The sequence below is a fragment of the Choloepus didactylus genome, chromosome 5, assembly GCF_015220235.1.
Source record: "Choloepus didactylus isolate mChoDid1 chromosome 5, mChoDid1.pri, whole genome shotgun sequence".
Classification (NCBI taxonomy): Eukaryota; Metazoa; Chordata; class Mammalia; order Pilosa; family Megalonychidae; genus Choloepus; species Choloepus didactylus.
The window spans coordinates 89,133,665-89,260,836 of NC_051311.1; the positions used below are offsets into that span (position 1 = coordinate 89,133,665).

The following is a 127,172-nucleotide window of genomic DNA, read 5'->3' on the forward strand; positions in this document are numbered from 1 at the left end:
ACTGTGTGTTGTCTATTGATACCCTTTGCCAAATTTTCTTTGGTGGTGGTTGACTTTTTCCTTTTGATTTGAGGTACTATTTATATATACTGGATACTAATCCTTTGACACTAATATGAGTCAAATGTCTTCTTCTTGTCCATGGCTTGTGTTTTCACTTTATGATTTTTGTCATATAAAAGTTTTTATTTTAATATTGGTGTGTCTATCTTCTTCATTGTGCTTTTTGTATCTTAAATGCTTCTCAATGTCATATATTTATTCACCTAAGTTCTCTTCTGAATACATGAGTTTTGTTTTTCATTTTTAGGTCTTTAAGCCATCAGGATTATAGTTTGAGGTAGAGATCTAATTTTATTGTTTTCAGTATTTATTCCCTATTTTCCTAGTACCCTTTATTTAAAAGTTCATCTTTTATTCACCTCTGTCATATGTCAAGTTCCCATGTTGTTATAGCTCTTTCTGTATGTACCATATCTAGCCCTACTCCCTTTAATTAGGTGTACCTCTCTAATTTTTAAATATAGCTATACAGTAAGAATTATAGTATGGGATGAGCACCAGAATACCATCGTTATTCACAGTTATCTTGACTATTCTTGGCCTTTTATTTCTTTGTTTAATTTTTAGGATCAGCTTGTCGTGTTTCTAAAAACCTTTGTGGGATTTTAGTTAGAAGGAATTGCTTTGAATTTATAGCTCAATTTGGGGAGAATTGTCATATATATAATACAGAGACTTTCTATTTATGAACATGGTGTTGTCTCTCCACGTGTATCTTCTTTTATGCCCTTCAATAAGGTTTATAATTTCTACATAAGGATTTAGATTTAAATCTATGCCTTATATAGCCTTTGTTGCTCTTGTACATAGTAACGCTTAAATTATATTCTAAGTTAATTGTAATTGTTGCTGTTGCATAGGACTTCAGCTGATTTTTATCTGTTGATCTTCTATCGGGCAACCTCTCCATACTTCTCATTAATTTTCATAATTTGTAGACTCCTAATTTTTATGTGGGTAATTATATTAGTAACTGCAAATAATGATGGTTTTGTTTCTTCATTTTGTTTGGAAATTAAACATTTTTTCTTCTATTATCTTTCTCTAATTATATTTACATGATAATTATTGAATATGAAAAATGGAAAAGATTCACTTATTGGAAATTATAATAGCTGCAATTTTGTTTCAATATAAAACTTAACCACAACTTTATACTATATTGTAGCTTGGTCATTCTAGTAATATATAGAATTTGATTGTTGTCAAAAATTTTTATGTTGTGGGACAGATAAATGGAAAATATGACCAAAATAAGATCATAGTATTATTGTTATATATGTTATAATACTGTCATACAGAGTCTTTTTCTTATTGCTACAATTTGATTCAATTTTGCTTGTGCCAGAATAATGTTTACAAGTAATACCTTGTTAGTCTTAATTTTAAAGACCATAGCGAAAGTTTTTTAAACAGCTTATTGAGGAATAAGTGACATAAACTACACATATTTAAAGCGTACAGTTTCCTAAGTCTTGATATATATATATATATATATATCCACATACACGGATATTCACACACTGGGCTGTGAAACTGTCACCATATCAAGATATCAGTCACTCCAAAACTTTCCTCATGCCCTTTGGTAATCCCTCTCACCTCTGCCCTTTCCCCCTTCTTCCTGGGAAACCGTTGCGCTTTCTGGTACTGTTAGTTTGCATTTTCTAGAGTTTTATATAAATGGATTCATACAGTAGCCTCTTTTTGTTGGGCTGCTTTTGCTCAGCATAATTATTTTGAAGTTCATCTGTGTTGTATATATCAATAGTTCATTCATTCCTTTTTAAGGCTGAGTACTCTTCCACTGTATGGATATACCACACTTTTTTATACATTCACTATTGATGGGTATTTGGACTGTTTCCAATTTGGGACCAGTACAAATAAAGCTGCTGTGAATATTCATATGAAAGTCTTTATATGGACATACGCTTTTTATTGTCTTGGGTAAATACCTAGGACTATTATCACTGAATCATGTGGTAGGAATGTTTAACTTTTTAAGGAAATGCCAAAACAGTTGTGCCATGTACTTTCCCACCTGCAGGGTATGAGAGTCCAGTTCACATCCTTGGCAACACTTGTTGTGATTATAGTCTTTTTAATTTTAGCCAATCTAATAGGTATGTGGTAATATCTCATTGTGATTCCAGTTTACATTTCTTTAATGGCTATGTTGAGAACCTTTTCATATGCTAATTTCCACTTTTATGTCTTTGGTGAAGTGTCTATTCAGGTCTTTGGCCACTTTTGTTAGGCTTTTATTACTGAATTTCAAGAGTTCTTTATTATTTATCATGTTTTCCTTTATGGGTTATGCTTTTGGTGGTATGAAATCTTTGTTATAACCCAAGGTCACAAATATTTTCTCCTATTTTTCTTTCCTAAAGGTTTTATAGTATTAGATTTTACATTTAGGACTATGGCCCATTTTGAGTTGATTTTTATATATTGTGTAAGGTATTGATCAAATTTTAAATTTTTGTTTTACTTTGCATATGGAAATCTAATTGCTCTAGTACTATTTGTTGAAAAGGCTGTCCTTTCTTTCCTGAATTACCTTTGTACCATTGTCAAAAATCAGATGTCTATATATATGTGGGTCAGTTTTTGGACCCATTCTGTTCAGACTGTTGTGAACAGACATAATACATACTGTTTGTCTATCTTGATGCCAGTATCACACTGTCTTGATTAATGTGGTTTTATAAAAACTCTTGACATCATTTAGTGTTAGCTCTGCAACACTTTATTTTGCAAGTTGTTTTGGCTGTATAAGAGTAGTATATTTCCATACGAATTTTTGAATCAGCTTGTTCAATTTCTACAAAAAAACATGCTTGAATTTTGATTGGAATTGTGGTGAATCTATTGATCAATTTGAGAAGAACTGGCATCTTAACAATTTTGAGTCTTCCAAGTCTTGAACATGATTCTCCATTTCTATAAATCTTTAGTTTCAGCAATGTTTTGAAGTTTTTAGTGTAAAAGTTCTATACGTCTTTTGTCAGATTTATCCCTTAGTAGATAATATTTTTGATGCAACTTAAACAATATTCATTTCAACTGCCAATGACACATTGATAGTATATAGAAATACAATTTATTTTTATATATTGTATACTACAACCTTGTTAAATTCACTATCATGTTTTCACTTCAAGGTACAGTTTGATACTCTGTCACAACCTGCGGTCTAATTGGTATTCATCTTACTACATTAGCTGTGGTCATAATCTTAGGAGATCAAATGACACATTCATTACTGGTTCTGCTAAACCTTCATCCTATGAAAAGATCACTGCCAAATGGACCGTGCTTTTAAGAATCACCCTCTTAGAGAGGAAAATACTTAATCTGATTCAAGAAAATGCTCACAGCCTGTGGAATAAGTTAGAGGGAACATCATTCATATTTCCAGCCAACAAACTATTGTTACAGATTCTTATAGTAAATCCTTCTTTGCTTATGTCATCTGTAAAAGAATGTATTAGAAATGAAAATTATTGTCACTTTAATTTGACAATATACTTGAATACTGTTGCCTGGGAATTTGTTCAGAAAGAGATAGCAAGATCAGCATTAGGAAAATCTAAGCGGTACCATTTTAAAAACTATGGTCCAGTTAGACTTCTTTGTCTTCCAGGAAAGGTTTCATTATTTATTACTTAATAGCAAGTAATAGATTAAAGTCTCTGTCTCACACACACACACGCACACACACACACAGCCTAATACATAATACATGTCCAATAAATTTGAGTGAATAAATGAATGAACTGCCTCTATGTAAACAAAAAATCAGGTGTCCAGTTTCTGAGTTTGATAAACTCTGTGGAAATCAAGAAAATCCTGACAAAAGATGACAGTAATCTAGCAGAGCTCAGAGGAAATTTCACAACCTGAAAGTTGAAGAAGGCCCCTGGAGACGATACTTTGCTGGTAGATCTCATACAATTCCCTTTTCAATTGATGGGTTCCAATCCTTAGAAAACACACACTGAGAGGCAGCCATCAGCATCACTTGCAGAGCCAGTAGAAATGCAGACTCTCAGGCCTAACCCCAGACCTACTGAACTAGAATCTGTGTCTTAACAAATTCCCCAAGTGATTTATACGCAGATTAAAGTTTGAGAACACTGGTTCTTACTGACAAAAAGTACCATGCAGATCCTTTCTGGGTGGACCTTAAAAGCTGGCTTTGTCTATAATTTACAGAAGGGAGTCTCAAGCCATTATCCCACATGAGGAATAGACAGGATGTTCTGATCATTATTAGATAGAGAAATTGGTTTAAATCAGTTTGTCTTTTTAAGGCATTTATTGATCATCAGAACTTAAAGGGAGATAGATCTGTCTTCAGAACCACGACCCTGTGGGATCTCAACTAAGTCATTAGGGCCTTAATTACAATGCCATTCTCTGGAACCTGGGGAGTGCTCTATTTGCCTTGTCTTCATTACATGTTTTATTCACCAACCTCTAAAGCCACACCTGAGACCTCTTTACCCTAACTGCCCCTTCTCTGAATTCTTTCTGACCTGAACCAGCCATCTTTCCAGTTCTTCCATTCTGATAATTCCCACTGCATCTGTTCTTTCATCTTCTAAAGATTTGCTCATCAGTCACCTCACTATCTCCCCATTTCTTCCCCACCCAGCTATTCCACTTGCCAATATTCTCTGCTTCCTTGCCTGTCAAAAACCCACCATAGATCAATCTGTCACTTTTCTCTGTTCCTGCATTAAGGCTGCTGAACATAGCTGGAGAAAATCATTTACCTGTGCAGACAGATACTACTATCCATGTTTGCAATTTTGCTGGCCGTCCTTAACATTCCTAGGCAGTTCTCAACCATTCATGTTTTCTTCACCATTTGTATTAGTTTTCTGAGGCTGCTATACAAATTACCACAAACTTGGGGGCTTAAAACAAAAGAAATGTACACTCTCGATGGTTGTGGAGGCCAGAAGTACAAACTCTGTTTCACTGTTTTGAATGTCCTCGGAATCTGTTCCTTATCTCGTCCAGCTTCTGGTGGTTGTGTCCCCCTTGACTTGTGGCCACATCACTCTGGTCTCTTCCTTGTCTTCACATCACCTTCTCCTTTGTGTCTGTGTGAAATCTCCCTCTACCTCTGTTTCATGGGGATTCTTATCACAGTATTTAGAACCCATCAAGATAATCCAGGATAAACTATCTCATAATCCTTAATTTAATCACAATTGTAGACCCTTTCTCCAAATAAGGTAACATTGTCAAATCCAGGGATTAAGACTTGATATCTTTGGGTAGCCATTATTCAGATTACTACACCATTCAAAAATAATTTGATTATGAAATATAGTATATATAGAGAAGCTATAAAATGTACATGTACAGTTCTCAGACCAAGAAACAGCACATTACCAATGCCCTTCAGCATCCCTCACTTCCCCTCCCTGATTGCATCCTTAATTCTAAATTTTGTGCTAAGTTCTTCCTTTTCTTTGTAGCTTTTAACATTTTAAATAATATGTGATTTTGATGGCCTGCTTTTGAGGTTTTTAAAAATGAAATGTTAGGTTTTCTTTGTTTTATTTAATGAAGAAAAATAAATATTTATTTTTGCTCAACATTTACAAAATTTCTTCCATGTTGATGGATTTAGGGGCAGTTTATTAATCCTCACTGATACAATTTCATAAAATTTATGAATCCATTTCTTTAATGGACATTTGGATCGTTTCAAGATTTTGAGCTGGATTATAGGGTATATGCATGTTCGACTTCATTAATGCCAAATCATTTTTCAACATGGTTGTACCAGTTTGCATTCCCACCAGCAGTGATTGAGGGTTCTCATTGTTTCACAGTCTTACCAACACTTGGCATTGTGTTACTGTTTAATGTTTGCCATTTTAGTAGTGAAATACTTCATTCTGATTTCAATATCCCCAATTATGAATGAAGTTAAACATCGTTTCTTAATATTCATATTCTTTCTAAGATGAAATTACTATTTTTGGTGTTTTCTACATTTTTTTAAATTCATTTATTGTAGTCCCACAATATTCTGGATACTGTTCCTTTGGTTATATGTGTCAAAAGATCTTCTCCCAGTTCCGTAAAATGAGTGGAGAAGTATTTCCTCTTTTTCTGTACTCTGAAATAAGTTGTATAAAATTGGAAGTATTCATTCCATGAATATTTGATAGAACTCATCAGTAATACCATCAGGGCCTGGAATTCTGTTTGGGGAAGATTATTTTTAAACTACTGATTTGGTCTGATTTGTGATTATAAGACTACTGAGGTTTTTTCTTTCTTCTTGAGTCATTTTTTCCAGGAATTTTTTTCCATTTCATCTGAATTTTCAGACTTATTGGCATGAAGTTAGTAAAAGCCTCTTAATTATTGTTTTTGTTTCCTAGGCCGCTTAAAGCAATACCATGAATGGGTTGGCTTTAACAATGGGAATTTTTTCACTTATAGTTGAGGCCAGGAAAATGTCCAAATCAAGACATCATCAAGGTGATGCTTTCTTCCCAAAAACCAGCTGCTGGTGATCCTGGGCTCCTCTGCCACAGGACAAGGCACATGGCAGTTTCTGCTGGTCTCTCTCTTCTCTTCCGAGTTTTATTGCTTTCAGCTTCTTCTATGGCTCTCTCTCTCTCTCTCTCTTCTCTCTTCTCTCTCTCCCTTCATTCCATTTATAAAGTCCCATCCCAATGAGATGGCTCACATCTTAACTGAAGGAGCCTCATCTAAAGATCCTACTTACAATGGATTTACACCCACAGAAATGGATTAGATTTAAGAACATGTTTTCTGGGGTATATACAGTTTCAAAGTACTACAATTTTATTTTTAATGTCTGCAGCATTTCCTCCTTCATTCCTATTATCTTTGTGCCCTCCATTTTTTATCCTTAGTACCAGAAGTTTTTTGATCCATCTTTTCAAAAGCTCAAGTTTTGATCTTCGTGATCCTTGCTATTTTATGTTAGTTTTCTTTCCTTAATTTCTGCTCTTGTCATCATGATCTTTTCTCTTCTACATTCTTTGGGTTTGTTTTGCTGTCTTTTCTTGTAATTTGAGATGAATACTTAGTTCATTAATTTTTCCACCTTTTTTTCTAATATACACAAAATTTTCACTGTTCACCAATTATTGCTTTACATTATTTCACAAGTTTTTGATATGCAGTATTTTTGTTATCCTTCAGTTCTAAATATATTCAAATTTTCCATCATAATAATTCTTTGACCTTTTAGTTATTTAGTAATGCGTTCCTAAACATGGGATTTTCTAATTCTTTTTTTTAATTGATGTCTAAATTAATTGTGTGGTCTCTGTAATAAGAAATCCTTTGAAATTTGCTCAGACTTGCTCTTTGACCTAATTTATGGTCATATGTTTTTTAACTATTACATGTGCTTGAAAGAAAGTATATTCTGTTGAATATGGTATTCTTTGCATGTTAGTTGGAGGTTATTCATTTTATTGTTTAAATCACATGTAAAACAAGTATTTAATAAATTGATGTGCTGGTTTGGAGCTGTTATAGACCCCAGAAAAACCAGGTTCTTTTAGTCCAATCTTGTGGGGACAGACCCAATGTGGGTAGGGCCTTTTGATTAGATTGTTTCCATGGAGATGTGACCCACCCAATTGTGAGTGGGACCTCTTGATTGTATTATTTCCATGGAGATGTAACCTCCATCCATTCAGGATGGGTCTTATTTAGATCATTGGAGTCCTCAAGACAGCTGAGAGCCCACACAGACCCAGATGCTTAGAGATGCTTGGAGATGCAGACAGAAAGACATTTGGAGATGCTAAGCTAAGAGATGAAGCCCAGAGTTTGCCCCAGAGAAGCTAAGAGAGGACCCCCAGATGCTTAGAGAGAAACGCCCTGGGTGAACAAGCAAGGATGCACAGGAGCTGAAAGAGAGAAGCTAAGAGAGACAAAAGCCCAGAGATATTTTGGAGAAAGCCCTTTTGAAACCAGAACCTGGGAGCAAAAGACCAGCAGATGCCAGCCACGTGCCTTCACAGCTGACAGAAGTGTTCCAGATGCCATCAGCCTTTTCTTCAATGATGGTATCTTGTTGATGCCCTAGTTTGGACACTTTTATTGCCTTAGAACTGTAAATTTGTAATCTAATAAATTGCCTTTATAAAAGCCAATCCACTTGAAGAGAATCACATAACTATATAGTTTATATGGTGTGACCATGTGATTGTGAAAACCTTGTTGCTCACACTCCCTTTATCCAGTGTATGTACACATGAGTACAAAAATGGGGACAAAAAATAAATGAATGATGGGGGTGGGGTATGGGATGTTTTGGGTGTTCTTTTTTAGTTTTATTTGTATTCTTTGAAGTAATGAAAATGTTCAAAAATTGATTGTGGTGATAAATGCACACTATATGATGATACCATGAACAACTGATTCTGTATTTTGGATGATTGTATGGTATGTGAAAATATCATGGTAAAATTGCTTTTTTTAAAAAAAAGCCAATTCATTGCTGATTTTTGCATAACAGCAGCTTTAGCAAACTGGAACATTTGAAAATAAAATGATGAAAAAGATACAAGGCAAAACAGATTTATCTTATTTGGGAATTGCTCTGCTTCTTGATTTATGTCCTTTACTAAATTTGGGGAGTTTTCAGCCATTATTTCTTTGAGTACTTCTTCAGCCCCACCTTCTTTTTCCTCTCCTTCCAGAACTCTAATGACCCAAATATTAGGTATTTTGTTATAGTCAGTCCCACAGGTCTCCAAGGATTGTTCTTTTTTTTTCTTCAGTCATTGTGTCTCTAGAAACTGGATTATTTCTATTGTTCTATATTTCAGTTCACTGATTCTCTCCTCTGTGTCTTCCATTCTGCTGTTCAATCTATTTAATTTTTTATTTTGGTTATTGTATCTTTCAGTTCTGAAATTTTGATTTGGTTCTTTAATTTTTTTTACTGAGATCTTCTGTTTTTGCTGATACTCTATTTTTTCATTTGTTTAAAGCAAGTCTGTATCTGCTTGTTGAATCATTTTTATTATGCCTGCTATAAAATCTTTAACAGATAATTTTAACATCTCTGTCATCTTGGCATTGGCATCTGTTGGTTCTTTTTTAATTCAGTTTGAGATGTAATTGGTATGAAGAATGACTTTCCATCAAAACCTGGACATTGTGGCTGTTACGTTATGAGACTCTGAGTCTTATTAAACCTTGTGTTCTAGGCAGGCCTCCTTTGACCCCATGAGTTGGGGAAAGGGAACTCATTATAACCTCACAAGGGTGGAAGTCCAAAGTCCACATTTGGCCTTTGCTAGTGTGCACGTAGATGGGACCACAGTTTTTTCAGTAGTATTTGGCTAGAGTAGAATGGTATTGTCTAAAAGTTTTGTCCTGCTAGGCTGCCCTTTTCCTTGTCCTTTGGCTAGAGAGAGCTAGCTTTTTTTTTTTTAATCTGCATCTCTTGGGTTGCCCACTTCTTCAGCTGCAAGTCTGGGATATATGAGACAAAAAGAAAACCCAAGAAACTCACCACCATGTTGTTTCATGGGTCCCAGCATTGTCCCTAGCCAATGCACCTTTATGTCTCCATCTATTAGATACTTCTTATTTCGTTTAATATATAATGTCCCGGGTTTTTAGTTGCACTTAACAGGGGAAATAGTAGTTTCCCTGTTATTATGTTATTATGTTATTATGTTAGTAATAGTTTACTCCATATTGTTGGAAGCAGAAGCCCTCCCTTTTATTTTCTTAATTGTTGAACTACACTTTAAGTCAGAGAGGTGGAGGGAAGACTTAGTTAAGAAAATGTACTGTTATCTTCTGTGACAGTCATTGTTTTCCTCCTGCTTAGCACAATGACCAGAGATGCCAGAATGATCACCAAAGTGTGGAAATAGTTTTGATACAAATTCTCCTTTTTCCAGGAACCCAAACAAAATATTCAGTTTGTACCTTCCATTTTTAATTGAGGTTTGTGTTCATGCTCCTGATTTTACCTCTGACCTAAGAGGGATAATTGGAGATTTTTAAAAAATCATAGAATATCAACATTAGAGATGAAACTCACTCTTATAAATGAGATCTGAAGTGAAGCAAGCCTGAGAGTGACAGTAACATTCATTCTACTCCCAAAAGGAAAATAAATCTGACCCCCAGTTCAGTTCCCCTTTTCCTCACTGTACCATGTTGCTTCTAATAGCAGAGTTTCTTTCAATGGGATTTTCAAGAAGGCTCTTTAAATTTATAAATCAGTAAAGAATGCATTTGGCTGCAAATAACAGAAAATCATTCTTTAGTGATTTAGATAGAAGTTTATCTGTACTGTATCGTGACCAAATGCTTTACCTCTTTGAGAAAATACATTGTAAATAAATGAATAAATACGTATACTTTATATTCATACCCCCTACACACAGAGAGAGAAAGAGAGATCAACTTGGTTGAATGCTGCTTAGATACTAAGTAAGGGAGGAATTGAGACTCAACCGTTTCATCTGCCGATGTGGAGGTTCTTGGTGACATTGACAAGGGCTGTTTTAGTGGATTTCTGGGAACAACAGTATGATTTGTGTGGTTCAAAAGAGAATGGTTTGAGGTGAGAGAGTGAAAACTGGATAAGTCCTTTGCGGTGTTTTACTCTGAATGAGGGCAGAGAATGGAATAGCTGAAGGAGGATGTGGGGTCAAGGAAAGGATATCTGTTTGGTTAAGATTTAGGCTGTTATGACATGTTTTTAAGCTGAGAGGATTAATTCACTTTAGAACAGAAATAAAATTGATGATGCAGAAGGAGAAGAGGGATGATTGCAGGACCAAGTCCTTGAGAAGGTGAGAAAGGAAGGGAGGGAGTTTTGCCCAAAAGGAAAGATTAATCTTGGTGAGAGCAAACATAGTTCATCCATTATATTAAGAAGGAAAGCAAAGAATTTTTAAAGAAAGTGGTTTTACAAATTTGATGGTGATTAGACTGAGAACGTTCTCTCTAACATGCCTATTTTCTCAGTGAAATAAGCTGAGAATGAAGAGTATAAAGGAAGTGTGGAGATTTGAGTGGAAAGAATGTATGAAACAATGCATAAAAATGGAATAACAAGAGAACCTAAGATGGCGGCTAGGTGAAACAGGGCAAAAAAAACACCTCTGTGAAAAATACTAGATAAAAACCAGAAAGTGACCCAGAACACCACTTCCAGCGATGCACCAGCTGGACAAGGTCTGCTAAAACTACAGGGACCATGCACTTGGTGAAACCGGGAGTCAGCATGATGAAACAAGTGAGTAAGCTGGCTGAAAGTCCTGTGGCTGTGCTGTGGTGTGGGGGAACTGCGGGTTGGCGTTTGGAGACGGACTAGTTCTTTTTAAAAAAAAAAAACAAAAAAGCACCCAGGAGCAGCTGCAGATACAGCAGTGAGAATCGTGCAGTGAAGCATTGCAGGAGCGGGATGTAGCCAGCGCCTCGGTGTCTGGCATGGAGGATAGCCCTCCCCACACCTGCTGCTGATTGTCCCGGGGACAGGGGGACAGAGGGGAGAGCCAAAAGGAGAAAGAAACCACACCCCTTGCAGCCGGCTTCCCGGCGTGCTGGCGACACTCCTGCCCAGGTCCGTACCCACAGCCCAGAGCCACGCCAGGAAACTCAGTCTGACAGGGAGTGTATCCCACAGCACCCCACACACACCACAATATTGGCCGTGGACAATGGCCTTGGGTGCAACCACAGCTAGTTGTCCCAGAGCTGGGAAGGCAGAGCTGTACGAAAGGGGGGGGGGGGGTTGAAACGCCCCATTCAGCCATTTTTGCATCAGGCTGGGAGCGCCACTGCATGGCCTGGCGACCCAGGGCTTCCCTTGAGAGAAGGTGCACACTTGTGACGTAGCACAGCCTTCCCTCAGCAGAAGTCCTGGAAGATCACAGCTATCAAGCAAAGCAAATGCCAAGAGGCCAAAAACAACAGAAAATCTTAAAGCATTTGCTAAAACCAGATGATATGGAGAACCCAATCCCAAACACCCAAATCAAATGATCGGAGGAGACTCAGTACTTGGCACAGTTAGACAAAGGACTACAGTCAAAGAGTGAGAGCATGGCACAGGATATAAAGGAAATAAAGAAGACCCTAGAAGAGCATAAAGAAGAAATTGCAAGAGTAAATAAAGAAAAATAGAAGATCTTATGGAAATAAAAGAAACTGTTGACCAAATTAAAAAGACTCTGGATACTCATAATACAAGATTAGAGGAAGTTGAACAACAATTCAGCATCCTAGAAGACCACAGAACAGAAAATGAAACAACAAAAGAAAGAATGGAGAAAAAAATTGAAAAAATCAAAATGGATCTCAGGGATATGATAGATAAAAATAAAACGTCCAAATTTAAGTCTCATTGGTGTCCCAGAAGGGGAAGAGAAGGGTAAAGGTCTACAAAGAGTATTCAAAGAAATTGTTGGGGAAAATTTCCCAAACCTTCTACACAATATAAATACGCAAAGCATAAATGCCCAGCAAACTCCAAATAGAATAAATCCAAATAAACCCACTCCAAGACATATTCTGATCAGACTGTCAAATACTGAAGAGAAGGAGCAAGTTCTGAAAGCAGCAAGAGAAAAGCAATTCACCACATACAAAGGAAACAACACAAGACTAAGTAGTGACTACTCAGTGGCCACCATGGAGGTGAGAAGGCAGTGGCATGACATATTTAAAATTCTGAGAGAGAAAAATTTCCAACCAAGAATACTTTATCCAGCAAAACTCTCCTTCAAATTTGAGGGAGAACTTAAATTCTTCACAGAAAAACAAATGCTGAGAGATTTTGCCAATAAAAGACCTGCCCTACTTCAGATACTAACAGGAGCCCTACCGACAGAGAAACAAAGAAAGGAGAGAGAGATATAGAGAATTTTAACAGACATATATAGAACCTTACATCCCAAATCACCAGGACACACATTTTTCTCTAGTGATCACGGATCTTTCTCCAGAATAGACCATATGCTGGGACATAAAACAAGCCTCAATAAATTAAAAAAAAAAAAAAAAAAAAACAATTGAATATATTCAAAACACATTCTCTGACCACGGAATACAAATAGAAGTCAATAATTTTTGATTTGTAACTCCACTATTTACTTCCTACAGGATATAAAATACATAAACTCTAGTGACAAATCAGTGGTTTTGGACTCAATGTAAAATATGTAATTTTTGACAAGAACTATATAAAGGCGGGGGAATGGAGGAGTATAGGAACATAGTTTACGTGTCCTATTGAAATTAAGTTGGTATCAAAGAAAACCAAGATTGTTATGGATTTAAGAGGTTAAATTTAAGCCCCACAGTAAACACAAAGAAATTATCAGAGAATATGATCATAGAGATGAAAAGTAGAGTATGGGTTATGAGAAGTGGGGGAAGGGGCAATGGGGAGTTAAGAAATGAGTGTAGGGTTGCTGTTTGAGGTGAAGGGAAATTTCTAGTAATGGATGATGGGAAGGTAATAGCATTACAACATTCTAAATGTGATTAATCCCACTAATGGAATGCTAGGGAGGGTTTAGAATGGGAAGATTTAGGCTGTATGTATGTTTCCACAATTGAAAAAAAAAAAGTCTAAATAGATGACAATTGAATGCCAAGGATGATCCTGGATGGGATCTGAGGATGGAGGACAGGAGGCTCAAAGGGACACAGTTGGGACATAAGGAAAAAAAAAAAGGGAAATATAGAATGTAAGCTTTGTATCAATGTTGAATTTCTTGAACTTCTTAGCTGTGCTTAATGGGATTGCATAAAAGAATGTTCTTGTTCAAGGAAATTGTATATGTGAATTATAGTGTTTGTTCAAGGATGTGTGCAGATTGCTCTCATATATTCAGAAGACAGAGCAATAGATGATGATAGATGGGGGGAGAGAGGAAAAGAAAGAAATGGCAGTGTGACAGCATGTTAAGGTTGATGGATCGGGGTATCGGAGGAGGGGGGTCAGGGTATGCTGTGTATGGGGTTTGTATTGTTTTTGCAACTGTTCCTTTAACTTTGAATTTATTTCAAAATAAAATTTAAAAAAAAATGAAAAAATGTACTAAGGGTCCTAGCCTACACATTAAGACAAGGGAAAAAGTGGTAAGATTAGAAAGGAAGAAACTAAACTGCTATTATTAACACATAACCCAAAATGATCTACCAAATAACCATTAGAATTAATAAGAGCTTAGAATGGTAGCTGGACATAATATCAGTATACAAAAATTGCATTCCTATACATGAACAACAGTTATAAAACAATTTAGGAAAGTATATCATTCAAGGTAACAACATAAGATTAGGAAGCTAGAGATAAAACTAAAAAAAATAAGTAAGATTGTTATTAAGAAAACCGTAACACCCTGGTCTGAACTACAGATTCAATAGAATTCCAATCAGAATCCCAAAGAGTTTTTGGAACTTGAAAGTTAATTCTAAAATTACTGAGTAAGAGCAAAAGCCCCCAAATAATGAAGATACTCCTAGAGAAGAAGATGGTAGAGGGATTTTCCCTACTAAATATTAACACTAAATAAGGCTACTGTAATTAATATGGTGTGATACTGTGAAGGATAGACAAGTTGACCAATGGAATAAAAGATATTCGAAAAAGAAACTTATGCTTATATGTAAATTTGACATGAGGTAGGTGACATTGCAGATTCAGTGACTAGAATGGTGTAGAACATAGTAGGTACTCAGTATGTGTTTGTTGAAGTAATATTTGGATAAATGAATGTGTGGCAAAAAGTATGGACTCTAAAATTGACCCTGGGACAATTGGTTATCCATATGAAAAAAAAAAAAAAGAATTAGATCTCTTCCTCATATCGTAGTTATGAAAATCAATTTCAGATAGATTAAAAATCTAAATATGAAAGGTAAAACTTTGAAATTTTAAAAATATAATATGGAGGGAAGGCAGGGGATTAGGATCTAGGGGGAGCCAATGAGGGCTTCAGAGGATCTAGTAACAATCGAGTTCATAAATTGGGTGATAGGCTCATGTGTGTTTATTTTATTATACTTCATAATCAAAGATTTTGCATAAGCTCTTTGGTATGTATCAAATATTGCATAATAAAATCATTTTAAGGTGGGGGAACTAAATAAAAATACAGGATAACATGCCAAGTGAGATTGTAGACAATGACTGTAAATGGAAGCAGTGCCCACCTCTGGCTCTTCTCAGCCTACCTCGTTGTTTACTGCATAATTAACACCCTCCAGCTCATCACATATGCCATTCTGTTCCTTTCCATACCCACTGCTTGTTCAAGGCAAGATACTACCTGTCTTCCTGTTGCCTTCCTGCCTCTATTTACTCCCATGTCCATCACTACCAAAGCCCCTTTGTCCTTGGCATTAGGATTGAGTTACCATGTTATTCTCTGGCTCCCCTTGAGTGAGCAGGGATTTCGTTCTGCTTTTTCCCCCTTCAAATATGCACATATTGTTCCTTTCTTAAAAGGTTGAACCCTGCTTTCAGGTATGAAACATCACAATCACTCTTACTCTCTCCAAAATTGCACACATTGTAAGGGAGAAAAAAGTAAAACCACTTACTTACGCTTGTGTTTGAGTTTTGGTCCAATGTCTTTAGGAGGAGACAACCAAACAGTTAATTATGCTGCCTGTGTGGGAAGATTAGAAGACAGATCAGCAACACAGATAGAGAGAAAGAGTCCTTTATTGATTTGTTCAATCAATCATGATTGTGGGGGGTTTTTATGCCCCCATATCACTTAAAAATATGTTTCATAATACCATAATATTCATTATTTAACAAGAACTTGTTAAATATCTATTTTGTGGTAAGGCATTTGGCATGCATCTGTGAACAAAATAGACAAAGGCACTTACACTCTATGGGAAGAGACAGAAAAAAAAATAAGCATAATTTCAGTAAATAAAAAAAAAAATAGGTAATATATTAGAAAAAAATACATAGTGTTTTGTGGCAGGAAAAAAAGAGAGGAGGGAAAACAGGTTCAGGAGTGCCAGGGAGGTTAGTAAGAGAGAGACTGACATTGTAAGTATATGGTCAATGGCAGTGTTCTGGTTTGCTAATGCTGCCGGAATGCAAAACACCAGAAATGGATTGGCTTTTATAAAAAGAGGGTTTATTTGGTTACACAGTTACAGTCTTAAGGCCCTAAAGTGTTAATAAACAAAGGGTACCCTCACTGGATGATGGCCAATGGTGGCCAGAAAACCTCTGTTAGCCAGGAAGGCACGTGGCTGGCATCCGCTAGCCCCCAGGTTGCGTTCCAAAATGGCATTCCCCTAAATGTCTGCATCAGCTTCCAACGGCCGTCTTCAAAATGTCTGTCTCAGCTCCGGCTAGCAATGAGCTCCTTCTGTCTGAACTTATATAGTGCTCCAGTAAACTAAACAAGGCCAACGCTGAATGGGTGGGCCACACCTCCATGGAAATTATCCAATCATTTATCACCCACAGTTGGGTGGGTCACATCTCCATGAACACTGAACCAATAGGTTCCAACGCAATCCACACTCATAAGTCTGCCCCCACAAGAATGCATTAAAGAATATGGCTTTTTCTGGGGGACATAAATATACAAATTGGCAAAGGCAGACCTCTTTTGAAAGATGGAGTGGATACTTAAAAGAAGTGATCATGAGGTTATCTAGAAGAGCCTCTAGGCAGAGGGAATAGCATGTCTTGTGTGTATCAATGTATCCGAGTTCAATCAGGAAAGCAGAACCACTATGAGGGATATGAAATAAGAGGTTTACGCAGTCACAGGAGCTGGTGAAGAAACCTGTGGAAGAAGGTCGCCTCTGCCTTTGGTGGTAGATGTGAAGTCAGGGTAGATCAGACCAGCAGTTGGGAAGAAAAGCTGAACATGGAACAGGGGAGAACTGAAAACAAGAGACTAAACCAGACTCCTTGAAGCCAAACTGGAATCTACCCTGTCTCTGCCTCCCACCTCGACTACACAGGTGAACTGCAGAAGCTGTACCCCTCACCACAGAGCTGCACATGCCTGGCTCAGACTCAGAGAAGACGAAGGCGATCTGGCAGGAGCTGGAGGAGCTACAAGCTTGGCGGCTGCCCCACATCAACAAAGTAAACCAGCAAATCAGCAGCAGTGTGTTACCTGAGCCATAGCAGTGCCTGGCACCTCACACCGACCTTCAGAGTACTGGCTGATGCTTCACTGTTGCCCTCCACATCTCACACCAAGTCTCTTGAGGCCCTTGCCAACAGGAAGAGAAGGGAACTCTGGGAAAAAGCTCCAGCTTCACTGGGTCTTGGACTTTTAGTCTTAAGGAAATGAAGAGTCTTTGCAGGGTTTTGAGTGGAAGAATAATTATTCCTTTTAAAAGGATAACAAACTAAGCAGTTTGTTAATGGCAGATGAGTACAATAGCTAACCCTGAAATAGACTCTCATATGTATATAAGCTCACTATGTATATAAAAGGAAATGTCAGAAATCAGAGGTTAACAGATGATGCAACCAGTATGGAGGAAATTGGGCATTTAAGGGAAACGTTAAGTTAGATTCTCATGTAATTCACCAAAATAAATTCCCGATGGGTTAAATAAGTAAATGTATAATATTCAAAGTAAAAACACAATGGCTAATAAACTTTCTGGAAAGCAATTTCATTCAACAAATATTTATTAAATATCTGCTAAGTGGTAGGTACTCTGCTAGTTGCAGGGGATACAAATATGATCGATGCACTATTTCTGCAAGTGAAAAGCCTATAGTCTGGTAGGCCATTTGGCAACATATACTTAGGGTCTTGAAAATACAGAAGGTAAAATATTTTCTCACAATACACTCAGATGTGTAAAGATGTAACTTCCTGTTTATTTTCTAAAAATCATTATAATTTCCATTTTGATGACTTATTAATATAGAAGTAGATAATTTCCTGGTAAGTTCAGTCATTTCAGGTTAAACTCAGCCTAGCTAACTTTTTATTTCCCCCTCCTTCCCTAGGTGCCATTTAGATTCAGGGAAACTTACATTTCATCATACTCTGAACAGTGCCATTTGTCCCCAATGGCCTTGTCCACCATCTTGTCTTGGATAAGGCTACAGCCACAAACCACCACCCATACCAAATCCACTGAGATGTTCCTGGGTCCAGCAGCTGGTCCTGGGACCTAGGGCTTTCTCAGCCCCAACTCAGACCCCTTCAGCTGTGCCCACCTCCTTTCAGTCACTTCCCCACCAGTCTCTTCAGAATGTTCCCTCTGCCACTCAGAGGCCATGAGAGCCTGGAGAATTATCTTAAGTCCCTCTGCCCACACACACTTTAGGAGTGTTTATATCCCACTGCCTCACGCAGGGAGCACATACAGGTACTCTCTGCCTTCAGATCCTCAAAACTGTCTAGAGCTGTATCATTTTCACCCACATGCCCCCATCAAGGTGGTCAATAGAGCTCTGGCCTCCTCTGGAGACACCCAAAAGTGTCTGACTCTCTCTTCTATATTCTTGCAGCCCTGCCTGGAATCTTACTCTGATTTATTTTTCTATGCCTATTTTTTTTCTAGTTCTTTTTTTTTTAATTCAGTTTTATTGCGATATATTCACATACAATACAATCATCTGTGGTATACAATCAACTGTTCACAGTACTATCATATAGTTGTGGATTCATCACCCCAATCTATTTTTTGAACATTTTCCTTAAACCAGAAACAATAAAAGTAAAAAAGAACACCCAAATCATCCCCCCCATCCCACCCTATTTTTCATTTAGTTTTTGTCCCCATTTTTCTACTCATCCATCCATACACTGGATAAAGGGAGTGTGATCCACAAGGTTTTCACAATCACACTGTCACCCCTTGTAAGCTACACTGTTACACAATCATCTTTAAGAGTCAAGTCTACTGGGCTGCAATTTGATAGTTTCAGGTATTTACTTCTAGCTATTCCAATACATTAAAATCTAAAAAGTGTTATCTATGTAGTGCGAAAGAATGTCCACCAGGGTGACCTCTCGACTCCATTTGAAATCTGTCAGCCACGGAAACTTTATTTTGTTTCACTTCGCATCCCCCTTTTGGTCAAGAAGATGTTCCAATCCCACAATTCCAGGTTCGGATTCATCCTCAGGAGTCATATCCTGCATTGTCAGGGAGATTTACACCCCTGGGAGTCAGGTCCCACGTAGGGGGGAGGGCAGTGAGTTCACCTGCTGAGTTGGCTTAGCTAGAGAGAGGGTGTGGCTATTTTTTAAATGCCTGGACCTAGACCCAGTGTGCTGAAAAGACCAAGTCTCTTACAATAATTCAAAAGCCTTTTTCTTCATCAAGGACTGCAAAAGTATATTTTGAAACTCAATGCCTAAATATTAACTCATTTGATTCCCCCTACATTTCTCTGGAAACAACGAAGCTGAGAGCAATGAAAGTGAAAGGTCTTAGCTTCTTGGGCTAGTGAAACGCCTTCAGAGTACAAAGAAGTGGGAGAGTCAAGGAATATACCAATAAAACTTCAAATTTTCATCCTGCAATGAAAATCTTCATACCCTTGATCCTGATAATTCCATTTTGGGCACTTAACCTAACAGAAAAGATCAGGAATGTAGTTTCTACTCTTCCCTCCCAGACAAATGGGAATAGACTTCACACAGAATAGAGCTCTGGATCAGAAAATAGGTACAGTTGACCTGCAGGTTAAAGAAGTTCCCTTGCAACTTTTTGGACATTATTGTTTGTTTTTATAATTTCATGAAAAGCCCTAGGACATTTTTATATCTTGTAGGATATCCATATTACATTACCCTAAGTGCCCATCTTGGTTTCTGGGTAACATCCCCAAGATATGACAGAGACTACTCATTACCAACCAAATATCTATTCTCCCTTTCTATCTTAAATTACCAGAACTCCATTTGCCCATTGCCACCCAACTGAAAGACTATATTTCACAGCCTCCCTTGCAGCTAAGTGTGGCTTTGTGGCTTAGTTCTAACCACTGGAATAAAAACAGAATGTTTGTATGGGACTTCAAAAGTCTCTTTAAAATCCAATTTAAAATAAAGCCTCTATAACAAAAATCATTCTAAATAGAGGAAATTGGAAGTTTTTCGTTGAAAATGAGGTACAAAATAAGGATGTCTGCTTTCATTACTACAGAATTTGTAGAAATCCTATGCATCACAAGTCAAGAAAAAGAAATTAAACTCATAAGGATTGAAAGGGAGAAAATAAAGCTGTCATTATTTGCAGATATGATTGTCTATATAGAAATCTCCAAAGAATCTAGAAATAAATTACCAGACAAAACAGATTTTAATAAGATCATTATAAAAAATTCAATTTCATTTCTATATATCAGACACAATTAGCATAATTTTTAACCTTATACCATTTATAAGATCACAAATCTAAAATCCTAGGAGTAAAAAATCATATAAAGCTGTGTAAGATCCATACATAGAAAATTATTAAAATGTGATTAAAAAAAAAACATTGAAGAACATCTAAATGGAGAAATATCCAATCTTTATGGATAGAAAGTCTATCATAAACATATCAGTTTTCTCCATCTTATAGATATGATATAGTCAATTACAGTCAAAATCCCAAGAGAATTTTTCATAGAACTTGAGAAGTTGATTCTAACATTTATGAAGGGGCAACAGGCCAAGAGGAGCCAAGATAATTATGAAAAAGGGAAATAATGAGGAGGGAATTATCTTAGCAGGTATAGTGATTCATAATAAAGTTATAGTAATTATGATAGGTTGATATTGGTGCAGGAATAAATTAACTGACCAGTGGACAGGTTAGAAAGCACGTAATCATACAGAAAGAAAGTAGGGAACTGGGGAGAAGAAAGACTGTATAACAAATGAGGCTAAAAACTGGTTATCCATATGGAAAAATGAAACCATATACAAAAATCAAACTTGGATTAAGAACTTATATGTCAAAAGCAAACTTGAAAACTTTTAGAAGAAAACATAAGTATCTTTGTGTCCTCAGGATAGAGAAGGACTTCCAAAATAAGACACAAAAATATGCTAACCATAAAAGAGATATTCATAAATTCAGATACAGTAAAATTAGTCATCAAAAAATATCATAAGAGGCCAGGCAAGATGGTGGCATAGGGAGGTGTGGAATTTAGTTAGTCCCCTAGAGCAACTAGTAAATAGCCAGGAACAACTAGAAAATAATCTGGAATAACTTAAGGGGGAACATCCATGACCAGACAACATCGTACACCAGTCAGGAATGGGTGGAACAGCTGAGATCACAGCATAGAACTGTAAGTAAAGCTCCCCAAACTGTGGAGTTGGCCCCCCTCCCCCACTGGCATGGCAGGCTGAGTTGCAAAACTTCGCTGTGGGAAAAAGAAGCAAAATTAAACAAACTAAAGTTTCAGTGGCTGAGAGATCTCAAATGGAGTCAAGAGTCATTCTGGAGGTTTTTCTTATATTATGTATATATATCCCTTTTTAGTTTTTAGTGTATTAGAATAGCTAGAAGGAAATACCTGGAAGTGTTGAACTGCTATCCAGTATCCTTGATTCTTGAAGAGAATTATATAACTATATTTTATACAATGTGACCATCTGATAGTGAAAACCTTGTGGCTCATACTCTCTTTATCCAGTGTATGGACAGATGAGTAGAAAAATTGGGACAAAAAGTAAATGAATAATTGGGGGGAGGAGGAATATGAGATGTTTTGGGTTTTCTTTTTTACTTTTATTTTTATTCTTATTTTTACCTTTATTTTTTGGAGTAATGAAAATGTTCAGAAAATTGATTGTGGTGAGGAATGCACAGCCATATGATGATACTGTGAACAATTAGTGCACTTTGGGTGGTTGTATGGTATGTGACTATATCTCAATAAAATTGCCTTTTAAAAAAATATATCATAAAAGACACCTTAAAGAAAATAAAAAGAAAAATTACAACTGGCAGAAGTTATTACAACTCAAAGGATTAATATACAGAATATATAAAGAATTCCTATAAACAAAAAAGAAAACCTAATAGAAAACTGCAAAAGGATTCCAACAGACATTTCACATAAGAGGATATACATACAGCTAATAAACATGAGGCACTGCTCAACCCCACAGAGACACCATTTTACCCCTTGACAAAAAATAACAAGTTTGACAATCCCAAGTTTCAAGTGAATCTATGGGGTCACATTGCTCGTAGAAGTATAAATTAGTGCAATCACTGAACAATCATTTGTAATTATCTTGTAAAGTGGTTCATACCTAAAGACCCAGTCATTCCACATCTAGGTATATACCCAAAAGAAATATTAATGCCATTTAACTATCTACCATGAAATAGAAGAATGTCCATAGCAGAACAGCTTGTATTAGGAAAAAAAAAAAAAAAATGGAAACAACCGAAATATCTATTGGCAGGAGAAAATACAAATAAATTGTGGGAGAGTCACACAATGGACTATAATACAGAGATGAAAATGAATAAACTACAACTTTGCCAATTACGTGGGTAAGTCTCAGAAACCATGTTAAGTGAAAAGAGCAGGCTGCAGAAGACTAAAGTGAGATACTTCTTTTATTATCCAAGCAAAATCCAATTATAGTGTTTATGTGTATGTGCATATTTGGTAAAATTCATTTTTAAAAAGCAAGAGAATGGCAAATGCCAAATTTAGAAATGAGTAACCTATGACAGAGAGGCAGAGAGCTGTGGGATAAGGTGGCATCAAGGTCAAGTAGAGGTGATGTTCTGGTTCTTGGTTGTTCATTGACTTCACCAGGTGTTCATTATCAAATAAAATTGAAGTAAGGCCATACATGGGCCAATGATGACAGTGTGTCAGAATCAAGGATTTTTATTAATTGCAATCCTGTTAAAAATCTGTGAAAACTGAAAAAGACATTTTCCTTAATCTCACTACCCAAAGCAGCAAGCAACTCCTCTTAAAAGTCTCAGTTAATGACCTGGAACATGCTCTTACGGCTTTCCAATGAAGTGTGAAGTGCTGCAGTTCTTGTGAACTAACTGTCAAAGAGCACCTTACCTCTTCCAGCAGTTCTCAGGTCAAGGGAATGGTTTTGAAACCTTGGCTGGGAACTTTAGGAAAGACACAAACATAAAAAAAAGGTGTCAGCGAAGTTCCCTTAGGGACAGTTTTTAGTTTATTTTTAAAACCTGGTTCCAAAAAGCTCGTTTAAATTCTAGAAAAAAAAAAAAGAAGAGTATTGCAAAGTGAAAGTTTATTGTAAGCGTGTAAGTGCTCATGTTTGTTTTAGGTCAAATTTATAATGCAATATGTTTTGCACTTTTCTTCTGTTTGATTCATTATTAAAACTTTCTTTATAACCTTGTAGCTCTCAGCTTTCACATAAAACAGAATTAGTAGCAAAAAAAAATTAATTTTGGAGGTTAGAATTTATTGGCATTTAAAACATCTTGCCCTTGGATGCCAAGAAAGCTGTTACACAATGTGCACAGTCTTGCAGGCAGCGCTTCAGCAGTGGACTGTATGGAACAATGGAGAGTGACTGGACTTAATCAAAAGAAAACTCATACCATAAATCACTGCTGTGGTTCTGACTGGCGGTGCACGTGTGAATCTGTTTCCTCATTCGTTAAACTAAGGGACCAGTACCTGCCTTCCCTACCTCAGGGTTAGTGTAATGATGTAATATTCATAAAACACTGTCAACAGTCAGCAAGAGTCAGCATGTGAAGTAGTAATAACAGAAGACCACCGGAATGCATCTGGTGCCTGGAGCAGGACTTTACTATTTTTAATGACCACATAGTTTCAAGTTATTTTATTTTTGCATTCCTGACAGAAACCGTAAAATCATATCTCATGTATTTGATGTCAAATCCTTAATCAGGAATGTAAAAATGTAATCCACTCTGCAGTAACCTGTTTTAAGCAGATCCAATTTGTGTGGCAGTTTCTAGAAAAACTTTATGGCAAAAACTGAGGATTGCCGGTCACTGAAATATTATTTATATAGTCAGTGTAGAGCGGGTAAAACACACATCTGTGCTTCGCTTTACACTATAGATGTTTTCTAAAATGGTGCCTAGGAAACAAATACTTGTCCCTAATACTTCACATCAGCATTTCAAAAGCACTTTAGCTTTATTCCTGCTCAGTCAACCTTGGAGGGTAGCACTTCCAGAATGTCAGTTTAAAATTTCTCTGCCCTTTGGCTTCTCTTTAACAATCTGTACAATCCTTAAATGTCTTCAGGAATCTGCCACTTGAAGGAATTGTTTTAGAAATTGAATAATCCTTCTGAAACACAAACACACCAATTAAACTGATCTGAAGTTTTATACTGGGCTTTTTGGAAGGTAACAAATGCCTAGCCAGGTCCAGGCTTTGCTTTATATCCACTCATTGTCTTTCAGGGAAGACAAGGGAAGAAGCATCCCAGAAAATCTTTATCTCATATTTTTTTCAAGAGGAGTAGGAGGAAGATTTAAAATAGTTAGGTCTGGCAGCTTAATCTCAGTTGGCTGTTTTTGCCAGCAATCTGTAAAACGTGTTTTGCAAGGGTAAGAAGTTTGGGACTTGGGCCAGAGCACATGTCTGTCATCAGCAGGAAGATAAATGCTCCCTTTAACCCACTGCTATGCTCTGTTTACTTTTGTGCCTGAACACATGAACACTGCCTTCCATAGGCCCCAAGCTGCTCAAAGTTGATCCTTCTTCCCAACAAAACATTCACATGTCCGCCAATTGGGTTAGCATATGAGGGCCAGCTGTTTATGGGGTGGAACTCCAAACCAGCATCCATTCCTGGTATTAGTATTTAGTCTTTAGAAGCTCAGGAAGGGAACTTGAAGTACTTTTGCTTTTTAATGCAAAAGGTCATTTCTTAAGCAGTCAGAAGAACCTACAGGGCTGCAAGGTATCTGCACCCCTTATTACTGAGGGTCTCTGGGGCCAAGAGCTCTCTGGTGGAATCTGGTGTTGATTCAGAATGCAAAACTTCATTCTAGCATGTTTCTCCTAAAGCAGGGCTACTCTGATTTTAAGGGGATGTCTGCTAAACCATGTTTCCTGTTTCCTGTGGAACTTACCACATCAGGGCTGAGGGTGCCCGTGCTCAGAGCAGAAAGTTAGGGGGCGAAAAGAGGGCAACATGGCAGGGGGCAGGGAGTTTGTCCCTTCTCCACCCTCCTCTCCCTTCTCCTGCCTCCCCATGAAAGCTGTTGCCTAAGGGGTAGAAAAGCTGGTCGTCCTAACTCCTCTGGTAACTGCACAAGTCGAATGTTTCACAGGAGAGGGCACATATTCCCTTCCTCCCTCCGTCCCTCCCATTCCACACCCGGGGTCCAAGCTTCTTACTTCCTCCTTCCCCATTCTTAACACAAGCAGGCTGCTACGGAATCGAGACCAAGTGGACAGGCCTGGCAGAGACCTGCGAGAGAGAGAAAGACCAAGAGGCAGGAAAAGGGAGATAGAGAGAGGTGACAGTGAATGAGTCATCTGCTCAGCCCATCCTCCCCAAGTCCTGCTGCTCAAACTGGGGTACACGTATCTAGGAGGGCAGGACTGTGTAGCTTGGGGGAAGTTGGGGGTGAGGGTGGGGCAACCAGAATCAACATGGCACACTCCTCCAAGGCTACTCAATGATTTGGAAAGGAAAGATGAAGGTTTTTAACTTGTAAGTTCATGCCAAGCATATTTTATATCAAGACAAATCTCTTTTTCTGAAGATGGGTCCAGCTGAGCCTACCCACAGTTTCTATTTAAGAAGCAACAACCCAAAATAGAGCTGGCCATTTCTGCCTGGCCTTAGAGCATTCGTCCATTTAATCACTCTTACAATAAGTACTGAGCTTTTCCTACATGCCAGAGGAAAAGGATACAGTTCTCTCAGGGAGCTTATGGTCTAGCTAGGAGGAAACAAGTTAAGAGGGGCTTACAAGGTGAAAGACGGGCTATGATAGGGATCAGCAGGGAGTGTTGGGATCCTCAGAGGAAGAGCTGGGATGAAACTAGAATAAGGTAAGAAAGTACTGGACTGGGGGAAGAGAGCTCATCTAGGAAACAGTTACATGCACCTGTTCAGGGATCCATCCTTCCCTAGACCTTCATCATTCACCTACTAGATAAAGTTGTTGGAGAGGATTGTCTCTAAGATCTTGCTGACTTGATATATCTGTGGCTGTCTTCAGTATGTCTGCAGAGCTTGGTGCTCTCAAAGGACAGAACCTGGCTGCAGAGCAGTCTAGGCAGTGTGTCTTGGGGATTGGGGTGTATCAAGCTCCTCCTGATTTCAGGAACCAAAGATGGCTATGCTGGCCCAAGAATTTCATAAAATGCTTTCTAAGCAGGTAGTAGACTGTTGGCAGCCTTGGCTCTGAAATTCTGCCGTCTGGGTGTGACAAGCAGGCCTGGTGGAGTTCAGGGCATGTTCTCACAAGAGGAACCAGAGTTGGATTCTGGTTGTGGCAACGGTGCTGAAGATTTGTTCCCTATTGATCTCGTTCCGTGAAGGTGAGTATCACAGCCAACACCTTCTTACAGAACGTGACCCCAGCACTCCCAGCCCTGCGGCCCTCTCTTCCCCATTCATTGCTTAGGAGTGACTGAAAGAAGTTTTACCTCATCTGGGCAATTAACCTGGCCTCATCTGTAGGGAATTTCACATCCCTTCCTCCTTTCTCTGCTTCTGCCCCCGTAATCTCCCCCACCCCGAAACATACCGTTTTGTGTAAATGTGAAAGTTGAGGGACTCCTGCCTTATAGGTATACCTGTCCTCTTATAGGCAGTAGTATTTTCATGAATAATATTTAAGTCCTTCTGATGAAATATGCCCATCTCTCAGGATTTAGCCTCAACAGCCTCCTTCTGTCCACCTGTGGGCTTCCATAAGCCTTTGTACGTGCCTCTGTTGGAGTTTCACAGCACAGCCTGCCATCAGGCTTTCATCTTCTAATATCAGAGCCTAGCTGGTGATAAAGGTTCTATAAATGATGCACCCTAGAAAATATGATGGATTAGCTCAGGAGTAAAGGATGAGTGGAAAAGGAGCAGGAAATGGTATGTATCAGGAGACTTTTCTATTGGTCTCACATTTCTGCATGTCTTGCAAGCAAGGCACTGCCTGCCCTTTGTTCTGGACTATTTTTTGAAGGCTAGTTGTACAGTGAATAGCCTTGGAAGATAAAAACAGCATTTCCTTCCAGAGCAAAGGGCAGGCATGCTTACTGTCCATTACAAAGGATTTGGGTTCCCTAAGCTCAGGTTTCCTCCACTGAAACATATCCACTGTACGTGCAGATGTTATTTTATTGGGCCTCTTCCCTTTGCCTTGTGGAAATTGAGGTCAGAAAACCAATGCAAAAATGATGATACTCTGGCTACTGCTGCTGCTGGGAGTAATAAGCTGTTCTCTGACCCAGAAGTCTCATGCCTTCTAACATCCATGAAATTGTGGCAGGCTAACATATTAGCTTGCAAGTAAGGTACAATCTCAGACCCTTCACAGTAGTTGACAATAGGGAACGTTTCCAGATAGAAGAAGGTGTATATTCAAAGGCCCAGAGGCCCGAGGGAGCAAAGCCCTTTCAAAGAACTGCCAGAATATCTGAATGACTGTGATGTACACTTGGGGTAGAGTGTATCAAGCAATCTCTTCCTTCAGGCTTCTGTTCAAATAGGACCTCATCCGAGTGGCCTTCCCTGTCCATCCTATTTAACATAGCACCCCCCCCCCCGCCACACTCTGTGCCCTTATCTTGCTTTTCTTTCCTTAACACTTACATCACGTCATTTCATATATGTATTTATTTATTGGCTGCCTTTCCCTACAAGTTTGCAAATTCCATCAGGGTAGACACTTTGTTTTGTTCACTGCTATAGCCCCACCACTTAGTGTCCAGAAAAAAGAGATGAGGCTGTTAGGATAGAGATTTGTAAACCGGGCTAGGGCCTTGGACTAATCCTGGAGATTCTTTAAAGTATTTGCTTTTTAGAACAATGACCCCTTCAGCTGTGTGGGTCACTGTGAAGGGGAGCAAGATCACTGGAGGATGGAAGACAAGGTAGAATGTTGCTGTGTAATCTAGGAGAAGGATGTTGGTAGGGACTTAGGATATTAGGGTTGGAGAGAAGTAGGTGAATGTTAAAGCTTTATGGATGTAGAATCAACAGGACCTGGTAATGACGGGATGTGGGGTGCAGGTAAATGAGGGGTCATGAGATGGCTGTTTGGATGTCTAGGTGAATGGCTCAGGGAGTCCGGGGAAATGGGAACATATTGCAGGGGAGATTCCTATCAGGACAGAATTTTGGCTTATTATTTGCAAAACTCTGGAAAGGTTATTATCCTTGTAAGCACTGTTTTTTTGTTTTGGTGGGTTTTTTTTTGTTTGTTTGTTTTTGTTTTTTGCATAAATCCAAAGGTAAGTGATCCCTTGCTGGTGCCAGGGTCAGAATGTGGGTCACCAGGGTGGTGACTTAGTCATTTGTTTCTCCAAATCTCAGAGGAGAAGCAGGATGTAGGGCTTCCTGATGACTGAGCTCAGCTCTGGGCTGGACAGCCCCCATTTAACCTGATCTTTTCACACTTCTCCAATTGCTGTTTTCTTTTTCAGTTTTTTAATCAACATTGTCAAATTTTAAAATTGTTATTTACATATAGCAAAATGCACAGTTCTTGAGATACGCTCTATGAAGTTTTACCTATGCATACATCCACCCCTGTAACCGTCACCCAGATGGGGATATAGGACATTCTTATCTCCCTAGAAATTCCCTTGTGTCCCTTCCAAGTTCAGGGTAACCATTCCCACCCCAAGGAAAACACTATTGTGACTTCTAGTATCTTAGATGAATTTTTGCTGATTCTTGGATTTCTTGTAAATAGAACCATGTAGTATGTACTTTTTTTTATGTGGCTTCTTTCTCTCAACGTAATGACTGTGAGACTGACATTGCATGTTTCAGAAATGTGCTCTCTCTTTTTTATACCTAATATCCCATTGCATAAATATGCCACAATTTTTTCATCATTTTCTGGTTGATGGGCATTTGGGTTGTTTGAAATATAGTTGCGATGAACTTTCTTATACAACTCTTTTTGTCTCCACTCTCTTTTGACAATTCCAGGGAATTGTTTCATGTTTCGTGTATGTGGATGGGTATTATTAAAGGAAAACCTTCCTGACAAGGCCTTCCTCTTTCTTCTGGTCTCTGCCTGAGGTGGCCTTGGAAATTGGAAGGTCTAAGGAGCACTGGACAGGAACTCAATTCCCAGTGACCCAGGTAACATCACAGTACCTCAATTGTTTCTGTTTTATTAAGATCAATAAATGTTTTTAGAGAAAACATAATGGTGATCTTGAGCAGTTCACGCACTTGCTGAAGATTTTTACACACTTCCCAAGGACCAGCTCTGCTAAAGGGGATGGAATCAGGATGTAGGATGAGCCCCATATACTTGGAGATGACATTCAGCTACCTACAGTTAAGGAAATGGTTTTCCTGTGTCCCAAGTAGCAAATATTTTCATTTCTGCCTAATCATACCCATACTGTAAAGCATCCTTCACTGGGACTCAGCTGAAAGAGGTAATCTTCTAATTTCTGCTAAAAAATCTTCTCATATCCTTGATTCTTGATGACCACACGATGGCCGCATAGAGTCCACTTCCCTTCTAACTGCCTCAAACATTTCTGATCTCCCAGGCAGCTCTACCAGTAATGTCCAGAGATTCCTAATGCAAGACTCCTTCCCAGGCATCCCAGATTTTAAAAGAGAAAGCACTTGTAATGGGCCAGGCATTGTTTGAGGGAATTACATCATTTCCTTATTTAATCTTCACAGCAACACGGTAAGATAGATATTTTTATTCCCTTTTGACAGATGAGGAAACAGAAGTGTAGAAAGGTTAATTAACTTGCCCAGAGTCACACAGCAGAGCCAGAATTTGATCTCAAATACATTTGACTCTTGGCTCGAGCACATTGCACCTTATGGATTAAGTGTGTCTGACCAAACCTCGCCTGGTTCACACTGTGTATGTGGTCTAAAAAGTTAATATGGTTTAAAATCTCCATGTGGTCTGAAAAATTCTTTTAAATGACTGCGGAATTTCACTGTCCTTTTATAACTTTATTATATGGAAAATAATCATAGGTCTTGAGGCAAAATTAACATCAACCCAGAATCACAGATGGCTCAGTATTGGGGGGAAGGGAGGAATGGGGAGTTGTTTCTGTATGAGGATGAGTTTTGGTTTTGGGTGATGAAGACAGTCCAGAAATAGTAGTGAAAGTTACACAGTATTGTCAGTGTACCTAATGTCAGAGAATTGTCCACCAAAAATGGTTAAAATGAACTTTATGTTATGTATATTTAATGACAATTAAAAATAATTTTTTTTTAAAAAAAAAAGGCTTAAGATTACACCAGCGTGCAGGGGTGACTTCCAGAAGTCTGGAAGCCCAGAGCTGGTTGCCCTGGCACTGCTCTCACACTCCTTCGTTCTCATGAGGGGTCCTGGGTGACAGGAAGATGGCATCCACAGGGCCCAGGGGGAGTGGTGACAGAGCCACCCGCCCACCGAGAAGGTGCTGAGCATCCAGCCTCAGCTCCGGCCAGGTCACTTGCTCTTGGGAGTGTTTTGAAGCTGCACCCTCTCAGAGGCCCCTTCCAGAGCGCCTGGAAGTTCTGATGAGCTGCCGGCCTCCTCCGTAGGCCACTCCCTCCACAGCAGCATGCCATCACTCTGCTCAGGGCCTGTATAAATTTCATGCTTCCTAATTTCTGAACATAGTGAATAAATCTTCCCTCCTGTTTGCCTAGAAGAAGAGCTTATTTAGATAAAAGCCTCCAGGGAAACAGTCATAGAAAATCACTTAAGAAAACAAGAGACTTGTAAAGGAATGCTTAGTGTGTGTTGCATAGAACAATTTGCAGTCTGCCTGGGGCACTCTGAGGTTGGGAGAAGCTGTGTAGAAGAGTGAGCAAACATGCTGCAGATCATTCTGGAATGGAATCCCTCTCATTCCAGGGCACTGGATATCAACTGGAAACCACCAACCCTAGAGGCAGGGGTAGGAGTCTGGGGATAAGGGTGAATGAAGGCTTCCCACCTCTTGCTTCAGAATGACTAAGGTAACATTTCTAAGTCACTGTCAGACTGCACCCATCTTAGGGGGTTCAGGGCACCGCAGCTGGTGGGGCCTTCCGCAGGTCACCCTACCCAGAGCCCTCTACCCACTGGAGGTGTCAGACTGACCACAAACTGCTTGCTTTAGGGGACAAAGGGTACTGGGGGTGTTGAGAATGTGGGGAGGGGGCTCATGAGGAGTGTGAGCCTCAGGAGAGGGGCTTCCAGCTGCTGCAGAGGAAGGGCAAGACCCAAAATGGCCAACCCCAGGGAAAAGGGGGCCTCCAGGAGGCATTGCCCTCTAGTCAAATCAAACAAGCAGTTTTCTCTTTTACAAAAAGGAAAAGGAGCAAAAAGGCCATAATGCTGGCCCTGTTCCCAGAACAGAGGCTACAGGGAAAGCAGAAACAGCTGCTCACCCTGACCAGTGGGTCTGGCAAGGGCAGGTCAGCACAGACTACAGAGGGAGAGGGGCTGCACCCCAGCTCTGGTCCCTCAGGGCTGCCCCTCACTTTGCCACAACCATCTGCACACACCCCCACCCCACCCCTCAAGGCTCAGCTCGAGCATGGTGGGAGGAGAAAGAGCCCTGGATTGGGAGTTTGCTTCTCAGCTGGACCCCAACCAACTTCATTGCATGAGTGTGTATTATGGACTCGTGACACCACAGGGTGCGTGAGGACCCTCTGCCTGCTGAGGGATGACCCAGATGGGCTGCCCCCTCCCAGCCAGACCCCTGCCCAGTCATTGCCATCCTCCTGGCCCCCACATCAGGCTTCCTGCTGGACTTAGGAGTGTAAGGAAGGACTATAAAACACCTGCAGGTTCCCCTTTTTTTCATGGGCTTTAGGTTTACCCCTAACCCACCTTGAGGCTGGGATCTTGTCTTCTGTGCATTTCATAGTCCCCAACAGTTTTGGGGACGTAACAGGTACTTACGAACTATTTATTGATAATGAGCCCTGTCAGATTGTGATTTGGGGTCCAACAAATCTGGGTTCCAATTCTGGCTCCCTGGCTTAGATAAATGCCTCACCCTCTCTGAGGCTCAGCTTCCTTGGAGAAAATATATGGCTAATTCCTCAAAGAACTGATGGGAGGGTTAAATGAAGCAGCATATGGCAAGCAGGAGGGGGCTCAGGAAATGAGTGTTCCCTTTTTTCCAAGCAACCGGAATCCTCACTCATCTCTCTCTAAAGAGAGGGTGAGAAGCCAGTTGGGCCTGTCAGGGCAGGGGCCTTGTTGGTTTTAGTGCCACATCTGTCACTGTGGTGGGCAAATGGCACCTCTGCTGGGTGCCACACTTGTGTGGGGGAGAGGCCTTATGCTGTGGCTGTTCCGCCAGCAGGGGTGGTGTGTGCAGCACTGCCCTGTTTAAAACAGCAGCGTGAGCCCCTGCCCTGCTGGAAGAGCCTCCTTGCAACCCAGCCTTAACACATCTGCTCCATCTGAAGCTCGCTCAGCTCCTCCTGGCTCCTCAGCTTCTCACCTGTTGGGGGGTAGTGGAGGATGTGGTGGAACGCATCACCACGGAAACCTTCAATGGAATAAATTAAGCTTTGATTTTCTTACAGAATAATATTTCTGGAACAGACTGGAGGGCTTTTATTCACATGAGGTGTTCTGGTGAGTGGGAGTTTTAACTCCCAATTGACCTAAATCTAGACAAGCCCGTTGGGTGATTCTTTCTGGTGGACTACCCATGTTTCAGTCATGGCAAAAATGGTGAAGGTACATCTGCAAATCTGGGAGGGCAGGAGGAAAGACATTCCTAGCCACAATTTTACAAAAGCCCAGAGAAGATGAGCAACTTGCCCAGGTCACACAGCTTATATTGGAAGGATTGGAACTCATTCCCTGGCGTTGACTTGGTGCTCTTCCCACTACAGGCCAGGGGAGGGATGAAAGTCATTGTTCAAACCTAGCAAGACATTTTGCACACACATGTATTCACATGCACAAATGATCTGTTTCTTTCCTGAAATAGCAATCCTGTTACTATGGGCAGAAAAGGGACATGGAGAGGACCCTCCTTGCATGCTGCAAACCCCACTCTGGAGAAAAAAAGTACTGTATGCAGGGGCTGCTGGGTCTGGGTGACTTCCCTGAACCCTGAGACCACTGTTAATCTTGCCCAAGCACATTCAGGCTAACCTGAGAGACTCAAGGTCTCAACTTAGGCCCTCCTTTGTTGAGGTCCTGGGAATGAAACCACAGCTGACCTTGTGCTTTATCTCAGACTGGTGCCAACTAGCGCCTGCTCCTGGGCAGGGTGGGACTGGGCACCGCTGTGAACCACATCCCTGGAAGGGGCTGTAACAAGGCTAAATGACCACCCGCAGGCAGCTGCTGCCAGGACCAGGTTAGATGGTGGCGTGTGGAGCAGGTAAGGAGTTTTGCACAGAAGGGGAATGATGATCAACTCAGGCGCCTCTAAGTCCTTCCATCACCCTCATGTCCAGAGACTACGCACCCTGTCTGCACTGTGGAATGCACAGAGACCACTGAGTGAACTTTGAGGACTGGAGCAGAAGTTGGGAGGCTTATTGCATAGTGACTACAGACATCAGATCCCCCATGGTTTTGACTTAGATCCTGATTCCATTCTTACCCGTTAGGTGATCCTGGGCAAGTGGCTAAACCTCCCTGTGTGCCAGTTTCCTCATCTGTAAACTGGGATAATATCAATACCTACTATATAGGTTTTTATGCAATTTAATGGGATAATGCATGTAAAGCACTGAATGCAAGGCCTGGCAAAGAGTAATAGCTCAATTCATGTTCGTTATTACTAAGTGTTCAGTGAAAAGAATGATTTTTATAGATGTAGGGTCATGCAAGTAGAAATTGTTCTCTGGATTACTTATCACTCTTAATGTATCATATATTTCACTTTTCATTTTGTTTATTTCCTGGTTCCCCAGTTGGAATATGAACTCCACAAGGACAGGGATTTGTGACTGTTTTGTTTATTGATGTACCCCCAGTGTCTAGAAGAATGTCTGGAGCATAAGGAGAGCTTGATTCATTGGATGAAAGAGAAAGGGAGAGTGAGGGAGTCTCCTTAGAATTACAATTGATAAAAACTGTACAGGGAGAGTCCTTTCAGATCAAACACCCTGCCTGCTGTTTTTATAAAGGCCACGACAAAAGAGGGGAACCATGTGGCCTGACTTGGAACACAAACAGGGTGGGATGCGAGGGAGGGAGAGGAGCAGTGCACCAGACTTTTGAGAGAAGAGTAGCAAGAAAAGTAGACCATGACGAGTGGACCAGTGTTTCACCAATTCCTCAGAGAGGCCAGTTGGGGCATTGCACCCAAACCCCACTTAGTGTTTGTCGTTTGGGCACATAATTATGCAGAAATTCATCATATGCTAAACTGCATCAAGGTCTCATTCCAAGCAGGGGTTCGGTCATTTCAGGGTATTCTTTGGCTGCTTATTTAGAATCTTAAAACCAATCAAGAAGGAACCAGGTAAGCACCACAGGAAAAGTGCAAGCAAAACTTGGAGTGAGCAGACCAAGTGAGTTGCCTGATTGGGAACGGAGCCTCCCACTGCTGCCCCTGCCCCTGCCGCTGCTTGTCCCTCATGGCTTCTGCCTCAGCCAGGGGTGGGCACTGCAGCCCACAGGGAGAAGGGGGGTGTTGCTGTCAGTTGAGGGAGCCCCTCTTTTCCCTGATCTTGGTCTCGGAGATGCTAATTGTCAGTCATATTTACCTTATCATCACTGGGTTCCCATGGGCACCCTTGGGCTTGTGAGGAAAGCTCTTTGAAAATAGGGTCCTTACAGCCCAGTTGGCCAGGCTCAGACCCAGGAGAGCCACCAAGGGTGGGGCCGGAGGAAGTTGTTTGCCTGAGACTGGAGGATCTGGCGGGACAGAAAGGAAGAAGGCAGGTGGGAAGATACTTGGGGGAAAGACAAAGCAGAGGGCTGTGCTGAGCCCGGCAGGCTGGGCTCTGGGGAAAGGCCCAGGGTCACTGGACACTGTCCAAGAGGAGATCCCCAGGCCCCCGGAGGGTCCCAAGTGCCTGCACTAGAGATATGTTTCACTGTGGTCTTGTTTTATGTTTTCCTGCATACTGATGAGGTGAACACCTTCAAATGCTTACTGGCCCTATGGGCTTCCTCTTCTACAAAATGCTTATTCCTATTTTCTGCCCATTTTTCTCTTGAACTCTTTGTCTATTTCCCACTCCCTCCCCCACGAGGAATCCTCAACTCTTGGTAAACCATGGTTGTAATCCTCCGTCACTTAGGTGTGACACATCTTTCTCGGTTTGCGCTTCCCTCTTTCGTTGCTTTAAGGTACCTGTGATGACCCAACGTCCTTAAATGTAATGTAGTGGAAATTATTAATCTTTTATTTTATGGTTTGTATGTCTTTGTGTCTTGTTTAAGGAATTCTTCCCTATCCCAAGGTCCTTCTAGTCACATAGGCGGCCCACAAGGCTACTGCTGCTGTGCTTCAGGAACCTGTGCTCCCAGGCAGGGATGAGCAGGCTCTGAACACGCCATGCTGCCCCTGATGCCAGGAGGACCACCATGTAGGGCCCTGCAGGGCCTCAGGTGCTGTTCCTGTAAAGCTGCCCAACCGTGGGATGCAGCCCTGGACACCAGCCCCCGGGGCAGCAGCTCCAGATGACAGGCTCTGGGCACAAAATGCTGCTCATAGGCTACTCCCTACCCCTGCTCTGGGGCAGAACAAAAGTTGCCAGTGACCTAAGGCCACAGGGCTCTGCAGCCAGGTACAAGCAACACATCCCGGACAGCTTGAGGCCCAGCATGCTGCATCCAACTCAAAACACTGTGATCAGCAACAGAGCTGCCTGCTCACCACATGCCTGGATCTGCCAGGGACCATCTCACAGCTAGTGACAAACCCTGCTGTCAGGGTCACAAAGCAGGGCTTTGTGTTGCCCTGTCAGTCTGCTCCTCCCAGGGCAGGGCTCCAGGCTGGCTGGTCGGCCCAGGTCACTGCAGACAACGGAGCCACAGTCGGGTCTGGGCCAGTGGTGGAAGTCAGTGTGGAGAGAGCAAAGAGAAGCAAACTCCCTGGTAGTGGCCAGGTCCACTTCCACCTCCTGTGAGGGCGGGCCATCCTGGCCCAAGGAGGGAGGGCAGGGCAGGGCGTGAATCTGCAGGGTAAACTGGGCAACTTGATTCTTGTGAAGTTTGGCCAACACCCAGGCAGGCTGCACAGCCACCCGCCTGGGCCTGATTTTCCTGTTCTCAGACTCCCACAGCTGCCAGGAGGCACTTGATAAATATTCAATAGCTCAGGCCTCTGGGCCCATGTCTGGAGAATGTTCTTAGGTAGTGAACTGAAGAACAGCTGAAAGGAGGCCTTTAAAAAAACACAGGTCCTCAGCCTCCTTCCTGCCTGCGGTTTGGTTTTAAAGAGTCCCCAGGGGGCTCTGTCCACATGCAGGGCTACCCACCCCAGGTTGATGCTGGGGTTCTCTTAACCCAGCTCTGTGGGAAGAAGGAGGGGGACGTCAGGCTGATAGAGCAGCAGAGATAAGAGAAGTGACACTGCTGAATGTGGTATATAATTGGTATTTAAAAATACCAATACAAAATACAGTAGTATCTGGGACTTTTTTTTTAGAAGGTGCTGAATTAAAAATTTGCATCTTTCCTCTGCAGTTCCACTCAAGCAGCCCCACAGGCTGGGGTCTCACTTCTGCCTTCATGCTTGGCCAGCTGCCAGCTGTGGCTTTCTTGTCTGCACCCTGACCCCTCTTCACCTGTCAGCTATGAGACTACTCCATACCATGCCCTCCCCCTCCCTCTCCCCACAGACCATGGTTTCAAACATTTTTGAGTACAGAGATTCCTGTTTCAGCTCAAAATATTTCACAGATACCCCCTCCATTATATTAGCCTTATATTGAGCCTCCAGGGGCTGAGAAACAGCATAATGATCAAAAGTGACTGTGAATTAAGTAACCATATTACATGAAACTGTGTTTTACTTATCCAGGAGTATCTGGCCACCTTTGAAAACAAAGTGTACATGGATATGCAAGATACATTATTCAGTCTAAAGGCAGTGGAGAGTGTGCATGTGAGCTAGCAGGCCCCTCACAAATGCTACAGTTTCTTGAAGTGGGGCCCCAGTGTCCTCAGGCTCAGTGGTCCAGGGCACTCTCTGGGTTCCTCTACGGAGACCACACAAGGCCTGCAGATCCAGGTCTCCAGGGCACCCGGTAATAATGGTGATTTGGCCAAAGCAGCCTGCAGCTGGGCAACTTCTTGGCAATTCTGGCCTTGGTTGGGGGACTGGTTTGGAGTCAGAGGTTGTTTACACTTGTGTCATAGACTCCTCGGGGTGACAGTTTGGAAGTCTCCTAAAAAGTGCATTTTGTACTTCAGGGGATTCCCAGAGCCCTGGAGTCCATCCATAGGCATCATGGACCCCAAGTTGCAATCTCCTGGATTGAGAGATCTCAAAAGTTGTTCCAATTCTAAGAGTCTATGGTTTCTGGTTTGCTTAGAGCCTGCTGGACTTTGATTCCCTGGCCGACTTTGGGTGACAGTAGTGAGGGCGAGAGGATGAGTCTTCTGCTCCTAAACCACTAGCATCTGTGGTCAATGTAAAGAGTATTGTGGTGCCACCTGGTGCTTCCGAACTCAAATTGCACCTTTTCTGGGGCCAAGCCAAGTCCCCTCATTATGAACCCCACCCTCCATGACTCTGACCTCATTTCCTACCTTTGTTCCAGCCAAACTGGGCTCCTTATATTCCTGCCCCTGGGCCTTTGCACTGACTGTTCCCTCTGCCTGGAGGTCTTCTGCTGAAGCCATGTACACAAGTGCAGTTTATACAGTTACATTACAGAGCAAGAAAAAAACAAACTTGAATAAAAATGCTTTTATTCTTATTTGATCTAGGACTGAAAAAATTTGAGATGACTCCATTAAAGATTTTTTTTTTTTAATTTTGGGGTGACTAGGGGAGAGGTTAAGAAGATTATAGAGAGTATATTAGTCACCTTTCTGTAAGTTTTGCTGCAGTAACAAGCAACCTGAGAATCTCAATGGCTAACAGCAAAGTATTTATTGCTCAAGTTACTTGTTTGCCATTCGCCAGTTGTGGCTCTGCTCCATGAGTCTTGGCAGGATCTAGGGTGCAGGAGCATCCCCTATCCAGCACATGCTGTTCTTAGGGCAGAGGGAAAAGAGCAGTGGCTCCTAAAGCTCCTTCTCAGGTGTGGCATAGGTCACCTTCACTCACATTTCATTGGCTAAATCAAGTCACACAGCCAAGAGTAATGTAAATGGGGTGGGGACATATAATCCTTCATAGAAGTGGGGAGTAGATAATTGGGGACAATAATTAATCTTTCATGGAATGGGAGAGCTACCATGGTTATCAGACAACATGGACCTTCAAAAGTTTAAGAAACTTTCAGTTACTTTTCCCTGTTTTTGAAGTTGGAACTGTGCTTAATAAGGGAGAAGATGGGGCAGAGGGGCACTTCAGTGGAAAAACAGATCTCAAGGAGGTCTAGAGATGGATTACACCATCCAAAAAAGCAGAGGAGCTAATGAATCTGCTGAGCAGTCCTCCTCCTTTTACTGCTTTCCAGGAGAAGATGACTCTGAACAAAGGAGCCAGGAGCCCCTTGCTTCCCTCACATTAATAGGCTAGAGGGTTATGGAGTGGAAGTCTCTTCCAGCTAGGAGCAGAACGGAAGCTCTCATTGCCCCGAAGCAGGAGTAGGCAGTAGTCAGGTGGCTGGAGAGGCTCTTGCCAGGGCACTGAGCCATTTGATGCCAGCCCTGGGCCCAAACCCCCCAACCCCACCTCGGACCTGGACTCAGAAGTTCCCACGATTGCACAACACCAAAACCTTTCTACTCCAGACGCCACAAGAGGGAGTGAGAGGGCTTCCGGGTGCCTTAGAAGGCTTCCAGCCAAGGAAAGAGGAGTAAGGGAAGAATCATGATGGAATCAGAGGCCGAGAGGGGGCTGCAGCCCATATGGAGGGTGTGGCAGCTCACTCCGACCCCACCCTCCTTCCCTCCTTCAGCTCTGAACCACCAAGGCCAGCGCAGCGGCTCGCTGCTTAAAGGAAAGGCCTCAGCCTGGAGTTACCCCTAAACCTCTGTCCTCTCATCTGAGCTTCTTCCCAGAGTACAGTGGACATTTGAGAAGCCCACCTGGAAAACTGGTGGGTAATTTGTATCCTCCTCTAGAAAGATCTTTCTCAGCCACAGGAAAACAAGTTTCAAAGTTGATTAGGAAAGGGGGGTGGGATGCAGATATGGAAAGAATGAGGAGGGAACAGATGGTGCCTGCTAAAGCGACCAGATTTTTTTCCCCAGTTAATCTGGGAATGACCTAATTTACATAGTGTTTGCATAAATTTCCATTTCAAATTAAAGCTGTCCTAACTTCAAGTATACAGGAGAAAATAAATGAGATCAGGCAATCTACTGTAATTGAGCTCAAGCTGGTCAGGGCTGACTTCCGTGAAATGCGGGTCAGGCTTTTAAACCCCGGCAGAAGAGAGGGGAGGAAGGTGGTCCATCATCCATTAGCAAGGAGGCTGGAGGAACTCTCTCCACCACTTGCATTAGAAAAACTTACCACGATGGGGTGGGAGAGGCAAGCCGATGGGGTGGGAGAGGCAAGCCGGGGCCAGGAACCAGCAGCCAGAAGTGTAGGAAGACAAGGAAACTTAACCTCTCCTCTGCTCCACTCCTCCTTCCATAGTGGGGCCTTCTTAGGGAGAATCAAACTTAGGAATGGACCAGAGAAAGCAGGGACTGTTGCCTGAAGTCAGAGTGGCCTACATGGCACAGAGCAGGAGGGAAGGCTGGCATCCTGCCTAGCCTCTGGAGGCACAGTAGACTGAGCACCTGGGTGGAGGGCGGGGACCACTCCCTCAGCGTGAGACCTGGTATGGAGGGTGGAGGTGGTTCCTACCCCATCCTGACAACTGCCAGGCTCCTTAGTGCAGCATCATTCCTTCTCACCCTCCACCAGATCACATCACACACCCCGACAGACACAAACGTATGGGACGGCACAGGAACAGCACCCCCTGGGGGGTTACAACCAGCCTGGTGATGGAAACTGCAGAACCCTAGGCTATGTTGGTCCTAGCTCAGGGAGAAACCTCAGGTTGGCTCCCATTCACTCAATGTCCAGGACGCTCTCTCTGCTTCTTGGACTAATTCAGACCCAGGGAAGTCACAGAGGCAGTGATTGCGAGGACAGGTCAGACAGGGACAGAGGCAGGGCTGGAGGCTCGATGGTGTCACCCGCTGAAGTGCTGGCTGCTTTGAAGGAAATTCCCGCCAAAGATGAAGGAGGGCCAGCTAGTGGTCCTGGAAGGCACTTGGTTCAGTGAAGGCTGAAGGGCCACAGGTGGCCTTGAACACTGCCCCTTGCATGGCCCTCTGCTCAGATGTCCTGTGTGCTGGACTCCAGGCCTCTGGACCCATTGATTTTGCACATAGCATCCCTCTCTTTTTCCCCATCCCCTTCTGCCCGGAGAACCGTTCACCATAGGAAATAGAGTTGGGGGGAGCCTTGCTCTCCAGCGTGATATTTCCCTGAAATAGTTTTGCAGAGAGTTCTCAAGGCTTCTCCATCCCTGAAGACAAAGCCAGAAAGGCTCCCTACTCCCCTAACCCCACTTCTCTAAGACAACAGCACAGAACAGCCTGGCTGCTTAACCACGGTTGGGAAGTTCAAAGGAGGGGTAAAAAAAAAAAAAAAAAAAGAACCAGAAAATAAAGACATTCATTAATGTTCCAGAAAATGCACTTTGCCACACACTTTGTTGGGAAACAATGACGTGCAGGTTCTATTAGCCTAACGAAAGATGGAAAAAGACTAGAGAAAAGTGTTGCTGTCAAGACAAGAAAGGAAAGGAAAGGGTCATAATGGTGAAAACATTCACTAGTTGCAAAATCTGAGCCCCTGCCCAAGTTCCAGCCCCCTAGGCCAGGCCACACAGGGCATGGGAGCCTGTCAGGGGTCTCTGGGCAGCTGCTGGGTGGCTGTTCCCCATCTCAGTCATTTGGGTAAGATGAGTGCACCACCCAGCAGCAGGAGGCCTCAGCTGGCCAAAGAGAAGTCTTTGGGAAAAACCAGACATCTTGCTTCAGTTGGTCCTTTAAAGTCCCCATACCAGCAAACCATTTCTTTGGGGGTCATCCCATCCCCAGCATAAGAAATACCATACTGTAAGCCAGGGGTCAGCAAATTCCTGTAAAGGGCCAGATAGTGAATGTTTTAAGCTTTACAAGGCCATTCCATCTCATGCTGCCATCGTAGCAGAAAAGCAGCCACAGACAATATGTAACAAATGAGTATGGCTGAGATCCAATAAATATAGACACCGAAAAATTTGAATTTCATATCATTTCACACATCATGAAATTATTCTTCTTTTCTCCCCCCCGCCCCCACCCCATTTAAAACCATTCTTAGCTCACAAGCCATATAAACACAGGCAGCGGGCAGATTTGGACAGCAAGCCATACTTTAAGCAAACCCAAAAGCAAAAGCCTCAGTCTTCATAAATGCAGATTAAGAGCTGGTTGATTTGATGTATGGAAGAATTTACCTTTGTGATCTAAAAAGAGGATTTCCTGAATGCATTTAATATAAGATTTGATTGTAACCTTTTCCTGGCATGCACAGAGTGTTACCTTTCTTCCTTCAGTGTTTTTCAAATTATTTGCCATCCATTGGTGGGCTAAGAAATTCATGAGCAATATTTCAAATAGAATAGAATAGAGAAGAATAAAGTATCAGAGTTCATTACACATGGTAAAGGTTGTAAGGTACTGGATTGTAATTTAAAATATAGTTCTTGTTGTGGATCATGGTCAAAAAGTTTGAAAGCCGCTGCTCTGATACATATTGGAAAAGAGGAAGTTGCATTTCCATCTGTGCCAGTTTGGATATATCATGTCCCCCAAAATGCCATGTTCTTTGGTGCAACCTTGTGGGGGCCAAAGTATTAGTGTTGATTATGGTGGAATCTTTGGATTAGGTTGTTTCCATGGAGATGTGACCCACCCAACTGTGAGTGACACCTTTGGTTAGGGTGTGACCTCTGATTGAATGTTTCCATGGAGGTGTGGCCCTGCCCATTCAGCATGGGCCTTTATTAGCTCACTGAAGTCTTATAAAAGAACTCACAAACAGAAGGACCTCAGAGCTGCAGCTGAGAGAAACATTTTGAAGGCAGCTGTAGAAACCTGTTGCTGACATTTTGGAGAACGCATTTTGAAACATAACCTGGGAGCAAGCAGATGCCAATCACGTGCCTTCCCAGCTAACAGAGGTTTCCCGGATGCCAATGGCCTTTCTCCAGTGAAGGTACCCTGTGGTTGATGCATTACCTTGGACACTTGATGGCCTTAAGACTGCAACTTTGTAACCAAATAAACCCCCTTTATAAAAGCCAGTCCATCTCTGGTGTTTTGCAAAACGGCAGCATTAGCAAACCAGAACACCATCCTTCCTAAATTGCCCCCTCTTATGGGCTGAACTGTGTCCCCGCAAAAAGATTTGTTCAAGTCCTAGGCTCTGGTTCCATGAATGCGACATTATTTCAAAATAGGGTCTTTTTATATGTGATGAGTTAAGATGAGGATAAATGGCCCTAATCCAGTGTGACTGGTGTCCTTATAAGAAGGGAAGGAGAGACTGAGACAGAGAGGGGAGAAGGCTGTGTGAAGATGGAGGCAGAGATTGGAATTATGCTGCCTTAAACCAAGGAGTGCCAAGGCCAGCCGGCAAGCGCCAGAAGCTAGGAAGAGACAAGGAAGAATTCTCCACTACAGGTTTCAGAGGGAGCACGGCTCTACCAACACCTTGAGTTTGGATTTCTGGGCTCCAGAATTGTGAGGCAATTAATTCCTGTTGTTTTAAACCACCTGGTTTATGGTACTGTGCCCTGTGGGTTTCTTTGCTGCAGATGAGCCCCGGAAACTGCTGGTCAGATGCCCTCACAGTGATGTTCCAGTGAACGGGGCCCCTGTGGGGCGAAGAAGGGGCAGGCCTCACCTCACCTGCTTGTTGCAGCTGTTCATTCTCCACACCATCACACGTGTCTGTGTTTTTTGCCCAGCACCTTATAGATAGAGGGCCTGGTATAACAGGTGCTGGATAAATAACTGAATTCCAGACTGCAGGGCTGTATGTAGGAAGGCCCTAAGGTGTGAGGAAACTCAGTGAAAGAGATCTCATAGCTGCTGTCCAAGCCACACCACCAAGCCTACTGTTGTGAATGCTCCTTATTATGGGCCTGATCAGAGTTGTAGGCAAGGCACTCTCCTCTGCCCTAATCGGGTGGCAAAGGGGTTTATTTTCCCAGGTACAACGAGCTATGTGCAAAACCTTTGGAAGAGCTCACATTTTGCGTGAAGAGAGGGACATGTATATTACAGAGGGAGAAATGCCCGTTATCCCAAAGGCTACCTGCTTTGGGAAGATACTGCATTCCAGCAACAGAGCAGAATTATCCATTTCAATGTAACTTTGAGAGTAGTCAAATGGGCAGTGATAGGCTGAGGGCTGAGAATGCACAACAGGGGTGGGTTTGAGCTGGGAGGGTCCCTTAGAAAGGAGAAAGGAAAAGGCCTGTCCCCAGGATCATCTAACAGAAGCAGCTGTAGCCCTTTGCCTGGTGTCACCCTTTACAGAGGTTCTTCTTAGTGGAATGCTCTCCGAGCCCCTCCAGGATCCCTGCCCTCGGCTTTGTGCCTCTGGGTGCTCAAATGCTCCTTACAGTCCCTGGAAGTGCACTGGCCCAGGGCCTGTGGTCCCTGAAGGGACTCTGACCTTAGGCACAAGGGACGAGATCAAAGTCACTGGGCCTGTGTAGTTCCGAGAGTGATGGCTGGAGGCAGTTCCCTGGACTTGTCCAGGAGTCCTTCCAGGTGGGTCCTATCTGGTGTCCTCCCTTCATGAACCAGGTGGCATAGGTTAAGAAATAGGCTTTGAGGGGAAAAGGGAAAACTCGCAAGAGAGAGCAAGAAGAAAACAGAAGGCACAAGTCCCCATTCTGTCATCGTCCCACAGAGAGGCGCACCGGCTAAGGGTGAGCTGGGCTGCGGGGTAGGTCTGCGTTCCCAGGGGAGGACCTTGCTCCCAAGCCCCCTTCCTGTAGCACAGCTGCAGGAAAGCAGCCTTGCCCATGGAGCAATACACAGCTACTTGGGTCCAGGCAAGGTTACAGACTGCCTTGTTGACCCTGGGGCCTGGGGCATGGATGGGGAGAGAGGAGGCCTCCAGCCCCACAGGAAGATGAGATTGGGAGCAGCAACTCTTGCTGAGAGAAGGGGCCTGGTCCCAGCAAAGCAAAGAATGTTCTCAAGGTACCCTCCCTTTGCCGCACCCCAGGGAAAGCTGCATGGCCCTTGGCATTTAGATCTGTATCTGGCCCGGCTCTGAACCGTAAGCCATTGTCTGCTGCCCCTCCATGCCCACAGTCCCCCTGTGTTGTTCAAGATTTTGAAGAGTCTGTTGTGTGACTATGCTAATTACCTCAGTCATTACCATGCAGCTGGCACAGAGAACTGGGGCTCCATGACTGTCTAGAGCCCACCACTAGACCTGTGTTGGCTTCCCAGTGTGACCTGGGGGTAGATCCCAAGAGGGAAAGTGAGAGCAGAGGCACCAAACTTTCCCCTCCTACTCACAGACAAGTTTTTGGTTGCAGTGTTCTGTTCTGATTTTATTTTATTTTATTTTATTTAGGTGAAACAAACGTGGTACACAGAACTTCAAACATTTTAAGTGCCTCTCCAACCCCTCTCTGGGTATTGTACCCCCTCTCCTCTCCTCTCCTGCATTTTTATTTGAATATGAGCTTGATGGACGCTAAATAAGTCAGCAAAGATGCTGTTTTTAGTACAGTTGAGCAGATGTGTTTCTGAGGAAATGTGCTTGTATGGGCATCATCACCCGAAAGGCACCTCCAGTCAGCACCCTCTCACCCAGCAGAACCCCAGACAAATCACAGGCACACACAGCCTCTCAGGATGCAAAGCAGTCAGTCCCTGGAGGAGAGTGTAGGAAAGCCACCTTCTCTAGGGGAACTTAATGTGTAAACATCACCACGTCTGTCTGCAGGACCCACCTCTATATGAAGTGTCCTCCTCCCTCCGTCCCTTCCTCCCTTCCTTGTGGAGTACCCTTACGATGCCAGGCACTGTGCTAAGGGCTCTGGGATCCCTCAGTGATGAAGAGACAGCCCCTGACCTCACGTTGCACACATTTCAGTGCAATGCTGGGAAAACAGCCTGTGTGCAACAGTTCTGATGGATTAAAACCAGGATCGGCTTTCAAGCTCCACCCTAGCCATAGTTCCAGAGCTTTAGGGATTTGGGGAAACACGGAACAGGCCATGGAATGCTCAGCTGAGCCTGGGATGACGCATGCTCAGGATTGAAGAATTCTTGTCTGCATTACGAGATTCCCAGTTTTGGGACTTGGAAAGATAAATGTGCTTCACAGATTTGCTAGCTCCTTAGATCAGTGATTCAACAAAAGCCTGGCTGTGCCTGGTTTAGGTCTCCTGGAGCCTGGATTTGGGGTTTGTACTGTTTTTTGAGCCACTTTCTCGGGGCCAGATGGCGTTCGCAGACCTGGGTAAATCAGCAGAGGCGGCGGCTGCTTCTGATCCCCATCCCCTGCACTGTTTCTGCAAGTCCTGTGTCCAGTGACATCAAAGAGCAACATGCCCTGAGAAAACCCCTCACTGAAGAGCAGTGGGTCATTTACACCAGTCAGTGCTCAGCACACTTCCACGCAGTGAATGGCCCAAGTACAGACTTGCCCCTTTCAAGTCGACCTCTTATCTTAAGATGTTCTTCTCTCGAACCAGAGACATTTAGTCTGCAGAATCTAGAGAGGCAGGAGGAGAACTAAATGGGGGGCAGAGCCCCATGATACCCAGCTGTGAAGTGTCTGGTAAAGGCTCCAAAGTTCAGTGGCTCCACTCTATATCTAGAAAAAGGTCTGTTGTCACCCTGGGGAGATCACACCTAACTAGTTAAAATAGCGAATTATGTGCGTGATCTCATTTAATATACACACCACTATGGGGCAGATTTATTGTTAGCATTATTCCCATTTTGCACAGTAGGAAACTGAAGCTCAAAGATATTAAATAACTTACTCAAGGTCACAAAGTTAGTAAGTGGCAGAGTCAATATTTGAAACCAAGCATATCTAATATCAAAGTCCATACCCTTAAGCACTAATCTATGCATTCGCCAGAGTGGGAACAGCTCACCTTGGGTTATCTACCTAGTGAGATATTTTTATCTGAGATATTCTTGAGGCAGGGAAAAGTCACATGAGTTACCAGTAACTGATGGAGTCAATACACAAACCCCCAAAACCCCACAATGTTAGAGAAATGAGCTACTGAGGTTTGAGAAGCTATCATGCTAGGATTCTAGGAGCCTTTAAATATGAAAAGGAATTAAACCTCAGTAATAGCATTCTAGGCCTCGGCAGAAGTCAGCCCAGGGGGAGTTGTAGCTTCCTAGTTTAATATTCTGGCCCAGCTGGGGACCATACCAGAACATTCAACCCAGGCAAAGGGAAACTCCAATTGCATTAGAGACTCCCCGAGCAGCCTGCCTCCTTACTAGATGCCCTCCCGCTGCCAGCCCTGTAGTTTTGGATTTTATTTTGTTAAGAAAGGGGCATGCTGAATCTTTCAATCCACTAAAAGATTTCAGGGCTAGTTAATGCCAGAGCTTCTACTACTCAATATGCATAGCTGGTCTGAGACTATCCTCCCAGGTTTTGAACCTGTTGTTACTTTGGCAGCACTTTGGCTTGAAGCTGGAGGGTCTGGAGTTGGTCTTATATGAGGGTTGGGGCAACACTACAGAATAAACTAGGAAGAAGCAAGATCCCAGTATGTCGATATTCACAGCCCTGCCCCTCAGTCTATGGGCAGTTATAGGGGACATGTGCCCTTGTCTGGCTTGGGGAAAGGCATGGGGAAAGCTCAGGTCTCTAAGGGTCTCTCTTCCTACAGTGAAGTTTGCAGCTGAGTGCTCTGTGTCTCTGGGTGCTCTTTCCTCACAATCACTCAGAGAATGGAGCCAGCCCTTTAGTTTATAGGAGAATGAAAATCAATAACTTTCACAGAGACAGTGTGGTGCAGTTAGGATAGAGGCAATGAAGGTGAAGCCAGTCCTGACAATTATTACTACCGTCCCCATTCCCATCAGCATCTTGATTTTATCCCATTGCTTATTGGACAGGAGAATGTATCAGACATGTCCACCATGGTGGCTGTCATAACCACCGTTCCTTGGGGTCACAGTCCCCAGGCTGTTCCTCATCCAGAGCTTGCTTGTTTTTATCATATGGCACACAGCCTTTCTTGGACACATGGGATGGGACAGCGATGGATGCCTTACCGGGACTCTTTACTCTGGACTGGCTGGTATTGTTGGATACGGCCCAGCGCAACCAACTTTGCCCAAACAAGAATTAGAATTAGCAAATCAATTGATTCAAATTATCTTTTTAGGGAATTGATTTGAAAATAAAGTGAAAATCAGCCTGCTGGTATGAGAAGAATCATGAAGACATACTTAAAAAAGAAGTGAGTGAAGAAAACTGAGTCACATTGGTGGCAGGGCTCTGGGAACAGTGGTTCTGAACCCAGATGCCTCTACACGCTGGCTGGCAGTGCATCCTTCACAGGTGGGTGCCACATTTTGTTCAAGATGGAGAATGTATCTTTTGTTACAACTGAGGACACATGTTGTTGCACGAGTGTTTGTCAGACAGACTGTTGGGAGGAATACTTGATGTAAAATGGGAGACAATGTGATATACATTGGAGGGGAGAGGTGGAGTATAATGACAAGCATGTGCCAATGGAACTGTGTGTTTCCCAGAGAGTATGAAAACTTTGCTTCCTGGGTATAGAAGAGAGAACAATTGCAGCTGTAAACAGTTATCCTCAAATAAAGACATGGGCTTGAACCAAATAAATAGTGTGATGAGTAGGAATATAATCTCTTTAAGGTTATGTCAAAAACCTAGTTATTTGAACATGAGCCATTGTATTATGGAGAATCTTTTGATTTTGAGTGACAGAAACTCAACTCATATTTGCCTAAGAAGGAATTTGATAGCTGATGTGACTGAGAAATCTAGCACCAGAACTGACTTCAGTCATTGCTAGATCCAAATGCTAATTATCATCAGGAATTAGTATTTCTCGATCTCTTACCGTGCTTTCGGCTGGCTTGGCTTTATTCTTAGGTGGTGGGCTCTTCCCACAGCTGGCAAGGTGGCCGACATTGGCTTCATGCTCCATGCTTACCTCCTACCAGCTTAGCAGGCTCAGCAACAAAAGCCTATTCCCAGGGATAGCTCTCATTGGCCCACCTTCAGACAGGTACCTATCCCTGAACCAATCACTGGGAGGCAGAGAAAAGCAGCGATCTGACTGGCCCAGCTTGGGTCATATGTCCAGCTCTGGATCTAGGGTGTGAGGTCAGCCCCACCAGAACACAGAGGTAAGAGCAGAGAATGGTTGTTAGCATAAGGATGCTAGGAAGGCAGCGACAACAGATATTCACCTCAACCTCTCCAAAAAATGTTGAGAGTAACCTGTCTGGAGCAAAGAGCCTTGAACTTCTGATAATGACTTCCTATACCTGTCTTGAAAGCCAAATGACTTTCCATTATAGGTGTATCAATCAGGGTTCAGGCAAAACAAACAACACACTCTGGCTTATTTAAGCAGCAAAAGAATTTATTAAAGGAAATTAGAGACTCACAGAATCTCTGGCAGGCTCAGAGAATGGGACATAGGGGTCCACAGCCATGAATGACACCCAAATCCCTACTGGTCCAGTCACCCTGCTTTTGGCTCACACAATGTGAGCACCTCTGCCCATGCTGCCTCCAGGACTCAATATCCTTCGGCTGTGCTCTGCTCCCAGCACCAAGCTGCAATCCCATGCAACTGCTGCTCCCTTGCTTTCACTCTTCCAAACTGAAGTCTCATGTTGGTGGATCAAATTAGCAGAGGCTAGGGCATGGGCCTGTGTCCTAGCTGAAAAGGAGGCTGGGAAACTGAGTTCTAATCTCTACCCCGACAGATAGCATCCATAACACAGCATATTTCCCAAATGTAGGAAGGCTATTCAAATGATGCTGGGCTCACACCAATATGACCCATATCCACTACACCATGTCTCAGTCAGCTCTTCCACCTCGTCTAGATTCTGGAGAAAGAGAGAGCAATGCAAGTGAGGCTCTCTTATTTCCACATGTGGCCCCCAATAAATCTGTGAGTCTCTGTTCTTTGCAACCAAAGGAAACCAGACAACACATCATAATTTGGCCAATACAATTTGGATATAACTTAGCTTTGGAGTAGTGGTTTTCTTCCCAGCAATATTTATTGCTGCACAGACACTCATGGTTTCTTCTTTAAAAGGAAAGCCTCTGTCTCCTTCTGAATGCCTCTTTGTTGCTCAGATGTGGCCCTCTCTCTCTGGCTAAGCCAACTTGAAAGGTGAAATCACTGCCCTCCCCCTATGTGGGATCAGACACCCAGGGGAGTGAATCTCCCTGGCAACGTGGAATATGACTCCCGGGGAGGAATGTAGACCTGGCATCGTGGGACGGAGAACATCTTCTTGACCAAAAGGGGGATGTGAAAGGACATGAAATAAGCTTCAGTGGCAGAGAGATTCCAAAAGGAGCCGAGAGATCACTCTGGTGGGCACTCTTACGCACACTTTAGACAACCCTTTTTAGGTTCTAAAGAATTGGGGTAGCTGGTGGTGGATACCTGAAACTATCAAACTACAACCCAGAACCCATGAATCTCGAAGACAGTTGTATAAAAATGTAGCTTATGAGGGGTGACAATGGGATTGGGAAAGCCATAAGGACCAAACTCCACTTTGTCTAGTTTATGGATGGATGTGTAGAAAAGTAGGGGAAGGAAACAAACAGACAAAGGTACCCAGTGTTCTTTTTTACTTCAATTGCTCTTTTTCACTCTAATTATTATTCTTGTTATTTTTGTGTGTGTGCTAATGAAGGTGTCAGGGATTGATTTAGGTGATGAATGTACAACTATGTAATGGTACTGTAAACAATCGAAAGTACAATTTGTTTTGTATGACTGCGTTGTATGTGAATATATCTCAACAAAATGATGATTAAAAAAAAAAAAAAAAAAAAAAAGGAAAGACTCTTTGAGAGTCCTGCAAAGCAGAGCCACGTGGAGCTCTCCCATGGAATGTTAACCCAGAGACATTTAATAGCTATTTTTACAGAATTGTACCAATTCCATTTTAGGCCACTATTCACAGATTATACCCAGCCATGGACAAGAACTTGCTTTTCCTAGCCCCCCGGGTGGGAACTCTCCAGCAAAGGTCTTCCTAGTCTGATAAATTCCCACCAGAGTCTGGAATCCTACAGCAGCACTTACCAGGGGGTTGAATTGCCTGGCTTTCCCCCTGTGGCTCCCCACTGCTTTATTAGGAGCTGAAGTCATTCAGTTAAGAAATAGTTTTTGAGTATCCCTATATCTCAGGCATTGTGCTAACACTGGAGATTCTCTAACTCCCAAAGGCCTTCAGACAAACAAATGAACCAAAGCCTAAATGGAAGGGAGGTAAGGAAAGGAACAAAAATGTTAATGTACCATTATCCAGAAAGAGGTGTATAATTTTCATTGTTTGGCAGACTTATTGATCTGGTCACTATGAAAACTGAGGTCTGACCTAATATGAAAGTGTAGTTGTTCATATTTTCTGAACAAAGATATATCTCTGATTGGAGAATTCATATGTGTAAGAGTCATCTAAAGGTATCACCATTAAATACATTTTCTTATATTTAACAAATGAAAACAATAAAATCAGAGAAAATAATGCCTGCCTCAGAAAAATCTAGATAGTGTAGAATCAATTGGATGTATACAACTGGCTACACTCGGGGTAAACATCAGGTATTCCAGGCTTTGACTGCCCTCTCCACCTCCACCCCAGGGAAATGTGGAACTCCCTTCAGAATACTGACATGTCCCCAAAGGGGGAGAGTGGACTCCTGTGCAAACTCTGGGTTTTGTCAGCACTGAAGAAGGGGAAATGTCTGCTGTAGACTCCACATATTCTCCACAACGTGGGAGCATTGTTCTGTGGCTCTCACGGGGCAGCAGGTACCCAAGCAGACCGCTGGGTGTCGCTGTGAACCTGTGAGAATGAGGGCTAGGCCTGCAGGCTCCCTTCAGCTCAGTCTGTTTTCAATCAACACATTGTCAGTTTTTCTCCCCAAGCCCCAGGGGTATGCTAAGAAGTTTTATTTCTTGAGAAATCCTGTGATTCAGCTGCCCTTTATTGGCCCTGCTTGAAAGAATGAAGGCTGTGCTTGTTCTTTCCAGCCCCTCAGGCAGGGGAGATCCCCAGAAAGGGTCTTTAGGCCATCTGCCTGTGCTGTGCTCCTCTCCCTCCCCCACCCTCCACTTTTTTCCTTTTTGCTCCCCACTTTTATCATTCTCTCTTGGTGCCCAGTGACAACAATCTCCCAGCTGCTTGGTGCAAAGATCTCCATCCCGGAAGCCTCCTCCAAGCCAGTGTGAATTTCCAGGCACCAAAACCAGCTCCCAAACAAAGCAGCTTGCAAATTCCGTCCCCACTTTCCCCTTCTGATTGCACCCCAGCCTTGGCCCCTTCTCCCAGAACAGCCACAGGGTTAAGGCAGCATTGGGGTGGGAGCAACAAGAGACTAAGCTCTTTTACCAGGAATTTTAGACCCTAGTCCTGGTACAGAGGGACTTAATAGTCAAACCTGCTTTCACATCCCACCTCCCTTTGCCCCTTACTTGCTGTGTGAACTTTCGCAGGTCAATCACCCTTCCTAAGCCTCATGTAAACTAGGAGTAGAGAGTACCTGCAGATGCATGCATTACTGACTCAAGGCAGGCATTCAATAAAGCAAAGTTATTTTTATTATTACTGCAGCAACCTTTACACTGACACAAAATACACACCTAACCACACAAAGGCATAGAACTTGGGACGCTCCTTCTCCTGAACTTGTGGCAAGATGATGTGTCAAGGAAACAAAACTCAGGGGTGTGTGTTCAGAGATGCCAAGCACCACGGCTGACTCTAACCCTCTCTACTATGCCAACAGTGATAAAGTTGTTCCCAGCCCAGCTGGGAGCCGTCTTGGTCAACAGCCACAGCTCGCTTCCGGGGAAAGGCCACTTGTGGGTGGAGCTGTGCTCACTCTCTCCTCCAGAAGGCCTTGGGGTACCACCCTCCCTGATTTCCAGCTACCATGATGCTGCTGTGGTTTTTTGTGGGTGGCTACAGGCAAAATCCTGACCATGAGTGCCCTGTGGCTGCTGTCTGCAAACACTGATGGCCTGTGCTGTGGAAGGCTTGGGAAAAGGGAAGGAGTGAAGCGAGTTTCAGAGCCACACACTGGAAGCTAAATTGCAAAAAGAGGAGCTGTGCCCCCAGTGGCCAATTTTAGTAACTGCTGCTCCTTCAGCTTTGGGAAGAAGGGGCTGTTTCGCAGCGGCAGGATCTTGCAAGGCACTTGAATACTCATAGCCAAGATGACACTGCTTTTGTTGAGCAGCACACAGGTAGGGAATGAATGTAGAACCAGCAAAAGAATACCTTTACACCCGCGTATCCTGGGCATCGCAGGGCCGCAGAGGCCAGCAGTGATTTCAGACCCCGTTGGGAGCCACGCAAAAGAGGGCACTCGCAGAGCATATCTGTTAACCCAGAAGCTGGTGATATCGACCCTGCACCTGTCAAAGTTTGCTTCCTGCAGCCTCAAGAGGCCTTGGACTTCCAAGGAGAAGAGATGTTCAGTCTGAGTTATCTGACAGCTTCTCCCATCAGAGCACAGATCAAAGACTATAGCTGAGTCTCGGTGGGGACAGACCTGGGTTGGCGTCCTGGCTCTGTGACTTCTGGGCACATCCCCTCATCTCTCCAACCCTCAGCATGCTCATCTGTAAAATGCAGACACTCAGACCATCCTCAGAAGAGGGCTGTGAGGATTAGAGAGGGCATCGGAGCAGAGCCCAGCACATTGGAGAGGTTTGCAGCTACCCATCTGCTGTCTGCTCAGGTGTGGAGGAAGCTGCCAGCATCAATCTCATGATGTCAGCTTCCTGACATCGGCCCGCGCTCCGTACTGTGCACAGACTCCCCCTTGGAGGTGGTCGAGATCCTGGGAAGGGCCTTCAGCAACCTGGACCTAGGTCACCACACCTGTCTGCTTTAAACGGCCCTTTATGGAACCGCCATGCTTTGATGGTGGGAATAGAAAATGGCACAGCCATGGTGGGAGACCTTTTGGCATTTCCTCAAAATGGTAAACATAGAATCATCATATGAGCTGGCAATTTCACTTCTAGGTGTCCACCCAAGAGAAATGAAAACATGCATCCATGAAAAAATTTGTAGACTAATGTTCAGGGCAGCCTTATTCATAATAGCTGAAAGGTGGAAACAACCAAAATGTCCATCAACAGATGAATGGGTAAGCAAAGTGTCATATATCCATATAATTGGAATATTACTCAGCCATTAAAAATAATGAAGTACTGAGACATGCTGCAACATGAAGGGAATAAACCTTGAAAATATTATGCTAAGAGAAAGAAGCCAGGCACTAAAGGCCACTTATTGTATGATTCCATTTGCACAAAAAGGCCAAAATAGGCAAATTCCAAAAAGACTGAAAGATTAGTAGTTGCCAGGGGCTGGGGTGGAGGGAAATGAATGTTGATGGGTATAGGGTTTCTTTCTGGGGTGATGAAAATGTTCTGAAATTAGATAGTGGTGATGGTTGCACACACTATGAATATCCTAAAAACCACTGAGTTTTGCGGTATGTGAATTAAATCTCAATAAAGCTATTATTTAAGGAAAAAAAACACCGTTTAGCATGCCAGCTGGAGTGTGCACTGACTGTGGATGAACAAATGAAATGGGCAGTGTGAGGAGTGGAGCTCTCAGGCCTATAAATCAGATTAACCACCTTCCTTCCCTCAGCTATGCCTGGTTCTAACTACGGCAGACACAGACTGCTCCTGAATATCACAGAAATTAAAAGACTTTTGAGTAGCAGGAGCCCAGAGCTTAGCGAAGGGGATGCCAGCATCTAAGCCCTGGGCCCATGAGTATGGTTTCCCTTTTCTGTAAGACTTATAGAGATCTTGTCTTCCAATCCCAAAATCAGGACTGTGATTACAGTTTGGGCTCATGCTTGACAATAGCATACACCACTTTAAGGAGTGATTGTCTCCAGAACTCTGATCCCAAGGCTCCAGTTATCCAGGACATCCTCATCTTCCTTTGTTCCCCCAAACAGACAACTTTCCTAGGAACAGAGACTTTTTTGGGAGTCACAGGCAGCAGTTTTTTTCCTACAACTCAGATCTCCTCCTGGTGAAAGGCATTTAGCCAGCACTGCACTTTTTCAGACCAAGAGCTAATCTAAGGCACCACTCAGGATGAGTGAGTCACCTGTAACCTTTTTCACAACAGGGCACAGGAACCCAAGCCTAGAAAGCATTGTTCAGGCCTTTTCCTTGGAGCGTTGTTTGGAATCGAGACAGGAAGTTTAGTGGGGCAGAAACACAGAGGGATTCTCTTTACTCCCACAAAACACTCCCATGCATACATGTGACCACCATCCACAGATGGCAGCAGGTATCACAGACTAGGCAGGGGGCAGCACACTCAGGGGAATGTGTTATGTAAAATAACTGCACCTGGTGGCCTCCGCTGAGGGCTTGGTGCTGGCTGCACAAAGGCTTACCCTTGCAGGGACCCCTTTAATGCAGGAATAAGGCCTAAGAGAACTCAGGACTTCTCTCCTGTCTAGGAAACTTCTTCAAAAAGGTACCACGAGGTTTCCACCCTGCCTTCCACCATCCTCCACCTCTGCCACTCTGGACCAAGCTGCCATCATCTGTGTCATATCTAGATTAATCCAATGGCCACCCACTTGGTCTCTCCACCTCCACCCTTGTTCCCTGCCTCCCTTAAGCGTATACTTAAGTCAGCCGTCAGGGAGATGCTTTTAAAGTGGAAATCATATTATGTCACTCCTCTGCTCAAGACCCTTCAATGGGTCCCCATCTCACTGGGAGTAAAAGCCCAAGTTCTCACAACAACCCACAAGGCCCTATGTGCTGTGCACACCATCCCCCAGGCCCTCACCACATTCACCCACACATACCACATATCCCTAATCCACCCACACACACACACCTCCCACACACAACTCTCTGAGGCCATCTCCTCCAGTCCTCCTGCTCATTACTGCTCCTCAACTTGCCCTTTGCCCTTGAACTCTCTGCCTGGAATACCCTTTCCCAGTGATCTCCTTCCCGCACTTCCACTGCTTGACTCTCACCTTGCCATGGGGACCTTGCTTGACCACCCTATTTATAGTGGCCTTCCCCTGGCCCTCCAGAACTCCTGACCCTGCTTTATTTTTCTCAGTAGCACTTACCACCATTGACACACACACACAATCTGTTTGTCTGTCGTCCCTCACTGGAAGATAACCAATGAGAACATTGTTTTATTTACTGCTGTATCCCCAGAGCTAGAACAGCGCCTGGCCTCAGGAAGGCACTCCGTAACTATTTGATGTGAACTGTGATAGTGTCATGTAGCCCTAGTTAGGAAAGGTGTGGCTCTACTACATGACCTGGGTAGAAAACCAACTACAAGCCTGCTTAGTTCAGTGCAATTCTACAAATGTTTGTTGAGTGTTTGCTGCATACACATGAGGCTCTGTATTAGGCTATGATTACTCCAGATTACCTCAGACAAATATTGACTGAAAATGGACTGAAGATCAGGATTCCAAATGCTTTAGCTTTTGTTCAAAATTTTCCTTCTTTCTGCTCCCACTTTGAGCTCATCTTCACCTCTAAGATCCACATCATGTCCTGGTTCTTCCATTACACCTTCAGAGACTGCTCTGAAGGCCCCCATCTACCTTTCCCAACACTCACTGCCTATGAAACTCATTTAGTTCTTCTCATGTAACGCCTTGTGTGGTAGCTGGTTGTCTTTTTACTCAGCTGATTGCTTTCTCTGCTGGCCTATGCCCGTAGAGCAGGAGCACATCCATTCCCCAACACAAGTAACACATGGGAGGATCTCGGTGATGTGATTCTCCCCATGCCCTACGCATGGCCTTTTCCCTCAGCTCCAGATTGAGTATCTCACTGACCTCAGGATTCTTCCATTTTCCACCCACATCAGTGGCTCCTGGCTCAGAGCTGCCACCTGAGACATGTTAAGAGTAAGCTGGCTGGTAATCCAAGGCTGGACCCTTCCTTGGGCATCTCAACTGTTCTCCAACAGGGCCTCCCCATTAAGTTTTTATATCTAAATGATTCTGAATTAGCTCTTCCTCGGAAAATGAGATTCCAGGCTTGAGTCGATTTTGTTTTTCAAAGAGAACACTCAAGGCACCAAGAAGCAAATAGCATTACATGGACTCTGGCAGGCCAGGAGGGAGCTGGAAATAGAACATTTTGGGTTAGCTTATCAGCCGTAGCCAACAGAATGTAAACGCCACAAGGGCAGGGATTTGGAGTTGTTGTGTTCATTAATGAATCTTCAACACCTGGCACAAAGTACATGCTCACACATATTTATTGAATGAGTGGGAGGTATAGCCACACACTGACTTTGAAATGAGAAACACCAAGTTTCAATAGCAATTATTTTCAATGTTCATTCATTTGGTAGCTTAATTTTCTCAGCCATCACAAAACACAGTAAATAAAAGGCAAACAATAGAACCACAGACGTGAAAGAGGGCTCTAAGGAGCTCAAGTGTAATTTACCAGTTACTGTTTGTAAACCACAAGCTTTTTGACACAGGCAGACCGGGAAGCGTATCCTGCTTTCTACTGAGCACAACATAAAACTCAGACTTCAGGATTTACCACACAGTTTTAAATTCTTCAACAATTATGAATCCCCATGTGGTCTAATCCCTGAATGTATTTGCCCCAATTTTATAATAAATCAGAATCAGGTAAGTACACATTCGCTACAATAAACTCATATGTTTATAAGACCTTGGGAGAGAAATGTGAGAAATTTTTCCCAAGATTCACAACAGTTCCTAGCTTCATTTATTCCAATAATCTTTTTGTTCAAGTCTTATAAATATTAGAAACCGAATGGCCTCAGTCCTGGACCTCAAACCTCTGAATTTCCCTTTACTCAAATAACCAAATGTGGAAAAGAAAAAGGAGCGGGGAGCGGATTTTCTCTCCGCCACAGATTCCTTGTGCCCCTCTTGCCTCGTTCCTCGGACTCCTCACATCTGGGGGCTTGGATGACCCCCAGCTCTTCCTGCCCAGGGAAGACCCTGCTCTCTTCTTCATGCAGACCCCAGCCTTCAGGAAGTTCCTCTCTGTGCCTAACTTCAATCTCTTCTGGCCGTTAAACACAATTCCCTCTTGCCCTGTCTTCGCTGAGAAGGAGGAACAGCTGCCCGTGGCCCGCCTGGTAATCATCCGTAATGGGCTTATAAACAGTTATTAAGTCCTCCTTCAGCCTTCTCCGAGCCTCATTTTACTTGCATTGAGGCTGAGCGTGTCTGAGGAAGGCATTTTACTCGCGGCGCCGCAGACTCACGAAGTCTTAAATGGGTAATCAGCCACTTCACCCACTTCAACCTACACAAATGATCAGCTCTGCCTTCTTTTGCAAAATTTAAACCCATTCAAAGGAGTTCCCTGGCAACCAGCCCTTATTAATAAATCACGCCTAATCTAGGCCAGGACAGGGCATTTTTCAAATGTTTCTCTTTCTTGAGAAGTCACGCTGGCACACAGGCACTCAGTAAACAAGCAGCTGCTCTCTCCCAAGTTCTTCATTTGTCAGATGGATCCCGCCCGCCTCCCACAGGCTCCCCAACCAGGAGGAGGTGCTGCTCTAATAGACCCTCACCTGGTCCTTGCAGTTACTGTTCTAAAGCCACAGCTGCTGGGGAGCAGGACACAGGGCTCAGGCAAGACTTTCTCGCAGTCTCCAAGAGGCACACATTGGAACATTTCAATTCCTATTTCACTGTTGTGCTGTTTATTTTCAGTTCATTGCTCACACCAACAGATGAACGTCTCAATGGATGGAGCTTCCCTCTGTGTCTCCACACAGAGTCCAGTGGTTCCCTAAATCCAAGGAAGTAAGGAAGGAGCAGGGTTGGTGGGTTAAAAGGTTGGAGGTGTTTTAGGTTTGATAAAAAACAGCAGCTCCCCCCACCAGGATGGCTGACAGTTGAAGGACTGATAACACCAAGTGTTGGCAACAAGGTAGAGCAATCAGAATTCTCAGTTATTGCTGGTGGAAGCATAAATTGGAAAGACCCCTTCAGAACTCTTCCACAGTATCCAGCAATTGCTCCAGCAATTCCACTCCTAGGCACATGCTCAGAAGAAATAAGGGTTCATGTTCCCAAAAGACATGTCCAAGAAAGTTCGTAGGGCTATAATTCATAATAGCAAAACTTGAAGCAGCCCAAGGGTAGAACAGATAAATAAACTGTGGTATATTCATACAATGGAATAAGAGGCAACAGCAAAAAAGACTGAACTGTTGCTACACCCAGCATGGATGGATCTCACAGACATGATGATGCTGAGCAAAAGAAGCCAGACATGTACATTCTATGTGATTCTATTCATATGAAATTAGTAAATAGGTAAAACTAATCTACAATGATAAAGATCAGAGTAGTGATTGCCTCTGGAGGGGAACGTATATATCACCAGGCTAAACACCTGAGATCTGTGCACTTTATTGAATATGTTATACTTCAGTAAAAAAGAATAAAAGTCGTCATTGTATTTTCTCCTTTCAGATGAACTCATTATTTATTCATCTATTTTTTTTCACAGCTCTGCTTCTTTTGAAAAAGATTTGAGGTGACTTACAAAGCTGTATGTTTTAAATTATTGAACTGTATTTATAAAGGAAGAAATATAGATGACACTACAATAAGGGCAGCAAAATAAGAAGAAACACGATAAGAATGTAGTTCTCAATATTTATGTCAAGAAGTCCTGTGCAATTCCTAGGGGCGAGCTGAATAGAGCTTCCTAGCAGTCAATGCAAAGAAGAAAGCATGGCAATTCTGCATCTACGTTAACAGTGATTAGAAGCACAGTTAATCCTGAGACCTGAGAGCAATTTTTCTTGTGCACTCTCAGGAAAAGGTAACTGGGTGATCAAACCCCTTTCTCTTTGTCTTTAAGGAGTATCAAACATCCCATGTGGCTCCTAGAACTCTGGGTCCCTTCAGCCCTCATAGAATTTTGAGTGAGACCGCATCCCCCTGACAAGTCAAGGCCCCTCCCCTGGACTGTGGACCTGGCAACCAGACGCAGGTTACTTTCCTGGGTGTGGTTTGGGGGAAGCCCTGCCTGTGAGGGCTGAGTGTCTGTTCTTTGGGGTGCCAGGCTTGCCATCCTCATTTCTGGAACCCAGGCCTGCATCCTCAGCCTGGGCTTTGCCACTGAGCCTGTCTTCTTCCTTGTTGGTGGTCCTCGGTGGCCCGTTGCCTTCACCAGCAGCCATCCTGTGCAGAGCAGCTACCTGGGGGCTTGACTGTTTCCATTCTGGCATTTGAGTTAATGGATCTTTCCATTTCCTGGCCCCGGTTTTTGAGTTGAATTCATATATTTCCCCAGTAACTAGGAAAAGAAAAAAAAACAACCACACAACAGGGAATTATTCAGTGAGTCTCTCTGCTGTCCCCCAACCCTGCTCTAGTCTTACTCCCAAGAAAAGATGAAACTTGCTAGAAGGTGGGAATAATTGAGAGACAGAAAGGCTTCTGAACGATCTTCACTAGTGTGTACTTTCCATGAAGTATACAGCTCAGACAACACGGGTAGTAAATATATCAGGCTGCTCTGAGTAGGAAGGTTTAGGAGAGGCTCAAGACTATCACAGTTGCAAGATGAGAGGGATACTGATGTCTTGAACTCCGTGTGAGCGTAGGATAAATTAGGTTCGATTTCTAATAGGGTTCCCCATTACTTTCTGATTTATTTTGTTTGTTTTAAAAGGACCCTGAATCCCTGCTACAAAACAAAACAAAACAAAACAAAAAAGGAATTCACCAAGTGAGGAGAAAAAAGGTGTTGATTTTTATTTACGTGAAGTTAGCCGAGTTCAGTAGGCAGACACACAAATCTGGCCCAAGTTGAGATGATGCATGGGAGCCATTTTTATTGTGTTGGAGCCAACAGACACTAATTGATGTGTTTGTTCACATTAGTCCAGTTGGCTCATTTCTTTCTTCCTTTATCCTTCTCTCAAACACACCACCACAGGACAGCAGCCTCTATCCTCCCTGAATTTTACCCTGGAAGGTCGAGTTTCAGGTGAGGCCTGCTCGTGCCACGTCCATAAAGCCTGAGTGGACTGTCTGCTCAGGCTCCCACCAGCACTTATGCTAATGTGGGCATATTATGGTAACAAGTGCCTAATAATAGAGGGAAATTCAATTCCAGCAGCAGCAGCCTCTCGCTGGAGAGGAGCCATCCTCCTTCAGAGGAGGACCGGAGTGTTTTGCATATGAAGGTGGCAGGGAGCCAACACACTTGCCTCCTGAATTCGGCTTCCTTCCCTTTATTCACATCTATAATTGAGCCTTTGTACGTGGAGGGATGTGTGTAAAGGAGCTAAATTTGGAGCTGATTTCATGGGGATGATGAGAGCTCGGAGAGACCAGCTTTACCTTATGGTTATCTTGCCGACCAAGAAGAAATTCTTGGCTGTGATCTGGGAAGAAAACAGCCAAACTTGCCATTTCTCCATCTCTCTCACAGCTAAGAGGATGGGGTTAGGAGCATTCAGGAAGGATGGAGGTGTGTGGTGGGGGTTGGGTGGGAGGGCGGGTAGGGCCTGTGACCCAGTGAACTGGAAAAAATGTAGGTTCTTGGGTTCAACAGCTCCCTAAATTTGTCCATGCTTTAGGAAGGGAGGCAAGAAGGAGACGTGGTTCTTGAGCAAAAGGCTTTGGGTGTAAACCCCTGCGGCCTCTCACACACGCTAACATGCTTGAGCATCTGCAAGCCAGCTGTATTCAGAGCAGGTCTCTCATTGTTCTGCAGCCTGGAAGGGTCAGCACGGTATAGGCCACGTAGCCACACTGATTGACAAACTGAGTTAGGAGCAGGAAATTCAACGAGGTCCCCATGGCTCTAACAAAGGCCACTTCCTTACGGATGACACTGCCACTTAACTACCTGGGTCTATGGCTTCTCCATCGAAGACAGTGCTCATCTGGATTGTTTCCTGAGGAGAAGAAAGAGACAGCTTCAAGCACAACCCTGCCCTCCAGCCGCCACCCCCACGCCCACCCCCAGACAAGGCTGCTCACTGGCACAGCCCAAGTTCCTTCCCCAAGGCCTTCTTGACATGGATTTATGCAACAGGCACTGTGCTAGATGTTGGGACCCTAGCAGTGAACAAGGCAGGCATGGTTACTGCACACCCAGAACTTGGAATCAAGTGGGAGCCACTGACAAACAGGCACTACAATAAGAGTGATAGGGCTATGGCTGGGGAAATATAGGCTGCAAGGGAGGCCAAGGTGAGGGGATGATCTAATCCAGACTTGGTGGATGAGGAAAGCATCCTGGAGTGAGCAATATCTAAGCTAGATAGAAGAAAGAGTAGAAATGACATGTAATACCGGCTAAGAGCCACATCACCCAACAGTGAGAGCTGGCCGGCCGACTTGCAAAGCAGGTACAAATGAGCAACCACATGCTCCCGCCTCCAGGCCCTGGCACCCCTGCCCTCTCCTGCTGCCCGCCCCCCTTGCCAAGGCCAATGCAATGTTGCCACGTGGACCTGGCCTCCCACACGTGGGCCTTGTGCTCCAAACCTCCTTCTCCGGATCTGTGCTTTTCACTGCCTTCTAGGACCAGATCTCTGTCTGATGCATCTGTCCCTATCCCCGTGGAACCACCTCTTCCCTCACACAAGGCTCTCTAATGATGCCCAAGTTCAGTTGTATAGCATGCTGATGAGGAAGGTATTTGGGGCTTAGTGGTATCTTTCAATTCCCAATTTTCATCACATAAATGATCCCATCTATTGATTTGCCCACAGCTTCCCAACTCTGAAGAGAAATGGGCATTATTTGGGTTTCATCCATTTGAACAGCTAAGCAGCACTACATTTTATGGTCAGGGCAATTTATTTATTTAACAAATTGATTTAACATTACATAGTTCTAAGGCAGTCTCTGGCATTGCCAAGGGTACTTGACTTAGACAGCGAGACCCAGGCGATCAGAGATTGCCTCTTCTTCCCGTGTGTAGACTGACCCATGCTTATGAGCACTTATATGATGGTCCTGAAGCAAAAACGCCAGAGCACTGGATTGACCTCCTCATTGTGCCTACCATCTACCTAATTTAGGGGCCTTGGATAGCAAGAAAGCCTTACTATCAGGGATGGGGAAGAGCTGGGGTCTCAATCATCACTTCCTGGTGGGTGGATTAGGCTCAGTAAAAGAAAGAAGACGGATGGGATAGGGAGGTAACTCTCCAGCTATTGCATAACGCTTTGTATTTGCACAACCCTTAACAATTTTCAAAATATTTCCCCATCTGTTCTCATAGGGCAGGTGTTCTCACTCCCCTTTCACAACTGAGGACTCTAAAGCTCCAGGAGGCCAAGGGATTCCCCAAGGTCATATAACTAGGCAGGCAAAGGTTTTGGAAAAGGTTGTGGAAAAGCTAAGAAAAAGTAAATCCTATTGAAGGCTGAAGTGCCAGTTCTGGTCTTTAAGCTCCACTCCCCCAACTCACTCTCCTGGAAGACTGGTGTGGATAATAAACACCACTATTCAATATTTATGAAATCCAGTTTTTCTGCAAATATATCAGCAGACATGTTCAGTGGAGAGAACAAATTCTATCAAGAGCTCGTCACACAGCACTCTATTCCGGTGGCCAAATACAAGCAGCTCCCTGAATGATAAACACCCCCACAAGGCTGGGGCAGGGCCTGCCCAGGGGGAGACAGCACCTCGCACCCCCCAGCACCCACACCAGATGCCCGGGGCTGGCCACACTCACCACCACAGCAGCTCTTTTAGCCATCTTCATTTCTGCAGGGGATAGGACAGCCAGAAGTTAAGCTTGCTGGACATTAAATTGCCCTTAAAAATTCTACCCCCACAATGGGATTTCCCCTAAACAGGCTTTGAACTCAGTCTTGCAGACCCAGCAAAGCATTTTTCTATCTATAAATATGTTTGTGGACAGCCTGCCATCTTTTCAGAAAAAAAATTCTATATATATATAATTTTTATGAGAAGATGTATATATGCATGCACACATGAACAATTTATTTTTTTTACTCTTTCTCCAACTTATTGTTATTAGTAGGCCTAGGAGATTAGTTGTTAAGTGGCTTTATAGATAAGAAAGAAAGATGGGGTCGATACCTATGGTCATAACTTGGGGATTTTGCATCCATTCCCTATGCCCTTTTTAAAAAGTATCTGGGATTGGAGACAGTCTGTAAAAATCTTATTCATTAAAACATCTCATTCGATATGATCAATAATCATTACAATCAAAATTTTTACCCTTGTTAGAAGTGCCTTGCACACCTTAGACACACAAATACCTGTAGATGGAACCATTAAAGCATGTGTTTTTAAAATGCGTTTTCGAGCTCTTTGTCCTATATTTTCCCGTAGCCTGGAGTCTCCTGAAGGCAAGGTCATGCGTGACATCTCCTCTAGCCTGGAGTTGTTCAGATGTCCTTGCTCAATTCACCAACTTCTCTGAAATCATTCAGCTCTCCCAGCTCATCTGACTGTACCCAGTCCCCTTTCTAATTAGCCTGGCCTAAATAACTTACAAAAATGACCAAACCCATTGCAACCTGAGAATAAAGCTTTGGGAGTTCTTTAAAAAGAGGCGTCTCTCTAACACAGAGCATTAGCTGTCCTCAGGAGGGATCACACCCCTGCATGCAGTGAGTCCATGCTATCTGTGTTTCACACATGGAGAGTTCTTTATTCCTGTCCCCTCGAGGAAACAGGCCTCTAGGTGCTTCAGGTGAGCTGATTGGAGATGACCTGGGTTGGGAACAGGCAGGACCAAGTGAGAGATCCAAGTGGACTGGTGGCATCCCCCTCCCTACACTTCCCTGTCTCCAGCTACATCAGACCTGCTTCAATCCACCCACCGAAGATGTGGCTGAAAACTCGCCAAGACACAATTGAACTTGGATTCTTTGCCGAACTGATGCACTTTTATGTAGTACCAGAAACCAAGCAGAAAAAACAGAGCTAATAGGTACTGTATATACCTCCTTTCTTCACCCTATGGAAAAAAACAACAACAACAACAAAGGATGGACATTAACCTGAGAGTATTATGCACTGGAACACCCACCACAACATGGTATCCTTTGAGCAACCGTGCTTCTTGGGCTTCAGAGACTAATTGAAAGAGGAGGCCAAGGGTGTGTGCCTGAAAGAAGGTTGGGCAAGTGAGGAACTGGGCTCCCACCCCTGCTCAAACAGCAGTTCCACCACTAGCAGTTTCGGGAGGTTGATGAGTTGGAAAACTATTGCTTTCTAGAACTTCAAGGAATATATTTTCTTTGATGATGACACCTGGTGAGAGCATGACCTCCCCAGTCGTACTGCCCAGGATTCTTCCCGACCTTTCTCTCTCCCAAGCAGCTTGGCTCACGGAGGGAGGCTGAAGGGCTGCCATTAAACCTTGGTTTCCTATAACACGAGGAGATGGACTTGGTCTCTAAGACCTTTCCCATGATAATCCTGGACTCTACATGTCTGTGACTCCAATTTTATTCTGACAAATGTTGGCTGTCATACGTTACAACGAATTTCTGGAGAGGCCAGGTCTGGGTCTGAATTTCTAGCCAGCCTCTCTTTTTTAAGTCAACCATTTGAAAAAAAAAATGATATTTAGAATGTAAGTTAAAACAGCCAGGTTCAAGGTGCATATTTGGCATCTAGCCATGAACTGCATGTAAACTGCAGTGTCTATTGGATTACTTCCTTCAATAACTTTTGCCCAAATCCCTTTACAGAGCACTACCATCCTTACAAGCTTAAGCATCACTCTTTTGGAGCCATTTTTTTTTTTCCAAATCAATTTGTGAGTAGAGGCTAAACAAAAATGCCTTTTTAAAATTTCAGCAGATGTTCAAGGATTTCTTACCTTGAAGTCAAGGTTGCCAATAGCAACAACTTCCCCCAATAAATATGGCAAAATGCAATGCACATCTCTATGCTAATGCCTTATACTTTTATACAGAGTCTTTCATCCATAGATTTTAAATTATTTGACAGTACTAGTTAATCTTCAAAATACATTTAGGACATACATGAGTCTTATAACCCCTTCTTTTTACCCATGAGAAATCCTGAAACTCAGAGGTTCCAATACCCCAAGATACTCAGGCACAGAGCCAGAGTTGGAATCCAGAATCCTAAATCTACTGGGACTTAGCCGTGAAGAATAATGCAACAAAATAATTAAAATAATGGCTACAATGTGTTAAGCATTTACTGCATATCAGGAATAGTGCTAAGTCCTTTCTTTGCATTTGTTCCTTTAATCGTTTAGTTTTATAAAAAAAAAGGAAACTGAGACTCACAAAGATTGTCTGTCACTTGCCCAAAGCCACATATCTAGAAAGTGGTAGAGTCAGGATTTGAACCCAGGTCTTGTCTAACTTCAAAGCCCAGGCTCAGAACCATCATGCTGTGGTTTTAAGAGCTACCAAGAAGCAAGAAACCTGGCTCTGGGGGAAGTTTTTACAATGCAGTGCTCTCTTCATTTCCCACTAGTTCCTCATTTTAGCCAGTAAACAACACTCCACAGAGTGTCATAGTAAGAGGCAAATTAGCAAGTGAGTGAGACCAGGAAAGAGAGAAATCAGGCCTCTGTTTATAGCCCTTCAAGAGGGAGAGATCATGGCCTCATGCAAAAGCACAATGATTATTTAGTGGCATGAAGGCCCATTTGAGTCCCTGGAGCCAAAAGCTTAATTCCCTTATCAGTTTTTTGTGCTTCCCCTAATTCCATCCCATCTTTTAAAAGTTCTACAAATAAGGGCCCAGCATATTCTATCACTGCTCACCAATAGGGCTTTCCATAGTTTTTACCCAGGGCAAGGTCACCAAAAGGCTGAAGCCCCAATCACTTTGAGAGTCCACCAAGAACAGGGCAAGTTGCCAGGGGAAGCCAAAAGAATGGTTTCCTGGCCCAATAGGGGATGAGGAAAGTACACCATGGCCAAGGAGAGCTGGATTCCTTCTCCCGTGTTTCCTTTTCATTCCTTCACTCCAGGCGCCCTGCCCTGTAGAGAAAGCCTGGTTCTCTATCTCTCCTTCTCCTGACATCAGGAAAAGGAGTGTCCTAAAGGAAGTGATGGAAAGGGCCCACCTCACTGGCGACTTACAGAGGTTTCTTGTCCTTTGCAGTCTTGCAGGGACAATGTCTGTAGATGGCTCTGACCAATAGGATGACCAGGGACACCAGGAGACCCAGAAGCAAAATGGAGCCCAAGGTGATGACAAAAGGCACATACCACGCTGAAGGAGAATAAATGTTTTCCCTCCGGATCCAGTAGGTGATCCTGGGCTTGAACAGCAGAAAGCAGGGATGGTGAGTGGAGGGTGGAAGCGTTTTTTGACATTCAACACTTCCTTGTGTTTAGTGTCTACTTCCACTCTTTGTTCTTGCTCTATAAATTAGACATCTGTGTGCTCATGGTTCCTACTGCTTCAATCCATTACCTTATCTATAGTCTTTCCAGACATTCATGAGATCACAATCCAGAAAATTCAGAGAACCAAAAAGCAACTCCAGGCCTAATTTCATTCTTTGTCTTTCTTCCCAAAATTCCATTGGCTTTTTTTCTGCCAAATCATGGCATACCCCAGGGCCTAATATAGCTATTGTCTCTCACTGGGAAAGCATGAGCCATGGAAGTAGGTTGTTTTGTTTTGTTTTATTTTACACCTTGTAGGTTTTTCAGTGTTCATTCAACTAAAATCTGCAACTGCCAGATAAGTGGGCTGATATAGCGAAACCTCAAATTCAGCATCTGCTTCCTAGAGCAGGAGACAGAATAACAAACAAGTTATGGAGATTTCAGAATGGGAGCTGTCACAATGGGGTCAGGCCTTACTCAGGGGACCCTACTGGCTCCTACCACAATTGAATGCCCTTGGGGTGACTGTATACCTCCATTCATTGGAGTAGTATTGACTCAAGTCCAGGGGAGGTAAACATAAGTCAGTTATGGGTAAGAAGTAGAAGTTGACCACCTTTCATAGATGACATTCTATGGTCCTGATTATATTTCCTTTGATGTGCTACAAGTATGGGGTTGTGGAACAGGAACGCAGCTTACACAGGCCAAGAGGAGGAAAGTCAGCATAAATAGCCAGTTCCTCCAAGAAGTAGGGAAAGCAATCCCGTTGTCAGATTCTAAGATTCTCCCTTCCTTCTCCACACTGATTCTATTATGGCACCTGCTTGTTTTCTTCCTAGTAGTTAGCACAATCTGTAATTATTTATTAATTTGCTTACTTGTATATGTGTCCCTCTTTTGACCAGTGACTGTCAAACAAACACCCACCAGAATATCCTGGAGGGCATATTTAAAACACAGACTATTGGGCTTCACCCCCAAAGTGTCTAATCCAGTAGGTCGGGGGGTGTGACCAGGGATTCCAGGTTTCGTTGTCTTTCCCCAGGTGACATGGAGATATCATGACTGGGCAAGGTATAACTTTAGTGATCTGAATTGGGCCTGAGAATTTGTAGTTCCAACAAGTACCCAGGTGATGCTGATGCTACTGGTCCAAAGCCACACTCTGAGAACCACTGACCTATACCATATGCTCATTTTTGTCCTTCTTGTTCACCAAAGTGATTAGCACATTATAGGCATTAAAGAAGAATCTGTGAATGAATGAAATTTTGGGGAGTTGAGGAAGGGACTAGGGTACAGAATGTTGCATGGTGACTCTTCAAAAGAGGTGGAGAGCACCTGGCAGTTACCTGCTTTCATGGATATTGACTTGCAGTGGCTCCTAAGAGCTAGCACAAAGGGGTGGTAAAGATAGCAACTGGCCAGATGTCCATGAAAATTGGCTCCTGTGCAATAGGCACCATAGCTGGTCAGTGCCCGACCTATCAAATGTCCCCTCACACACATGCATTCATTTTTACCAGACTAGGAGAAGGAAATGGTTCTACAACTCCAAGGTTTCACCAAGATCTCCCACCCAGTTGCTACTCTGAACCAGCCTGTGGTTGCTATCACCATGGCAACATCCTAACATCTCAGCTCTCTGCAGTCCACCCCATGTTCATCCTGGGCCAAAGGACTCCATTGATGTAAAACACAAGAGGATGTGGCTGAAAATTCCAGGTCCCCAAAGTCTTACCCTAGGGGTGGTGGTGATGATCGTGGTTGGGTGAGGAATAACTTTAATACTCAGTGTCACTGTCCCTGTTTGAACAAGAGCCTCTGCTTTCTTCCTGCCAGACAACAAGTTGTCATCAGTTATGTAGACAAGTAGTTTGTAGTCCCAGATCTTATCAAGCCCACCAGCGTAGTCAAAGTGAGATGCAAGCAGCAGGCGTGTGACGTTGGACCCAGCATTGGGAGAGAAGGTGAAATGACTGTTGACATTGCCTAGGTGAGATGTGATACAAGGGTGCAGGGAAAAGGAAGAAAGGAGAGTGAGAAATACAGGTTTAGCAGAAAACAGCATTCGATCTTTTCTTCAAATGCCCACACTTCAGCTGTACACTGTGTTCCTGATGCACTAGGGCTGATTCAGTGACATGAATAGGCCTTAACTACATCAGAAATTTTATCAGTACAAGGAAACTCTTGCTTACAACCAGCGTGATCAAAAACAAGGATGAGAGAAGGACAGGACAACAGCACGGCTGTCCTAGGGGAATTGACGGCCATCTTGCTGAGCATCAGGCAGAGAGATTGAATAATCCTGGTGCAACCGAGTCCAGCCAATCCTTATCATCTGACATTTATTTGGTAACAACATGAGTAACTCACACTCGAACCAAAGCATGGACAGCAGGAGGTAGGGTGGGCTGCATCCCCAGGTGTAGGCCAAGTCCACTCCATGCCTTCAGCGGAACCTGGCTGATGATACTGATTACAGATGCCTCTGAGGTCCCCCCAAAAAAAGTACTTCCCGGCTTTTCGGGGACACTGGGCCAGGGTCCTCCTACATGCCTCCCTCCCTGCCCCCACACAGCTTTGTCAGGGCTCAGGGCTCTTGGCTCAGGGAAACTGGGGCCGGGAGGCTGCCAGTCCAAGCTGGCTCTTGCTCATTCCTCTGGTGGCTCCAGACTCATTACCGACTGAAAACCAGTAAATGGAGCAGGAGATGATGCAATTTTCACTCCCTTAGCAGCGAAGTGCACCGTAAAGGCCTCAGGGTTCTCAGTATGGATTATTTCCATCTTCAGCAACTGCAGTCTCGAGGCAGCTTCTGCCCCTGGGTTTTGTGACACAGACGGCTCTCGAGAGGCTTCCCGCTGTTCGAGATCCTGCTCTGCCAAGGCTCAGCAGGCGGCTGAGATGGATTTTGCTCTTTCACTTGGAATTGCTCTGCTTGTTTGGGTTTAAATCTCTGGCCCCAGCACTTCATTAGATGAGCTATTTTGGTCTAATTTCCATTGAGGGGTGCTCTTTTTTTCTTTTTTTCTCCCCACAATGGTATATTTTAAAAGAGAGAAAATGAATGGAGCAGAGGAGAATTCCTGAGGACACATTTCAAAATGCATTTAATCTATTTCATCTATTATTACCCAGAGAGAGGACCGGGGTTCCCTGCCCCCATCACAGGTTTCTGAGAAAAGAGATGCTTCAAGAGCTGGACTAAAGTTTTTAAAATTATACCAATATGATTTATGATTCTTTCATAAGTCTGGGTATTTGGGGGTCACCATCAATGGGATTCATCCTTCCTTGGGCCTTCGGGCAAGAATGTATGGGGGGGTCTGGGAAGAGTTAGGGAAGAGAAGGAGAGGCCAAGAGGAGGGCTGGGGGGCATGGAAACCATTAGACTCTACATCCCTGCTCTCCTCATTCCAAAGACCCCCACCCATGCACACTGTGCCCAGATCAGTGGGTGAGCACAGACCCCCACCCCATTCCCTCTAAACAACTGCTGAGGCCTCAGACACCAGCCTCTTTCAGAAACGGTCCAGGACTGTCCAAACCAAGTACTGTACCTGGGCCAATGGAGTAACGAAAAGATCTGGGGCTGGAATCAAGGTCGGTACATGTCAGCTTGAAATTCTGAATGTTCGTGCCAACTTTGAGATCCACTGGAACAGCCAGGAAATAAGAGTTTGGGGAACAAATTGGTTTCTCATCGTTTTCTTCAAGGATGTTCACAGTTACCTGGAGCAGCAAGAGGCTAAAACTCAGTGAGTGCTTACTGTGTGCTAAGCACCTTTTATGGTTAACTCATTTAACGTCACATGACATAGATAATATGATTATTCCCATTTTACAGATGAGGAAATTAAGGCTTAGAGAGATTAGGTAACTGGCCTGGGCCATTCAGTTGGTGAGTGGTGGAGCTGGGATTTGAACTAAAGTCTGTCCTACCCCAAATCCAATGCTATTAACTTCTACACTCTCTGTGTGTGCATAGTGCATGTATACACATACCTACTCCCTACACACATGCACTCGGACACAGCAGTTCATCCCCAGATGATGCTGAGTTGTTTTTCTAGTCATGATTATCAATGTGCAGTGACTTCCTGAACTTTCTTGCTCACTGCCCCCTTGTGAATTGGAAGTTCAGGATTTAACTTTGGATTACAGATCTTATATTATTATATGACACATTATAAGCTGGCTCCACTTTCCTAGGCCTCACTCCAGATCAAGCAATTTGAACTCTCTAGAGGATGGTGCCAGACATTTTTTTTTTTTTTTTTTTTCATTCCCCATATGATTCTACTATTCAGCCAGGGTTGAAACCACTGGGATAAGAGGAGTCTATCTAAGCCAGAATCTTCCCTGTAACCAGACTATTAGCACCTGACTGGGCCAGTCGAGCTCACCTGCCACAGGCAGGGCCGGCCTATTCTCTTTCACAGCTCTCTTTAGCCTGGTGAATTGGAATATGGACCGGGATGCCTGCCAGCCCAGAATCATAGACTGTCAGTCCTGAAAGGGACTTATGTGATCATTTAGCTCATCCCCTTTTTTAAAGCGTATGAATTTTGAGTTGTATTCATTCTACCTTTGAAATTTGGGGATTTCAGCTCTTCCTGAGCCCAGGAATAAATTGAAATGTTAGTTCCCAAAGTAGAGTCCATTCATTTTTCTAAAAAAAAAAAAACCAAGCCTGACAAATTCTGCAGTTCTCCAACATAACACATCCTTTCCTTAGGTAGCAATGCTGAGTCTCACGCATCATTAAAAACGTCATCCTGTTAATTCAAAGCAAGTCATCAGAGAAACTGGACTCTTCAGGCCTTGGGTTACCAGCCAAATCTCCACTTAAAAGATAGAGAAATTGGGACACAGAAATAAGCATTGCTCAGGCCCCCTCAGAAAATTGGGATCAAAGTTGAGAAATGAACTCATCTTCTGACTCTAAACAAATTATTCTTTATATCACACAGAGCTGCCTGCCACTGACTAAGAGTTCATTTCACCTTCATGCTTTTTCACTTTCCTAATGGGAAGCCCTCCAAAATAGTTCCAACTTTGCGTCCATCACATTACCCTCAGCTAGTCCTAATGGCTGACAGCACTGACCCATTAAACCCTTTCTACCCAAAATGTGGCCGGACCAGCTGTATCAGCATCATTTGGGAGCTTGTTAGAATGCAGGACCTCAAGCTCCAGACCTACTGAATCAGAATCAGCATTTCTCAAGATTCTCTACCTCAAAGGTTGAGGAACTATAGAGCAGCATGCTCAGCCCAGTCATTTCAAGATCTATGCTCATCCTGGTGTGTACGGGGTGAGGTAGGAACATGACAGAACTACTCTTGGGTGGAAAATGCACAGCTAGGAAACCACACCTCACTTCCAGGCAGGGTGCATCTCACCACCTGCCCACCGTGAAAGCAAAGAGAGATTTAAAGGGCAACAGGGGGCCTTGTCCCACAGGGTGGCTTTGTGGATTCAGCAGATAATCCAACATCTGACCACCAATGTTGTTACTTTTCCCTGCCACCCACAAACTTGGGCCTACAGACATCAGTCTTTATTTCCTGGGCACTTCTACGTGTGTCCTGGGCACTATGACGGGTTTCCTGTCACATCTGCAGTATGCGTCCTGTTAAGATTCCTTATTGCTGCAGCTATACCTCGAAGGTGCCAGAGAGACCTTACATCAACCAGCCAGGCTGATAAGAGCCCACCAAACAGCCACCCCACTCACAGTGACTGAGCTCATGTCCTCACTGTTGGCAGCCTGGATTCTGAGAATATAAGTGGAGGTTGTTTCATAGTCCACTTTAGTCACTAGCTGGAGTTCTCCTGTCTTGGGGTTAATCCAAAAGATGTCTGGGTGCTGGAGGCTGGCCCCTCCGGTGGAGATGGAGTACCTGATGCTGCTTTGGGGGAAGTCTTTATCAGTTGCTTGCACCTGTCCAATTCGGGTTCTAGCTGGAGGAATAAAACAGATCTGAGATTAGTCCTGCTGGGGAAGGGGGTGAGGGTGCAGGAAGACACATCATCACTGCCAGGGGGTGTGGGGGAGACTTTTAGGGGCCTCTATGCTGTTCAAACTCTATGTTTTATATCTTCAATTCCATTACATTCGAATAATTCTAATGAGCACCCACTAGGTCACCAGCCCTACAATCCAAGCAGTACTGGGAGGTGTAAGAGAAATCTTAGCATTGCAGACAATCCTTGCCCTATGTATAGACTACAAGCACACCAAATTATTTTGCTATGATAAACAATACTGCAAAGAGCATCCTTACACATACATCTTTTTGTGGCAGTATTGTTTAAAAGTCTTTTGTATATTACAAATTTTCTGTTATGAGTATGAATTGCTTTTATAAATGAGATTTTAATGATTTTTAAGAATTTAGCAACTTATGAATATAGAGTATAAATTTTTAAATACCGTTCGATTTTTCTTATTTTACAAATCTTGGTGGGGCCGCTGGAGTTCTGGCTTGCTCTTCTTGTACACATCCTTTTTCATAAATTACATCCCTCAGAGGAAGAAACCTTCTCTTATTCAACTATATAGCTCCAGTACTAAGTGAAGTGCTGACCCAAAGAAGGTGATCAAAAATAATTGTAGTAAGAACTGTGGATTCATTAAAAGCCTGTTTCTTACTGTTATGTTTGTTATTCGCAAGCTAAGATATAAGGAATTAAAAACATTTTCTTTGAACCCTCTTTTTGTGTTTTGTTTTAAAACTTAATGTCAGGAAATGGAGACCATCATAAATAGAGAGGGTGGATAATTTTAGAGGGGAGTGTTTTTGTTTGTTTTTTAATATGGAAGAAGTAATTCGTTATTAAAGGATCAAAAGATGGGGGGTGGGGGAATCTAAGATTATAGTCGAGTTAATGCTATTACTTTCAAATTGGGAGAGATAAGAAGAAACTGGAGCCAGAAGGGGAAGTTTCTTCCTTTTAACTGGGGGAGAGATTGCAGAGATCCAGATGTTATAAGGTGCAGAAGGAAGGCCTCCAGTGAATCCTAGTATGGAGAGAGAAAATGTGTTTATTTTGTTTTTAAATGAAGGAAATCTGAGAATGGGAAACTTTCTCTGTATCTTTTAAATTTCAATTCTCTGAGTGAGCTGGATAAAAATCACAATGGGGACTAAGAAAAAATTTAGACTACAAAAAGAGAGGATTAACAAATCAGGCGAACAGACAAGAAAGCAATCAGGCGTTTCAGAGAAATGCAGTTTAATCAACAGTTTTCAGAATCCAGAATTCACCTGAAAGGCTCCTCCACAGTGAGGACAATTTGAAAAGAAAAAGAAGGGAAGCAATAAACAGTAATCCGCTGTGAATCGCTGATCAAAACACTGCCCTAGGCCTCTCCGAGGAAGCTTTCCCCTCTGCAGAGCTGCATTTGGCTGAAGGGGTTCTCGAGAGCCTCGTGAGCCGTGTCTTATCTGTTACTTACCTGGGCTTACTTCTGACACATCAAATACGTAGGACGGCCTATCAAAGATGAGAGGAAACTCATTTTCTGGGCTTGTTAGGATAAAAATGTAGATGTTATCTAAAAAAGAAATAGAAAAAGTTACAATGCAATATTCGACTCTCTCCTTCATTTGCCTTTTCAACATTTTTAAAGCATCTTCTGTATACAGGCTCTGTGCAAAATACTGGGCCAACAAGATGAATGAGACACGGCAGACCCTGCCCTCAAGGTGTCTAGGGTAGCCGCATTTTATAATCGCATGTACAGGGTGCTACGGAAGCCGAAGGAGGACTGGCTTCCAGGAGAAAGTGACAAGCTGATCCTTAGAAGGACATTTAAAATTAGACGATGAAGGGGGCTGGGGGACAATGTCCGAGGCATATACAAAGATCTCAAGGTATAAAACAGCATGATTCTCTGAGAACTGCAAGCTGTTTGGCCTACTTGGGAAAAAAAAAGGAGGCTGAAGGGGAGTGATGGGAGCTGAAGCTAGGGGACTCAGCAGGGGCCAAGCCAAAGAGCTTGAGCTTGAACTCGAAAGTTAGGGTGAGACACTCAAGGGCTTTAAACAAGGAAGTAATAGGACAGCATTTGCATTCCCTAAAATTCACTGGCAGAAATGGGGAGGATGCATTGGAGAGAGATGAGACCAAAGGCAGAAAGACCCTCAAGATACTCTTAAGTGCTGTAGTTGAGCCAAGAAAGAGGAGCGCCCCATCTTAAGAGCCGTAGCAGAGGGAGGGGGCAGGGATCCTAGGAGGTGACACAGGAGAAAGGACTAGGTGCAGGATGGGGAGGAGGCTGGGATGATTCCCAAGTGTTGGAGTCCTTTGAAGTTTCCTTTTGAACACAGTTACCTAGCACAACACTGCATACTGCCTGGCAGAGTTGGGTTGTTGCTACTCAGGAGGATGCCTCATGAAATAAATCAAAATGATACTTGCTTTTATAGTAAGGAGGGGTGACATCCTGCACCTGGATTATCACGGAATATTTATTGCCACTTGCTAGATTACTTGAATTTTCATAATCCAGATCACCTATCAACTAGATTAAAAGAGAGATATTAGATTAAACAGAATGAACGGTCCTATTTATAATCCTGACAAAGACATTTTCATATACTGCTTGCGGATGTGTGAACTGGCAAAAGCTTTCCAGACAGCATGTTGGCAATATATATGAGAGGTTTTAAAAAGTTCTGTCCATACCTTTGCTCACATCTAGAGACCTATTCTAAAGAGTTTATCAGGAGAAAGAATCTATGTACAAAGATGTCCATCAAGCACTATCACCCAAAAGCATAGGCTCACGACCTCAGGTTAGTTGCAGAAAAGTAGGTTGTAGAAGCCCGTAGGCAGGGATAATTTCATTATTTAAAATAAATATGCACTTATTTATGGGCTATGCATAAAATATATGCACAGAAAAAAGACAAGAAGGAAATATATCCAAACATCAACAATGTTTATCACTGAAAGGATAACGCTTTTCTGTGCTTTCCGTATTTTCTTCAGTGAACATGTATTAATTTCCCAAATAGAAAAAAATAGAAGCATTTTCTAAATGATACATGAATGAATGAAAACCGACAAGCCTTTCTTGGGGATTGAAGGAAGGGTTGGGATGCGATGTGGAGAAGGAGGTAGGGTGAGGTGATGGGTCATGGCCTGCTCACTCCTCTTGACATTGTTTGGGTGCAAACCACTCTGGAACCCTCAACCACCTATCCCTGCCCTTTCATTTCCATCTTCTCTTTCCCCACACCCCTCCCATAGGGGCCCTTGTGTAAGTAAAGGTCGCCCACAGCTCACTGAGGCCCATCTTTTTTGCCCTTCCCCTTCCAATTCTGTCTTTGCCTCTTGGAAGTTGCTGTGGAGGAATGGAGGCTACCTGTGCAACCTGATTTTCCCATCCCCATTTGGGCCTTCAGCGATCCTACTGTGCCATATTTACCAAGATGCACTCATGCCCTCAGCCCCGCTTTCTCCCACACCTCCTGTCCCTATGGGCCAGGAATGAGCATTCAAATAAACAAAAGCGCTTGAACCCAGAGGGTACTAATGTCACTCCCGAGGCACACTAAACAGGCAAACAAACTGTGAACTATGCAAGAAAGAACCCAGTCCTTAGCACCTCGGGTCCAGCAACGTGTAACAAACGATTCCCAGAACCCCATAAAATAAAGAGCAAATGGGAAAAAGAGAGCCACTATTAAGTTTGTTAGTTACGGTCACTCCGAGGGGGAGTTACCTTGGAAATTTCCCTCTATGGGGCAGCAAATGCACTGTGCATGTCAGGCCACCTTCCCCAATGCCCTTTAAATGAGGCAATAACCGTTAACTGACCACAATTTTCCCAGAGCCAGCTGGATCCTGTAAAAACCTGCTGCTGCTCCCTACTCCAGATGGCGTGGTGAAGTTGAATTTGTTGTTTGGTGCTTCGCTGTCATCATCAAAGCAGAACTTGTTCAGGTCTAGAAGCAACGTCCCCTTGGCTGCTCTTTCAGTCACCAGTATGCTGGCAAAAAGACACAATTCAATATTTTCCCCAACAAATGTTGATTGAGTGTTCCTTCTGCCTTAGGCCGGGCAACTCTATTTAATTTCAATTCAAAGCAAATCCTTGGTTATTCACTCACCCTCTAACTAGTCCCCTCCGCTTCTGTCCTTGCCTCCTTTCAAACTCTCCTTAACCCAGCAGCCAGAGGGATCCTGTTAAAACGTCACAGCAACTCACTCTTCTGCTCCTAAGTGCCAAATGGCATCTCATTTCATTCACGGTTCTAACCTTGACTTGCAGGGCCCTTCCCGATGTGCTCCTCCCACCCCCACTAGCTCCCTGCCCTCACCTCCTGCTAACTCTTCTTGCTCACTCTACTCCCCCACTGTGACCTCCTGGAGTTCCGTGAACACCCCCCCAGCCTCTGGCCTCAAGGTCTTTGCACTTGCTGTGCAATGCTCTTCCCACAACCAAAGCTGACTCTTCCACTTTCTGTAGGCCTTTCCTGGCTACCCTAAGATGTCAACCAACCCTGCCCACTGCTTCCTCTCCCAATCTTACTTTTTCTTTTTTTTTAACTTAGCAATCACTCATCATTGTCCAATGTACTATATATATTACTTATTTATCCTGTTATTGTCCGTCCTGCCCCCTGCCTCATAACGTAAGCTCCATGAGGGCAGGGGTTTCTGTCTGCTTTGTTCATGGCACACAGTGGGCACTCAATAAATATTTGTTGCATGGATGGATGATAATTTATGAGAACAGCACAGTACTGAAGACTAGAAGAGAAATACAAATTCTGGCCTCTGCCTGTAGGAGTTTATAATCTGGTGAGGGAAAATCCTTGCTCCCCTGCACCCCTCGCTCCTGTGCTCTGAAGACTGGGAATACCTCAATTTATGTTCTTACAGTTTTAATGTCACAGAAGGGCTCCTGACACCTTGGTACCAATTGTTCAATAAAGGTTTGTTAAGAGTTGCATTCAGGGACCCAACCTCAACTGATTCCAGGGTCTAGGCAAGTAATACAAATGGGAAAAACTGCTCCCAAACGCGGCTCCTGGCAGAAGCCAGCTTGGTGTGGGAGGCTCGTAGGAAAAAGATTAACCCCTTAGGTTTCCATTCATTTGAGGACCTTAAGTGTGTCTCCAGGTTCCAGTTCATTCATTTTTGCTACATATTAAACCAGCCCCAAATCTAGTGGCTTAGAACAACAAGCATTTATGATTTCTCACAGTACTGTGGGTTTTCTGGCAGTTCTTCTGGTTCTGGTCCAGCATGGCAGGTCTCTGTGGCCAGCAGGCACCTGGGCCAGGCTGGATGGTGTAGGACGGCCACACTCACATGTCTGGTTGGTGCTTGGTCTGTCTCTGCTTCATGTTGACTCTCATCTCGTAGTAGGTTATGTGGGCTCCTCACACGGAAATCTCAGGTTTCCAAAAGCAGCAAAAGAGGGCAAGTGCAATGCCCACTTTTTCAAGCCTCTTCTGTGTCACATTTGTGAATGTTCCATTGGCCGAAGCAATTCACATGGCCAAGCCCTGATTCAGAACAGAAAGAGAGCCCCACCTCTTGATGGAAGCAATACCAAAATCACATGCAGACAGGCAGGGAGGAATCTGTGGCTTTTTGTCACCTACCTCAGCTGTATTTTGCCTTGGGCAAAACTCCTTATAAAAATACATTGTGCCTCCCACGAGAAGGTGAGTCACAGACTTTAAACTACAGGAGTACAATTATGTAATTGACACAGGCCCAAGCTGCCCTGATCTGAAATTCCCGGCTAGTTTTGCAATGCGCCAACACCTGGGTGTGGCAGAGATACTGGAAAACACCGACTTGGGAAACTCCTATCATGGAAGAATTTGCCCTCCAGGCAAAAGGAATACAAAAAAAGAACCATAGAGGCAAAACAAAAACAAACAGAACCAGAGAAGGAAGAGGAAAAGAAGCTTCTTCCTGGAGATGAAACATACAAAAAGTGCAATCTTAAAAATCAAAGACCTAACTGGACACCTGGAAGAAACAGAAAAAGAACAGCAAACTAATCCCAAAGCAAGCAGAAGGAAAGAAATAACAAAGAATAGAGAAGAAACAAATGAAATTGAAAAATTTTTAAATGAGAATTATCCAAGCAAAAGTTGGTTCTTTGAGAAGATCAATAAAATTGGCAAACCCTTAGCTAGATTGACATAGAAAAAAGAGAGAACATGCGTATAAATAAAATTAAAAATGAGAGGAGGGACATTTCTACTGACCCCACAGAAATAAAAATGATCACAAGAGGAAACTATGAACAACTATATGCCAAAAAATTAGGCAACATAGGTAAAATGGGCAAATTCCTAGAAATACACGCATGGCCTACACTAAGTCTAAGTCTAGAAGAAATAGAAGATCTCAGCAGACCAACTGCAAGTAAAAAGTTTGAATCAATCATCAGAAATCTCACAACAAAGAAAAGCCCAGAACCAGATGGCTTCAGAGGGGGATTCTATCATTCATTCCAAGAAGAATTAATAACAAACCTGCTCAAACTAGCTAGGGAACACCACCTACCTTATTCTTTGAGGCCAACATCACCCTATTACCAAAGCCAGATAAAGACACAAGAAAAGAAAATTGCAGATCAACTTCTCTTATATAGGTGCAAAAATCCTCAACGAAACACTTGCAAATCAAATCCAACAGCACATTAAAAAAATTATACACCATGATCAAATGGGTTTTATCCCTGGTATACAAGGATGGTTCAACACAAGAAAAGCAATTAATGTAATACACCATGTTAACAAAACAATGCGGGGAACCACATAATCATATTGATTGACACAGAAAAGGCATTTGACAAAATCCAGCATCCTTTCTTGATAAAACTCTTTAAAAAATAGGAATAGAAGGAACCTTCCTCAACATGATCAAGGACATATATCAAAAACCCACAGCTAACATCATACTCAATGGTGAAAGACTGAAAGCTTTCCCTCTAAGATGTGGAGCAAGACAAGGATGCCCACTGTCACCATTGTTATTAAACATAGTGCTAGAAGTTCTGGCCAGAGCAATCAGGCAAGAAAAATAAATAAAAGGCATCCAAATTGGAAAAGAAGAAGTAAAATTTTTACTATTTGCAGATGACACGATCCTATATACAGAAAATCCTGAAAAATATACAACAAAGCACCTAGTGCTAATAAACACATTCAGCAGTGACAGGATACAAAAATAACATGCAAAAATCAGTAGTATTTCTATACACTAGTAATGAGCAATCTGAGGAAGAAATCATGATAAAAATTCCATTTACAATAGCAACCAAAAGAATCAAATTTCTAGAAATAAACTTAACCAAGGATGTTGTGCCAGTTTGGATTTATAATGTCCCCCAAATGCCATGTTCTTTAATGCAATCTTGTGGGGGCACAAGTAGTAGTATTGATTAGGTTGGAATCTTTGGATTAGATTGTTTCCATGAAGATGTGACCCACCCAATTGTGGGTAACACCTTTGATTAGATTATTTCCATGGAGATGTGCCCCCCCCCAATCAGTGTGGGTCTTAATTAAATCACTGGAGGCCTATAAGAGCTCAGACAGAAGGAGCTCACTGCCTCAGCCAAGAGAGACATTTTGAAGGTGGCCATTGAAAGTAGACTTTTGCTACTCCAGAGTTTGCCTTGGAGAAACTAAGAGAATATCCCCAGATGCCTAAATGTCCTGGGTGAAAGCCATTTTGAAACATAACCTGGGAGCAAAGGAAGAAGACACCAGCCACATGCCTTCCCAGCTAACACAGATTTTGCAGATGCCATCAGCCTTCCTTCGGTGAAGGTGCCTTACTGTTGATGCCTTTGTTTGAACACTTTTATGGCCTTAGGACAATAACTTTGTAACCAAATAAGCCCCCCTTTATAAAAGCCAATCCATTTCTGCTATTTTGCATAATGGCAGCAATAGCAAACCAGAACAGACATAAAGGACAGAAAACTACAAAACATTGCTAAAGAAATCAAAGACTTAAATAAATGAAAGGACATTCTGTGTTCATGGATTAGAAGAGTAAGTATCATTAGGATGTCAATTCTACCCAAATTGATTTACAGATTCAATGCAATCTCAATCAACATTCCAACAACCTACTTTGCAGAAATGGAAAAGCCAATTATCAAGTTTATTTAGAAGGGTAAGGGGCTGAATAGCCACAAGTGTCTTGGAAAAGAAGAATGAAGTTGGAGGACTCACAATGCCTGACTTTAAAGCATACTACAAAGCTACAGTGATCAAAACAGCATAGTGCTATCATAAAGATAGATATATTGATCAATGAAATCAAATAGAGTTCAGAAATAGACCCTCACATCTATGTTCAATTAATTTTCGACAAGGCTGCCAAATCCACTCAACTGGGACAGAACAGTCTCTTCAATAAGTGGTGCTGGGAGAACTGAATATCTATATCCAAAAGAATGATAGAGGACCCCTATCTCACACCTTATACAAAAATTAACTCAAAATGGAGCAAAGATCTAAATATAGGAGCCAGGACCATAAAACTCCTAGGAGAAAACGTGGGGAAGCATCTTCAAGATCCTGTGGTAGGCAGTAGTTTCTTAGACTTTATATCCAAAGCAGAAGTAACAAAAGAAAAAATTGATAAATGGGACCTCCTCAAAATTAAATACTTTTGTTCTTCAAAGACTTTATTAAGAAAGTAAAAAGGCAGCCTACTCAATAGGAGAAAATATTTGGAAACCATGTATCCAGTGAGGGTTTGATAACCAGAATATGTAAAGAAATCCTACAACTGAACAATAAAAAGACAACTCAATTAAAAAATGGACAAAAGACTTGAATAGACACTTTTCCAAAGAAGAAATACAAATGGCTAAAAAGCACATGAAAAGATATTCAATATCACATTAGGAAATGTAAATCAAAACTACAATGAGATATCATTTGGATCCTACTAGAAAGGCCACTATTAAAAACCAGAAAACTACAAGTACTGGAGAGGACGTGGAAAATAGGAACAGTTATTCACTGTTGGTGGGAAGGTAGAATGGTACAACCGCTGAGGAAGGTAGTTTGGTAGTTCCTCAGGAAACTTAGTACAGTATTACCTTATGATCTGTCAATTCCACTGCTAGGTATATACCTGGAAGAACTGAAATATAGAACAGATATTTGTGCACCAATGTTCAGTGTGGCATTATTTACAGTTGCCAGATAATGAAAGCAACCCAAGTGTCCATCAACCAATGAATGGATAAACAAAATGTGTTATATACATACAATGAAATATTATTTAGCCATAAAAAGAAATGAAGTCCTGATGCATACAACAACATGGATGAATCTTGCGGCCATTATGTTGAATGAAATAAGCCAGACACAAAAGGACAAATATTGCATGATCCCACTGTTATGAACTAATTATAACAAATAAACCCTTACTGTTAGAATCTAGACTATAGGCTACCAGGAGATAGACTGGGGTTAGAGAATGCAGAGTTGATGTTTAACTTGTACAGAATTTCTATTTAGGCTGATGGTAAAGGTTTGGAAATGGATGGTGGTGATGGAAGCACATTATTGTGAGTGTAATCAACAGCACTGAAATATATAGGTTAAAAAGGGAAACTTCAGTCTATAGATATATTATTAGAATAAAAATTAAAAGATAAAACATAGGATGTACAACTCAGGGAACCCTAGCATAGATGATGAACTATAGTTAATAGTACAAGCACAAGAAGGTTCTTTCAAAATTATAACAAATGTACGATACTAATACAAGGTGGTAATAATAGGGTGGTATATGGGAAAAAGTACATCTAATGTAAATAATGGATGATAGATAGAACTATTTTAATAACCTTTCATCAATTTTAACAAAGTTAACTACTGTTAAAAAGTACAATTAAAAAAAAGCGCTATCATCAATTGCAACAAATATTCGATACCAATGCAAATTGTTGGTGGTGGGGTGGTGTATGGGATTCCTGTATTTTATGCATGATTGTTTTGTAAACTCACAACTTTGCTAATTAAAAAAAAAAATGAAGAAAAGCCCTAGAAGCTCAGCTCCACTGCCCCCTCCCCCCCCAAATAGTCTGGCAGCAAAGATGGTTTGGGGCTGCTGAGGATAACTGGGTTTGCCTCCTGGGAAGAAGATTTCCTGGCAGGTATGACAGAGTCTACATAATGCCTTATTAGAAAGATCACCCCTGTGTTTCAGCAAGATTGGAGCCCAAACGTTCTCATTCCTGCCTTGATTGAATAATGTTGTGATTCTATTAAGTGTTTAGAGTAGATACAATTTATTAAACATCAGCTATGTGCTATATCATACCAAGTGCTTTAAAATACTCTCTCTAATTCCCTCATCTCCAATAGATTTGTGTTCTTACCCCATTTTATAGGTGAAGAGAGAGTGGTTCAAAATGGTTTGAAGACATATCCTAGAAAGTGGATGCACTCAGGCGTGATTCTTCATCGTCCATGTTAGAGTCACTGTAAACTTTAAGTTCTGTCATAGAATATCCAGACCCACTGAGGAGTCAGGGGATCTGAGCCTTGAGTATTATCCAAGGAATACAGAGTCCGGAAGCCAGACATTTTGGGTACTCCAAAAGAGGGCTCCACACTCTGACCTCCAGGGCTGGAGTGGCATATTTTTTCATTCTTCCCTGACACTTGGTACTTTTCCAAACATACTACTTGGAAAACCACATCCCGTCATTCATCAAACCCTGCCTCATAGGCTGGCCACCCTAGCTCCTTGCCTTTTGACCACTGGTTCCCTCCCCAAGCAAAGATGACTGTTCCTAGCCCCCTTCTGAGCAGATCAACTTCTCTGCTGTTCTGCTCACTCACAACAGCTTGCCAAACTCTTTCAGCCAAGTAAATGACAATTTACAGCCAGAGTGAGGGCTATCACTGAGGCTTCTGTGACTCCGTAGGGGCCCTGGGCTCATTCATCACCAGCTTGGGAAAGCCATGGGGCCTCAACCAGAGCACAGACCAGTGGGGAATAGCAAGGGGCACCTGCCTTCCTCCAGGCCCTGCCCACCGCCTGGCACACAGCTGGTCACACTGGTGCTGGTGCACACATCACCCACCCTTCTGCCAGCTCATACCAACTCAGCAGGAGGGACTGCACCCAAGACCCCTGAAGAAGGAAAAAATACTTAGGGACAAGTGTTGTCAGAGACTGTGGCAGCACCAGTTCTGTTGTTTTGTTTAAACCTGCTTGTGTGCTTCTGCTTTGGGCAGATGGATAACCTGGGGCCTGGCATGAGTCGGAATGGAGAAGGTAGCAAGGATGGAGGATGCTGGGCTGGGGTTTCTCAGCACCTGTAGTAGGCAGATGAGCCGAGTGATACACAGACTGGGTTTTTAAAGTAAAAACTTCCACTTCTGGGACTGGAGGAAGGAGCCCTTTTACTGACAGATACCTTGACTTTCATAGGATAGCTGGGAGCTACTCACTAAGAAAGGCCAGCAGAGGAACTTGAACATTGTTTAAGATTATCTTCAATTCATTAATCAGTTATTGATTTAGCAGTGCCTTGAGGGCTAAACTGAAGAGGAGATTATCAAGAACAGAACACTGTATGGGCTTGCCTGGACAGTCAAAAACATTGGAAATGTGATTTCTCCAGCTAACATGGAGCACAGTCGGCAAACTCATCACACACATCATGCGTGTCCTCCTGACTGCAGAAGGCCAGAATATGCACTTAATAGCTGTGCACTGAAGGGAGAGCACTAACAAGGAAGGTTTGAGAAAGCACCATCCTCTCCAGTCATAGATACCCAGAGTTCTTACTCCTCAACCTCATTGCCAACCATAATAACCCTCCCCCACCTCTGAGACAGGAGAACAGAGAAGGGCAGGACCTGGGAGAGGAATTTCCCAGGATGCACTGGAGGCACACAAGGGGGCTAGCAGACCTAGATATTCAAAGAAAGTAAATGAGTGGGCTCTCACATCATCTCTCCTCCATCCCTAGGGCCCAGACTCCTCTTAGCAGAGGATGGGGTCAATTTTTGCATGTTATGGTGTGGAAGTCACAAGCCTAACTACCTGTGACTGCCATCTCCACACGTCTAACAGACTCTGAGGTGCACGAATGCTGAGGGTTGGGATGGAAATCTATCACCTGGTCAAAGCTATTATTGACTTTATCCGGTCCCAGCAGGAAGCAGATGGTAAATTAAGATAAATTCTAGGAGGGTTCAATAAAGGGACTATCACAAAGGTGCACACAGGATGTGTGGCAATTTCAAGGGAAAGTGCAATACCCCAGGACTGGTAAGAGCCAGGCTTCCTTACCACCTTAGGCCTGAAGGAACCGATGGTGGGAGCAGTTCTGAAACCAGGATCCAGGGCCAGGAAGAACTGTGTGGAGAAGGCTACCACGGGGAACTGAGACCTTCAGAAGGTGGAGGCCACACAGGTGACAGGGCTCACATAGGGAGGGCACCAGGAGGACAAACGTCCAGACCGCACTCTTCTCTTGATGTCATCCATAAAGATTAGCCTTCTGGGACATGGAACAGGGCTGGGGAGGGTAGAGACTGGATCTGGCAGGGTGTGTGTGTGTGCGTGTGTGGGTGTGTGTGTGTCTGGGATGGGATGTGTCTGGGAGAGTTGAACTGTTTTGATATCAGACTCAAGGCCACACTGATTCTCTAACATGCTGGGCAGAACAGGTAGACACTCGTAAGCATAATACAGGAATGTATATTTCTATTGATCAGCCTAGACAATCTGTTCCTCTGTATGGCCATGCTATCAGGTATGGGTCTATGTCGAAATTAACCTGGAGCTTTAAAAGGTTAAACTGCAAAACCAGTCACAAATAAACTCAGGAGACTCTCTCTATGGGGGCACTATAACTGAGACATGCTGTGGTCCTCAGCCTCGCTCCGGACACTATAGGCGACAAGGCTCACTGCAGGGGACACTCCCCCACCCCTCATGGAGGAGCCCCTCCAGACTCGCAAGAAACTGGAGACGGGCTGTTAAGAAACTTCGGAGATGAACTAAACTGGGGAATTACTAATCTTGTGGCTTTTGACAAAATAGCTAATAGAAAGATAATACTGTTTACAAAAAGGCATATTAACTCAGAACCACAAGGGACTTTATTATTAATAACTGTGAGATTGTGAGACAAAGAGTGGGTCAAAATATACAAAAGAGCTCACATCCCACTTGAATCTTCTTTTTACCTTTCCTTTGCCTTTTGTTTATAAGCACTCAAATTGTGTGAGGTGAATTAGATGCTCTGTTTAGTTTTAGGTAAATACTTGGTTTGATTTATTCATATACTGGTGGTGTGTTTCTCTGGGAGTTCCTAGTTCCCAATCGTAACTCTCAAGCCTCTATTATAACTGCTAACTAATAGCACTGTCTTGCCACTGGTGGCAATAAATAGAGAAAAGGTACAGTCCAGAGAGGGTCTAACAAGTCCCTGTGATACTTTTCACCAACAGAGATGAGCATGTTATAGAAGGGAGCGAAATAAAAAATAATTTTTAAGAGAGTAAGAAAGTAGAGAAAGGAGACAAAGGAGAGGAAGGAAAGTGAAAGAGAGGGAAGTAAAAAGAGGAAAAACTTACATCCCAAACAGGACAGTTCAAAGCTCCTTATTGTAGTGAGTCATTTCCCCAAATTCCCACATTCTTCAATTCCTCCTGAGAACGTACCAGAAAAGCCAAAGGGCTGAAGGCCACCAGAGAGTTCAAATGCCCAGCACAAGTCTCAAAATTTGAATACCTGTGGGTGAACTTGGTGCAAGTAGCAGGGTTGTCATTGATGTCTCCCACAATGAAGGTAATCTGCATCCGATTCTCCTGACCCCCTTTGGGTCTGTCCTTCACCAGAACTTCCAGAGAAATGGTGGGATTTTGCCTTAATTCACCTGCATCTCGGTCTAGCCTGTGGGCCACTTGGATTGTACCAGTCACTAAGAAGGCAAAGGTGAGAGCATGACACTTTGACGAGATATGATGAGTAGGGGAATATGGGGACTTGGAGAAATTTGGAAAAGAACATTCCCATATGAGGACTGGCTTGCACAGAGAATAAATAGCCTCTCTAGAAACACATCTTTTAAAACACCTCTGTATGTTCCTATGTCAATCATTTATTCTGTAAGTTCCTGTGTCAGTCATTTATTCTGTAAATTCCCATGTCAGTCATTTATTGGGTTATCTGGCCTGCTATTCCTAGAATTCTTCACCCCAAACCTAAGTGTTGGGTCTCTGGCAGAAGCCTTGCCCATGGTTGGACTGCTAGACACTTGACTCTAGCTTGGAACTGAGAGCTACACGTTGAGGAATCAGTCAGGTTAATAGCAGGGCAATAGGTCCCTGGGCCAGCACTGGTTCCCACCCTTCCTGGACGCTGACTGTGAGATACCCAGTATCCTGTTGACAGAGTTCCCCTACCTTTTTTTCCCTTTTGCTTAGGTTGGATGCTTTAATTTCTGTTACTTGCAACCAAAGAGTCCAAAAATACTGTGCTTCTTAAAAGGTCAATTTTCTAATACTAGAGTGAACAGAATTCTAGACCATGGTTGTCGTCCTGGGTGAGGATCATGACAAGGCACTAGGAAGTTTTCAGGGTAGATCCCAGCCTTTGCCCTGCCTCCCCTGGGAAGAACTATCCTGTGTTCTAAAGCCAATGGAGCAAATACGTTATTTGGGGGATTGGCCAATGCTGGCCTCCACAAAATCAACAAAGGAAAGCCTTCTAAGAAAGGAGACCCCCTGCTATGCAGGAGCATTGTATAAAGTGATCTTTTTTGGTGATGTGACCAGGGCTTGGGGAAGTGGCTTAGTCTAGTAGTGGTTAAGAGAGAAAACTATGGAGTCAGGCAGCTTAGCTTTGTATCTCAGCTTTCCAACCTATAAGTTGTGACATTGTGGACAAACTATTTAACACATGAGTCTCTAAGCCTCAGTTTCCTCATCTGTAAAATGTGGATTATGATTTGGGTTGTCATGCTGTGTACTTGAGATGCAATGCATGTAAATCACTCAGCACAATGCCTGGCATGTATTAAGTCCCCAATTAAAGACAGGAGGGAGAAACTCTTTTCTCTGCACTGAGATATTTAGATAGGAAAATAACTCCCAGCCATCCTGCAGATTGATCTAGATCTACACTGACCAATATGGTAGCTACTGACCACATGTGACTATTTAGCACTTGAAATGTAGCCAGTCTGAATCGAGATGTGCTGTAAGTGTATAATGCACACCAAACTTCAAGGGGTTTCTACGAAAAAAATGTGAACGTATCTCATTAATAATCTTTAGTTACTCATTATCTGTTGAAATCACAATATTTCAGATATGATGCATTAAATAAAATACACCATTAAAATTAATTTCATCTGTTTCTTTTAACTTTTTCTTAATGTGATTACTAGAGAATTAAAATACATTTGTGTCTTCCATTATATTTCTGTTGGCACTGATGGAGATCATTTCTTCAAAGGACCTCAGGATGGCCAACTCAGCCTCACCAACCCATGTCTGTCAAGGGTAAAAGGTGCTTTCGCTGCAAACACTGAGCCCCCTCCAGTTTCCCCAATCTCCAAGTCAGTTGCTTTAAATGCATGTATTACCCTGGTTACTGATAATGACCTTAGACTAAAAACCATGGCCCAGACTACAAGACAGACAAAATATCTGTAATGCAATCCACGTGGCTGAATTAAAGGATGCACACGCGTATGTGTGTGACTTACACTGATTTATCATAAAATAGTTGTTAACCGTAGTAATGCTGTAGAGGAGTTGGCTGGTAAAACTTTCATCATCAGGATCCTCAGCTGAGATATTGGCCACGATGGTCCCTGGGCTCAGTTCCTCCCGAATCGGGAACACTCGCCTCGGGCTGGAACACAAACAGCAGACACAGCCAGTTTTCAGGAGCATGGCGGGAGATGGCTTCTGGGAGGTGGGTATTTTGGTTAGTGCTAAATATAGCACTGAGCTGTTCACGTTGCATCAACATGCTCTGAGGGAGAACTCAGCGGCTGCAAGGAGGGGCGACTGGCTTTTCTATTTCCAAAGATCACATCCCTGTGGATGCAAAGAATGAGCCATTGCTGCAGGCGCTGTTATCTCAAGGATTTACATTGGTCCTGATCTGCCCAGTGCCATTTCAGATGGGCCTTCTAAAATAGGGATGGTTGGCCTATTCAGCCTTCTTCTCTCCTTTTCCCAATTCTTGGGCAAAATGTCACTGATTTTCTTAAAAAAAAAAAACAGAAAAAAAAAACAAAACAAAAAAAACACACATCCAGGTATAACATACAGAACTACAGGTTCCCTGCCTTGTTCTGAACTCCCATCCCATCCTCTGGAAGCTGGATAAATTGTAAACCTGCTCAGTTCACTTTTTATATCTTCCTTGCCTTTTCTTTTCTTTTCTTTTCTTTTTTCTTTTCTTTTTTTTTTTGCTTGAGGAGACACAATTTACGCACAGAACTTGTACACCTTCCCGAGCTGCATTAATCGTGAAGTCAGCTCTCTGAGCAGAGAAATATGTCCTCAAGGCAGAAGACAAGTCAGAACGCCATCCTCTCAGGGTGACTGCTTCCAAGGAAAACCTCAAATCACCTGCCTTTTAGAAAGACAGGGAATAATGGTTGGAAGTGTTAACTATACAATTTGGGTAAATTGAGGACTTTTTGAAGGCACCAGGGGAGGCTCATTGTTTAAAATAACTCTGCAAGAAATCCTTTTGCTGAGGAAAAATGAGTTCAGCAGGGTAAGACATCACTCTAATTTGCCAGTATCTTAAGTCTGGATTTTCCACCTGGGATCCTCTTTAAGAGGGAGCATATCCTATCTCTGATCTAAATGACTGGGTACAATCTCGTGAGGGCAGAGCATTTCTGCAGTGCTATCGCTCCATTCCTGCAGGGTAGGTAGAGTCAGAGGAAGCGGGAAGGGGCCCCTGGCCCAGATTCAGAGGCACCCAGAGAAAGGCTAGAGCCAGGTCATCAGCCCCCACCCCTCCCCACCCCACTGGGGCCTGCCCCGGCCCCAGTGTGTGCAGTGATCTGTTATCGTACACCATTGTCAGGGGAGAGTAATCAGCTTGAGAGGACAGCCCAATTTACACACCTGACCCACCCCCTTCTCAGGGAGTCTGCTCCCACCTGCACTGGGCTGTGTGATGCTGCCTCTGATGGGTCCGGGTGAGGGCAGGAACCGAAGGCAGAGCCAGAGGCGTGAGATGCAGCCCTGGCTCCGGTGGCCAGGTTAGGCTTCCTGCCCTCACACCTGTCCTGTGAGGCCCCTCTTTCTCATAAATTACATTTTTGTTTCTTTAGTTACTTTGATGCCTGTGCTACCTTCAGTCTTGCCTTTGCTACTCAAAGTTTGGTCCCTAGACCAGCAGAAGGAGCATCACCTGGGAGCTTGTTAGAAATGCAGATCTCAGGCTCCTTCCCAGAACAACTGAACCTGGATCTGCATTTTAACAATATTCCCGGAGTATTCGAATGCACTTTAATGCTTGAGAAGGACTATTATGAGGAAAAGCCAGAGGTGGCATCCGCAGGCTTCCAGGCTCCCAGAGGACAGAGAGAAGACTTCCTCCCACCCTCCTTTCTTCCCTCTAAGGCAGCAGTTCTCAATTGGGGGAGATTATGCGCCACCCCCCCCCCAGGGGACATTTAACAATATCTGGAGACATTTTCTGATTGTCACAAGTGTGTGCATGGGAGATACTATTGACATACAGTAGCAGAGGCCAGGGATGCGGCTCAGCATCCCAGAACACACAGGACAGTCCCCACCACAGAGAAGTATTTGGCTCAAAATGTCAATAGTGCCGAGTTTGAGAAACCCACCTCTGAAGGCTCATCTAGCCATGGGGGACGCTGTAGGAAATCGGGTCCCCATGAAGGGCCTGGCCAGCCTCTTGGTGATGGCACACCTCCACAAGGTCAAATGTTCTCTCCTTGGCTGACCTGATAGTGAGCCCAGCAGAAGCTAGAATCTTTGGTTTATTTGGTCCTGGGATCCAAGACTAGGTATATATCAAATAACTTTTCAACATAAAAGTGTTACCCTCAGATCACAGTTAACCTCTATTCAAAGTGCAGCAAAGCCAGGGCAGTGCAGTCACATAATGGGGTAAAACTCTGACACTAGTGTGGCCACACACCCTTCTCCCCCATAACATCAGGTCACCAGAGGGGCAGACAAGGGACAAATGACCATATGCCAAGGAAAGGTTGTGAATTTCAGTGACTACAGGTGGCTTCGTCACTAGGAATGAGTATTCAGTAAGTGCATAATGTGTGCACGACACTGTACCAGGCACCAGGAGGAGGACTGCTAGTAAATACAAAAGAAATGGACAGGAGGAGAGAAAGACCTATCTGCCCCGCCCTAAAATGAAACATTCTGCAAAAATAGCAAGCACTGTGCACGTGCAGAGAGTAAATGTAAGTCAGGTACCTTTGTCATAAAGTGTACACATCAATAACAGCCGAATCCTTGAGTATACATCGCCAGTCAGGGCTCCATAAAGCCCACTGAAACACTCAGACCTTTGTCACCGCTCAGAGAGAAAATGGTTAGACAGTCACACAGGCCACGCTGTCTGTTGGGATGGAGCCTGACAGGTTCCAGAGGGTTCCAGGCAGACCTCCGGGTGCTCTACCAACCCACCAGGGTCACGCTCTCTTTCTGCTGAAGTCAGTTGCTTTATTTTATAAGACCAAGTTCAAACCAGATGCTTTACAAGCTGCCCCTTGAGAGGACTTACTGCTTTTTCCCTTGGCAATCCCATTAACCTGATTTCCCACCTTTCAGACTGGGAGTGTGGAGAGGGGCTCCAGCCCCACCGCCATCACCTTCCCTTGGGGTACTGATTAAGCAGTGGTGACAGTGGGCTAGTGGTCAAACCACTTCTGGGCTTGGATGTCACAACCGTTTATAAACTGCATGAACTGTCCTTCTGGAGGAAATGCACAGCACTCTCCTTCTGAGCCTAACCTGGCAACAAGCATTGATGGGAAGCATTGCGTAGGAGATTATTTGCTGCTGCTCCCTCCACATTGACATGTGGGCTGTGGACAGGTTAACATCCAGAAGTATCACAATTGTGGCATGTTTGCTAAGCGGCACCAGAGTTAGCCTGGGAGAGGGGTGGCCTTAAACTATCCAATCTCTACCTAGCTCTGTGGCCCAGTGGCTTTTTGTTCAATTTATTCACAGCCTCTAATGCAGTTAACCTTCAAGCAAGTAATTTTGCCATTTTCCTTGTGACTGACTCCTGAGCCCATCTCAGGGACTTGGGTGATGGAGTCTTGTAACCAATAGTCTAAGCTATTTGGAGGGTCATTTGCTAGCTCAGAATCCCATCTCACCCTCCCCAATCTTGCTAAGTAAAATCTAGTAGTCCCAATGTGGAGGCACCAATGCTAAGCCCTATGTCAGAAAAACCAAAAACTTAAACTAGTGTCTTCCCTATAAATGCAAGTTTTGCCCAGAAAATCAAATTTAAATGCAGCTGATCAGTTACGGCACCTAACTTCCTCATTCCTAAGCAATCACCTGCTCCCACTTTGTAAGCCCTCCCTCCCCATAAAACAGAAGCTTAATGTCAGCCGGTCAGAACATTTCCTCACTGGCTTCTGTATTCACCCTATTTGAGCTTCCCCTTTCCACCCCCTTGGGGGAGCTTCCTCTACTTTCTGAATGGGACCCTGCCCAATACTTGAATCGCTCAACAAAGCTGTGAGACCCTAAATTGCACAAAAAGTTTTTCTTTTATCAATCCCCACATAAACCAGGCTCAGTTCTCCCTTTGTGTCTAGGACAGTGCAGGGCACATCCCCCCAGGGTGCCCCCAACACTAGATACACTTTCCCTTCTTCACCTCTGCTAGACTTAGTTGCTGCCAGAGACAGCCAGATCCCTTTCCCAGGTCCTCATGGCAGGAAGAAACTTCAGAACCCCCGCAGGGGGCAGCCCCACAGGAGGGAGGTACCACCAGAACAGACCGCAACTCAGTCGCAGGAGGTTGAGGCTCCAAGAGTGGGCTGTCATGGCGTCTTGACTGGTGAGGTGTACTCTAGTATTCTGCTATTTTTAATGTCAAGCACTTTATTATGAACATAACAGACATATTTTCTCTCTCCATGTGCACAGGAGCAAGCCGCACACCTGAGGCATCTGTCTGGCTCCACCCATCTCCCCACTGTGATGCCAAGGCGTATGCGACTGTGGGGGCGGAGGTGGCAGGGAGGGCAAAGGTGGAAAACAGAAGCCCAGAGGCCTTCAGAGGACACTGAAGTCCTTGTGTCTCTTGTTGCTCCTCTAGGCCAGAGCTGAGGGCCTTGTGCCTCCGGTATTAAATGCGTCTGAGGAGCCTGCCTGTCTAAGGGAGTCCCGCAGGCCTCAGGCCTACCTGGTGAAGCGAGGGAGCTCATCGTTGAGGTTCACAATGTTCACCTGGAGCGTGGTGGAGGCCTTGAGGCCTCGGCTGTCCCTCACTTCCACGATGAGATAGTAACTGCCGGGGAAACATGCCAAGTGAGAGAATCAAGCTTTGCCATCACTACCTCAAAAGGGGGTGGGAGCAGTGAGAAAGCATTTGTCCTCTTTCTGGCCACCGCCCATCCATATGCTCTGACAGTAACCAGACCTGTTCTGAACACCCTTCTTTTCCCCGTCTCAAAAAACCCACTCCTCCGTTTTTCCTTCGGTAGTTATTATTAGCAGCCACCATCTTACCGAGAATCGATCTGCTCCTGCCAGCCATGTTATACACCCTAACGATATCCTGCCAAGTATGTCTCATGTCCACCTCAGGAAATTGAGGCTCTAACTTGCTCTAGGTTTCACAACTGGGCAGAACCAGGATTCAAAACTGGGTTGAATCCAAGGCCTATGTGTTTTCATCCATAAACCCTGGCCTGTCCTAGAAGCCCACCGGTCTCCACCCTGCCGCCTTAATGTTTGCAAGCCACTTAGCCCAAGCAGATGCCACTCCCAAACCAGACTGAGCACCCGAGGCAATCCTCCAGTAATTTGGGAGCTCTCACCCACACCTTGGTTTTTGTAATCTGAAGATACAGATTTTTGATAGGGAGAGAGGTCTCCCAGATGATGGTCTTATTCCCTCTTCCTTTTTGGGGCTCACCATTCTCTGAACCTAACAGGACAGCAGCAGACTGCTCAGATCCACCCAAGGGGCCCCCAGGTTGCACTATGTCTGCTCCTTCATGTTTTCCTTGACTCTCAAATAACCACCCAAGGACACTTCAAGCAAGGTCATTGGCAAAGGCTACCTGCTGTTTCCTGCTTCAAAGTCAAATTTTGTTGTGGAGTAGAGGGTACCATTAGCAGACATTCTGAAGCTCTTTGAGGAAGAAATCAGGTAATACTACAAAAAAAAAAAAAAAGGATGTAGCTAAGTCAGTGCACCTGTGCACTTTTCCCCAGGAGACATGTTTCTTCAGTTACCATTTTTATTCTTGGTCCATGAAACATTCTTGATGTGTCAGTATGAGGTCCAAATGGGCAGGTCTCAGACTTAATGGTTCTTGAAACAAGACCTTCCAGATCTGTCGGTCTGAGCCTCTGGCCCTGATTGACCACACCTTGAGAAGCTGGCCATTGGATCCTGCTTTAATTACAGAAAGCATATGAAAGGCCTCCAGTTTAGGCAGGCTCTGCTTCTGATCCAGTCTCCTTCTCCCTATCCATATTCTCACTTCTCCCAGTCAACTTCTGTCCTTTGATTCTATATCTTGTCTTTAGCAAGCAATGTTGAAACACCCACCACGTGTTAGGTACTAGGGCTGATACTAAGGTGTATCAGATCTGGTCGTTCCCCTTAAAGTCATTTATGGTACAATAAGGAACAAAAATGAATACAAGCATCATTCATCGAAATGATGGAAGGGTCAAACAAAAGGACAAGTGTGAGCTGAGAATGAAACTTAGCAGGGCTCAGAGTCCACGTCAGAACTGGTTTGGGAATATAGATGGCAGGTGGCCACTGGTCAAGCCCCTCCCACATCTTTGGGTAATTGAGTCTTTGTAATCCTTGATTCCTAATGCCTAGTCCAGCTTCCTTAATGACACCCTACCTGTCACCACTCGCTCCAACAGGAACACGCCCACAGGCTCGTTTCTACAGACCCTTGGGGCCAGCCCCTAGGAGGAACATCCCTGCATGTCCACCTGCTCAGCAAGATTACTTCCTTGCAGGGGAAGGAAGTGGACCAGAAGAGATGGGTTTGAGTTCAGGTCCTAGTCAGCGGATTTTGACAAATCCCTTCCTTGCCTATAACATAGTAGGGATGATGTCACCAACTTCTCCAACACATTGTTTTAAGGATCAAATTAGAATGCACACTGTAAAATGTGAAGGGCCACGATGTCATTTGAAGCTTACAGGAGTATATCCAATTGTTTCAAAGTGTTTTCAGGTTAGAAATTTTCATTTTGTCCTGCTAGGGTGAGCAATGATCGATCCTCAAGGCCTTAGATCTCTGGATCAGATAATAGCAGAGGTTTTGCAATCAGAGCCACAGCCCCTGAAGTCTAGAATCAAAGGAAATGCTGGCTAGCGTTTCCATCTCAGCGATTTGCTGTGTTGTGATCACAGCTAAGCTCCCAGTAGGAGAAGAGAGAGTGTGCAGAGAATAGATTAAAGGTCTCCTCTGGGGCCAATATAAGGCTTTAGAACCATTTTTTAAAGTGTTTACTTTCTGTTTATTATGTAATAACTTGTTTCTAATTGTAATGCACAAATTTTTTTAATAAAAAATTGAGAAAGAGGCAATATAATGAAGAAACTAAATATATCACTTGTAAAATCCCATCATTTTGATGAATAGCTTTCCATTAGTTTCTGCACACACACCCTCCAAAAAAATTGAGTTATTATAATCAAAATTATAATCTCTCATTCTTTTTGTTTGTATCTTCAGCATTTTCCCATAACCTTAAATCTTATTTTACAGCATGGTTAGGTACTGATGGCACAGTGTTCTACTGTGGGCATTTATTTCACTAAATCTTTGTTGTTGTTCATTTAGGTGGTTTCTACCCATTTTAAAGAGGACCTATGTGGGCAATGCCGAGGACAACCCATCTGCTAGCCCCCCAAATTGTATAAGCAACTCGACAGCGTTCAGAAGTGTGATGTTTAAATTACAAGTCACCAGCCAGTTCTCCAGCCTCCTGCCGGGGCAGCAATTGCCCCAGTCTGCAGCTGTGTGCCTTTCCAGAAGAGCCTCTGCACACAGGCATAGATCAGAGACCCCAGCAGGATGTGTTGCAGTGGCAGGGTTTTAGAGACCATAGGAGGCATTTACTATATGCCCTTCTGCATGTGTTTTGAAATGGGGTGGGAGATAGGTTCCCTTTTCTGGTTGGCCCTAAGCAGTGTAAAGATCTTGGGATTCAGAGATGGCAGACAGGCCCTGCCCTCCAAAAGCAATGGAAGGAACAGACAGGATGTGGGTGAGCTGCTCTGAGAGGGTAAATGCAGGATACAGCAGGACCAGAGAAGGGCAACTCTTAGACCCGTCTTGGAATATAAGGGTCACAAATGGGGGCAGAAGATTTAAAGATCTGGGGCCGAACTGCCTGAATTTGAATCCTGGTTCCACCACTTCCCAGCTGTGTGAGTTTGTGCAACAGAGAGTAAAAATAATAGTGTATGCCCCACACGTTTATCATCTAAAGTGCTTAGTATACAGTGCTTGGCACGTGGTAAGCCCTCAATAAGTGTTAGCTACTGTAACTCAGAGTTAAGAATTACCAAATGATTACGATTACTGAATCATTATATAGATTTTTCCCCTTCTAGTATATTGTAGAACAGCTGAAAGTTAATGCCTGAAATTACTGAAACTCTCTGAACTAGTCTCAACCCTTGTTTACACTTACTATTACAATCATAAGCATTCTACCTCCCCTTGTTTAACTCTCTAAAGAATTCTGAACTCCTTAGACTCAGGGAGACAGATTTTTTAGCCATTAGGCCATCTGATCTCCTGCTTCACCCTTAGCAATAAACTCTTTCTCTCTTTGAAACCCTGGTGTCATGAATTGGCTGTTTGGTGCATTGGGCAGTGAACCCCGCTTTTGTTGGGTATCAATTCTTCTGTCCCAGGAGAATGTAAAATCTATAAGGGAAAGGGCTTCATTTCACTCACTTCTCTATCCCAAATGCCTGACACATAACAGATGCTCAATAAGTATTTGTTAAATGTTAAATATTGGGAGTTTCTTCTTGTTCATTTCTCATCTAAGTGAAGAGGCAGTTGGATAGGGAAGGAGGGAGGGGGAAATGACCCCAAGACCCATAACGAAGTTCCTCACTCAGGCCAGTACCTGAAGAGAACCAATGAAAAGTGCACCTCAGCAGTCCCTCATTAGCATAACCAGAGGGGGGAGGGCCCCTCCAAGCCCTTATAATGCAGAAATCCCACCTCAGCAGGCTTCTCCTCCTTTGGAGAATGCTCGCACTCACCTTCTTGGAGAGTGTACTTTTGCATTAAACTTTTGACTGTACACACTGGCTAGTCCTTGGATTCTTTCTTATGACTGAGACAAGAACCCTCACTGCGCCAGTCCCTGGTCAAGGTCTCAACTTCTCCGAGGACTCCCGGGGCTCTTCAGCAACTTTAAGTTTATTAAACTTTTGGCTGTACACATTGACTAGTCCTTGAATTCTTTCCTGCAACTGAGTCAAGAACCCTCAGGGCACCAGCCCCTGGGGAGTCTTAACCTCTCAGAGAACCCCCGGGGCCCTCTGGCATCAGTGAGACCAGTGTTCCTACCTTAAAGAATCTTGAAACAAATCAAAACAGCAACAACAACAAAAAGCCATCTTATCAAATATTTTTAAAAATTTGTTTGAACGTGGTAATGTTCAACTTGTTTATAAAGTCTCCAGTTCTTCCTATAGTCTCAACAACTTAACAGGAAAGAAAAAGTCTCAACCACTTATCAGGAAAGAAAAAAAGGAAAGAAAGCAACAGATAGAAAGGGAATGGAGAACTGAAGAACTAGGGACATGGGGGATTTTCTTTTTAATTTTTATTAAAAGATTGATTTCCTGGAATCCTGATTTTTTTTTCTTTTAGTGCCAGATTAATTTATTTTATCCCTGAACTTACAAGCTCATGTTAATGGGAATAGCAGTTTTGTACTTAGAAAGGAGATAATATCCATAGACTAAAAATATTGTGTCATGTGGCCATTTGCCAGCAACTCAGTAAGGCTTTCTGTAAAACCTGGCATTCTCTCCTCTTTTTAAAGGCTTGTTTAATCAAAGCTGATCCCCTGATATTCATTCTTGGAAAACAGAAATTAAATAGAATGAAAAGCAATTGCAGCCCCTCTCTGCCCCAGTACTGGCTGAGAAAAATCCTGAGTAATCAGATCAATTCAGTTAACAAATGCTTGTCAAACAAGCTCTCTGGTTTCCCTGCTGGGAATATTTCTTTACCACCACCCCAGGTTTCTCTATTTGCATCCCCTTTGCAGCTACAGCTAGCTCAGGGACACAAAAGCTTCAGTTTGGAAGACAAGAAGCCCATACTTCCTGCCCCATTCACCCTTTATTGTACCATTGGTGTAGGGAGAGAGGAGAGTGAGACAGAGCCGTCCCAGTTTCCTGAACTGTCAGGATCCCTGGGGAGGGCAGGCCACCTGTGGCAGCCAGAGTCGCAGACAAGGAGTCAACCTGTGTCCATTTTGCATTCATCAGTTGCTTTCAGGCCTGAAATGGAAACCAGCAACCAGAATTCAGCCTCCTGTCTCCAATGGAACAGAACAAACTTCTGGGGCCAAGTTTCCAGAGGGAATGCAGGATCCATATTCTTCTGAATACTAGGCAGTGCCGATGGGTCTTCAAGCCACTGAGTCAAAGCCCACAGCCCACACAGAGGACCAAGAGCACATGGCATAATCCTCCACCCAGGTTGTGGCAAGTTATAAATATGACATCCACGTTGCTATTTTATATTTCAGTTTAATCTGAATATTTTGTTGAAAGCATCAGTTCCTCTCTGGTTTTCCCCTTATTCCCTTCCCGTCTCAGCTCAGGGTGAGGAGGTGTAGGGGAGGGGGTTGGAAGGGAAAGGTGCCTAAAAGAAAGAAAAACTATTAAAAAAAACCTGCAAACCTTTAACTGGGCTCCTGCTTGTGCTGTATAGTTATATAAGGATGAGCTAAGTGGTTCATAGGCAAGTACTTGGGTGTTTTTTAGAAGAAGAGAAACATCTGTAAATGAAAAGTGCTATTAATAATGTAATCCTTTAGTGATAAAGCTGCAGACCTTATCCTCTCACGTTGCCTTCTTTTTCCATGATCAGCCTGGATCTTGTTCTGCATGATTCAGGCTCCACTGATCTTTAGGACAATGAGCCCCATTTATTCAAGACAGTGCTTCTCCCGATGCTAGGAAGGGCAATGGGTCACGCATTTGGAATGGGGATTGCCAATTCCACTGCTTTTTCCTTTCGTGAGCATTTTAAGAACCTGGCACGGAAACGCCTTATACAAAGACCTACAGTGAGTTAGGCAGATGCCAGGAAGGGCTGTATTGGATGGGGAGGGGGCTCAAGGGAAAGAGGAAGGGTGCTGCCACTCTGGAAAGAAAGGGGAGGACACCAATGGAGAATTTGCCAGAAGAGGCTAGGGGTGATGAATGGGAGCTGGGGTAGGAGAACTTGGTTCTCACTGGCGTTACCTGGCCCAGGCAAGGACCTCAGTTCTCTCCCTCATCTACGAAATAAGGGGCTGCTCAAAGGACCTAAAGAGCCCCATCCAGGCAGGACCTTCCTATGGTCTGGTTTGGCACTTGATCACTTTATTCCCAGGAAGACCTTTTGAAGCCAGGAGAGAGACATGAACAAGATGGAGGTGGACCAAGAGAAGAATTACTCCCCATTTTGCCCCCCCAGTAGGTCAGCTGGTAGCAAGGTCATTGCTCTTTTAATTTAATCCTTTTGTCTGCCCTGTGAAGACACAGCACATTTCACTTTATGCAAAAGTCCTTCCCTAATGGAAGGGCCAAGAGAAAGCCCCTTAATGGAGGAATTGCTGCACTAGATCACTTTGCCTCCAGCTGCGAAGCTGATTAACGTCCTTAGAGTCTCCAAGGAGGCTTAGCTGCAGTCACGATGGCCATTTCCAAGCAGAAGTGGAAGGAGGAAGTGAGGGAGCTGGATGTGTGTGGGAGTGGGTGGGTGGGGTTCTCATGTAGCCTTTTGCAGGAGGTAGAGAAGGACAGAGCAGAGGGGACCCAGAGAAGAAATGCCAGTAAATATATTTATTCATATGCAGATAATCCTTCTCTTCTTCATATTCTGAGCCTACTATTCACACCTGCCTCTGAGCCCCTGCTTCCCCTGCACCCATCACAACACAGAAGGCGCACTGGGAGGCAGAGCTAATGTTAGCTCTAAGCCAGCACCGACCAATCCAGTAGCCACTAGTCAGGTGTACATGTGACTATTGGGCATTTGAAATATGGCTGGTCCAAATGGAGAAGGGCCGGAAGTGCAAAAGACACACTGGTTTTGAAGACTTTGTATGAAAAAAAAAAAGAATGCAAAATATTTCATTGATCATCTGTGTGTCAATGATAATATTTTGGATATATTTAGATTAAATTTATTGTTAAAATTTTATTTCACCTGTTTCTTTTTAATGTGGCTTCTAGAACATCTAAACTGACATAGGTGGCTTTTATCTGTGGCTCGTAGTATAGTTGTATTGGACAGCACTGGTCTAAACCATGTAAAACCACATGTCAATTTGTTTTTTAAAAGAAGGAGCAAACGTCATTGGTTTCTGGATTAGCCCCTATTTTACATTATCTGTGACACAGTTTCATTTCATTAAGCTGGAAAAGAGCTGTAGGATTTGTCATTTTGAAGGAGTTAGGATTACAGAGACGTCCTAGAGCTATTTTTTAAATTCATCCTTTACCTCTAGTTACTGCCACCAGCAAAGTGACTCACGGAGCACAAACCAAGCCTAAATTCCTTCATGCACATCCTTTGGGGTTGTATTAATGTTTGTCCTTGTTTATTTAGTTCGGTGGTTCTTGAAGTATATTGCGAATCAGGATCACCTGGGAATTTTGTGATTCTTGGGCCCCACTGCCAAGATTCTGATTCAGCAGACTCCAGGAATCTGCATTTTTAAAAAGCATTCTGAGCATGTTCTCACACAGGGGCCTGAATATTCTCTGAGAAACATGCATAAATCAGTGGTCCCAGACTTTCTGATTAGAAGCATCACCTGGGATGTTTGGCAAATATGTAGATTCCCAGGCCCATCCCAGACCCACAGAAGCCAAAACTCCAAAAGAAGGACTTGGATAATTTAGGAGACAATGTCTTCCAAGCAGCTGTTCTCAACCCTGTCTACACTTAGATCACATAGGGGCTTTAAAATACTGATGCCTCAGCCATCCCCAGGACAATTACATCAGACTCTAAGGAGATGGGACCCAAGCATCTGTATTTCTTAAAGCTTCCCTGGTAATTTCAATTTACAGCCAAGGTTAAGAAGCATGGGTTTAGTCAATAGCAAATTAACCAAGCCTCCTTTCTACTTTTACAGAGCAAAATATGTCACTTAGTATCCCCAAAGCACCCAGAGTCAAATTTCTAAGTACAAAGGCCATAATATTTTACTTCCTAAACTGTTATTACCTCTTTCCTTCTATATTATGTTCACTGCTCCTGTAGGCTGGCTTTCTGTGCAGCTGTTGGTTCTTGCTCAGGTGTTAAAATACTTCATCAACACTTTCCACTGCAACTTTGAGTACCTTTCCACCCAAACAACTCCTAAACTCACTGCAGAAGCCACCATTCCAACCACCCAGTTGCAAGCCCCTGCACCTTCAGCTATTGTCAGCCCCTTTTGATGGGATCACGTTTTCCTCTGAGAGACTAACACCTGCTGCGGTTGATTCCCACCTGGGCTGCTTCCCATCACCTGACAGGTCAACAACCTGCTCCATGAGGCATTTTTCAAGGGGCTGTGACCTTAATCCTTCTGGGCAATTTGAAAAAAGTGTATTAAAAATGGAGATTTAAAAAATAGATATGTTTTTCACAGCTGAGATTCCTTCTACTTGGCCCTCACTGCATCTTGTACAAACTTTATAGCAATTATAATATTGAATTATAATTATTTTGTGTATGCATGAACGTCTCCCATCCAGACTGTAAACTTCCTGAGACAAACGTATTGTACATGTCTTCGAAGCCAAAGTATCTAATAGAATGCCTAGCACATAACGGATCTTTGGTAAATTATGAAATGCACTAAATATATGTGTGGTACTATACTTTTGGTTGCTCACCTAATCCCCATTCAGAATCCCTTTTCCTGTAGTCACCATCAAACAATAATAGCATAGAAAATAATTCAGTTCTGACCAATTATTTTTATCCTGCCAAAAAAGGACAGACAGGGCTGGTACACCCCCTTCACTCTTTATCCCTTCCTGTTTCCTTCTTTTTCTTCTTCCTGCCTGGAACTCAGAGGTAAAGACTAGAGGATATAGTGGTCACCTTGCAACAAAGAAGTAAGCAAAAAGAGGGCAATGCCAATATACTCTGTATGGAAGAGGAGAAAAATAGGAAAAGTCAAGTTCCCCAATAGCACCAGGGAGTAGCTGGTCCATGACTGCCTGCCTGTCGGCAGGTTGTTTTCTGTAATTTGTAGACAAACACATTCCTCATTGATACTTTAAGTATATTATGAGTAAATATGTATGTAAAGGACTTAGCATTGCATCTAGCCCGTAGTAGGGACCCATTAAGTGTCTGCATATTTGTTCACTTATTCAAACAAATATTGGCATGAATGAACTTTGAATGAATGAGTGAATGAATGAACGGATGTTTTCTTGTACATAAGGATCATCTGATAAAAACAGACTATTCCCTAACTTTAAGATGTGCCCACTAATCTTTAGAAAGCTTTGTTTCAGACCCCGTAGACTATATTATATTGGTCCTGGAGTTTATTCCTACTGCTCACTTCCTTCAGCTAAAAAAAAAATAGTCCTGTTGAAGCTGCCAATCAGCAGAAACAGCCTCCTGGTGTTGCCCATTTGCCCAGTGTCATGTTTCCAGCATTCCCTTCTTTATAAGGTAGGATTTGCAGGATTGTTGCTTGCTCTAAGGTTATGGGGTGGGATTTGGCTTCTTTTTTTGCTCTCTCTAACCAGAGCTGCCCAGCTGCAGTGAGTGCACAAAACCACTTCAGTGGGCAGAGCTAGAAGCTGAGCATCCACTCCCAGGGACAAACAAAGGGGCTTCCCCTGAGGTTTGGTGGCTCCAGGAGCCCCACTGGTAGCTCCATCGAAGAAACTGATTAAAAAGGGAGAGAAGAGAGACTAGCTGTCTCAAACAGAACCAAGAGACAACTAACTCTCTTGGATGGAGTCTTCTCTACGGCCTAGAAATCTTGGGATTCTTTTTGTTTGTTTTTAAACTTGGCTCCAAGCTGCTTCATCTCTTGAAGAGGATGGTTCCCAGCCATCTGGGCCTTCAGCAAAATCTCACTGAAGCTGAATTCCTGGGCCAGAACAACTTTAGTGGGTACATGTACTTCCATCGTGTAAATGCCTGATTTGAGGGTGGATATTTTATGGTTACTTTAAAAATAATATAGGGAGATTTTTATCAGCTAGGATTAAAAAAATATTGAGAAGTTTCAGTATGCCAGGCACTATGCAAAGTGGTTTTACATGAATTATCTACGTAACTATAACCCCCCTACATGAGTATTATTATTCCCATTTTACAGATAAGAAATGGAAGCTCAGAGATGTCAAGAACTTGTCCAAGATCACATAGAGCAATGAATCCAATTTGGGGTGTCTGTCTCCAGAGACCCCAAACTCATCCCAACCATTCCCTATGCTTTAGAAGTAAGACAGCATATATCCCCCTTTTCCACTGCCCAAAGCCACCCTGATTAGACACAGGATACAAGGCTCCCATGTCAGAGACAGCACAAGCAAACTCCTCTTCAGTTTAACAAGGAGACTTACACTGAGGGGTATGTTTCGGCTTGCGTCTTCTGGATCAAAGGCCTCAACCTGGTAAATGGATCCTGGGTTTGTTCCTTCTGCTATATAGAGCTCTATACCTATACAAGTGTTCAAAGGGGAATAAGAAATATTTTATCTGATAAAGCAAAGGAGGAATTCCAAAACCGGAAGCAGCCATACACATCCAAAGGGAACTAAGAGTATTGGCATTTTGGGAAAGAGGGAGGCACTAATAAGGCTGTGAATAAGACCACTGGCCAACTTGCATGAGTGCATCCATTTAGAGGAATTAATAAAGTACCAGGTTGGCCAAGGCACTATCAACTCTCCATTTACTTCTTTCATTGACACATGACCTAGAGTCCCATCATCTGGGGAGAAGAGAGAGGTGAGGCTGCTCCCTGTCCCAGGTCCACCGGGCTGTGCAAACTCCTCCTAAACTGAGCTAAGCTAACACCTTAACATGCACTTAGCATCTCAGTGGAAATCAGTTGCAGAAATGAGGGGTTTTATAGTGGAAAAGAGAGGAGATGGGATAGGAAGGGGTTTGCAGAGGCCCAGGGAGGGGGACAGAAATTGACTTCATCTCCTGCAGGGCTGTTCTCAGCTGTCGGGAGGAGGGAGGAGCAGGCCATGCCCCGTGGCACCACCAGCCCTGCCTGAAGGGCTCCACGCTCTGCACTGGCAGAGTTGCCAGCTACCTTCAACAGGCATGTCAGTGGATATTAAAAGTTAATGTTAAAAGATTAAGTTCCAGTTTAGCATCCGAAACCATGAAGCCAAGAAGGCTGAGGGATGAACTACTTAAAGTGCTGGAAGAAAATAATTGCTAACCAAGAATTTGGTTGGAGAAGCAGATTTGGGCAGGTTATATGGGGGGAGTCAAGAGTTTGGTTTGGGGACACATTAAATTTGAGATCTGTTAGATATCCAGGTGGAGATGTTGGCTAAGTGGATAATTTGAGTTGGGAGTTCCAGGGGAGAGCCTGGGTTGGAAAGACAGACTTGGGATGGGGTGGTGGGGGTGTTTCAAGCCATGAGCTAAGGTGACATTGTATAGGAGGTACCATGCTCCAGTACCTAATATTGTCCCTACTGTGTAGCAGACCCTGGACACGAGTCCATGGGGTGATTGAACAAATCCACCAATGACTGCAGTACCCAGTCTTGAGTCTAGGATGGACTCGGCATAGGCTCTTTTAGAAAGATCTACTAGAAGTCTCTGAGCCTCAGTTTCCTCCACTGGGCTGGGAGGAGACCAAGAGAAACCATGAACATGAGGGGCTTTGTAAATTGCTGGACACTATTATCGGGAGTGCTGGGCTGAGCGACATTTCATTTGTTCTCTGCTCATTAGGCAGCTGCCTTTTCCAGGGAAAACAGCTGCTCATTTATTTATGTTTCTGTTTTTCTCCATCCCTCAGGGTCCTTCCTGATGCCACCATCTGGACCGCGTGGCACACCCCAGTGTGTCTTACCTTTTGCCAAGTTGCCTGGAAATGCAGGCGGCTCATTCACATCTGTTACCTGGACAGTCAGGATCTGAAGGTCTGTGGCACCAACCCCATCCTTAATATAAATCTGCAAATCAAAGATGTTTGGTCCTGTTTCAAAATCTAGTTGTTCCCTCCCAGTGGTGACAACCTAAAACCAAATGCAAAATTGTCAGTAATCTTGCCAAGGAAGATCTGTCTTGCACACATGCATTTTGCAAAGGAATATTACTAGAAAGGATGCAACTGGCATCCTACAGAGCACCTTTCATTCACTGTCAGAGGAACTAGGTATTTTATCTTAGTCCTTCCAACATAAGCTCTATGACCCTTTACTAAAGGGACTTCTGTGTCTGGTGCTGCTTTTCATTAGGAAAGAAAAATGTTTAGGAGACATCTTGGTGCAACTGACTGGAGACGGAAAGCCTGAGAATTAAAACAATCTATCACTACCTAGGGGAGGCTCTTGGGCAATCTCTTAGCTACCCTGAATGTACTTGGATTTCCTCATCGTTAAGAGCAAAAAACTGCACTTTCCTGGGATGGCTATTAAGTGATATCTTGACTCATCCCTCCATTCTCCTTTTCCCAAGGTCACATGCAAGAATCAACAACAGAAGAGACACTGGGTGCAGCCACATAAATAAGGAATGATGCTTACTCTATCAACAGGCATTCACATTTTTGGTGCCTTTCCATGCATTCTCCTGTTGTCAGGAGTTTTGTCCTCTGTACAAGTGTTTTGGAGATGTGGGAGGGATACCGAGAACCAGGGCCGGAGGGTTATCACCAGAATCTGGGGATGTTGCCACCTGGAATCCCGGCAGACCATGTTGGGAGAATCCTGCTGGGGTTAACTGGAGGCAACTAGAGCCTTAGAAAGGGCAGCCTGGTTCCGAGACCTCTCACGTGTATATGCACTTCCCTGCCACTAATTTAGCCCCCAGTACTCCCAGAAGGCCCAGAGTCCTTTGCAACATCAAAGGCTAAGTTTTATGTCCTTCCTTATGCTAATGGAACCTGTTGGTAATTAATGCAACTGAGACCAAGCAATGAGACAGTTCAGCATCCAATAGTGAAGAGAACACTCAGCTCTGATTCCATCTCCACCACTGAATTTTTGCCTGACCTTGGGAAAGTTACTTTACCTTTCCCTGATTCTGTTTCCTTGCAAAAATAGTCATTTGGGAAATAATTCCTGTCTAGTTAAACAGCTGGAAGAGTATTTCAGTATAATACAAGGTATAACTAACCAGGACACTGTGAAAACTCAGGGGAGAGAAAGTGTATGTGAGCTGTGCTGAGTGAGGGAAGGGCTAATGGAGGAGGCAGTGGGCACTGTTTGACTTTAAAGGGTCCAGATTGTTTGAGAGAAGGGAAGACAGCCACAGATGTTGAATGAGTATGCATGGTGGAGGGAGAAGGTGTGACTAGGAGGAAAATGGAGATAGTCTTGTCCCCAGCAGTGGCAGGATCGACCTGGTGTCCAGGTAAATGGAGATTACCTGGGCTCTGTGTTTGGTACATGGTAGGTGAGAGGCAGCATAGCAAAGGGGTCAGGAGCATGGACTCTGGAGCCAGGCTGTTTGGCTTCAAAAAGTGATCCAAAAAATTTTATCTTGGAACCAAAGGAATCGGGTTGCTATCAACACAAATGGACAGTATGTTTTCATTGTTATTGTCATTGTTACCAGCATTTATTAACTGTTTACTATGTGTCAGGCTCTTGCTAAGCCATCTTGTGGAGCATTTCATCTAATCAGCACAAAAGCAGTAGATAGATAAAACCTCCCCCCATTTCACATATAAGGAAACTAAAGCAGGGAGGGTCAGGAACACTCCTAAGATCACAGAGCTGGGAGTGGTGGAGCCTGAATTTGGCCACAGGCAATCTGTCTGTTAGCTATACTCTGGATTTTGTTGAAAGATGATAAGTTTAGTTTTAAGCATGTTAAATTTGAGTTTGTTCTGGACAAGGCTGGGCAAATTTGCAGTTGGGCAAGATGACAGGAAATTGGCAAAACCGGCAAGCTAGGGTCCACAGTGCTCCAGACAGTAGATGGAAAAGGGGGGAGTCAGGCTCAGAGGCAGTTGAAAGGGAGGTGGGCACGAGCCTGCACAGGACCTCCCAGAGCTCTGTGGCCTGCTGGCCTGTCTTTGCAGCTGCCAGGCTTGGCAGTCGCACCTCCCCGGTTTCTCAGAGCCATCCTTCTTGGGGCTGCTCCAGGAGAAAACTCCTTGACCAGATAGTTAGCCACAAGTGGCTAAAGGAGGCTCTGACGTCTCTCTTGCTGGGTACCAGTGAGCCAGTGCTGCCTGGGGGTTATAGCAAGGGCTCTGGGGCCAACCTGCCTGATCTCAAGTTCTATGTGAACCCAGCAAGTCTCTGTCTCCCTATGTTTCAGTTTCTTCACCTTTAATATCCAAATAATAACAGTGCCCTACTTCATCACTGTGAGTATGAAAGGGGAGGATTCATATAAAATGTTTAGGGAGTGCCTGGTGGAGGGTAAGTTCTCCCTATGTGGGAGTTATTATCCTTATTAATTCTCCAGGAGCCAGGTTCACATGTCTCAAAGGCGGGAGGCCTGGCCTCTGGCATGGGTTGGAGCTCACCGTTGGAAGGCCCTGCACCCAGCTTCTGGGCCCACTAACCTCACCAGTGGACTCGACATCCTCCAGGGTGCCAAGGTGACTCAAGGAGGGGCCAGGCCCTGCCACAGAGATGGCACTGCCATCCTCTGAAGGTGGCAGGGGTGGCTCTTGTGAGCATTTGGGCTGCAGAATAGGATTTTTTTGGAGGGGCTGGTTCATGATGTTGGGTAGTTTCTGGGAAGAAGCAAACAGTTCTTAGGAAGAGCTTCAGGCTTGTGAACCTGTGGCCCATCCTAGTACCAAGCCAGGGTCCAGGGCAGCTGTGGGGTACCAGGAGGGCAGCACCTGGACAGGAGGACAATACACTGAACTCTTGAGCTGAGAGTAGCTGAGAACCTAAGAAATCAGTTATTTCTAGAGATTAGGAACAGGACAGAATTCTTCCTTGGTTGACAGCCCTGCTTGAATCACATGGAATGTGGGAAAGGCAGGTCCCCAAAAGAAGGAAAACAAAAGTGTGCATAGCAACATAGGAGAAAAAGTCCGGACTTTGGAGTCAAAAGACCTGAGTTAAGTTCTCATTTCCTCCTTTACTACTCTGAGATCTTGGACAAATCAATTAAACTTGCTGTCTCTCAATTATCTTATTTCCAAAATAGGAATAAAAAATGTTTAAACAATAATAAAATCAAGGTTAGTCATAACAATCAAGGGATCAGGTGTGTGAACATGCTTTGGAAACTATGCAGATTTGAAGCATCACTATCGTCAACATCATCATTAGGGGCAGTAGAAACAAAGCAGTTAAGAATGAGACCCAAATGTCTGTCAACTGATGAAAGGTTAAATAAAATGTGGGCATATCCATGCAATGGAACATTTTTCAGCCATGAAAAGAATGGAGTACTGATACAGACCACAACATGGATTTACCTTGAAAACTTTCTGCTAAGTGGAAGAGCCAGTCACAAAAGACCACGTTGTATGATTCAATTGATAATAAATGTCTGGAATAGGCAAATCCATGGAGACAGAAAGTAGATTAGGGGTTGTCAGGGCAGGGAGGAGGGATTAAGGAGTAACTGCTAATAGGTATGAGGCTGATTTGGGGAGTAATGAAAATGTTCTAAAATTAGATTGTAGTGATATTTGTACAACTCTGTGAATATACTTTAAAAAAACCCCACAGAATTGTACATTTCAAAAGGTTGAATTTTATAATATGTAAATTATATCTCAATAAAGCTGCTTAAAAAAATGAGAGCTCTGGAGCCAGATTGCCTAGGTTCCAATCTCAGCTCAGCTACCTACTAGCTGTGTAACCCAGAGCAAGTTACTTAACCTCTCTGTGCTTAATTTTCTCCATCTGTGAAAAGAAGGTAATAATACAATCATTGGATTGCTTTGAGGATTAAAAGAACAAATGCATAAAAAGTACTTTCAGCCATATTTAGCATATACTAAGTGCCATATGAGTGCAAACAACTGGTAGGGAGCAGACAAGCAGCAAATTTTGAAGACGAGCTAGATGTCAGGGGAGCAGGAAGGCATGGCTGTTAAGTCACAGAACCAGCATCTGACCCAGGAAGATGAGCTGGATGCTGAGGTGAAGACTGCTCCTTACAGAGCAGAGGGCCCACCCCTGGGGAGAGGAGAATCCCAGATGCTCTGACCCTCAGGTCATAGGTTTACAGGTCTACCGTGCGGCCCAGGTACATGCGCTTTTCAAAAGCCCCCGATGACTCTGATGATCAGCCAGTTTGAGAACCCCTAGAACATATGTCAGAGAAGCAACAGCCTGGGCCAAGCAAGCCTTGGGCCACTGGGTTCTGTAGGAACCCCAGGAGAATGGCAGGCAGGACTAGGGACTGGACTGATGATAATTGCAAGAGATTCTCAAACCAGCTAAGCAAAGGGGTGGAGGATGGGGGATACTACAGTTTAGGTAGATCCTGACACCTGGCCCTTCAAACATCCTTTGAAGATCTCTGGGGTTACCAGTGGAAAACAACTAGCCATGCAACGAGCAGGTTTGTCCTGTCTGAGGGGAAGCAGTGACTTTGGAAATGCCCAGATGACAAAGTAGACCACGGAGCAGCAGCTCCCTAGCTCTTGAATGTGAGGGATTGGGTCTGACTTACCCAAGAGAAAACATTCACTCAGTAGGGCTAGACATTAGACTTATTTTTACTCAGGCTGGGTGTCTTCCATATTAATGAAGTCTCTTCTTTGATCTCACAGAATCATAGAAAAGCAGGATCACCAGACTAAAGTTCATCAGGGCCTGGCTTTCAAGATCAATTCCCAAATTCTTCCACCCCAAAAAATTTAGTGACCCTACTCATGCCTTGATACACTTGATATCTTGTGAGGGTTGTTGGCAATAAGAAACAAATCTTCTATCTATAACCAACTGAGTATAATGTCCAATTGGACTGGCGTAAGAGGAGAAAGAAGGTCCAAGGGCTACTGGGGCATCTAGCAGAGAGGGCTCTAGGATGCCTCAAATACAAATTCTGAATCTTTCAATAGGGAAGACAAAACCTGGGCAAAGAGGATGCTCCAGAATCCCATCCTTCCCCCACCCCGCCATGTCCAGACACTGCTTTGTGGCCGGCTCCCACAGTAGCTGCTTGCTGCTTACCTCAAAGTCGGTGCCTGACAGCCCATTCACCCTAAAGGCTTCAGTGAGGGGACTTGAGTTGATTACCAGGGGAAACCCTGGGCTCACAGGTGACAGCGATGCTGAGAGTTTCACAGAAAACTTGTGCACCGGAGTCTCAGGTGGAGAATTCTCTGCCACACTGCTTGTAGCAGGTAAATGGACTAAGTGCAGCGCCTCTCCCTCTGCGGATTTAAAAAGGATGCAAAATGACATCAGCACTAAGCCTTTTGCTAGGAACAGAGACTTAACAGCTTGGTCTGTGGCTTCAGTTCATGGCTTGCAGGCCACGATGGGATCTGGTCATTCCCCAAGAACAAACATTCTTGCCAAGTGCTGGAAATGGAAATGCAAGATTTTCTGGAGGCCAAGAAACAATCACCACCAAACAACCGTGAAATCTGCTTCTGTAATTCAGTAAACAAAGCTGGTGCTTTTTCTCTTGTCTTCCTTTCTCCTTCCTCCTGGCCTTCGTGAAGGACCAGGGTGAGAGAAACATGCCTCATGAGGAGATAGAAACCCACTTGAAGGATACATCTCCTTTATAAGGGCTTGGTAGCTTACAAGCATTTCTTTTCCTTCTCTGGGTGTTTGACTCATGAGCTCATCAGAGATTTGAGAATGCCTGGAGAGCTTCAAAATCACAGCAGATCGCCTCACCTCCATTACTAACCTCAAGGAGAATTATTTGTTATTATTGGATGCTATTGGCATCATGTAGGGGGTCAGCCAGTGCTTTCTCGTTGAATAGGTTAATTCCATTTCTGAGGAAATGAGGCTCGGGGAGGACATGTGAGTTGCCTTGGGATGCATTACAGATGGGGAATTTTATAATTTAAGTGAAAGCATGTTTCTTCCAGGAAAGCCTTGGGACCATTCTAAGGCCTCCATGACACTCTGAGAAATGTTGCCAGGCCAGAGGAAAGCAGCAGGCTGTGGTCTTTTATGACTTTGTAACGATGGCTACCATTTATCCAGCATGCCCATTGTCCCAAGTAAGTGCATAATGGAAAATCCTTTATCTCATTTACTGCTCAGAACAATCCTCTGAGATAGGTATTAAAATCATCATTTTACAGGTGAGGAAACCAAGCTTAAGGACAAACAGCTGAAAAATAACAAAGCCAAGATTTACACTGAGGGCCCACTCAAAGGCTACGTTACCTCCCTAGCTTCTCTAGTGTAAATTTTCTTCCCTACACCCTCTACTTAGAATGCCCTCCCTCCCTGTTTTCCACTTGCCCAAACACTTAACCAAGGATCATTTCCTCCATGAATCCTCTCAATTTCCTGACAATCATTCCAAAGAGAGTTAATCACCACCTCCTTTATGTTACTATGGTACATTTCATGTTTCCAGTTTAGTTCTCATTAAATTATATTGGAGTTGCTTTGGTTGCTTGTCTGTCTCCCTCCTGGCTGGGTGCATGTTCGTTTTAGAGGGGCACAGATAAGTGTCCATCAGTGCACCTTGAGAGACTCACCCTCCAAGCCACAGGACCTGCAGGCTCTGCTACCACCTCACCTACACTTCCAAGTCCTGTCCACCATCAGCCATTGGGACAAATACCAAGGGGAGAAAAGATGGCAGGGTTGGGATGGAGAGTGGAAGGACCTGTGCTATTGAGAGATGTAAAATTCCTAGAAACAAACAAGCCATGGAAAAATATTGAGTTTGGCTCGAGGATGTTCCAATTGGGGTAGTGGGTGGGGTGTCAGGGGAATAAATAGAAATGTAGACAAAATGGAAATATAAGCACATTTACTGATTAGAGTTTTCATCAATCTAAAGTCATTACATTTAGTTCAGAGACTAAAATGCATTATGCATAAGTTTTTTTTTGTTCACAGAATTATCAAGTTGTTGGACAAGGACTATGCAAGGACTTAGAAATAGCAAAACAGCTGAAGTTTAGGGTGATGGGAATATAAAGAGTTTTTTTAATCTATTAAAATTGACTTTAATATTACAGAACTTTGTGATAAATAAAAACCAGGAGGAAAATAGTATGTTTGAAGTGGAGACAAAAAGTTCCTGAAAATAGTTTTTCAAAATGAGCAAAATAATTGATTGCTTTGGTTGGTTGGGTTTCACTGGCATAATTTATTGGCATAATTCCCTCTCACTCTCTTTTCCCACAAATGGAAGTCACCAGGGCTTCCCCCTGAGCTGTTCTTGAGAATGTTTCTTCACAGGACATAAGCAAAATGAAATGTTGACAATTTGTCTCAAAGAACTCCCACCTTCTCACCCGTACATGTCTCTCCCTTCTATCTCCTGCTCCAGTGACTTGTGACCCTCTGGTCAAGGAGGAAGGAAGCCCCAACTGATATTTAAGCAAAGATACAATTTGCTGAGTTCTTCTCAAGAATGGCCTGGGATAAGATAGTATCTGGACAAAATGAATAAACTAAAACAAATAATCACTTGCATTTACTAGGCATTGTGCTAGGTACTTCGCTACCTAATCTCATCCACTGCCAACACAATCCTATGATGTAGGTATTACTATCCACACATGAGAGAAAGGAGATTCAGAGTGGTTGAGTACCTGAGATGACTCACTGAGTAAGTGGTGTGGTGGGCCCAGGCTCACCTCGTCTGGCTCTCATAGCTAACAGACTGCATACACGTACCGCAGACAATCATTGGCGCCATTCTTGATATGTGACCATGCAAATGTGTGATGTGTCTGGGTTGTTCTATGACCTGGGGACAGCGTAGCATGATGGAACCAGTGCTTGGTAAGAAGTTAGACCCTCAACCTGGATGTTAGATCTACGTGATGTGATCTGTAAAATGTCATTTTTGAAACAACATAAAGGAATTGGACTGGAGGATTAGCTCAATGATGGCTTGGATATGAGCAGCTTTCTAAGCCCACACTCAGGGATTTCCACAACCTCACCTTGAACAAGCAGACTACTGCAGCCTTAGTGCATCTCCTTTGGAGAAATGGGAAAGCTAGAGAGACGATCCTCCCCAAACATTGCCCAGCTGACAGCTCCTAGTTTGTTTTTCTGGGAATATATCCATTGATCTTCTTGCATTAATTGTAACTTTGAAAAGATTCCTGGCTCTGAAAGACTTATTCCATGAAAGAACAAGCATCTAATCCAAGGCTCTGACTCTGAGGATGGGGCTCTTTTCATAGCTTCATGCTACCTTCTTAGATTTATAGAGCTTTTCATAGGCTACCTTGAATGGTCATGTGTTGCATGGCATAAGGGAGATATTTTCGGAGGAAAAACAAATATATCCAGTTTCCCTCAAACCACTCAAGTAGGGAACTGCCCATACCATATATGTCTTCTGATATGCCCTTCCTACAGACATTCCTGCCAGAGGTTTCTGCTCTTCTTCATGGCCCCTCGTGCCAGGGCAAGGCCATGTGTACCAGAGTCATGCAAATCAATCCCCGAAACCTTAAGGCAGATACCCTGAGATTCTGCTAAGATGAAAAGTAGCCAAGCCGGATCTCCCAGCTCTTAGTTCAATACCCAGTTCCTCCAGCTCCCTTGCTATTAAAAAAGTAATGGTAGTAGTAATAATAATAAATTATTAATAATTATTATATAATTTAATATATATATTATATAATATAATTTATTATTATATAAATAATATATTTATTATTTAGTATTATATATTATATATTATATATTATCAATTATTAATTATTATTATTAATAATAATATATTATATAATATTATAATATTATTTAGTAATAATAAATAATAATAATAAAGTGACTAGGGTCCACAACCTAAAAACTGAGCAATTAATGAGACAAAAAATTCATAAGGTTGATGCTCTACCCATTCATTATACAGATAAGTTTAAGCAATTGCACAAGGTCACACAGCTGGTTAGTGACAGAGGGGAGGCTAGACCCCAGGGGCAAGCCCTCCCTAAGACTCCATGCGTTTTCCTTCACGGCTGGTCTTCCAAAGCCTTCTTTGGTGGTCTGAGCGCTGGAGACTGGGAAGGAAACTTAAATGGAATTTGACTTACACATGCATCTTAATTAAGTATCAGATTAGAAAAGCTGGAAGCATGCACTTTGAAAAGGGACTAGCACACAAAAGATTTATTATCAGTCACTGAGCCTACTGAAAATCTGGATGGATGATATGCTAGCTTGTTTCCCTTGAATCTCTGCCTTGCCAGAAATGGACCAATGAGGCCTCCTTGCAGGAACCTCTGTTAGAATAATTAAGCCACAGTTGCAGGGGAAGAAGCTGAACACCCTGGGCCACTGCCACCAAAAGTGATGATGTGGTTCAAGAATGTGGGTGGCACTATCTTCTCCCTGTATAGGGTACAGGTGCTCTACCCAATAGCTCTCGTTTCAGTGCACGGAATGGTACTCGCCTGAGACTGTCACTCAATATACCTCTTCGTTCTCTCTAGTTACCATTCAAAACAGTAGCGAAAGAAATTCGAGAATTATTTTGAAATGGGCAAGGAATTTGGAATCACAGTTGCTGCTTCAAGCTTTAGCTTTGTCACTACTGGACTGTGTGATGCCAGGCTGGTCCCTTATTTCTCTGCGGCTGCCTGTCCTCTCCCTCCATGTCTCAGGGCTGTGGTGCTGCACTAGCTAACAGTGGCTGTTAGCCAGGTTTGATTGTTAAAGCAGATTCATAGGACCCAAAATGGCAATGCTTACAAATCTCCAGTTTATCACAGGAAAAAGATACAGCATAGCAACCGCATTAAAGTAAGGATATGTACCAGCCGGGGTCCTCAGAGGCCAGGTGCAGGTCATTTTATCCTCCTTTTTCTAAGGGTTGTGGAAGGACATACTTTCTCTCATGGATCAGGAACCGCCGACATATGTGCAAGAATGTCTTGGAACCAAAATGGAACCTCCACTAGGTTTTTAAAATATTTTGCTGGTCACGTAGGCATATTTCTGCTTCGTAACCAGCCTCACCAGCAGAGCCCTCCAAGAGTCTCACTGAGACCAGATACAAACCATCAGTCTCACTGTTTTCAATAAGTAATGCTTGCAGGCTGGCACAAGCCACTTTAAAACTGCTCAGACCCACAGTCACACAGAAACACTATTAGGTCTGCTTCATGCCTTGACAGTCAGTGCCATGCAGGAACTTTAGCAAAATGGCTAATTCTAGACCTCCTTGAATTAACTCTCACAGCACAGGTACCATGTAAGAAAATGCATTTGCTTGATAAACTATAAAGCGTCATAGAATGCTGTTGTTTCAGTATTGCAACTTCTCTCTATTTCTTTAATTTCCATGATATATACCTTCTTGTATGGGTCATTCACTCACCCCCTTTTGGGGGGCTGATCCATGCCAGGCAAGAATAATAAAAGCAAGCTTTTAATAGGACACAGAAGAAAAGACAGTGACTTTAGTAGTTATTCTATAAATTACGCTAGGTCATAATTAGCAAGCCAAAGATGTGTTTGTCTTGAATCATCACTCCGGTGCTGGTCTGAGGAGGGCTGGTTTCTTTCAAACATCTTCTAGCTCCAGGAAGGTGAAAAGTAGATGGATTCCAATAACTGAGAGTTTGGGCAGGAGGTGAGAGGGAGACAACCAGCTTGCCATGCTTTCCATGGAAAAGGAGGGAGACCTGAGAGGAGGGACTGCCTTTTGCTCTTCTGAGATGGGCTCTGAACAGGAAAGTGACATGATAAAAAAAGGTAGAAACCTTAATCTGCCAACAGAAAGACTTTCTGGAAATGAACAGTATCTTCCTGCCTTTTCAAATGATGAGAGCATTAAGAAGAGGTTACTCCTAGTTCCTCAAGGAGAGTAAGACACCTTTGGCCTCTTTTTGATTTCCTGGCACTGTAGAGGACCAGGCCCAGATGAGGGGTTTAGAGGAGACTTCCTGAAGAGACCCGTGGTGGACAAAAACTCAGGAGGATGGGCTTGGTGCCTTTTCATGTTCCTGCAAATCTTCTAGCTAGTGAGGCATCCTCTTGAATTAAACACCTTAGCAGTTTGCATTTCCCTGAGAGTAATACAAATGCTAGTTCCCTGGAGGTTTTCTCAAATGTAGACAGCTTCAGTCTGCAGCAGATTTAAATATGCTGAGGGCAAGTTGGAAACCATATCTCAGATTCTTTGAGAGGTCCCCTAGCTTTCCGGAATTTCATGTGGTCCTGTTTTCTCTCAACTCTCTCATTTGTACGGTTGGGAGATTTGTCTAGTTTGCATTCTTTAGGGCCTTCCTTTGTAAGCTATTTGTGCCAATTTGGATGTATTATGTCCCCCAAAACACCATTATCTTTGATGCAATCTTATGTGGGCAGACGGATTAGTGCCGATTAGATTGTAATTCTTTGATTGTTTCCAGGGAGATGCGGCCCACCCAACTGTAGGTGATAATTCTGATTGGATAATTTCCATGGAGGTGTGGCCCCGCCCATTCAGCATGAGCCTTGATTAGTTTACTGGAGCACCATATAAGCTCAGACAGAAGGAGCAGGCTTGCTACAGCCAAGAGATACACTTTGAAGAACGCACAGGAGTTGAGAGAGAAGCTGAAGCTTATAGAGACAGTTTGAAGACAACATTTGAAAGCAGACTCTCGCTCCAGAGAAGCTAAGAGAAGACAAATGCTCCAAGATCAACTGAGAGTGACATTTTGAGGAGCTTTGGCCTAAAGAGGAGCGTCATGGGAGAAAGCCATTTTGAAACCAGAACTTGGAGCAGATGCCAGCCATGTGCCTTCCCAGCTAACAGTTTTCCAGACGCCATTGGCCATCCTCCAGTGGAAGTACCCGATTGTTGATGCGTTACCTTGGACACTTTATGGCCTTAAGACTGTAACTGTGTAACCAAATAAACCCCCTTTATAAAAGCCAATCCATTTCTGGTGTTTTGCATTCCAGCAGCATTAGCAAACTAGATCACTATTATTGGGATGGAATACTATAGCTTCCCAAAGAGAAATTTTTCCATTTCCCTTATCTTAATAATGGTGGAAAGGACAGAAACTAACTTAAATGCCAATGTTAAGCAGTCAGAAGGTCTAAATTTCTGCATTTGAGGGGTATGAGTAAATGCAAAAAAATCCTAGGCCCAAAAAGGGATGATGCTCAACAAAAATGGCAAATATTTGTTGGATACCTTCTATGATATGGCACTCGAAATCACAGAGTAATAAAAGATATGAAACCTGTTCTCAGGGCGCTGACAGTCTAGTTGAGGAGACAGGACAGATGCATAATTGATGACTTATAGTATAATAACTCATGCTACCATCTATTGAGCACTTATTCTCCATTAGGCACCATACTAAGTGTTGCCATGCGTTCCACATGCTGGCAAAAAGAGCTCCAGTGCTGCAGAGGGAAAAGCTCACCAAGAGTTAGGGAATCCAGGAAGGATCCTTGGGGGAGGTGGGGCTTGGGTTGGGCCTTGGAGAAAGCATAGGATTTATACCAACTGAGAGGAAAGAGAATACTGTGAGCATATTATTTTATTTGAGATTATAATGGTGTTGCCTGCTTCCAAAATCCTGAAGGCAGGTGCTGGCGTGGCTGCCTTCCTATAATTCCCTGTGTCAGGAGTAAGGGAAATGCTAAGGTTCTCAGATCTCCAAAAAAAAGGATGAAAGAAAAACAGTCTGTATCACAGCACAACCCTTCCAGAAACTAGGATTTGACCTGTTGAAGCAAAAGCATGGTGCAAAGTGTATGTGGAGCTGGGAGGCTGGATTAATGTATTTTTTATGAGAAATCTCTGGTGTTTTCTGAAAAGCTTTGTGCTGTGTTCCTTTCACACATCTGATGACAAAGTTCCAAATGATGGTGTTCAGTATGAGGCATTGGGTTCTTCCTAACCTCCCTCTTCCCCCAATGACAATAAATGTCACCTCTTAACTTAGATTATGGCCTTAAAAGCCTATATTTCTCAGAAAGTCCCAAAGGTTTACTTCACGTCAGAGTCTGAACTGCTCAAGGCTCAGTGTCATGTTGCCAGTTCCTCTTGCTCTCTGTTGGGCCTTAAAGCCTAAGATTAAAGAGGGTCCAATATGAGGAAACTGAGTTATCTTGTTGCTAGATCAAAGGGAAAAATTAAATGGTTATTTCCTTGAATCTTGAAAAAGCATTGGATTTAAAAATCCATTTCTGTTTTAAAAATAAATGCTCTAAGTAAAATACTAATAGAATCTATCTCCTTAACATATAAAACATTCCTGTCTCAAACCAAAAGCTAGGCATCATGCTTAATGGGGAACAAGAAAAGAATGTCCGCACACATCATAATTTAACAATGGTCTGAAGGTACCAGGCTGGGCAATTAGATAAGAGAAAGAAATAGGAAGTATAAAAATAGGAGAGGAGGAGTATAAATATTCATTATTTGCAAATATGGAAAATGCATGAGAATGAACTGCAAAACCATTATAAATAACAGGATTCAGTAAGGAGGCTAGGTTGACAAAATTAATCTAAGAAATCAATAGATTTCCATATATTCTACAAAAATCAATTAAAATGTATAAGGGAAGAAGAGATCCCATTTAAAAATGCAAAAAGGAAAAAAAAGAAAAAGAAAGAATTAGAAATAAACATAATCAGAAATAATGACGAACATTTACTAAGCATTTACTAGATACTAGGCACCTCTGAGAGTTTTACTATATAACTCATCAAAGATGCAAATTATCCCTAAATTAATCTAGAAATTTAATGTGATTAAGTTCTATATATTATGCAAATATTACCTACCCAGAAACAAAATTTAATTTTAAAAGTTTAATTTCAATAATCCAAGCTGACATTAAACATATCATCCAAGATTCATGAAATTCTTGAATAAAGAAAAGTAAGAAGCGTTAGGTTGAATCTTTGTGCCTTCTTTTGGAAGACATTTTCTTTGCTCAAAATCAAGACAGTATCTCCTCAGTATCTCAGTTTCCCCACAAGATGATTTGCCAAGCTCAGATTGTCCCAAGAAGGTCCAGAGAAAGGCCAGAATATCCACAAAAATGGACTTGACAAACAAATGAAGCTCCACTCTGAAAATTATTTTCCTGACCTTAGGCCTCTGAAGGCCTTCCAGCGCAGGCCGGTTAACACAAGAGGGAAAGAAAATTCTGGAAAAAATATGGACTAGATGGTGGCTTCTTCAGGCATCACTGTTCTCAGGGTACCCCTACCCCAGCTCCCAGGAGGTCCTTGGAGCTGTACCATCTCACTCATCATTGCACATAAACCAGCAGTTGTACAAACCCTTCCAGAGGCAGTTTCCTCTATCATACAATGGCATCATGCAAACTGAGTAGGCCCAGGGAAGTTCCAAGGTAAAACCAGTAGCAAAATGGAGTCCTACCTGAAAGGACTCCCAGGAGGATCAGAAGAATGGCTGCTTCCTGCATATTTGATAGTTTGCTTCTGTGCATGCTTCCAAAATATTATCCAGAAACTGAATCCTGCCTTACACCCAAAGTTTATTCCAAATGCCCCTCATCTTCCCCTCCTGGTTTTGTTGCCATGCAAGAAATCAAACAAGGGTTTGGGTGGTAACTAAGGGAGACTCTAAACACCACAGGACTGTTTGTTCTTTGATCACCTGCTTCTGTGATTGCACGGTACCAAGAGGCCTACCAACCAGTCCCTGTCGGCTCACAGTCCATCTTAAAGGCCCACATCTTCTGCAAGAGAGAAGTCACAAGAGCAAAGAAAGAGCTGAGATGCAAAGATGGTTGTAAAAGCTGGATATATGCATAGTAAATTCACAACAGTCTCAACAGCCCTGTAACCAGGCATGAAGCAGGGATGGGAGGTGGAAATTCTTCTGCTGCCCTGAATTGTTGAATAGGACTCTGCGTTGGAATTAACAGGCATTAGTTCAAAAGAGTTGGGGCCAGACACCCTCCTCAAGGCAAACTCAGTGGCAACTTGTGTGTCCCTTTGACTTTGTCCATCACCCTGACCTCTCCTGCCCCCAAAGGGGTCTGTGGAGAGAGATGATGGGGGTCCCAAGTCTCCTTCCCACCAGGGTGTCATCTGGCCAGTCCCTCAGGGGCATCTGCTGGCCTAAAAAGGGCTTTGTGCTCCACGCAGCCCTGTACCAGGGCACAAGGCTTGATGAGTGAAACACAGGCTGGATTCCAGCTTCCACTCAGAGAAGAGGGGGAGAAACAGCCAGGAAAAGAAGGCGTGGTGGTGGAGCAGCCTGTCCCCTCTATGTGGACACAGTGGAAGGTAACTACATTAAATTGGACTATCTCATACCCCTCGTACGAGAACTGCCCACTGGGAGAGGGGAGTCCAGCAGCCCAAGGCTACAGGGAGCAAGGCTGGTGGCAGGAATGGAGGGGGCTGGAGAGCAGGGTCCTCCTTGTCAGGGAAGTGAGCAGCAGAGAGGCCCCACTGGCGCTCTGACGGGCCTCACAAGCACCCTACAAGCAAATCAGCATTTGCACCTGCAACGCAGAGGTGACCCACAGCTGGTCAGTATGGGATAGAGAAGCCGCATCAACTAACAGGACAGCAACGAGGGCCAGCTAAGTAGAGGTCCTTGTTCCTTTTCTTCTTCCTTCCATCCATCCCAGGGGAGGATCCAGGCCTTGAAGGCAACGGCGAGAGACACATCCGAGCCAGACCACACCCCTCATCTGCTCCAAACTGTCAGAGCCACAGCTCAAGCTGTGCTCACATTGGGGGAGGAGAGTGGCAGGAAATGGGATTTAGTCACCCCTGAGATGGAAGCTTTAAACTGTCCTGGACGACGAAAAACTGCAAGCGACCAAAAAGCGAGGGATAGGAAAGTGGGATTCAACAGAGGCCAGTAGAAAACAGTGACTGGTGGGAAAATAAAACCATTTCAGTTTATATGCCCCTGAATTGAGAGTGCTAAAGAAGCTGATTATTTTCCCTTTTATGCACGAAGAAAATATGGCTCAGAAAGGTTGAAGGACTTGCCCTAGGTCAAGCCGCCAGTCAGGGGCCAAGCGGGGACTCAGGTCTCCTGCTCCCACACCTAGGGCAGCAAGGCTGAGGCTGCCTTCCCTCGGCCACCACAGCCAAACGTCCGCCAGTCCCTTGTGACCTCCGCCATGCCTCCTGCTTCATCCTTTTCCTGTTTTGCAGCCACCACCCTAAGGACCTCTTACTTGACCTGTCTCAATAGCCTCCAACCCATGCTTCAGAGAACTGTCAGGTTAATTTCCCAGAAGTACAGTTTTGATCATTCACTTTCTTGCTTAAAATAACAAACAACCTTTCCCTCAAGAAAAGGTGACTTTTTCTATTTAAAGCAAGAATGGTATTGAGATTCAGAATGTCAGTCTACAGGATTATGCCTGAGTTGATGGATTATATAAACAAACAAACTGTCAGTTTCGCTGTGTGACCTTAGGCAGATTACCTAACCTTTCAGAATCTATGTTCCACTTCTCCAAATTGGGGAGAATACCTGCCATGCAGTGTTATTGATTGAAGTACATTAAATAATGTAGTGAAAGAAACTGGCCCATCGTATGTACTCCAAAAATGTTATTCTTTTCCTAGGAAATCTCTGGGGCCACGACAAGGAGCTGATGCATATGTAGTAGGTGCTCAATAAACATTAGCTGAATTAAAAAAAAATAAGCAACAGTTGCCAAGTTACCAATTCTCACCTCTCAGTTTTTCCTGTCATATTAGTTACTGTAAATAATCCATTTCATTATGCATAATTAAAGCTGAAGTGATGGCTCAGATTAAGTTATGGAAAACATCAGAATAATTAAGCCTTTGAATTAAAGAAACTCACATCTGTTTAATTTTCAGCCTGACTGCACAGCGTTTTTCATGTTGCCCTGTTTTCACCAGGATAGCTGGAGACTGTCCCCTTCCTACTCTTCCCTGGTTCCAGGGAGCACGAGGGTCATATTTTGGAATTTGTTGTGGGTTTTATTTCCTGTAATTACAGCTTCTGTTTCCAGCCCCTGCAGTTGTTTCTGGCAATACAAAGGTGGTTGCTCATTTGTCAGCTCCTGACTCCTTCCGAGAGCACAAGGTCCTGGCAGCAGGGACCCAGCTGGGCCAGCATTGCACACTTGCTCAACGGGGCCCTGAGGCCCCCTGCTTTCTTGTCCTTTGACTTCCACCATGCTGGGTCCTTCAGGTTCCACCAGGGTCTCAGCAGCATGAGATATAGAGAGTGGCTCACAGGCAGGGCTGGGACCTGAGGGGCAGGCATCCCTCCAGCTCCACATGAAAGACTCGGGGAAACTTCTACCACATCATGTCTGGCCCAGCAGAGGCTCAGCCCTTAAAGCTTAAGGGGCTTCACAGGGCTCCAGCTACTGCCAGTGTCTGATTTGCCAGCAGAAAAGTTATGTTTCAAACCTTTGTTGACTTAGCATTGAGAATACACTTCTCTGTGGACAGAGTTTTGGTAGCCTATTGTTCTAGTTTGCTAATGCTGCTGGCATGCAAAACACCAGAGATGTATTGGCTTTTATAAAAGGGGGTTTATTTGGTTACACAGTTACAGTCTTAAGGCTATGAAGTGTCCAAGGTAACACATCAACAATCAGGTACCTCCGCTGGAGGATGGCCAATGGTGTCCGGAAAACCTGTTAGCTGGGAAGGCACGTGGCTGGCATCTGCTCTGTAGTTTTGGTTTCAAAATGGCTTTCTCCCAGGATGTTCCTCTCTAGGCTGCAGTTCCTCAAAAATATCACTCTTAGTTGCTCTTGGGGCATTTGTCCTCTCTTACCTTCTCCGGAGCAAAAGTCTGCGTTCAAAGGCTGTCTCTAAGATGTCTCTGTCAGTGGAAGCTCCTCTCTCAGTTCCTGTGCATTCTTCAAATTGTCCTTCTTGGCTGTAGCAAGCTCACTCCTTCTGTCTGAGATTATACAGTGCTCCAGTAATTTAATTCAGACCCACCCTGAATGGGTGGGGCAACACCTCCATGGAAATTATCCAACTAAATGTCTTGTCCACAGTGGAGTGAATCACATCTCCACGGAAAAACCCAAAGGATTCCAAAATCTAATCAACACTAATACGTCTGCCCACACAAGATTGCATCAAAGATAATGGTGTTTTGGGGGACAGAATACATCCAAACCAGCACACCTATTATAACCCTAACATAGTCTATAATGTACTTAAAACTTGAGAAGTAGAAGCAGTGCTGTGAATGATCAGTAGTTCAGCTCCTTTAGCAGTTTCACAGGCAGTGGTGGGCTGGCCAGGGAACTTCCCCTCCAGGTATTCCTTTCTATCTCTGGGGACATTATGTCCATGGGTCCCATTCATCCAGCACTGGAACCATGGGCCCTCAAGTTGGCCTCCAGGAACCCAAGTCCTAAGACAACCAAGTCCCACCATTCAAGCACACCTACATCCCAGGTCCTCCCCAAGAAGAGATCACATCTTGGATCCAGGCCCACATTCGCAGTGATCTGCTGATGGCACAAAGCTTCTTGCAGAAATGGAAATGATTCCCTTCTCCCTGGGTTATCTTTTGGGTTGGGGAGGAGGCACTGCATCCACACACTGCCTTAACACTGCCTTCCCACAGTCATCTTACACCTCTGACCCCAGCCAATCTCAGCAAGATTTTCAAGGGCTTATACTTCTTGCATCCCTGCTGCTTAACATGTAACCCACTGCCAGATGCACAACCAGTGCTCAACAAGTTTTGTGGAGTGACTGAATTTACTTGATACCCCCTTGTCCTGGGTCATTCCCTTCCCACCCGCCACTCCACCCCCACCCAACACATACCCAGTGAGAGCCCCTCAGCTTTCGCTGGGAAGTAAAAAAAAGGGAAGTTCTGCAGCTCTCTTCGGTTCCAGAACCCCAAGAGCAATACGCTCCCACATGTGCTAGGACACTTAGGGAGGGACTCGTCTGAAACTGAGGCCCTCAGGGCTCATGGGCAGGGCTCCTGCCCTGGCTTCAAGGGTGGAAGAGTAAATGAGAGTGACTTCCCCAGGGCTTAGCACCTCTTGACACGGGGTGACAGGAACTCTGGATGCCCAGATGCTGGTTGGGGAGAGCTGCCTATAGCCTCTCATTTTGCACCTCCAGGAAATCCCAGATCATTCTTATTTTTTTATAGCAGCTTTATTGAAATATAGTTCACTTATCATACAATTCACCCATTTAGTGTATATAATTCAATGGTTTTTAGCATATTCACAGAGTTGTGCACCCATCACCACAATTTTAGAACATTTTCATCACTCTAAAAAGAAACTCCATACCCATTGTCAGTAACTCACCATTACCCCCCAACTTTCTCTTCCAACCCTTGGCAACAACTAATCTACTTTCTGTCTCTATAGATTTGCCTATAGACATTTCCTATAAATGGAATCATATAATATGTGGTCTTTTGTGACTGCCTTCTTTCTCTTAGCAAGTTTTCAAGGTTCATCCATGTTGCAGCACATAGCAGTACTTCATTCCTTTCTATTGCTGAATAATATTCCATTGTACAGATAGGCCACATTTTGTTCACTTATTCATCAGTTGATGTAAATAGGGTTGTTTCAACTTTGGGCTATTACGAATAATGCTACTATTAATATTAATGTATAAGTTTTTGTGTAGACACATAGGTCCCCCCAAAAGATATGTTCAAGTTCTAACCTCTGGCCCTGCGAATGTGCGCTTATTTGGAAATAAAGTCTTTGAAGATGTTATTAGTTAAGATGATGCCAAACTGGATTAGGGTGGGTCCTAATATAACTGGTGTCCTTGTAAGAAAAGGAAATTTGGACACAGTAAGAGAGAGACAAAGAGAGAGAGAGCGTCACGTGGCAGAGGTAGTGACTGTATTATGCTGCCACAAGCCAAGGAATGTCACGGATTGCCAGCTACACACCAAAAGTCAGGAGAGAGGCATGGAGTGGATTCTCTCCTTCAGAGGAAGCATGGCCCTGCCAACACCATGGTTTCAGAGCACTAGCCTCCAGAACTGTGAGATCATAAATTTCTATTGTTTAAGCCAACTAGTCAATGATACTTTGTTATGGCAGCTCTCAAAAACTAAGACAACATGTGCTTTCCCTTCTTTTGGGTAGATACCTAGGAGTAGAATTGTTGGGTCATATGGTAACTCTCCCAGATCATTCTTGTAAGCAAATATCCAACTTTGCTTTGAAGCCAGCTCCTTCTCAGTATCCTTGGTTGGCCTTCCTAGAATCCCTGCCCCAAGCTGCAGGCTTCCTTTTTAATCTTTCTGCCACCTTGTTCACGCATCTTGACTGCAACTGTTCACTTCGTCCCACTTCTCCCAACAGGTGCCATTCCTTTCTTCATTCAACAAATATTGAGCACCTGGTGTGTGCCTAGCCCTGCTGTAGATTGTTAAGGTCATAGCAGAGAACACAAACAGGTAAAAATCCCTGCACAGAAGGAATTGGCAGACTAGAAGCACTCTTATTGAAGCCTCATATGTGTCAGGCATTTAGCCTGTAAGGTCTAATATGACGTGGTCTTCCCATCCAGGAGATGAAACCTAGCCCAGGGGCAAAGCGGTAAGCTCACACTTGCAGTCAGGTGACCTAAGTACTGTGCTAGTTGCATGCATGGAGGCCACGGGAGCACAGTAGAGTGGGTGGAATAGAATCAAATTCAATGGCAGCCGGAGCGATTGGGGAAGGCTTCCAAGGGCAGGTGTGAGCTGGAGAAATGAGGCAATAAAGGCCACTCCAGGTAAAGGGCATAAATAGCAAAGAGGGATGAAACAGCAGGGCTCACCTCATGATATTCTGCCAGCTGATTTAACCCTGGGGAACTTGGCTTTTAAGAAAAAAGAATATATTTTGGAATAGGTAATACATAACACACAATATGAAATTCCAAATTTTTCAAAAGAGTAGACAATGAAAAGTAAGCCTTCCTGTCTATCTCTGTTCCCCAGAAGCTATTCGCCTGCTCAAAAACAACCATTGTTGTCAGAGACTTGTGATCATCCTAGAGGCAGTCTATGCACATAAAAATAAATGTTCATCTGTATATTCTTTGCTTTAGCACAAATGGAAGCATATTATGTATTCTGTACTTTAGGCTTTATAATCTTAAAATATCCTGGAGATTCTAACCTATCAGAGCATATAGGGCAGCCTCATTCTTTTTAATAACTGCATGATGGTCCATTGTATGGATTTTACCATGTATTATTTATCAGTCTCCTATTGATGGATGTTTGCATATTTTCCAGTGTTGTGCTATTCCAAATAATGCTGCAATACATATCCTTGAACATATGTAATATTGTACCTATGACAGCTTATCCATAAGGAAAAATTCCTAGAAACAGAATTGCTGGATCAAAAGATATGTGCATTAAACTTTTTGATAGATGTTGCCAAAATACTCCCTAAAGA

At 43.5% G+C, this 127,172-nt stretch overlaps 1 protein-coding gene across 10 annotated transcripts; it reads right to left on the minus strand.

Annotated features, from left to right (window-relative positions):
* Positions 1-56,897: 56,897 nt before the first annotated feature.
* On the minus strand, positions 56,898-120,322 carry CDHR3 (cadherin related family member 3). 10 transcript variants are annotated; one of them, XR_005216994.1, is made up of 20 exons: positions 120,167-120,322; positions 110,824-111,026; positions 105,570-105,735; positions 104,092-104,189; positions 94,334-94,428; positions 93,451-93,555; positions 88,763-88,911; positions 86,782-86,971; positions 76,840-77,011; positions 75,436-75,538; positions 74,471-74,569; positions 72,746-72,972; positions 70,566-70,737; positions 68,741-68,991; positions 66,742-66,923; positions 64,489-64,625; positions 64,183-64,378; positions 63,366-63,397; positions 61,521-61,569; positions 59,920-59,957 (listed from the first exon to the last, which is right to left on the minus strand). XR_005216994.1 is itself a non-coding variant. In XM_037836412.1 (19 exons), exons 1-19 carry the CDS (start codon positions 120,234-120,236, stop codon positions 59,653-59,655), a joined length of 2,619 nt encoding a protein of 872 aa, XP_037692340.1. In that variant the 5' UTR covers positions 120,237-120,322; the 3' UTR covers positions 56,898-59,652. The 10 variants fall into 10 exon arrangements, 6 of the variants coding, with proteins under 6 accessions (XP_037692340.1, XP_037692341.1, XP_037692339.1 ...); XR_005216993.1 differs by having other exon boundaries at positions 64,471-64,625; XM_037836412.1 differs by lacking the exon at positions 64,183-64,378 and having other exon boundaries at positions 56,898-59,957; positions 64,612-64,625; positions 105,570-105,672.
* Between the last annotated feature and the right edge of the window lie 6,850 nt (positions 120,323-127,172).

Excerpts from the sequence above, each read along its gene's own strand:
- CDHR3 (XM_037836411.1), bottom strand. The coding sequence starts at position 120,236 with ATGCACAGAAGCAAACTATCAAATATGCAGGAAGCAGCCATTCTTCTG. Across the intron at positions 77,012-86,781 it reads TGCACCAAGTTCACCCACAG|CATACTGGTGACTGAAAGAG; the intron begins GTATTCAAATTT and ends TCTTTTTGCCAG. Across the intron at positions 61,570-63,365 it reads CTAAAAGAGCTGCTGTGGTG|GAAACAATCCAGATGAGCAC; the intron begins GTGAGTGTGGCC and ends TCTTCTCCTCAG.